The sequence below is a fragment of the Coptis chinensis genome, chromosome 8 (assembly GCF_015680905.1).
Source record: "Coptis chinensis isolate HL-2020 chromosome 8, ASM1568090v1, whole genome shotgun sequence".
Classification (NCBI taxonomy): domain Eukaryota; kingdom Viridiplantae; phylum Streptophyta; class Magnoliopsida; order Ranunculales; family Ranunculaceae; genus Coptis; species Coptis chinensis.
This window is the reverse complement of record NC_141463.1, coordinates 18,679,508-18,823,686: the sequence shown is the minus strand read 5'-3', so window position 1 is coordinate 18,823,686 and position 144,179 is coordinate 18,679,508. Positions and strand designations below refer to the sequence as shown.

The window sequence follows — 144,179 nt, the reverse complement described above, 5'->3', positions numbered from 1 at the left end:
ATGGGGGCTGGTCGCTCAAGGTTCCAGTTATAGGCAGTGCGCTCCTTATAGGCGCGATCGCGCTCAGTGTAATTTTGTCGCAGAATTTTTCAACGCTGAAACGGATAACCACAGTATGAATCAAACAAGGGTGGGTGGGTTTAATGGGACTTAAAAATGGCTAATTATACTATGAAAATAATGCTAAAGTGAAACTAAGGTGGCAGCGGCGCCATTTGATAAAACATAAAATTGAATAGTTTACCTACGAAATGAATGATGAACTCAAAACGTAAGTAAACTAAAACTTTCTTGTGAGCTTATATTTATCAAAGTTTCTACTCTCAATTCTATCGAAATAGAGTGGAGTAACAAATTCGTTCCACTCCTAGTTCTCTAGCATGGAATGTTCTCTAGTCTAATTAGTCGGTCTTAAGTCTAATAAGAGTTTTACGAGGGGGAATTATACTACGATGCAACTACCCACAAGATACAAACTATAATTGATTCAACGATGGAAATACTACGTTGATTCTATAATAAGGAATTAGGGGGGGGATTGATTCCACCTTAACTCAACTTAACTCACTAACGAATTTAATCGTCAGAATCCGAATTGAATCGCCACGCGAACAATTGGTTCTTCCTAATCCCTAATTACACATGACATTTCTACCAATTCACAACTAGCATTTGAATGATTAAACCCATTCTCATGACGAATTAATCGTTTCTAGAGTGGAATAGAAATTACGACGACTCTACGATAATCGGAATCAAGCTTTCATCAAGGCTTCTCAACCCCCCTCTAATGGAGGTTTAGCCGAGAATCATTCCGCAATCATTTCCATATGAATCTAAACTAAACATAATATCAAGATTCGAAATTTACTAATCTAAATTAAACAATAATTAAAATCTAATTAATTAACTAAGAATGAAATAAGAACAAGAATTTAAACTAGATCTATAATTGCAAATGACAAAAATCGAAATTGAATAATAATAACTATTTTATTTATCTAATTAAATGACGAACAATCATTCAAGGAATTAAATAAAAACAAGATATGAAACTAATTAAATTAAACTAATTAAATCTAAGGAAAACTAGACCTAGAATTAATTAATGGAGGCTCCTAATCTAATCTTTAATCTAGGTCTAACTATCTACCATTAACAAAGAGTCAAGCTTTTGTTTTTATACTTTCAGATCCAAAAATCGTGCATGGACTTGGAGCCATATTTTGGGCCAGAGAATCGGGCCCAAAACCCAATTCTTTCAGTCCAAAAAGGCCTCTTCAGCTGCAGTTGGCTTCAACAGACTTTTCGTCCACTTCTGCTCCTCTGATTGGATCAAGGCTTAGACCATTGGAAAGCTCTTTTCGAGCCGGTCGTTTTGACATAAGGTAGGCCCCATTCCGAGGTCTGAGTCCAAAGATACGGTCTTCGGAAGTTCTCACGACTTTGTATCTTTTTTCGCCCGCGTTGACTTTGACTTTTCAAATTTTGACCCGGGCTTTAGAAAGGCTTTGTCTTCTTGAATCTTGGCCTTTAATCACTGAACTCCTTAAGAACCGACCTTTGCTCCTTTATCTCGCTAAAGTGGCACATTTCTGCACATAATGGACTTTGAAGCCCTCGAAATGTATAAAACACGTAATCAGTGTTAACTTTTAATTATTACTCACATAATTGGTCTAAAAGTATGACTGTTACAGGGTTAAAACTACAGTTTTGGGCTCTTATCAGCTGGCATCTGAACTGATTAATGAGCCTAAAGTTAAGAGGCATGGGGGCAATATTGCACTCAAACTAGACATTTCTCAGGCTTTCGATACTCTTGATTGGAATTTCTTATGGGCTGTTCTTGAAAGATTTGGTTTCTCACACACTTGGATCTCATGGATTCAAGGAGCCATCACCAGCAATAATATTTCTATAATGATCAATGGAGGGCCCAAAGGATTCTTCATAGCGAGCAGGGGTCTCAGGCAAGGAGACCCTTATCACCTCTGTTATTTGTCTTTGCTGAGGATTGTCTTAGCAGAAAACTAGAGTGACTGGTCATACAAAATAAAGTAAAAAAGATGGTAACTCATGCAAAGTACTTTAGTCCTTCACATCTAATGTTTGCAGATAACATTTTCTTATTTGTTAATGCTAACAAGAGATGTCTTAAGAATCTGCTAGAGCTTCTAGACAGGTATCAGAATTCTGTAGGCCAATATATAAATAGAGACAAATGTAAGATTTTTCTTAGTCCCATTAACAATAGAAGAAGAGAAGATATAGTTGATCTCCTTGGAATTCAAGAAGGCCGGCTCTCCCTGAGAAGTACCTTGGTGTTCCAATTCTTAGAGGCAGAGTTAATAAAGTTGCTCCTTGCTCCACTGGTGGATAAGATTAGATTGAAGGCATCAAGTTGGGCCAGCAAAATGCTCTCTTTCCAGAGTCTGGTGGTTCTCACAAGGCATGTTCTCAATAGTTTGCCAGTACACAATATGGTAGTCTACAAATGGCCTGCATCAACACTCAAAGAATCTGAAAGAATTATCATAAATTTCATCTGGTCAGGCAATCCCTCGGAGAAAAAGTTCATGACCCTTAGTTGGGAAAAATCTTGCAAACCCAAGGAGGAAGGTGGACTTGGTCTACGAAAGCTCAAAGACATCAACCCTTCAATGCTACTTAAGATGGTGTGGAGTCTTCTAAATGACAATAATGATTGGGCAAATTACATGAGAGGAAAATATGCATGCAAGAATGATGAGTGGATAAGACATAAACACTCTTCTATCTGGTCAGCAGGCATGAGATGGGCACTAAAGGAAGCTAAACAACATACAAGCTGGATCATTGGCTCAGGCTCAGTGATAAACTTTTGGAAGGAAAATTGGACCGGTAAAAACTCTTTGAATTGTGACATGATTCCTATGAATCCAAGCTTTTGGCTTCAGTGCAAGACCAAGCTTAGTGAATGCATCAGAAACAATCAATGGCAATTCACTGCAGATGTCAGAGAAATTCTTGCTACATATGAAGTGAACCTAAACATAATTCCGCAACCTAACTCCAATCTCTCGGATGCTAGGATTTGGAGGCCGTCGAAAGATGGAAAATTCACTGTGGCATCAGCACATGAAGTAGTCAGGAAAAGGAAGCAATAGTGAGATGGTGGCCTTTCTTATGGAAAGCTAAGTTGCACCCTAGTGTCTTGGGCATTGGATGGAAGATTCTTCATGGCATAATGCATACTGATGATAAATTGAGGAAAAAAGGCTTCAGACTGGCATCAAGATGTTGTTTGTGTCTTGAACATGAAGAAACACACATCTTTTATTCGGTTGCAGGTTTGCGCAAAAACAATGGCAACATCTTCAAAACTGGTTTCAGCTGCAAAGAACTATTACATGTAAGCTAGACATGCTTAAGGCTTGCACTGCCTGGAGCTCTCTCACAAAAGATCTCTAGTCTCCTACAGCAATTACATGCTCAGTCGCCATCTAGAAATCTAGAAATAAGCTTATGTATGATGGGATGCAGGCGAAGGAAGGCTTTGTGAGGCTACAGACTAGAACGGCTATATTGGAAGCGTACCACAAGTCAAGTGGTACAATGCACAACACCAGACAAAAGTTAGCAACCTTGCAGGCTCTTTGTCTTGAAAACAAGATGATCGAGGAGGAGGGCATCTAGAAGCCTACTATAGGTTCCTTAATTAAGTTGGAGAGACCTACACAAGGCTCTCACTGAATGTACATGTAATTTTTTTCATTTTTGCTTAATACAATTACCCGTTAGCAAAAAAAAAAAAAAAGGAAAAAAAAAAAAAAGCAAGGCTATAACTGTAGAACATCTATAAGAATATAAGATGACAAGATAGAAATTATTTCATATCATTACCACCAATGTGCTAAGCAGCCCCATAGTCATTCCCCGTTACAGCTCTCCATACTATTCCTCTAAATTTCGGCAGATATCACAATATATTTCAAATATTATTTTATATATATATAGTTTGGACTTTGGAGAAAGTTTCAAAAGTTCAACTAGCTGTAAGCTGTGGAGCACTCTCAGGCCCTTCAGAGTACACCATGCTTAGTATTATGATGAAGATTGAAGACCATGAAAATATTGATATCAGGGTCTGTAACTAGATTAAAGGGAAGCATACGAAAACATGCTACCAGAGAATGTGCTCATTGTGGTCACTGTCTTTTAAGTTTTGTCCCACTGGGTTTCTTTTTCCTACAGGAAGGGAAATAGTATGCGCGTTCAAGATCAATCCAATGAACAGTATATTTTCTTATAGGACTTATGGTATGAGTATATAGTGCGTACAGTGTACATTTATATTGAGCGCTTCTAAACCTTCCACGCTGTAAACGGTATACACTATTTGGTTGGACTCTCTCTCGGTTTGTAGCAAATGGCAAGTGGTCTGAGAGATGGCAATCTAAATTGTATTAAGTCTGTACTGATGCTTGCTGGTCCGAATTCTTCTTGTACTGGTCTTTTTTGAGTAACGAATGAAGCTTTTCTAACAAAAAGATATTGAACAAGAAGAGAAAAAAAAAATGCTCCCTCCAACTAAGAAAAATGTGGGGGAGCTAGAGAAAAAGAAGAAAACCTAGATTTATTTGAAATGTTTGAAGCTGTAGACCCTTCCCTAACTGTTTATTGATTTCTTCAAATGCATAATTAATGTATGGCCGAGAAAAATCTTTATACATAACTTATATAAAAATAATTAAAATAATTAAAAAATAATTAATTAATTAATTAAAAAAAATAAAAAAGTTTGTTGAGTTTACTAGTATTGTTTTATTCCAGTTACACTTTCATTTTCTTTTATTCCATTCAGTTTCGACACTTTCATTTTCTATTGAGCTCCTCAAGAGATTGCATAAAGTTTGGACAGTAACGTAATTATCTATAACACTCATTATAGGGTGTTATAACACTCTATAATAGGGTGTTAATTATCTATAACACTCATTATCAATAAAATTTCCCGTTGAAAAAAAAAAGTTAGCAGCCAATTACAATAGGGTGTGAACAACAATTACGTGAAAAAAAAAAAAGTGCTAACAAGGAAAAATGTATCGTCTACAAATGTTCTACAATTTGCTCAACAGAGGCATATGTTCCAAAAATTACAATGGCTATACCCATTAGTATAATCCCTATAATAGCCACTAGCTCATAACTCCATCTCTTGTAAGTTCCAGATATCTTTAGGTAGCATATACAAGGAAGTATAATAGAGCATGTGTTACTTAGAAGTGCTCCAACAAGAGACATTAAATCCCCGAAAAATGGAACAACTAAAGCCACAGTTGCTGTGCTGATTAATACCATAGTCCTAATTAGAAAACTCACAGGCTTCTTGTTGCAGGTTAAACGATTTTCGATAGCTGAAACAATAGGTGTTACCATCAGCGCATATTTTGTAACAGGATTCACCAGAGTAGTGTATATTGCTATCTTGGAGCCAATCTCTTCAATGGGCAAATTTAGTGTCACTTGAGACATCACATGTTCACCATACATTAGATATCCCAAAATTGCCATCAATGTGTAACCAGTAGTACAGAGGACAAAACAGAACAACAAGATCTGCAAGGGGAAAAAAAACAAAAACAAAAATGAGTGCACACAAACTCATAAGTAGCTAGGTAACATATTGAGCAACAGCACTTGTTGCTAGGCATGCTAAATTCACTATTGAACTGGCCACATACTAACATAATAAAGAGGACATTGAGATTTGAGATGATGTTTACCTTATTGAATTGTCTTTTGTCTTTCATAGAAGTATAAAGTGTTGGGAAAACTGGATGAGCACAGTAGCAGAAGGTATACAAGCTAAAAGCAGTAGGAATCCCATTTAAATTCAAAGCCCTCCCCTTCTCGTTAAATCCAACTCCATCAGCGGCACCAGTCCACAGAACAGATCCAATAATGACAAGGGACGCTAAGACCCCGGTAGCAGATACATAAGAAAGCATGCTCAAATCTTTTAACCATACTGTTGGCAAAATTATAAGAGACACAATTACGACAAAGCCTTCTCTTCCACTTATGTTAATCCATGAATATTCAAACCCCATGTTGGGAAATAAATTATATAAGTTATCTCCTTCCAAAATTAAAAACCCGGTAGCAACGAAATAGAGTTCTAAGTACATGAAAATTGATACTATAGCCCTCCCAACGGGACCATAAGCACGCTCTCCGATGTCAGGATAAGACGTAATTTCTGAATCTATGTCCATGCACCACTTTATTAGCAATCCAGTGAAGAATGTTGCTGCAGCTATAGTCAAGAGAAGTATCAAGCTTAGCCACCCTCCTGATGATAATGCATATGGAACTGAGAGCAATCCAACTCCTGATAGAGAACACCACATTACGTACAATTAGGAAGGCACTAAAAGATCTCATGGTAACACAGGGATTTTTGCTGAGTGACGGCAATAATGGGATGTTAAACACAATTTCTTTTTTTTTTTGCTTGAAAAACAAAATTTCAGATACACATGTTGATTGATAAACAAGACTTAAGCCTTCAAGCAATTCAAGTCAAGTCTGCATATATTTGTAGCATTCTTGGTAACATACTAAGAGGCATTGTGGCCTACTAACACAGAGATTAAAAAAGACACTCCTATCCTTTGATCAAATTCATAAAGAGTAACTCTTCAGAGAGAGTGTTGCACCCTCACAAAAATTCATGTGAGGATGCATCGAATCATAAAACTTTTAAAAGTTTACGCGAGGGCACCCTCTATGAAGAATTTCTCATTCATAAATGCTATCTGTATTAGCACTGTAATATATAGCTTAATCAATAAAAACTTTAAAAAGTAAGAATTTATTCAAGTCCTATTGTAACTTGTTCCATATGTGATTAACAATTCCTGTGGATGAAGAAAAAGACTTCACCGTGAAATTAATATGCAAATACAGACTAGATTTCGCTAGATTGTGGTAAGGGAGGACAATTTCGAATTGTCTTTTTCTTTCGTGTATTCTATTCTCATTTGTCTGTTTTTATATAAAGCAGGACAATTCTAAATTCTCATCCCTGACATATTTGTCGACACACTTATCGAAAAAGTCCGCTGTCTTCCACAAATACAGTTGACGTATTCAATCTAGTTAGTTCAGCTCCTTGAGCTCCCCCTTAGGCTTGAATTATTTTTTCCATGCTCATGCTCGGCTTGTGTTACAACACATGCGAGCCTCAAAGTATATTGAAGTTGGGCTAGGCTTAAACTAACCAAGCAACATGACAATTGGATCGCTCGCTTGCTCGAGTGATGAGTCAAGCTTAAACATAATTAAGGCTCGCTTAAAAATGAACCAAGCTTTAGCATACTGAAGCTCGACTAGCTCGACTTGAATTCCAACCTTAGCAGTTAGCTGTTAGCATACTCAATTATCGATCTGTATCAAAATTCTATTCAAACACAAGATGTGTGTGTAGTGGGGGTAGGTAAATCATACGTAACACGGATTCTTTTTTTTTTTCTTTAACACGGATTCTAACATGGATAATTGGATGTACGTACGTGTATTAGATGTGAATAATTTGGTAGCATGATAAAGTTGCATTCTTTGTCGTATATCTCTTAATTTCTTCTGGATAGTACCAAGTGGGAATCCACCAACCCAGAAAGCTGCAAGGCACAATTGGAAGAAGGTGTTTTTTAGAAAGCGACTCAAAGGCAGCTGTCCAATCTTTTGGGTAGAACCAAGTGCTTTGGATGCTGAAAGTGTCTGAGAGAGCCAGTAAACAAGTTTGATTTTTGGTGTATTACACACATTTTAAGGGAGGCAAATTTTGGAGCAGATTCAGCTGCAAAGAAGGGCATTTCACTAATCAGTGGAGTTTCTTTATGGAGCTCTACTAGACCAAGTTTTATCACCTCTCTAGAGAGTCCTTTGAGAACCTACCACCGATTTGATTAGTCTGGTTTGTAACTCCTAGTTTTAATGGCATGTAACAAACTCACCTCTATGTAACTCTTTTTAGGTTCTAATAAAATCTCTACTTGTGTGCAAAAAAAAAGAAGGAATCCACCTACCCGGCCTCATGGAAACACCTATCTCTTCTGACTTTCTGAGTGATCTCAACATTACTACATTTGGAAATGACCCATTAAACAACTAAGTGTACGAAAAATAGTGTTAAATCTTAAATCTATTGCTATTTAGTGTACTAAACTTATTGCTCAACCTGAAGCGTAGGCACCTATGGACGACCAGAAAAATCCAACATGAAATCTCCACAAGATGCAAGACTCGAGCCCAAGACCTTTTGGCAGGTAAGGCCGTAAGGGTACACAACACGTGTCAGAACACTGTTTTGTGTGCACAAGAATTTATATCACAAGAAATTGATTCAAGTTGCAAAATTAAGTAACCATTATCTCCATTTTCGGAATATCATCTTGCCTAATAATCCGACCAACGCAAAATTTCATCAAACATATGCCACCACTTTTACTTATTAATTATAGTTTTTGGCTAATTGCCAATGTTACATTCTCACACATGATCTCATTATGATAAAAAAAAAAAAAAACCTCACAATGAGGTAGAACTAATACTATAAGACATAGCTAGTGTCGCGTACAACTGTACAAGATTATGATTTGACACAGTTGTGTTCAACCTAGTTGTACACTATTGTGAGTATGGTTTTTCTCGAGTACTTGAACAAAACGATACAAAAAGAAAAAGAAGATTGAATGAGAAGAAAGAAGTGAACCTGATAAGGCATTAAGACCATTGAAACAAGTTTTAAAGAAAGTAGTGCCTTCCTTCTGGTGCTGGTTATATTCATCTTTCTTGTTATAGATCACACCACCCTCTAACCCATCATGCTGTGCTAAAGGAGTTATAAGAGAAAATTTGTCATCATCGTGATGAGGTAAGGCAGCCATTGATATGATAATGATGCTGTTGTTGGAAACAGAAGATGGTTGTTGCTTTGCTATTTTGTTTCGCTTGCATGGTTTCAGGCTCTCAGCTGGAGTCTTGCTTCCTTTTAAAGGCGGCTATCTGTTATGCACTTGGCAGGTTAATGATGTCATTTCGTAAGCTTGTAAACTGTTTGCATTGATAGGGTATTGAATGTTTGACTCGATATACTATAACATCAATGGGCTCAGACTCTTAAGGGAAATTAATGGGCTCATTAAGAACAAAATACAAACTATCTATATATATCTTAATATTAAAGCTTTTACAAGGGTATTTTTCGAGCTCTATTAAAATTCCACGTCATCTCCTATTAAAACAAATTCTATCATTTATAATTAAAACAGGAATCATTCTCCTATTAAAATAGGAATTCTTCTCCTATTGAAAAGGGAAAATCTAACATATCTAATTAAAATGGGAATTATTCTCCTATTAAAACATGATATCTCTCCCAATTGAAAAAACAGGTTTTTAAAACTTAATTAAAAATTTATTTAAAACAATTTGTTAAAAAATTAAAACGGGTTAGCGACTAAAACGATAGTCCCAATTTTCTAAAAAAAATCTAAATGTTTTCAAAAGTGCTGGTGCGTATGCACAGGCCTACAAGCTAGTCTTAATATTAAAACTCCCACAAGGAGTATTTTTCGAGCTCTATTAAAATTCCACATCATCTCCTATTAAAACGGGGATTTCTCTCCTATTTGAAAAACGGTAATTCTTTTTTACAACGGAAATTTATCTCCTATTATAACGGGAATTTTTTCCTATTAAAACAAATTTTAGCACTTCTAATTAAAACCGAATCATTCTCCTATTAAAATGAGAATTTCTCCACTATTGAAAAGAGAAAATCTAGCATATCTAATTAAAATGGGAATTATTCTCCTATTAAAACATGATCTCTCTCCCAATTGAAAAAAAACGGGTTTTTAAAACTTAATTAAAACAATTTGTTACAAAATTAAAATGGGTTAGCGACTAAAACGATAGTCCCAATTTTCTAAAAAAAATTAAATATTTTCAAAAAAGCCGGTGCGTATGCACGGGCCTACAAGCTAGTCTTAATATTAAAGCTCCCACAACGGGTATTTTTCGAGCTCTATTAAAATTCTACATCATCTCCTATTAAAATGGGAATTTCTCTCCTATTTGAAAAATGAGAATTCATCTTCTACTATAACGAGAATTCTTATCATATTAAAACAAATTATAACACTTCTAATTAAAGCGGGAATCCTTCTCCTATTAAAACAAAATCCCTTTTCCAATTGAAAAAACGGGTTTTTAAAACTTAATTAAAACTTTATTTAAAACAATTTGTTAAGAAATTAAAACGGGTTAGCAACTAAAACAGTAGTCAACGGGTTAGAAAAAAAATCTAAATGTTTTCAAAAGAGCCGGTGCGTATGCACGAGCCTACAAGCTAGTATTAATATTAAAGCTCCCACAAGGGGTATTTTTCGAGCTCTATTAAAATTCCACGTCATCTCCTATTAAAATGGGAATTTTTCTCCTATTTGAAAAATGGGAATCCTTTTTTACAACGGGAATTTCTCTCCTATTATAACGGGAATTCCTCTCCTATTAAAAAAAATTCTAGCACTTCTAATTAAAGTGAGAATCATTCTCCTATTAAAATGGGAATTCCTCTCCTATTGAAAAGGGAAAATCTAGCTTATCTAATTAAACGGAAATTATTCTCATATTAAAACATTATCTCTCTCCCAATTGAAAAAACGGGTTTTTAAAAACTTAATTAAAACAATTTGTTAGAAAATTAAAATGGGTTAGGGACTAAAATGGTAGTCCCAATTTTCTAAAAAAAATATAAATATTTTCAAAAGAGCCGGTGCGTATGCGCGGGCCTACAAGCTAGTATATATAAAAGCTCGCGCACATTCTCTCTCCTCACCATATTGCTCAATTTTGCACCTCGAGAAATATAATTGGCTCCTAAAAAATCGGATGGAATAATAATTAGTAATACCTCTCTAGATTTGTTTAAATCTCCCTAATCTATTTTTAATTTTCTATGGACTCCTCAAAATAAAAAGAAATATATTCCACGAAAACCTATTAACTTATACACTCCTATCCAAGATTTTTTCATACCAAGCGAGAGTGCTACAAATAAGGGCAAGTCTATTCAAAGCACAAGTGAACAGAAACGACGCAATCAAACAATTATCGTCTTCAAGAACCTCGGAAGAGAAATTATCTGAATGTTCTCCAATCATGGATTGATAAATTATGCTGATCCACTGAGTAAGGTTATTGAAATGATTTTGATTATTGAGGGGTCATGGATTTAATAAACCGTTGCCGCTTCGAACTTGTAGATTCCTGTCGAGTTGAAGCCAATACTCCGGTTTCAACTTGGGGGGCGCACTTTTGTGGATATCCAAACCTATTTGCTCATGTTCTTCCTTACTTATGGATGGACCTGTGAGGCGTAGTTTCTTCTTCTCCCTCCTCAATATGGTGTATTGACCTAGCTTCCCGCCGTGAAGAGACGAAGAGTTGTTGGAGGAACAACTCCACCAAAATTTGACATTGTGAAAGCACTAAAAATTGACTTGGCAATGTTATGAAACATGGTGGAATCAATGAAAAAAGCTTTGCAACTAAAAACTAAGAGATGATTAAGGGAGATGAGTAAATATAAGCAGCTTCGTTTCTTACTTTTATAGAAACAAAATAGAAGACTAATACGGAAGTTAATTACTAAAACCATCCCCAAGCTGAAGCGGTTGAGTTATTATTTGTACATGGTATTACCATTGTTGTAGCGTGTTTTAATAGAAGCTCGCACACATTCTCTCTCCTCACCATATCGCTCCATTTTGCACCTCGAGAAGTATGATTGGCTCCTAAAAAATTGAATGGAATAATAATTAGTGATACCTCCCTAGATTTGTTTAAATCTCCCTAATCTATTCTTAACTTTCTCTGGCCTCCTCAAAATAAAAAGAAATATATTCCACGAAAACCTATTAACTTGTACACTCCTATCCAAGATTTTTTCATATCGAGCGAGAGTGCTACAAATAAGTGCAAGTCTATTCAAAGCACAAGTGAACAGAAACGACGCAATCAAACAATTATCGTCTTCAAGAACCTCGGAAGAGAAATCATTTGAATGTTCTCCAATCAGGGACTGATAAATTCTGATGATCCACTGAGTAAGGTCATTGAAACGATTTTGATTATTGAGGGGTCGTGGATTTAATAAACCGCTGCCGCTTCGGACTTGTAGATTCCTGTCGAGTTTAAGCCAATACTCCGGTTTCAACTTCGGGGGCGCACTTTTGTGGATATCCAAACCCATCTGCTCATGTTCTTCCTTACTTATGGATGGACCTGTGAGGCGTAGTCTCTTCTTCTCCCTCCTCAATATGGTGTACTAACCTAGCTTCCCGCCGTGAAGAGACGAAGAGTTGTTGGAGGAACAACTCCACCAGAATTTGACATTCTGAAAGCATTAAAAATTGACTTGGCATTGTTATGAAACATGGTGGAATCAATGAAAAAAGCTTTGCAACTAAAAACTAAGAGATGATTAAGGGAGATGAGTAAATATAAGCAGCTTCGTTTCTTACTTTTATAAAAACAGAATAGAAGACTAATACGGAAGTTACTAAAACCATCCCCAAGCTGAAGCGGTTGAGTTATTATTTGTACATGGTACTACTATGACTTATTATTTGTACATGGTATTACCATTGTTGTAGCACGTTTTAATGAGGTCGTCACCAAGCTGCTACTTGAGGGTGTTGTCGATACTTTTAAGAGATATTCAGTTACAGAAGGAGATATCGATGTTGTATGGGTTCCTGGTAGTTTTGAGATTCCTGTTGTTGCACAAAGGCTTGGGAAGTTGGGAACATATCAAGCTATTTTGTGTATAGGAGCATTGGTTAGAGGTGACACCTCCCATTATGACGCAGTTGCTAACTCTACTGCATCTGGAGTAATTTCAGCAGGTCTTAGTTCAGGAGTCCCATGCATATTTGGCATTCTCACATGTGAGGACATGGATTAGGCATTAAACAGAGCAGGGGGTAAAGCTGGAAACAAAGGTTCTGAGGCGGCTCTGACAGCTATCGAGATGGCATCATTGTTTGAACACCATTTGAAGGAGTGACCTCAGGATTATAGTAGTATGCATAGAGTTCAGCTGCTGCGAATAGGATCATTGTTTCAGATATACTTGCGAACTGGATGCTCTTAGAGTTGTTATTTTAGCCTTGAAACTAAGATTATGGAACTCCCTTGCATCTTTAAGTATCTACTATTGATCTTCACAGAGTAATCTTTGTTTACTAGAACTGTTTTGATGATTACAAATTGTTTTTTGCCCTTCGGTTGTGAAAGGCAATTAAAATGCTAGATATAACTATGGGTTCCCTCAACATTCTTCTTCGAGAATGATATTCTAACTATGAGCTATTATTATATTGCTCAAGGATCGTAAAGTTTTCTACTCTAGCCTATACAGGTGAAGAAAAGTTAAGTAGACAACTAATTAGATATTGTTATTACTTAAGCACCTTTTGTTTTCTAATACATATACTCATCTTCATAATATGATTCTATTCTCTTATGTTATTTCGTTCATGCTTAAGATTTATGTCTATTGGCCCCTTTATAATTGAATGTCAGGTTCCAGGTTTTGTGTTACATTGTTCCTTTCTTTTTCCAAAGATATGACTTTTAGTTGAAATTAAACGAAACCTCTCTAGTTAGCATGGTACACTTTGTTAAATATATTTTTTTTGGATACTTTACTGAATAAATAGTATTTGCATTTCCTTACTACTCTATGACAGCTCAATATCCTACTTTGTCATCCCAACATCGTTTTCAGCTTCTACAATCTCATGTCCTTCACCAATGACAGTATTAGAATGGATACTTGGTCTTCAGGTTTTTTCCTTCATAAAAGGTAGAGATGCAACAACCATGTATGCATTCAGGTCCATCTTCTTTTAATTGTTTATATATATATATTCTCTGTTTATGAATGTATTTTTCTGATATAAAATCATTAGTATGAATTCTTTTGGGATGAGAGATATCGGTTGGTATGGCGATTTTAAACCATGGTATAGATAAGTCCACACACATACTCACAACTTATTGAGCCAGAATGAATCTTTTGTAGCATATGTGATTGTGTGGTTTATACTATTTCTTACGAAGTAGCAGTAGTTTGATATAATTACCGGGATTGAAAACCTATTTTTAAAGATCTTTTTGTGTGTGATTTTGTTGTGGGGTTTCCACATTGTTAAACAGGGTGTTAGAGTGGTTCAAGATAGAAAGACTCTTCTCTACTGTTAACTAGACCACTACGCCTCTCTCAAAGCTCATAGCACTGATATATATGTAAATTACACTATCTTTCTCTCTTCCCTATATCTATTCTTTGTATGAGGAAATTTGATTTATATATAACTAGGATGTTTTCGATACATTCCAGGGTTCTTGGTCACAAAATAACCTACACAAAAGATCAAAATATATAATACAAATCTATGTTGATATATGTACTTTAATTTGTTCTCAACTTCCACTTCCTTTCACTTCTATGGTAATTATATAAAAATATATATCAGCCATATATGCATGCCTTTCAAATGTCTCTCTGTTGGGATGACTAGACGAGTCAAACTCATTATGTCATGTACTATTGTTCTTCTAACTCATTATGTCAAGCTTCTGATAGATTTTCTTTTTTCCATCTTATGAGAATTCATTACAGGCTTAATAAGTAAATTTTTTAATCCCTTTTGTGTATATGTGCAAATGAATTTTTAAGCAGATTCTATAAACCTCCAAAATTGGTTTTGGTCTCCAAATAATATTATATTATTATGTAACAAATTGGTTTTTTTGCGTATAGAATTCTGGGATGGTGGTTTTCTGACTTTAATTTTTCTTTGTCCAAATTATATATATTCCTTGCGTTGTCTTCTTAATTAGCCTATTCAGTTGGACTTTCTTATTATTATTATTATTATTTTTTACTAAGTGAGATTCACACCTAATCTTTAGCCAATATCATTTATCAGGAATTGAGACGCTTGCTCAACGGACTAAACTCTAGAAAACAACTTGAATCAGTTTGTCTTTATGATTCTGCAATCGATCTATTTTCAAATTATGACTCTGACATGCAGGTAAACTGTGACTCTAAAATACTTCCATTTGTAGCTTTTGTGCCGCATATGATAAAGTAAATGGTAAAACACATGGTCTAGTTATAGCTTAACCACATTAACGGTATAAGACAGTATCATGTTAGGTCTCAGATCTTTATGAAACTCGGGTAAAAAGAGGTGTCTCATGGGTAAGAAAGTTGTAATTTTTCTGTCTAGCTACTCCAGTTGGTATTTTTTCTAGAATCATCAGAGAAATGATAAAAGAGGCTAATATTGGGTTCATACTACAGTATAAGAAAGTATCCTATTAGAAGCGCAAATCAAGCGTTTAATCAACCTCCATTAGGTATAATTCAACGACTTTTTTATATCACCTTAGTAAAAAGTAAGGAATAACATGCCCGAAAGAAGTGCATAAAGTTGTAAGATGTGGGGTCTATCAATGGGCACTTCATGTGGTTTGTAGCTATTCCGTTGTTGTTAAAGTCCTCTACCATATTTTTAAGGGTATAATAACTGTTAGGTAAGGTTCCTTCTATTTTCCTCCACTTCTCAAAGAACTTTGTACATTGCCACTTTTAAGTAGGCACATATAACTTTTGTAGTGGGTGGATAGTGGGCATGGATTAACTCTAAAGCCATCGGTGCTACGTGTTTAAACACGGGGATCTACAGCAGGTAAAGCTTGCTGCATTTTGAGTTGAGCTTAACTTTAAATTGGAATTGGATGGGAATTAAAATATGAATTGAAATGGATCACATTCAGATAGGTATACATAACTCCATATCTTCTCCCAAATGTCTTTGGCCAAATATCAAGTGTGCCCATGACAAACTATTACTCATAAAATCAGGTACCACTCTATTAGCCTACCAAGATGCAAGTTGAATCTCCTTTGAATGGTACGTGTACCATGCTAGGAAGGATTTTCTTCACCATCTACTAATAAAAGAACTTGACCATATCAGAACTTTTGATTTCAAATAATAAAGAGGGCCATTAAATCCTACTACTACTCATTTTAGATTTAAATATTCTTGTAGTTGTTCTTTTGTATTCATGAAAGTAGTATGTTGACTCACAGTCTATAATACAAAATCCTTAAAGAAAAAACTACATACATGACGAGAACTCTTAAATGTAATTTGAGCATTGATAGCGATCTGTCTTGATTGTATATTGTTATGTTTTATTATGAAGGGTAATGAAAGAAAGAATGGGTCTTACTATTCCTACATGTTCCGCTAAACTCTATAATTAGACCTGAATGGAAATGGAAAAATTGAGGGTCTCAAGACACCAAGAATCAGAGTTAGCTAGAATCAGGTCAGAAGAACAACTATTATAGAATTGAGCAGAATTCACTAGCTAAAATTGTTCTATTCTATTAATGTTGGATATGCCCATGTTCTGTGGATGTATCTTGCTTTTCTTGTTACCGTTAATTAGTAATAGGAAACTTGACATTTAACAAATATGGATTATTTTGCTCAGTATCGTTTTCTTTTGGGATATAGTTGTATGTGGTAGAGACGACAGTATATCATGGATTAAAAAGTCATTATTTGATGCTTTCATTTGCAATATGTTGTTGCTATGGTTCTTAGTTTATTCTATGTGACTACCCAAAATGTTTTTTGTGGAGTCCTTGGTTTAGTGAGTTTTCTCCTTATTGGACAACCTTTCTTCGGGATTGGTATAACATTTGTCTTTGTTGTGCCCCATATCAATGCTCACATTGTCAACCTAAGAATTATGTTTTGTTCCTCATCGTGGATGACAAATGGATTGACCTCTTGGAAACATGGACCAGCTCATTGCTCACTTGCTTGCCTGCAACCCATGTCCATATCATCTACATCAAACCCACTAGGCATGACCATCTACCCCACCATAGTACCAATAGTCAGTTCATTACTAAGATCCATTGATTAAAGTAGGATCTCCATTGGGGCGCATGTCCGAACATGGGTTTATGTTCTTCACTACAAGTACATGCAAGTGATTTTTTTTTAGGAATTTATGTTCTTCACAAGAAGTGATTTGAATATTCATGTGCTTTGTTAAAACCTTAAATTTGTGCTTGTTATGCCTTTAGTTTTCTCTGTTACTTCATTTTTCTTTAATTATTTCATAGCATATGGTCAAATTTGCATATTTTTTGCTCATACTTATGGTTAGTGATATAAACTGAACAAATTAGTCCCGTAGAAATGAAGTATACACTATGGTTTCTGGATGATGATCTACGTGATTTTTCCTAAATGATTTATGAATGAAAATTCAAAAAGGTATTAGCATGATGGCTTTCATACAATGTTTTAGACGGATAACCATGAATGTCATCCAACATTGGCATGCTGAAGGATGGAATTTTTTGAAAAATATCCATGAGAAGTGCAATGGAAATCACGTAGATCATCATCCAAACAAGTAAGTAAATAGTTGCGCTACTCGAACAGGTTTGTAGTTCCATGTAACATGCATATTCTTTTAGAAATTTCATATATTTTCTACAAAGTTTATAGTTTCAGTGCACTGTGTCTATATTGTTATGGAGTTTGAGGCATAATATCTATAGATATCAATATTCTATTGAGTACATCTTTGGATGCAGTGCCCAAGCATTGTGTGTAGTGATTTGTTAATGGTAATCTGTGTTTTTGCAAAGTTTTCATAGCTCTCAAGGGGTGCCATGAAGATGGACTTGGCCGAACCCAAAAATAAATGAATGTGATTAGATATGAGCAATGGAGCAGTTTGTTTGCTGGAATTACCATTTTTTAATACATGGTACAAAGAAATTAAAGGGCATATTTCTTCTAAATTATTGGATTTTAAATTGGTGAATGAAGAATTGAAGATCTTAGGAACCTTGGAGTTTCGTACAATATTAATGGTGTTAAGCACTTAACAATAGCAGTGAGGATGTTCAGTCCCGATACTTTTGTGTACTTAATATTTAGCTTTATATGATGGAGGCTTGGAACTATGGTTCTGAAGAGAAAGGGTTTGTTTTATCTGATGAAATGGTTTCAAACAGTGATATTGTTGCAAGAAGTAAAACTGTAGTAATGGGTTGGGACCTGATGAGAAGTCCATTTAACTATGAGAACACTAAGCTAAATTATGGTGGAGATGTTGAAGTGAACCAAGGATTTATGGATCTGGGGTTTTCTGATATGACTAGAAAACAACTCCTAGCTAGCAATTATTTTGGGGAGTATTTGGATAGTAAGATGAGTAGTGGAGTAGTGTCGTCGCCTAGTTGTATGAGTAATTTGAAAGAATTCTCTTAGGAAGATTCAAGTTCAAGGTTTTCAAGCTCTGTTGCAGACTTGAATAGTAGAGATTCTTCACTCTTTGATTTGAAGTTGGGGAGGTTGGGTGATAATCAGGACACACAAGTTGGTAATTCCTCTAAAGAGATGTCGAGTCTAACATCAGTATCTTTGTCTATGCTAGAAAAGAGAGCTCGCATGACGAGTTTGACCTTTCAAAGAGCCATTTCTCAAGTTCATGGTTGTAGCAAGGACCTCAGCAGCTCAAAGGATTACCACAAAAGACATAAAGTTTGTGAGGTTCACTCGAAAACTGCCAAAGTAATCGTTAATGGCATCGAGCAAAGGTTCTGTCAACAGTGTAGCAGGTTCTTTTTTAGTTTGTAATCTTCGTTCTTGAGCGTGCAACTGACCTCTTAACAAATCCTCAACATAGTATAAGAATTCATTTTTAATATAGAGTGATGCAATGATTCAGGTGTTAATTTTGCTCTTTTTTATGCTTTACTTAACTTTAATTTTGTGATGGGTTTCTAACCGATAGATTTCATAGATTTCTTTCTTGGAACAAAATTGAAATTTTGACCATATATAGTGTTTGCTCTGAAATTTTCAATTTTTTTAGGAGTGAAAACAAAGATGAAATCGCACAATTAGTAAAATAAGTATTTATTTAACTTCTTTCACGGACCACATTCTACATTTGTCTTTGATGGTCTTCAAATATTAAACCATGAAGAGGAGTTCCTTAGTTCTTTGGCAAATGGGCCATTGGAATAATCTTGATGGATTAAGGTACTACACAGTACATTTATCAGTGCTCATGTTCTTTATATGTTTAAGATGAATTCACTATCGTTCTTGAATATACCTGCATCATCGTAGTTAAAGTCACTACTGTCTACCCTCTTCCAGATGTTCCTCCAATTGCCCATGTCTTTTTTGAGACACAATTATTGAACTAACCCACAAAATAACTAACAGGAAATCGGAAACTGGATGCAAAGGCATTGAAATAACCTCAAAGATAAATTAAAGGGGAAATAGGAAATTGGATGCAAATGCATTGAACTAACCTCAAAGAATAATTAACGAAAAATCAACAACTGGATGCAAAAACATTAAAATAACCTCAAAGAATAATTAACGGGAAATCGGAAACTGGATGCAAGTGCATTGAACTAACCTAAAAAAAATTAAACGTGAAATAGGAAATTAAATGCAAATACATTAAACTAACATCAAAGAATAATTAATGGGAAATCGAAAACTCGATGCAAATACATTGAACTAACCTCAAAAAATAATTAATAGGAAATCGAAAACTCAATTAAAATGCATCGAACTAACCTCAAACCAAATATGCTATTATCGGAAATTGGATGTAACTACATTGAACTAATTTCAAATAATAATTAACGGAAAATTGGAAACTTGATGCAAATGCATTGAACTAACCTCAAATAATAATTAATGGGAAATTATGGATGCAAATGCTTCGAACTAACGTCAAAGAATAATTAATAAGAAATCAAAACTGGATGCAAATGCATCGAACTAACGTCAAATAATAACTAACAAGAGAATCGGAAATGAGATCCAAATGCATCAAACTAACCTCAAATAATAATTAATGGAAAATCGGAAACTGAATGCAATTGCATAGAACTAACCTCAAACAATAATTAACGCGAAATCGAGAACTGGATGCAATTGCATTAAACTAACCTCAGAGAATAATTAACGAGAAATCAGAGAACTATTCTCAAAGGATAATTAACGGGAAATCAGAAATTGGATGCAATTGCATTAAACTAATATCAAATAATAATTCATAGTAAATCAGAAATTGGATGCCAATGAACTAACCACAACAAATAAGTAACGGGAAATCAGAAACAAATTAACGAAAAATCGAAAACTGGATGCAATTGCATGGAACTAACCTCAACGAATAATTAATAGGAAATTGGAAACTGAATGCAAATGCCTTGATGAACTAACCTCAAAGATTAATTTACAGGAAATCGAAAACTGTATGCAACTGTTTTGAACTTACCTCAAAACATAGTTATATTATATGTAGTGGGAATGTCTCGACAAGTATATTTTTGCATTTAAAATGGTGTTTATCTCATCCCTTTTTGTATCATTGGAAATGCTTTGCTATTGACTTTGCAAGAAATTTGGATAAGTAATCAATATAATATTTATATTTTATAGCTCTGCATTGCATAATTGAAAATATTTTTTAGAATAATTAAATATAATACCACAATATTTCAAAAAAAAATCATTTTGATCAAAACTTGAATCATTAAAATATTTTGGAGTTAAAAATTTTGATATATAATAATTCAAAAAAATAAAATAAAAAATAGAAAAAATAATAATAATATGAAAACGGTCCTCGTTAATATTGGACACACTGAATATTTATATAAATTTGTGTTTTCATCAAAAAAATTTTTTGAATCATTACAATATTCTATAATTAAAACTTTTTGGTAAAAAAATAATTCAAAAATTAAATTTAAAAAATATTTAAAAAATCAAATCAATTATATGAAAATAGTCCCCGTTCGTTGAACGGGTATGAAAACTAGTCAAATTCCAATGAGAAAGAGTAGATAGCAAACCAATCCCATGCACTCTAGATTTTGGATTATATTATATATATATATATATATATATATATATATATATATATATATATATATATATATATATATAATATTTTCTCTAAAAAGTAGCTACTTAAGTTAACGTAAAATAAGTATGTACATAAAACTTTACCTACAAAATAAATTCAAACCTAATTTTTTGTGATTATGAAGCACTCACTATAATGATTATCTTCCCAAAATTTCAGTTCATTTGGAAACCTTTAACATAGATAAAAATTGTTGTCATTTTTAAAAAGAAATCTAACGGTCCAGAAATATTGAATTTTTGTAATTGTTTTTTGCCAATGTTAGAGGTTCCAAATCAGCTGAAATTTTGTAGAGATGATCTTAATATTGAGTATATCATATCTACAAAAAAAAAAATAGGTTTAAATTCATTTTGTAGATGAAATTTTACTTATGTACTTATTTTAAAATTAACTTAAGTAGCTACTTTTAAGAAAAAGATTATATATATATATATAATAAAATTTAATTCACTTTTATTCACATATCTTTCCTTTTGATATAGTACTTAATTGTATAGTTTTGAGGCCTATATAGGTTTATAGAATTCATGCTCACATTAGTGGCCTGAAAAACCACAAAAGGATAAAGGAGATGTGCCACAGTGCCAGGAAATATATGGTGCTTGCTTTTGGGCTTCCAAAAATCCAAGCCACGAATTTAGTGTTTTTGACCTAGTATTCTGCACGTGATATTCAATTTAAGATGTCCATATGGTCATTGGTCAATTCTGCACGTGATATTCAATTTAAGTAATTAGGGCGTTGTAGTGTTTATACTATCACACATGATCATTGCCCAGGATAAGCTGAATTGGCAGTGCTACATTGTATATGGTCCATATCTGAATTCATCATCATAAATATTATGGGAATCAATATCCGATCCGATCCGATCCGATTTTGAGTTGTAAAACATCTTATGTGAATCAAAATCCGATCCATTTTATATGATTTCATGTACCACCTTTGTTAGAGTTATTGTAAGCCGTGACCAGATTAAGATTTATATATTGTAAACAGACTATTTTTTTTATATAAGAAAAAATGTGCGGAAACTGAAACCTAACAAAGCTGTTATTTTTTCTCTCTCAATTTTCTTCTTGATTAGTTATAATAAAATTTTATTACTTTATTATTAGTCAACATCCAATAACGATTCCCAGCAGCTTATAAAGAAAAGTATCAAATGAGCTTGATAGCGAATATCAGCAATCCAACTAAGGTTATAGTGTAATTGCTTTGAACTAGCTCTTAGCAGTTAGGCAGTCTCCAAAAAATTATAAATCCAACAATGGGAAGGTTACTGTGAACATATATGTAAAGGTTAGTTTTGTGTTTAACTTGATCAGCCTGTGGGAAGAGGGGATAAGTGAGATTGGTGATGTTATGACTGAGCTCGAATGATCGAACTGCCCATATATCAAGTTTTCTGGCCAACTTGAATCAAGTTAGATGTAGTTTCTCTTCTCTTTTAATAGGAGATTCCCCGATCCTTCCGCGTCAGGTCAACTCTTTCTCTTGTGAGATTTAAATGAGCTTTAATGGAGAGTAATGTGGACTTATTGATGAGCGTTGTTGAAGCTACGACATTGGTGGATGCAGTTGTATTCGAACGCTACCAGCTGTTACGGGAGTGTACCGAGTTGTCAGTTCGAGAGTAAGTACTCGATAGAACTGATAGATGAGGAACCAACTTTAAGTGTGGCAATCTGATATGAGCTCGTTTGACTCGTGCGGGACACGTGTATAATATGTGTAAGTATATTAGTCCCTCACAATGTACAAATTTGACGCATAAACAAAGTTATTGCAGTAATGAGCTTTGAAATTTCAAACTAGCTTGCAAGTCCTCAATTCATCTTGTAAGCAAGGATAATTTCTAGCCCTCAATTCATCTTGTAAGTCTACTATTAGGAGTGAGGTAACTTTGGAGTCACTATAAGGTTGTATTCATATAACGAAAATCAATTTAACATAATAGGACACTGTTATGAGTGGTGGCCAAGATTTGATCTTGGGAAAGCTAAGCGGTGGTTCAGATCCAATCTCTCGATATTCGTTTACAAAAGCATTACTATTCCTCACAAAAGCATTAACAAATATGACATATCCCTAATTTGTTTTTCGTAGATATCAAATTAGAAATATAAGAGCTCAAATTGAACAAGCAATGACAGACGAACCTACTTCAATGAAGGAACTAATGAATCAAGATAGAGTCTCAATTTCGGAGCTAATTTCACTAGGAAAAGAAACACACAATCAGGTATACCAAGTAAATACCTAAATAATACCGTGCTGAAATAAATAAAAACTAAACTAATAATACAACATAATTTTGCAGGGAAAACAATTCACTTGCAGGGCAAAGTTTGTGAAGATATTTGGAAACCAATGGAGCTACAAATCATGCGAGAACTGCACTTATAAGCATGTTGACAAAGGATCGGAACCTTTTTGCACTAACTGTGAAACAACATACAAGACAGGTAAAGAACTCACTAATAAATACTCCATCTTCGATTTTATAATTCATTACTAATTCCAACTTTAAAACATAAACAGGTATCTACTTAAACTATGCATACAAGATGAGAGTGGAGAACAAACAGCTTTTGTCATCTTTGGTAAAAAAGCGCAAGTTGCGTTTCCTATCCAAAAAATAATGGAGCTGACTTCTGAGGCAAGTACATGACTTAATACGAAAAATTATTTTATAAAATGATACAAAGTTCGTAATTGAACCGTGCCTATATTTATTTTGTGAAAAAATAGGGAAAAAGTACTAAAGAAATTAAGAAAAAGCTTGAAAAGAATGCGGGGAAGGAGTATATTTTCAAAGTTAAGATAAATGAGTATAGTATTAAAAGAAAAATTCCCTTCATTCAGTGTTATGGATATATTAGAAGACGATGAAGACTCTGTTGAAGAAAATCATCCATCCAAAAAATTCCGTAAAGATTCAGAAACAGAGGTAAATGTGGACAACAAAGAGATCAAAGGATGAAAAATATCGCCTTAGGATGGAAGATTACTAGGAATTCTATTAGGATTTATTCATATTTCATGATGTTTAGGTTTTAAACTATTTAAGGTATTTAGTAGTGTCTTTGGATTAATTTACATTAATTCATTAATTCAATCTGAAATTTGTGAGTTAAATTTGAAATCTTTAGGGTTAGTTATTGTCTGATCGATAGCCCTTGAAGTTTTAAGTTTTAAACTAATTATGAGTTCCAAATTAGAATCAAGAAAATATATACAACAGCAAAATCATGCTTAAATAAAAAACAAAAATTCATGCTATTTACTTAACATTTAAATAGTAATGGAAAGAATAGTTGGTTCATGTAAAACATTTAAATGGGGTGGGGGTTATAAACAATACTCAAAACACCTATTTGCATACATGATCAATTAGAAACCAAGTACATGGACCAAAAACTATAAAAATATTTGCAATACCGAGCTTATAGAGTCTACAATGAAATCCTGTAAGGAGTCTCGAATACAAAGAGAGGATGTGAGAAGTAACATTGTGTCTTACTATATTAGTTCACTCCAAGAAAAAGTGCGGCAAACAAAAAAACCTGATTCCAAACAACATAAAACCTATAAGAGCTGGAAATTGCTTTGAACACTCTACTTACAGAAGTTCTAGATGAATCTACAAATTAATCCCTCCTGAAATACCTCTCAAGGCAATAGAATTTTTTTCAAGTTTCTTCAAATCAACTTTACAACAATTAAAACTTAACAAGCCATGGAAGTTTATGGTTCACCAAGAAGTCAAGAAAATATCTACAGCACCAAAATCATGCTCAAATAAAAAGCAAAATTTCATGTATTGATAGTGGTTATATGAAAATTTAAACTGAAATTGGTTCAAGACTACTTTTTCAGGTTTAAGTTAAACGATGTACAACCAGTAATACTAGCACCAGTAAAGGAAAATTAAAGAAAATATTTTTGTTTCGCAAAAGAACTGAATAAACAGAGCATACAATCCATAGAGCAACTAATAATCTTACCTTCAACCAAAGATGAATCCACCATGCGCACTTCCTCCAAAGTTGAAGCCAGGTTGAGCAGCTCCACCAGGAGGATCTACTGTTGCCTCCTCATCATCCTCCAACCAATAAGTCTCAAGGATCTTCACTGCTTTCTCATAAATATCAGTGTTGTCATGGCTTTGGAGGTTCTCAATCTTCTCCAAGCCCTCTGCCTCATCAATAAGTTGAGCAAAGACATTCATGCCTTCAGTGTGGCTTGCGTTCTTCTTAGCTTCTCCAACCTTCAAAATATTCTCAAGCCCTTCCAGACAAACAGTAACTATTCTTGGATCAGGGCAGACAAGTAGATCACATAATGGTCTTATAAAACCCTGCCTCACGAGGTACCTAACATCTAGGATGAAAAATAGTTAAATGCACATTCAAACTATAATAATTAAAGAGAAAAAAGAAAATGAAAAGAATCATACTTAGTTTGCTCATTATCGTCACCAGAAGTAGCATTTGAGATTGCCCAAGCAGCTTCTTTCTTGATATCAAACTCAGCAGTTTGCAGAAGATGGACAAGAGGTCTAATAATATCAACTGCAATCACAACCTGCACAAATTAGAAAGTAGAGATTAATCTCATGATCAATCCATATACTACAGTAAGCGGCACAGCCTGCAAAGATTAGTAAGTACATCAACAGTACAGTGGTAATAAAAAACACAAGTTTTCCTTAAATTTTTAACATGCTTCTATATCAAGTGAGTTAATTTCTTTTATCCATTTATACTTAATGGTTTAATAGATCTGTCACAAGGACGTGCCAATTCCTGTGTAGTGTATCAGGTCGAAAATAACTGCAAAAGCACAAATATATGTATGTATTCAACAATCATGTTAAACTTGACAAAAATCTGGAACAATAATGAACATTAGGAACTAAAGATAAAACACGAATAACTTTAATTAGTAGCACATAATTATTTGTATACATTCAAGGATTGCTAAATACTGATAGGCATTTAAGTCAAATACAGTCATACATATAAGCGCGCACGTAACTAAGATTTTAATGATTGCTACATACAGATAGGATAGTTCCATGACGAACCTTGCAGCCAAAAAGATGGTATATAATTGTTAAAATAAGAATAGTTCCATGACAACCAAAATAGGCTATGGTCGTCAAAATTAATGAGGAAATGCAGAACAGTAATTAACAGAAGAGCACAAATTCTTTATTAGAAACACATAATAGTAAAACTTTGCAGCAGCAATTTTGTGGTATGGTGAACTCAATGTGTTTAACGACCCATGGAAGTTAATGGCTTACCAAAGCTTTCTCCAAGGAAACCCCCAAGAGGTACATATTCCCATGCCTGAATATCCCTAGCTGTTGATGAGAGAAATAGCTCTAATTAATTTAGATTTTAGCATCTAAAATGACACTTCCAGAGCTCAAAATCTAGCTTCCGAGAAGGTCCAAAATATGGTGTCGAACTTCCAACTGGATGAGCTTACCCTCTGTCAAAGAGAAATAAAAGATCAGCTGAAGAATATGATACACTAACATTCATCAAATTCAAAGATAGTCATAGTCTACCAAAATAGGAGGTTACCATATAAAAATCATTAAAAGTTGGAGGATCCAATCAATATGTAAATTATCAAAATGAAAAGTGAACTTTTCAATCCCACTAGATGTTAAAGTAAGGCTTGACTAGTGATTCATGGCACACCTACTACAGACCTACTCACAAGAATTAGCACCAAGTACTTAACCAGTTAATCTCCTCATCAATTGAAGCCTTTCCAATATGGTACAATAAGTTACTAAAAAAACCAGGGAGAGCGAAGCAGAAAATGAGAACAAGAGTGAATATATATGATATGATAGTGATGATTGTTTTTAATCTTTTTCTTTATGTTTTGATATGATTTTGAAAGTGAAATCAATCAGCTTTTGCATTTCAATTTTTGCCTGTTAGATCTATCATTTATCGATTGATGGATTCTTTATCAAAAACAAATTTGATATATATATAACAATAAAAAAAAATTGCAATACAAAAAGGTTAATAACGATAAGAGAAAAAAAGTATACCTGTAACTGTTGTAATTGTTACTCAGATAACAAATTTGAAAGATAAATAGGCAACTCAGCCATAATCTCCCTAATCAACTCCATACAGCCATCAAAATCGAATCAACACTCAAAACAGAGCTTTATTGGGTACTCCAGATCAAGCTCTTCTGATGGCATTGTGATTTTCAGATGCCAACACAGCCTATGGAAGCCCTTATGATAGCATACACCGTGTAACGCATAGAACTTCCCCTGGATGTTCAGTGGCATGATATCTATCTATAGTTATAATTATATAAATCAAGCTAATTATGTTACCATTTTATGTTTCAAGTCTCTTAGGTTTGTTTCACTTGTTAAGTTGTAATGAAGTACTTTTGAGTACAAAGAATGTATTGCAACAGCATTAAGGTAATGGATACATAGATATATTGGAGTATGACTGCGTTGGTGGTATTTAAATGTTTGATTTTCTTTATTTCATAGCTAAACTAAATCAAAATAGAGTAACAGAGAAATCACATTGAAAAACATATGATTATGCATTATAAGTTCGTAACCGTTTGTACAAATACCTCAAAGAAAACCCAACAATGAAAACATCACTACCAACCCAACACTTCACTTCTACAAGCACATTGATCTTCACCTTGGGATTAAAGAAAAGAACCACAAAAGAGGCAGAACATAAACTCAGGATTAATGACACGAGCACAAGAATGGCAACGAAGAACATTAGGGAGAGTACTAGAAGAAGGCGGGGGAGGAGAAATGGATGGTGGGAAAAATAAAGAACAATTGTTACAGTGCATGAGTTGTTCTTTGCCTGGCTAATTTGGTGGGTAATAACTCGGAAGAAATGAAGTTGACTTACTTTAGTAAAAGTGTCAAAAGTAAAGACATATCAGTGTTTACTTGAAGACATGTGCAATTCATGAAACATTTGGAGAGAGAACTGGCTTCACCACAAACCGATCTGCGATTTTTTTCAGGAGGAGAGGAGAGACATCAAGAAATACCAAGGCAGACTTCACGAGTTCATCTAAGGTAATCGGTGGGTGTTTTCCAACAACTTTTCACAGGTGTTGCAATTAATTGGTATCGATCTCAACTTGCTGCAACTACCGGATTCTTCAAAAGAGGATGATCGAATTTGGTTATCAGATGGCAAAGGTAAATTTTCAGTTGCAGCAGCGCATGAGGATATCAGAAGAAAAGCGACTAAGCATAAGGGATGCCAATTCATATGGAGCTCGAAAATCTTACCCAAGACACAGGGCATAGCATGGAAACTACTTCAGGGGGATTCGAGAACAGATGATAGGCTGAAAAAAGGAAGACGTAGTTGGCCTCTCGATGTTGTGTGTGTAGGAAGGAAGAAGAGAGTCTCGATCATATCCTCTATCAATGTGATTTGGCTAAGAGAGTCTGGAACCATGCTAGACATATTTTCAGCATCCAATCAAATATAGACTCCTTCAATGATATAATGCAACAGGGGAAGCACCACAGCTCTTTGATTTTAGACATGTGGAAAGCCTGCTCAATGACAAGTCTGGTATGCTTATGGAAGAATAGGAATAAGGTTCTCTATGATCAGAAGGCATCTAGTTTCTCTAACATTTGTTTCCTGACTAGAAGAGCCATCATCAGAGCGTATCATAAATCATCAGGTTCTATGAACAATTTGATGACAGATGTGAAAACCCTTTGCATATTTAATCTCTAGCACAAACTTTGAAGTGCTCCCAAAATTTTGGAATGCTACTGGCTTCTCCCACCGCCGGGCACTATAAAAATAAATGTTGATGGAAGTTCCAAGGGAAACCCAGGCATGGCAGGTTAGGGAGTGATTCTTCGGGATCATATGGGGCATATTTTGGGTGCCACAGCAGGAGGACTTGGGATAACAACAAACTATATGGCAGAAACCTTTGCTATTATAGAAGGGATTCAGAGAGCACTAGATCGAGACTGGAGATATATATGGGTGGAATCAGATTCAACCTCAGTGGTTTAAGCATTCCAGAAGGATAAAGTGCATTGGAGAGTGAGATCAAAATGGAAGCAACAAAGAGAGAAAGCAGCATGGATCAATATATCAGCTACATGGAGAGAAACAAATTCAGGAGCGGACAGTTGTGCGAGACATGGTGTTGCTTTACAAAATGGAGAAAGTAAATGGTGGGATAATAAGCCTCCATTTGTGAGGAATTTGGAAAACCATTTCACTACTTATTTCCGATTCATAAGCTAAATTTTGGATGTAATAGGTGGGTTCACATATGATGAGACCCATACTATACAGGTCTCACACATCATATTCTTTTTTCTTGTAACCTTTTAAATTTTTTGAATCAATTACCTTTTAGCGAAAAAAAACGTGCAATTCATGAAAAATATAATGGGCTTGAAGCCCAAGTTAAAGTTAAGGACACAAAACAATATTTGGGACCTTAGCCAAATATAACAATTATAGATATACATGAAGTTAGAATAATACACAAACTAAACTTCTAATCACATATGGAAGCCTAATCAATTTACATAAATAAACCTATATATGTAGAAAAATAAAACTCATTCATATTGAATCCAGAGCATACACATAGTAAACAAATGGTTAAGGTAAACAATTCTTCTTATCTTCCTCAATATTGTGTACCTATATAACAAAGAATTCAATTTAATCCAAATATCTATACTTATGAGTTTCATATATTTAATTGTGTTTTCCTATATAAAAAAATTCTATTGCAGGGTCATGGAGTATGAAAATTACAACATACATAAAACTAAGTTGCTAAAAGAAATTCTAGAAGCAGTTCTTGATGTTCAACAAGATCCAGTGTACAACACAAAAATAGAGAACAGATGACTCATCAGCAGTGTAATACTACATGTACCAAAAAACATATTCTTTAACAATGAAGACATCATAGTTAAAGAATTCTCTAGAAGCTCTGCATATTCTTTAGAAAAGGCACAAGATTCTGCTGCTTTTAATGCAATAAAATTTATAAAAGATAAACGTGAAATAGAAATTGAAGACTTCAATTTCAAAGAGTTGTTGAAGAAAAGAGAAGAAATCAGCTTGACACTATCGAGGCAAAAACTGTAAGCCACAGATCTACCAAAACACTCTTAAGAAACTGACCTTCCGAATATCACCGCCTACAGAATTATGCACAGAATATCAAAGTAACAATGAATTGGTTTGTTTGAGATGTTTTGACTGAACCACTTTTTAGTTCGGCGGCTGCCTACATACCCCAAAGGGATTAAGTCTCTGAAAATCTATGGAGTATAGAGCTTTCAATGTAGTTCTGTTGTTGAAAAACTCTTCAATATGTAACCACCCGAAAACCTAGAGAATCTCTAAATTTGGATCCTTATCCCTAGTTTTTAGGTACATTAGATTCTGTGGGATCCGACTGGGCCTTGTTTTCAATTGATTATGGGCTTATAGTGAGGCTTGCCCCACATGCCATGCTAGGCCCTAGCTACGAACCAGGGCTAAGCCTGCAGATATGAAGGATCCAGTTTGGGTGCCATGTCCAGAGAACATGCCTAGCTGGTCCATAGAGACGTTGTGCTGCTGGGCATTCTGTGCCCTGGCTACGAACCCGCTAAGCCTGCAGATATAAAGGGTCTAGTCTGGGTGCCATGTCTAGAGAACATGCCCAGCTGGTCCATTGAGATGTTGTGCTACTGAGCATTCCATTGAGCTAGATGTCCCATTGCACACAATCGATCGAACGAGGCCACAAAATAATAGGATAAGATAATGTCATGTGAACCATTTATAAGGGTCCACACATCTCCCCACTACCAAAAGAACGACTTTACCCGACTGACTATGGCTGTCGCGAAAGGTATTACCCGACATACCAAAACTGCTGCAAGACCGTCGGAAAATGCTCGGTCGGCATAGCCTTCCGACGGTTTTTATTGGTCAAAACAGGCTGTCGGGGTTGAAGATCTTTGCCGACGGACATTCCCGCTGTTAATAACCGTCGGATATGCCGACTGTCAAAAACCGTCGGATAGTTCCTGCTGTCAAAAACCGTCGGATATTCCTGCTGCTAAAAACCGTCGGATATTCCTGGCCGTTAAAACCGTTGGATAGTTCTACTCATTATGAACCGTCGGTTAGACCAAATTTGTCATCACCGTCGGATATGCCACCGCTAGCCCGTCGGGTAGTTTGCTACTAGACAGTTTTCATCCGTCGGGTATTAGTTCTTTATTTTAAAAAAAAAATATAATAATTGTTTCAGGTATCCCAACATTACATTCTTGCAAGTTCCCACTCAAATGCTACAAACGCCAATGTATTCATAAAGAAACAATGTGTTCATAAAAAAAAACAAGAATAAGACATGTTGTTCACTAAGTATACATATTACTTCCTTTAGAAACCAAAAATCAGCACCACGTACACCATCTGTCTAACAACCAGTCCTAGTAATCTCTAGTACCATTACTTACAACAAACATACTCAAAAAACCAAAATAGATGAAGTTTGCATATCCCACACAATAGATTACTCATACTGCAACCTTGATTCAACCCTTCAACAAAATCACTAAGGTCCAAAGCGTCTCACCAAGTTGGTAATCCATTTGCCAAGATCTTGAAGTGAGTTTTGTCGAAAAAAAAAAAAAGAAGAAGATCATGAAGTACTCTCTTAGGAACTAGAAATAATTCTAGCTGTTCTATTCTAGCTATAAGTACCTAAAAATACCCAAATATCTTGCTAATCAAAACAGAATGTAAGAAACTTGCTAATCAAAACAGAATAAAAAACACGTGCTGGAAGAATGTTTGAAGTTTGTACACTAACCAAAACAGAATCAAAAGCCTTAAGTTCTATTTGTGCTCCCTCTCTCGGCCTTGAACAACCGATGCCTATCTTGGATTTTGAAGAGCCATGTGTGTTATAATAGCTTGTAGCTTTGTTCCCACTCCTAAGATTGCCTGCAAGGAGAATCATTCAACTCAATTAGCTTGTCATTACAAAAACCTTGAACTCAATTAGATAATTAGCTTCACAATTTGTTCATCTCATTCTACAGTCGAATCCTTGGGATACACCCATATGTCGTCATGACAAGTAAGTTGAGTGATTTAAACCGTGTCGAGTCACCCTAATTACAATATTCATCATCTCCGTGAGGACATTACGCCGACTTTAAAGATCTCACATACTTGAACCGATCTAACAGCCTGTTCGCAATTCGACTTTGTGTTCGGTATGCATGTCGGTTTCTTTGATTTTCACATACCGTTCAGAATATATATACTAGAGATGTATATACCAATCACAAAATATATAAATTTATATCAATCTCACAATTCAAGATTTGTATAACATATCTTACACCTCTACCTTCTAAGATACACCAAATTATTTGACAAGATAGCTATGGATATTGCCACGTAAACCATGGTTTGATCTTGTTGTATGCGATGCGCCCACTAACCAACCGTGGTGTCCGATATACCAAAAATCTAGTAGCGGACCTTTACCATGTTACAACTTACAACTACGAAGCTATAATAAGAAATCTGATCAATAGAGCTTTACCTCGTTTGTATTACCATCGGCATTAGCCCCAAAACAAGTTCTCACATTCGGTTTCGGTTTGAGGTTTAACTTTATTGATATATATGACTTGACAGACATCCCTGTCACCATAAGAAAGAGAATAAAAGTCGAGAAAAGGAATAATTGCTAAAAAGAAAGGCAACAATGCCACACATTTTTTTTCAAGAGCTTAGCAAACCTTTTTTAAGGGGAGAGCTCAGCGTCCTACGTAAGTGTTGTACAAAAAGTCCAACTAAATTCTGTCACGAATTTCTCTATCTTCTTCTACTTTGTCTCATTTATCACACAACAAAGGACTAGTATCTGCAATCCTCTATTTCATATTTTCATGAAGTCGTATAATATAACCTATATATGGGAAGAAGAAGAAAAGATAAAGAACTTGAATCATTGAATAGAGGACGGAAAACAACCGAAAAGATAGGCGCTAAACTAAACCTCGCATACCTAGGGCTGCCAATCACCGCTACCTTCGGATCGAAGCATGTTTGTACAAGAAAAGTTCCAACCGGAGGCACCGAGATTAAGCCGCAATGCAGGCGGATTATCGAATTTTACACAAACCCTCCACCACTTTCTCAATTTACTAATTTCCGGAAAAAACAAAAACCGATAACAAAATTGAAGTCCATTAAAATGCGAACTAAACCGGTTCACCTCGAGAAAAATGATTTTCTCGCCAGTATTCTATTTTCATCTTTCATCCAAATTTCAATGCACCAAGCTATGGATCTTCATTTTCAGTATGACCTTCAAAACTGTAGCAAGAACCTCACCTACCTTCCGAAGGAACACATGTCTCATCACATCTTTTCAAAATTGTAGGTCAACATGCTACAAGCTTACCCATTTACCACCGAGAGAAAAAGAATATGATACATAACTTGCAATTAATCTCTTTTTTGTACAACTAACTATACGAAAGGAACTAAGTCGATGAAACCAAATCCCTTTTCGTAAGTATCATACGTGGGAACTGATAAACCTCCACCCCTGCTCCTTCCTTCAGATCCTCCATTCCATTACCGCTTCCAAGGAAGTAAACCAGAAAAACAAAAGATATTCACAAGTGTTGACAATATCTCTGTTAACTCCGAGGTGGATCGACGCTAACTCCCAACTTTTCAAGATTCTTCATATTACATTTTAATAGAAAGAGCAAAGGTGGATTCAAACAATGGGAAGCACCAACCTTTGCATGCTTTAACAAAGTGTTCATGGGATAAGCTGGTGGAGAAATGTGGGATGTTCCATCTGCATTTTCCGATTCTCACTTGGTGGAAGTTTCACGTGTCCTCCACTTTTCCAATTGTTAGAAGCGACCATTCGGTTTGTGCTCGTGCAACTTGTCACTAGCCAAACTCGTCTTCTAAGCGCTTCGGGCATATAATCAAGAGGATTCAAAGGCATGCAAATAATATCCTACATTGGAAAAATTAATTCCCATAAATCACTCTGTTCTACCCGAAAATTATATTTGCATATTAAAGATAATTTTCTCCTCTTTTTTCTAATAGCTAAAATGGGTTCACCGATGAAAAGGTGAGTTATATCAATATCCAAAAGACAAAAGAGGGAGATCCTCCCAACCTTTTGCTTCCTTAGCAAAGCACCAAGGAAAACAAGAGAATCGGGTTAGAAATTAAGACTACAAAGCAAGGACAAGTAGAGATAGTGATGACGAATTACCGAGCCATGACTAATATCGAGGTGACATCTTGCTCAAAAGATGGTGCAAATGTAAAGAGAACAAAAACATCGCTCAAGGAGAATTTATTTGAGGAAATAGGAATACCTTATTTTTATGACCATGAATACAATCAAAAGTAGCCCGTATTTTCTGCATACTTTTCTTCCCAAAAGATTTCTTGTGAGCATATATGATCTAGAGTAAATCAAAATCAGAAGTTATAAATTATTATGAGTCCCCAAAAACTAAAAGAGGTATTTTATACTTACAATTAAAACTTACTTGTTCAAGAGAGCGAAAGCAGTGAGAGAGAAGAATGTCGTGCAAGTCTCTTCTTGAGAGAGAATAATGCCATTGGTTTCCACAAGCAACTCTAAGCTTTAAACACTGCTAATCAAATTCCTTGATAGAAAATGAACCCTGTCTGTCATTATCTATGGCCCATCTAAATCCCTACAATCATTTGACATATCCGTTAGCTTCTTCTGATACATAGTGCGATTTTTAGCAATCATTTCCTATTCACATGAGACGTCAAAACTATCACTTGTGGCACCTGAACACCAATTATTGGGACAACCACTGCATACCAAGTATCCACAAAAGCAACAAACCATGCATGCATTCTTGCGGCAAAAGAATTATCATATGACTTGGTGCAAATTACTGAAACATTGCAAGTTAAATTTCCATTAGTACAAGTCTTATTTAACTGACCTCCAAGCATGTCAAAATTTCGAAAAGAAATTCCAACAAGTAATTTCACGTTGAAAAAATGGACTTAGGGGGTGAGAATAAAACAATGTAGCATATAAGGCTTTTATATTGCAAGACCCTTCTCCGAAAGTGTCTCCCAAGGTATATACTTTGTTTTTTTCTGGAAGGCATCAAGAATCTCAATTTGTGGCTTGATACGGAGAGATTCTACTTTTCTCTTTTTTATGTTTCTAATATCATCAAAAAAAATACTCCCCAAATCCTTTTCAAACCCTTATTGACAAAATTTGGTCCTGATTTCCATTGAAAATTACAACAGCAAGACGATAAGACAGTAGGAACAATAATGGAATGAGGAAATCCCTGTCAGAGTAATACAAAGGCGATAACAAGGTACCTGCGCTGGGGTGTCAAGAAGTGGTCGCATGGTCGTTGAACCACCGATCTGTTCAGGAACAAGATTTCGCAGATTGACATACCTAATAAATAACGAAATTTTGGAACTTATTCTTGTGACAAAAGGAGAACAGATCAGAATTTTAAGAGGGTGGAGGGGTATTCTCGATTGCATAATGAGTTTTAAAAGGGACGATCATTAGATAGTAGAGTCACCGTCAATTTTAACAAGTCTCCCTCGAGGAGACGAGCATCGGCTGGTACTATGTCTCCAAGTTTTATAATCGATGACATCTCCGGAACAAGAACTGCCGCATCTTCTTCGTTCCACTTTCCATCTCAATTGAAGGAGGCGGTGGAAGGAGGGAAAGATTTAGGAATCACATCCATGGACTGAGGACTAGAAACTTTCACAAATTGAGGTTGGAAGCTACAAGAGCTCGATGTATGTAGTTCATAGCGGGAACCGAGAACCGGAGCTGCATTTGGAATTGTAGTCAATACTTCACCGCCAACAAAGAATGGCGCTTATATTGGTCTCGAGGAACATAAGCGGCAACATTTTTTTGTGACCCATGCTTGTTTTTTGACGGATTGTCCAATCTCTAACACTTATTCATTAGTGACACCCACCATAACCTCAATACTAGTGTTCGCAAGAGCATTAAGCATACCACGATCTGCATCAAAGAGCCGACATGACGATCGATTAGCTTTCGGATCTGCTACAACCTCCATGGGTGATGGTAAGTTGGTGACGCCGGTGCCAATATTTACTCCCACAAATGCACCCATTAAAACCATGTTTGATTAAAAGTGATGAGAATAATGGGAACAAAAGCAAAAATATAACAAGAAAAGTTAAAGAATAAATGAGGGACATGGTTACATCAGCGGTAAACCGATTTTCAACCAAAAGCTATACCAAGCGCATATTCTTGCAATTAAATGAATTTTCATCTGTATATGAAAAGTGTGTTGCACCACAAGTCCACAAGTCTGGATATTTTAAATTGACTTGCTTCCACACTGCCGAGTCAACAGGATGCCTCATCGTGCCAGGCTTTGATTCTCCAGTAGAATGCCACCGCATCTCCTTTGCCACCCAAGGCACACTATACAATCGCTTCAACCTTTCCGTAAGTGGAAAGTATCGCAAGACCTTAGCAGGCACCCTGGTTCACTTCCTCAAATCCTCAATGGTTGGAGTTTTGTATCTAGAAACTCCACAAGTAAGACAGGTAATCTTAAATTCATTCTTTTCCCAATACAAGATGCAGTCATTTCTACATGCATCGATCTTCTTGCATTTCAGTTTCAAGTCTTTAATCATCTTATCTGCCCTGTAGTTATTCTCTGGTATCTTGTTACCAGCAGGCAACACCATGCGGAGTAGTTGAAGCAATACGGTAAAACTCTTATCACTCCACCCATTTGTGTACTTCCGGGTTAAGGAGTTTCAATGACAAATCTAAGAACACCGAAGTCACATCCGTGATATAATGCGCAGTTGCTTCACGCAAGTTAGCGTTAAAAGCAACACCGTCTACGACTTCTCTCCCCTCTGTACAACCTCCTGGATCATCTCCAAGAAAAGTGTCCAAGTTGTCAAGACTAAACTCTTGAGCAATGGTGTGGAAAGCAGCATTCATGTCAACCACATGCACGCGTCTCTTGAAATCCGGCCCTTTTTTATTGTGTTGTTCTTCCACTTCTTTCTCACCATGCAAGAACCACATTTTATATGTCTTGTCAAACCCATAGCTAAAACAGTGTAGGGCAACATTATCGTGACTCATTGCTGCGCCTTGGTTTCGACACTTTCGACAAGAACATGGTATGACATTCTTGTTAACGTGGTGTTCCGAGGCAAAGGTTACAAACTCTGTAACACCTCTTATAAAACGGAGATGCCGAAAATCGTCTAGATCAATCCAACTCTTATCTATCAAGCACATTGACTCCATGATGTACTTCTAAGAGATAAGAAAGAATAAATGAAACTCAGAACTAGAAAAATAGCTAAATAGTTATGTAGAGGCATACACTAACTAGGCCAAGGAGTTACAATGCTAACTCTAAGCATACACCGACTTCAAGCTAACTCTACGATACACTAACCTACTATTCATTACCAAAGTTAGATGAAACTAGAGTCGAACACATATATTCATGCATCTTATATAATCAGCAATACATACACAAACATATTGGTGTTGTAATAAGAAAGACATCAATCTTATAATGCTAGCAAGACATTTCTATTTGAAAAATCAGTTAAGTTTTTCAAAGAGTAAAAAGGTAGAATAGTTGAACTTAGTTAATTAGATTGCTCTCAAACTACCTTAGAATTTTTTTTTTACGAACCAAACACAATGTGGCAATTTTATTTTGATACATCATCCTCATTTGACTAACACATTTGATTAAAGCATTACTCAAATAATAATAAAATGAGTTGCTTTAAACCAAATCAAAGTCAAGAGCCTTTGATTTGAAGGTATGATACTAGATGCTACATATGATACTAGTCTCCATACACCTCTTACGTTCAATATTTTTTTAGGCATTGAAGGTATATAATACTAGTCTACTACAATTACTTTTACAATTGTAAAGCTATATAAACACGACATTTCTAATTCCACAAAATGCATTACCACTAGTATAAAGCCCGGCTTAACTATCGTGGTTTCATCAAACAATGTTGAAAAAGAAAAACACTTTACTCACATAGGAACTGAAAAATAGAATATGGGGAAAAATAAAAATGCATTCTTACAGTTGGTTATATATCAAATGGAGTTTTCATAATTCGTATAAGAGACAAAAAAAAAAAGATAGCCAGTGCACATATATAGAATACTAAATTTTCACCGACACTAAAATATAGAATACACACTTACAGAAAACAAAGAAAAAAACCAAGGAACCCGCGCTTGTCATCCAAAGCAATTTAAACAAGAAGATCGGACATTATGTAAGAAGCCCTTTGTCGAACCACACAAAATCAAATTGGACAAACTTACCAGAAATTATGGCGACGTAATATGGTCTTTAGATCGAATATTCTCGAGCTGAAATTAATCAAACACAAGTTTTAATAAAACAGCTAGAAAAGAAATCATGTTACACTTATCGAACACGAAGTTTTAAATAAATAACTTAAGTTTCCATCTTTTCAAAGCCGGTGTTCAAACGAGTGGTAGTGGAAGTGGAGGAGATGTGTGGTGGCAGAGATGAGGTGGCGGCTTTGTAGTGAAGGAAAGTGAAGATTTTTAAGGATTAAACATGCAAAAAACTACCTCCACCTTCTCTCCAATGGGGGCAGGTGCACGATGACAACATCACCACCACCAAAACAAGATGATGACGTGGTGGAGAAGAAGGTAGAAGATCTTTTGAAGCTATTTTACTGTAGTCGTTTATTTGATGTGAAAAAACAAAGTGATTTTACTTCTTTTTGCTGTAGTCGTTATTTATGTTGACTAGAACTCATGAATGTGGTTGTTGTTTAACTTAAAACAAACAAACAAAAAAACGAAGTGATAATGGGGGGAGATTCAAACCAATCAACTAAATATTCAAGCGGAAATTACCTGTTCAGTTGAGAAGGGCGGTGTCCGTAGTGGTGTAATGCAGTAGTGCCAATGAAATTCAAGAGAGGTAATGGTGTAATCAGCAGGCTATTGCAGCAGCTGAATAGTAGAAGAAGGAGAAGCTTTGAAAACTTCGGAAGTGAAATTTTAATTATTTTAGAGTCGGCTTAATTATTTTAATTTGAGGGTTGTTTAATTTTTCATGAAATTTTAGAGTGGGAAGTGAAATCTTTGCCGCCTGATAATTGAATAGATATGCCGACGGTTAAATAGTACTGCCATGTTTAGGTGTCCGTTGGAAACAAACAATGGTTAAAGCCCGTCAAACTAGCCGATAGCTAAAAACTCTCGTGCAACCGTCGGACAGAATGAATACCCCCGAGAAAATATTGGACGGATGTCCAACTAATACCCGACGGATAACAGGCGTTGGTAACTTCCTATGGTTATAAACTGTCGGGTAATCTTTCTGGAGTCTGTCGGGTAAAGTCGTTTTTTTGGTAGTGCCCCCTCTCTGTCATGCGGAGCAGCCACGTGGTAGAGAAGAGAAAAATAATCTGAAAATGTTGCTTTTGAACAAGCATGTCAACACTGATATACCTGAGAGTGTTGTTATACATAAGTATGATGACTTGGCAATTCCGGTGTATGGAAATGAAATAGTTGTTTCCTATGCTCAGCTACAGTACGGTTTGAGACTTCCCTTGGAGAAGGTGACATCTAGATTGCTGAATTGATGGGGACTTGCACCTGGGCAGATGATGATGATCCTGTTCTATTTGGTAATGAGTCGAGTTCACTACATCTGTCAATCTTATGGCATCAGACTTGGAACAACACAGATGTATCTTACGCTCAAGCCTAAGAAAAGGATTCTGTAGGACATTCCTTTCTTCACAGTTGAGTTTGTCTCTTCGGATAGGAAGTTCATACACCCCCTACTCATTACTTAACATGCATACACCAGCCTACAGAGTTTGAGGCTGGGCAGGCCGCAGAATGGATGTTCCAAATAATTTCTCAGGTGACCTCCTTAAGAAATTATTTTCTTCTTCCACAGTTTTCTGTAATCTGCAGCTCAATTTAGCTCTTTCATTAACAGATACCTGGATTTCTGATGCTGTGGTGAGTGAAGTTGATGAGAATGCGGTTCAGCATAACCTTCAAACCTTGTTTGGTCTCCTAGAGATTATTAGGGACTTTAGCTACCCTGATACAATCGTTGCATGGGCTGCCGCATACCTTGTTCATCATCTTCAGTCTTTGATACCCGTCAATGTTGGAGCTTCATAAAAGGGAAATGAAGTATGTGTTGAACCTATGGCATCGAGGAGGCTTCCTCATATTGCTCCTTCAGATATCATCCTCCCTGGCTCATTGGGTGATGGTGCTCAGAATTCTGACATAGGTGATAGGGTAAAGAATCATGCACGGCATCGGTGTTACATATATTATTCTTCTGACGAAGACGATGCTACACCGATTACCATGAGGAATCCTGATCCTAGCTTCAGATCTTGCAGCTTGGGTTTGCATTCTCCATGAACTGCCATATCCAAGTCTATTTCTATCTTACCTTCTCCAGTTGTTATGTGAGGCTTTAGAGAACATCCACATGCTGAGGGTGTTGTTGAGGTCACCGCTTATGGTGTCGTCACTGAGCAAAACCATGTTAGTGCCGATGTGAACGGAGGGGGTACTCGTTATATTATTCCTGATGCTGTAGATGATGTACAGTCGGCTCACTCTATCCATGTCTCTAGTCACTCTGGGAACCACAGAGTGAGAGACAATTATGTAGATAATTGCTCTACTAAAAGAGTTAGAAAGGACCCTTGTTCCGGTTCGGTACCATTTTCACTATCTTTTCAGCATGTCGAGGAGGTCTTGATTAAGTCCTCCACCCTTTTTCGTGAGGCTTGTGTCGAGGCTGAGCTAGAACTTCAACATTCACGGGACCATATTACCACTTTGTTGGAGGAATGTCATCGACTTAGAGAAACACTGACTGCTCGTGATAAGATGATTGTGTCCAAAGACTTAGAATTGATTACTTTAGTTGATAAGCTCAGGGAGTCCCAGAATGTTGTACGAGCTATGGAAAGTGATTGTCGTCTAAGTGAGGAGAATACAGGTCATGTGGTGCAGGAAAACTGGCATCTGGTTGAGGAGTTGCGCCTACTCAAGAATCATGTTACAGACTAGCCAGCTTGACATCTTGCTTTTCTCATTATGTATCTTCTATTTGTAGTCCAGATATTTTGAAGGCTCCTGCACTTTAGTTATCTTGAATTACCATGATGTTACCTGTAAAGTGAAGCCATGGACTTAATAGCGGCTTGGCAATAAAATAGAACTTGAAAAGTATTGGCCTGAATATTAGCGAAGCTACATACTACCGCCCTCCAACACTACATGTGGATACGAATCACATGTAGTGTTGAATAAGAAAGTTTAATTTTGGTATACTGGTAAACTTGGGTATTTTCACCAGCATAATGTAAAAAGCAATAGAATTGATAAGGAATTGACGTTTGGCGATTCACCAATATTCCGTTGTAGAATAACTCGATTGAATAGATACAACCGGGCTGAGCATGTTGCCATACTCAGAATATATATCGAATGACAGTGAGCTGCATCTATAGAATAACCCGATTGAAGCGTAATCGGACTGAGCAATTTCGTAGTAATGCTCATATATAAATAAGTCCATATAGTTGAACCTTTGAAGGTGTTATCATGGACAGTTTCAGAAAATATTATCCCAGTTAGCCTGAAGCGTAGCTAGGCTGAGCTTTTTTGCTATGAAGCTTAAAGATGACGTTAATGCATAGAGTCTGATTCTTTTCATATTGTCTTCGGTTTAGAGGATCAATGTCATTCAACCGTACCAAGCAATGTTCTCTATCCAAACTTGGCAGCGCCTCCAAGGGATAGATTGCATCCAACACTTGGGTTTTTAAAGTCCTAAAAGTTCGGAGTTACCCAGTTCACAAATAGGACCGAGCCAGAGGGTCGACGCCATTTACTTGGACCAACGTACAATGCGCTTATATATCTTGGCTTTTTGAACTTCGGGGATTTGTGTTTCACGCCGAAGCCAAACAAGAGGGTGAAAGCCATACACCTGGACTCGATACTTTAGTCGTACGGGACATTCTTCAAGCTTGACGCACTCGCAGCACTTGCATTATCAACAGCCTCAGTCAATTATGAGGATTTGAACAAGCAAGAAGGACGCTCTGGTTTGTACCAAGCTAGACAATTGATGCCATTCAGCTGGGCTTCAAAGTGTGCATGAAGTATTCCATGCACTTCCAAGTGCAAAAATGTTGGAGCTTGGAATTTTTGTAAGTAAAAATGAGGCTTTTTCACTTGACCGGGCTTGCTAAGCATTAGGACCTAGTTTTGTAAAGCTGATAGAGATTTGATCACAAAGTCCTCTGTACCAGCTAGGTTCTCTTAGGTTTGAACCTGCATAGTGTCTAGTTGGAGGGGTTAACCACCAGTCCGAACTTGATCAGGCGTTGTGCGCTTGAACCTGGATTTTTGTAGTATAGCTATGCTCAAAATCCATAGCAATGTTAATAAGAGTATTACATTAACTTTTAATGAGGCAAATAATGAATGACAACAAATGATCATTGGACTCAGTGGTTATTCAATGACTCAATACATGATATAAAGAAAAACTTGCTAAGATGAAAAGCCATGCTTTACTCGTGACATCGCCAGCTAAAGATTTAACGGCATTATTAAATGATTTCAGTGCATCATTTATTTAACAAACTTCCGAAGATGAGAAGCATTCCATGCTTTACTCATGACATCGCCGGCTAAAGATTTTAAGTAATAAGAACCTTTAAATGCCAACCTATCCACAATGAATGGCCCCTCCCAATTTTTAGAAAACTTACCCGCGCTCGGGTTATCAAAATTCTTAGCTTTTCTGAGGACCCAGTCATCAGGTTTGAAGACACGTTCTCTGAGTTTTCTATCATAACTTCGCTTCATGTTTTCTTGATATTTGACTAATTGCTGAAGAGCTGTATCCCAGCGTTCATCAATAAGAGCTTTGTCGTAATCTAAGACTTCATTTTCAACTCCGAATTTTACTACTTCCGTTCTGGCTGTTGGAGCCATGATTTCTGTTGGGAGTACTGCTTCTGCACCATATGCTAAAGAGTATGGTGAAAAACCTGTGGATCTTCTAGGAGTAGTCTTATATGCCCATAGGACAGCAAACAACTAACAAACCCAGTTGCCTTTAGCTTTAGTAAGCCTTTTCTTAAGGGTATCTAAGATTACCCTATTAGTGGCCTCTGCTTGGCCATTTGCTTCAGGATGGTAAGGAGCATAAAAGTTGTGCTTTATGCTCATAGACCCGCAGAATTTTTGCATCTCTGTGGAGCCAAACTGGGAACCATTATCTGATACTAATTCTGAAGGTACTCTGAACCTGCAGATAATATCACGCCACATAAATTGCTTTACATCTGCAGTAGTTATTGAAGCCAAAGCTGTGGCTTTGACCCACTTTGTAAAGTAGTCGGTAGCCACCAACAAAAAACAAACTTTTCTAGGTGCCATAGGCAAAGGTCCCAAAATGTCGAGCCCCCATTTTGAGAAAGGCCTGAGAATTGGGTGCAATTCTGTGGCTGGCAGTTTTCTAACTTTAGCATGTTTCTGGCATGGCATACAAATCTGAGTGATTCGTTTTACTTCTCTTTGCATGTATGGCCACCAATAACCCTGCGTTAAAGCCTTGTGGGCAAGACTGCGACCTCCCGAGTGATTCCTACAAACATCTGCATGAATTTCTTTAAGTATCATTTCGCCTTGTTTTGGGGTAAGACATCTTAACTGTGGGCCGAACCGCATTGGCCTTTTGTAAAGTTGAGCGACTCTTTCTTTACTGAACAATACTGCGAATTTCCATGCCTCTCGCTTAACCTTTTGAGATAAAGCTTTCTCTGTGGGGAGATTCCCTGAGTTCAAATACTCGATGAAGGCAGCCTTTAGTCAAATTTTTCTAGTGCCAAGATTTCTGAGTCCATCATCTCTAAGGGGTCGTTTGTTTTTCTGAGCCTCTGAATGCTGAATGCTGGATGATTTAGCCCATCCTCTGAATGCCAAATGCTGATTGCTGAATTCTAGAAAGCATATTTGTTTTCTGTTGCAATAACCTAGCTCTGAATGTTGAATATAAATCATTCGAACAATTTTACTCATGCTATCTATTTTGAACACTAACTTGATTTTTTGTAAAACAAAATATATATTAGATTCGAGGCAGGGAGATGGATTATCGAAGAAAAGAAATGATAAATAAACTTATTTTAAAATATGTTTTCACAAATATATTTTAACGGTTTATTTTCATATTTTGTTTATTTTCAAAAAATATATATGTAATTCTATTTTTAACAAAGTGGATATCATTCACCCTAAAAAATGAAAAACCCGTGACGCCAGCATCAAATTTTGAAGAACCTATTTTGAAGCCATAAATATCAAGGTAAGAAAGTAGATGGGTTCTTGAGATTGGATTCTTAAGAAAGGGTAAGAAGGTACTTCCTTGTTTAAAGTATTATAATTCAGCATTCAGGAGAAACTTTGGTGCGGAATGCTAAATGCTGAAACTACAATTGAATGCTGCAACTACTTAAAAACAAACAAGTTTTGAGTCTCTGAATGCTTAAAACTTAAGTTTAAGAGGCTCTGAATGCTGAATTAAAAAAAAACAAACAACCCCTAAATCATCAAGTGTTTCCTCTTCAAATTCTGCTTCAGATTCAGACTTATCATTTTCAGTGGGGATGATGTCGCCCCCAATATCTTCATGGTCACCCCTAGTATCTTCATTGTCGCCCCCAATACTGCCAAGGTTACTAGGGTCCATTCCTTGATCTGAATCATTGACTGTGGGAGGCTTTCTTTTGAGTTGTTTACGTAAGGATGCCAAAGTTTGGCGATCCTCAGCATCAATTAGATATTTAGATTCTGAAGATTCCATCTGTTCTCTTTTTCTTCATCGAGTGTTAACAACACAGACTTGTAATGTGTTACACTCTATAACATATGCCTCATGAAGTCTCATTGGTTGTAGATTGATGCTCGGATCCTGTTGGAAATCAATTTGGATTTCTCTTGGCTCATCTAGCTAGACAGCTGCAGAGAGGTAAGCTAGTGCATCAGTGTGCCTGATTTCATTCCTTGGCCTTTGACTGATAGAGATTTTGTCAAATTGCACTACCAATTTGTGTATGATTGTCAAATATGCTGCCATCCTTTCATCTTTTACTTGAAAAGTATCACCAAATTGATTAGCCACCAAGAGAGAATATGTTAGCATTTGAATGTTCTTTGCTCCCAGTTTAAGTGCGGCGTTCATACCATAGATAACAGCCTCATATTCGGCTTCATTATTAGAGGTAGAGAAGCCTAGTCTGACTGATCTTTCAATTTTTTGTCCCTCAGGGCTGATAAGTGCACAACCTAAACCAGATCTAGATGCATTTTTTGAACCATCAGTGAATACGATCCAGAGAGTTTGATTGTTGTCAAATAAGCGCTCACCCCCAAAATCGGATGTACTGGGTGAGAATTCCTCAGTTTGTGCAGGGAACTGAACAAAATGATCAAGAAGTTCTTCTGCTAATTCTGGACTGAGTTGGATGTCATCCACAAGAAAATCTGCCATAAGATAGGCTAGAGCATTCCCCTTTTCTGCAGTCCTTGGCTCATAAACAATATCATATGCGCTAAGGTAACTTGACCATTTAATCAACCTATTTGATTCCTCCTATTTGTCGAGGGTCTTTCGTAGAGGATACTCCATATAGACCTTCACCGTTCTCCCCTAAAAATACGGCTTCAATAGCCGAGCTGCATGTACTAAGGCCAACGCGACTTTCTCAATTTTATAGAGTAACGACTTTCTGCTGCAGTTAGTGTCTTGCTAACAAAATGAACTGGCCTTTCTTCATAATCATCAACAAAAATGACCACACTGGCTGCAGAGTCAGTTGCAGCAAGATAGATTCCTACAGGCTCTCCAGCCTTTGGGCTAACCAAAATTGGGGGAAAAGTAAGGTAGGCTTTGACTTCAGCGAAAGTCTTTTCACAATCTTCATTCCAGGTTGATGCACCTTTCAGAATCTGAAAGAACGTCTTACATTTGTCAGAGATATGAAACGACCGAGAGCCGCAAGACGACCTAAGAGCCTCTGTACTTCCTTTATGCAGGTAGGGGGTGGCATGTTGAGAATAGCTCAAATTTGCTCAGGGTTAGCTTCAATTCCCCTGTGGGTCATCATGAACCCTAAGAATTTGCCTGAAGATAGGCCAAATGAACATTTGGAAAGGTTAAGCCTCATTTTGTATTTCTTTAGTCGATCAAATACTTTCTGTAGTTCAGCAAGATGATCGCTTTCTTCCTTTGACTTCACAACGATGTCATCAATATAAACCTCCATAATAACCCCAATAAGATCATCAAAGATAGTATTTACAAGCTTTTGGTATGTGGCTCCAACATTCTTTAGGCCAAACGGCATAACAACATAGCAATATAGGCCTCTGTCTGTGATGAATGTGGTATACTCCTGGTCATCATAGTGTAGTACAATCCGATAATATCCTGAGCTTGCATCCATAAAAGATAGTTTCTTGAAACTATATGTCGCATCCACCATATCTGAAATTCTAGGTATAGGATAAGGATGCAGTGGGCAATCTTCATTCATGTCTGTGAAATCGACACAAATTCTGAGCTTCCCATTCTTTTTTGGTACTGCTACAATGTTGGAAACCCAAGTTGGGTATTCAACTGGTCGAATAAATCCAGCCTCCAATAACTTGTCAACCTCCTTGTTCACTAAGAGTTTCCTGTCCAGAGCCATTCTCCATGGTTTCTGCCTTACCGGTTTAACTTTCGAGTCGATGCCTAATCTGTGACAAGCGACGCTAGGTTCAATTCCGGGCATATCTGTTGGATTCCAAGCAAAGATAATTCTGTTGCTTTTCAATAAGGCCACCAAAGCGTCTTTCTCTATTTCAGAAAGTTCTTCATAGATGAAGGTGGTCTGACTTTCTTCTTCTCCTATCTGCACTTCTTTCAGCTTGTCGACTATTGGAGGTCCCTTGGTTGGTGCCTCCCAAGGTGCTTGGGCTGCCCTCGGTGGTGCTCTGGTCCAGCCTTGCTATAATTGCTATTTCTGCTCAGTGTTAAGAATGGTGTGCCCTCTGACTTCAAACTTTTTATAATCATCCATCGCATGCTCATGGCATTTCAGAGATGTAATCTGGTCACTTCGGATCTTACAAGTTCCCTTTGTTGTTGGAAACTTAATAGCTTGATGATAAGTGGACACCACTGCATGCATTGCATGAAGCCAATCTCTGCCTAAAATGACATTATATGTGGAAGGGCAGTCTACCAGAACAAAGTCAACTCCTACAACCTTAGGACCTACTGTGACTGGCAAATTAATTTTACCAACCTTTTTAGTTGGAGCACCATTAAAGCCAATAATTGTAGTATCATCTTCCTGAATAAGATCATCGTCGAGATTCATGACAGAATAGCATCCAGAGAATAGGATACATGCGAGGCTGCCGTGTCAATCAAAATTCTTTGGACTCTGCGGATGCCAACCCATGCTTTAATCACCACAGCATCATTGTGAGGATAGTATACTCCTCGCTTATCTTCTTCAGTAAAAGTTAGGCCTCCTTCAACAATAGTCTTAGCATAGAACCCAGATTAAAGTTGATATTGCTTACGTGATTCCAACTACCAATTTTTTTAATATTGCGCTTCATGCTCCATTTTCTTTCACGGTTTGATGAGGAAGCAGCCGCCTGAGCATGACATACAGCTATCACATCATGCTCGACTAGATTTACATGAGCCAGCTTTTGACTACCCTTTAGATACTCCTTCAGCTGTCCCACATCTGCCATTCTGGAGATCTCCTTCTTGAATGCATAACAGTCATTCAAAGTATAGCCGAAATCATTATGATACTTGCATTTCTTTGACTTATCTAGCCTTCCCTCAGTATCAAGTTTCATAGGGAACGACTTGGAGGGTTTTCCTTTGAGCTTGTCATACAATTCTAAGAGACTAACGCTAAACTCCAGAAGAGTAAGATCTTTGCTCGAGCGGCCATCTTGTTTCTGACTCTGTGTGATGCCAGTTTTGGCATCTTTGTTATGATTATTTCTGTCTTTGTCACGCTGTGGCTGTTCTCGCTTTTCTCTATCATTTGAAAAATCTTTTTGCTGCTTGTATTGAATCTTCCTGAACAGTAGCATACCTTTCTGCTCGCACCAACAAATCCTGAACCGTTTCTGGAGGCTTCAGAGTTAATGAGTTATACAGACCATACTTATCAAAAGGAAGAACATTTTTGAAAGCTTGCGCAACAATGTCATCTGGGACATTGTTGACCTCCTTGAGCAGCACCCTGAGTTTTCTGACAAGGTCTCGAATGCTTTCTCCTTTCTCCATGTGGAGGTTGAAAAGAGTTCCAGAACCTTTTATGGTCTTCCTGTTGTAGCGATAATGTTTTGAAAATTTATTAGCGAGTTACGGAAATGTATGGATTGAACGAGGACGAAGCTTGTTAAACCATGTCAAAGCTTCTCCGCTAAGGGTAGCTTGGAACACTATGCACATCAACACATCATTGTTGTTAAAAAGAGCCATAGACGATATGTACTTCATCAAGTGCTCATCTGGACAACCATCTACATCATCGTAGGTTGGAACTGAAGGTTGTTTGAAAGAACCAGGGGAAATTTAATCTCTGATTTCATCTATAAAAGGAGATTCTTCAGGTCATTTGATTGCCAGTTTATGTCACTTATCTTCCCGAGTAGCATTGGAATCCATGGCATTTCTAATGAGTTCTTGGACTCGCTGCTCATTCAAGTTGTCACTATTTTCCTACAGAGCGATATTGTTCATGCCGACTCTGTGGGTACGGTTTCTCCTTTCATGGCTCCAGCCTGGCTCAATAGAGTTGTGCCTATATCACTTGAAATTTGCTTCAGCCCTGCGTGGGTTTAGCTATTTGGTTCGAGCGTAACCACCCACAGAATTATGGAAGGCTCCGATTTTGTGGCTTCTGGCCCACTATTGTCTACCTCTTCTATCTCCAGCTCTCTAATAACCTACATTTGTCCTCTAGTGAGTGTTCCTCGAACCATTGTATCCGGATTCTGAGGAATCTGAACCTCCAGGACTACGATCAAATCTTCTGTTACCTCGAGCTGGTTTGTATTGTCCTCTCTGTGGTACCGGACTGCGAGAGCGTTGCATGTCACACTCTAGATTGATTTGATCCGAAGAGGAATATTCGGAAACTGGCACTGATCATTCCTTGGAGTACTGGGAACATCTTGATACTAATCTGCTTCGGTGACGTTGTGGGCTACAAACCCATCCTAGTATTGTGTCAGCACCACCTAAACGTTCCACAATTGGAGTTCTGTGGTTTTGGGTGCGGCTAGAAGCATGGCTCCTTAGATGATGCCTTTTCTTTTGAAACCTGCTCTCCCTTGGTACGGAAAATTCCTGCTGAGAGTTTTCTTCCCTAGGCCTTTTGTCGTCATTCCTCCTAAGTTGATCGTTTTCTCTAGTCAACCTGAGCAACATAAACATTAGAGTTTCTTCATCATATGGGTGAGCATTGTGGCTCAAATCTTGAGGGCTCGATCTAGGCCCAAGGCGGCCTTGCAAATGCCAAAGCAGTATGGATGGTCCAGATTGGGTGGAAATATCACCCGACCTAGGCCCAAGGCGTTCCTGCAGTCACTGAGGCAGCATCAAAGGTCTTGCCCCATCAGATGCAAATCCGTCTCTGTGTGTGACGACTCGAGTATCCCTAGTTGCATCTTGTTCCCCTACTGGAATAGTAATTCAGCAGGTTCTCCACCAAATCTTCTTCTTCATGCTGGGTGTCCAGATTCTGTAGGGGAATCTAACGCGTATCCTGATGCTGAGCATGAACCTCTTCAGCAACTGTGTGTTGTGCTTTGTCTTAGCATTAGGAGGAAGGTTTTGTGCAATTTCTGGAGCCTGACTGGCATCAGCTACCTTTTGATTTTTTTGGTACTACCAGCAGCCATTGATCGTGATATTCAATAAAAGTGAAGAACGTGGTTGTGGGTACTGTCCCCACAAACGGCGCCAAAAGATGTCGGGGCAAAAACTATAAGCCACAGATCTACCAAAACACTCTTAAGAAACTGACCTTCCGAATATCACCACCTACATAATTATGCACAAAATATTAAAGTAACGATGAATTGCTTTGTTTGAGATGTTGAGACTGAACCACTTTTTAGTTCAGTGGCTACCTACATACCCCAGAGGGATCAAGTCTCTGAAAGTCTACGGAGTATAGAGCTTTCAATGTAGTTCTATTGCTGAAAAACTCTTCAATATGTAATTGATAGGGTTATATACTAAAAGCATTACTTTTGTATTAACTATAATTCTTTATATTTTGAATGAGAATCATATGGGCAAATGTTATGCATATTATATATGTTATTAGTTATATGCATGTGTATAATACTTTATGTTGTAGATGATATGGTGTGGACACCGCGAGGTAAGATCATATCATCGATTACCTTATAAAGTATAAGTAATCGTTCACAACCTAGATGGATTTGGACAAACCATTGGTACGGTTGTAGTATAATCTGGTATTAGTCTATCTTGACTATAGGATTACACTAGTACACTTTGTAAATTGAACAGGACCAAGTGAGGTTATTTCATTTTATACTGACTATATAAGAGAACAAACGCCTCTGTTATTATGGATGCTTGTCCTCCTAATATGGATATAATAATGGGCATTTACGTGCATTATACATTGCTTTAAATCATCAATGAGTGAGATTCATTTGTGAATCAACAAACTCGATGGATTGGGTAATGACATTGTATGTAAGGTGTGCTGTTGATTATAGAAAGAATTCGTGTCCCGCAAGAAGTCGGGTTGATGATGCCCCCTTGAGGAGCTCATAAGGATTGTCATGTAAACCCCAGGGTGGATTTGATCCGACATGACAATGAGGTTGAGTGGTACTACTCAAGGACATAAGAAGTTGATTAATGTAGTTGTCAGTAACTTGACTTAATCAACGGACATTCGATATCTTAAACACGGGGAGATCAACGAGCATATAATATGGAGCCCATAAACGCTGACACGTAATTTGGGATTAGGGCGGTAGTGCAACAATGGCCTTTAGTGGAATAAGCCATTTGTTGACGGACTTGGGCCGTGTGTTCTAGGCGAACATGGGAAGCCCAAGCCCGTCAGGAGGCCCAACCCTAATTTCTCCTCATGGTCCCTGTTGTAGCCTATAAATAGAATCTTTTTTCTCTTGGCCGAAATTCACTATTCACTGGATTGAAAAGAGAGGCAAGGAAAGATAGATCCAAAATTGGATCTAGCTTTGTGAGAAAGAAAGGGGTTGGTAGATCGTTGCCCACACAACGTCCAATCAATTCTAAAGAAATACAACAGAAGATCAAGGGGTTTTGATTGTTGATTCGGATTCATAGCTATTGGATTCTCAGAGTTATCACAGCCGATTCAAATGTATGTTTTCTATCCAAAATCGTGAGAACCCATTAATTCCGCTGCACATGGTTTTCGCGGTTTGTAGAGATTTGCATTCTGAAATAACAATTCCTACAGTAACCACCCGAAAACCTAGAGAATCTCTGAATCTAGATCCTTATCCCTAGTTTTTAGGTACATTGAATAAAGTTAAAGCCTTCGGATTCTCGTGGGATCCGGGCCGGACCTTTGTTTTTAGTGATTCACGAGCTTACTGGTGAGGGCTTGGCCCACATGCCATGTTGTGCCCTCGCTACTGAACTAGGGCTAAGCCTGCATATATAAAGGATCCAAATTAGGTGCCATGTCTAGAGAACATGCCTAGCTAGTCCATAGAGACGCGTTATCTTCTTGGGCATTCTCGCGGCCTTGGCTGCGAACCCGAAGTTAAGCATGCATATATAAAGGGGTCTAGTCTGGGTGCCATGTCCAAAGAACATGCCCAGCTGGTCCATTGAGATGATGTGCTGCTGAGCATTCCATCGAGCTGGATGTCCCATTGCACACAATCGATCCAAAAAGGCCACAGAATAAGAGGATCAGATAATGTCATGTGGACCATTTATGAGGGTCCACACAGACACCATCAAAAACTTTATGCTAGATTGTATGATTCAAGACAATGAAAACAGAGACAAGATCTTTGAGCTCAAGGAAATAATTAAAGAGATGAAGGAAAAGGAGAAAAACACTTGGAAAGATATTAGAAACAAAGACGAGAATAAAAATTTGAGAATAAAGAAAAGGAAAACACAATTAATGCCGAGGTTTAACGCTTCTTATTTATGAAAGTTTGTCACTATTGAGTCCTTTAATTTTTAGTTTAAATTTATAATATTAGCTTAAATTTCATATATGATTTACAACTATGTTCAGTGATAATCCCGCTTAGCTTAAATTTATAAATATTAGGTTATTTATATGATTTATAATATTGGCATTTAGAATGCACAAGGATGTAACACTTGCCTAGAATGCATCAGATTATTCCCATTCTTCCTTTTAAATTCACCGTTCCAAGAAATAACATTCTTCACATATTTGCTCTATCTCCAACTCATCTTTCAAAATATTTGCTTTTCTATTAGCAATTTCATACATCATGGGAGCTATTATTAACGTCAACCATCAAGGCTCTATTTAGGCTAGGGCACAACCTTAAGGCTAGGCTATACTGGCTGGGGGAAGGAGATTGTTGGAAAGCCTTATTACAACCTGAAGTCTTGCACCAAATGAGACAATCCATCTTGTTTTGAAATTAGCACAAGCCACATTACCTAGGAAACGATTACATCAACTAAGGTATATCGGACCACCAAAAGTCAGGTGGCATCTATCGCTACAATTAGTTCTTACCATATTATCGAGCAAATCAGAAATGAGACAAGTGGAGTAATGTTTAGCAAGTTTAGCAAAGGGTCCATGACTGCATCAAATGAACCAAGTAGAAGAATGTAAAAGCTCAACCCAAGTTCATCAACACACAATTGAAGCTTTGACTCAAGCCGTATGGTTAATTCAGAGAAAAAATAAATAAAAAATAACTCTATCTAATGGGCTTTACTTGGGCTTTTTAAAAAAATAAACAATGAGGCCTAAACAATTTTAAAAGTTCAACAAATTAATGGACTATGGGCCAAAGTTTGGGTTTTTGTAAAATACATACATAATTAGAAGACTTTGGGCTTTTCACATTGTTCATATATTTTTTTTGCTAGATACGCTGTACATTTTCACCAAACGTTGAGAAATATTAGCAGATAAATAATAGTTCAGTTAATATGAATTTTATCGTTCCAATTCGTTGATTCTTCTTCCATCATATCTTAATGATTCAATATGTAAGTGCAAGTTTATACATGAACAAAAAGTTCTTAATAAATAATACTCTGACCAAGGGCACGACTATGGGCCACAGTTTGGGCTTTTGTAAAATACATACTGATAAGAGCCCAAAACTGTAGTTTTAACCCCTTAATAATATTACATTTAGACCAATTTTGTGTATAATAAATAAGAGTTACTACGGTTTACGTGTTTTTGTGTATTTCAGGTCTTGGAGTCAAATATGTGAAAAAACATGTCACTTTTGCAATGAAAGGAGCAAAGGTTTGTTGCTAAGAAGTTCTATGACTAAAGGCCAAGATTCAAGGAGAAAAAATATTTTTAAAGCCCGACCAAAGCTGAAAAGTCAAAGTCAACGCGGGCAGAAATAGAGCATAAAAGTCAACAGAACTTCCGCAGGCCATATCTTTGGACTCATACCTCGGAATTGGGCCTATTATATGTCAAAACGACCGGCTCGGAAAGAGCTTTCTAATGGTCCATGACTTTACCCAATCAGAGGAGCAAAAGTAGACAAAAAGGCTATTGTAGTAATTTTCAATAGAGAATCTCTTTTTATACATATGTAATTAGGTTTTGGGCTTGATTTCATGGCCTAAAACATGGCTCCAAAGCCCATGCAAAATTGTAGACCTAGCCCTCTCCTATATAAAGAGGACTAAGGCCAAACTCTTAGAACCACCTAGGAACTTAGTTATTAATTCATAGACTTAGTTAATTATTCAAGTACTTAGTTTTTAATATAGTTTTCAATTCTTAGACTCTCTTCCATTAGATTAATAAAGCCAAGTTATTGTTCTTCATTATGTCTTCTTCTTATTTCTCTATTAATGATAGTCTGATGAATCTGAGCTAAACCTCTATTAGAGGGATTTGATGAAGCTTTGATGAAGACTTTATGTGTTAGTTAGAATTATTGCTTAATTAAGAGTTTCACTCTAGTAAGTTAGTTTATTCACCATGAGAATGGGTTAAACTTCCTCACATGCTAATTATTAGTTGGTAGAGATTGCCATGAATAATTAGGGATCAAATACTTAATCTTTATTGGTTAGGATTGCAATAATCTACACTAGCATATTAGGAATCGATCAAAGTGGAATCAAATCCCCCTAATTCTTTCTCCATATTCACACCTTAGTATTTAATTGTCATAGTATAAGTTAAAATATCTTAATTAGCTCAATCACCATATTAGTATAATTACAATCCATTACTCTCATTAGTTTTGTTAGAATCTATTAAACTAGTGAAACTTACGTCTAAGAAACTAAGAGTAGAACGAATTCTCTACTCCACATATTGCATGATAAACGAGAGTAGAACTTTGATCATCTAGTGCTAAATCCTTTTGGTTTTACTTATTCCTAGCATAATTAGTTAAGAGTAGGTAAAACTATTGTTTTTAAGTTTATCACATACATAATTAGAAGACTTTGGGCGCAAGTTTATACATGAACAAAAAGTTCTTAACAAATAATACTCTGACCAAGGACACGACTATGGGCCAAAGTTTCGCCTTTCGTAAATTACATACATAATTATAAGACTTTAAGCTTTTGTGAATGAAGTCGACGTCATCAATTACACGGTGGCTCGGGGAAGCAAAACTAGGAAATGACCACGAGAATTCAAAAGAAGTACTCAGTCATTGTTCTTAAATCAGATCATGCGAAGAAGGTTATAAAGCTGAGAACTTAATTTGCAGAAGTTTACAAGCCGATCAAGTTCATTATTCAAAAAAGAACTTATTCAGTGGCTATGTCAGATATCCAATTGCCTTATTTTTTGTCTGTAAATTTTTTTTTTGTTTTACTGCATAATTACTTGAACCAAAAAACTAATGCAATATTTTTCCTCAGAATTCTTGGAGTATCTAACTTCATAATACAAATTATAATAAGTGAGATATATTTGAAATGCCGAATTATAAATGATGATTTTCACATAACCGGACTTACTAAGAAGAAACAAAGCATCTAAAAAAAATTCATATATGGAGTTCACAATTGGAATTCATGTGATATCCCATTACAGTGTGAATGTCACTATATTATTTCCAAAGTGCAACAATGCTCCCAAATTGCAGCATGCTATCATATTATCAATTTTCAAATGCTTAAAATGATTGCTTATTATTCACCACATATTTTTGAGTCATTAAGAACAATCTATTGCAACAAATGGCCCACATCAATTACCAGGTTGCATCTTATTTGTTTAATTTGATGTTATATGCCCATTGCCAAATTTTAGATCAACCTATTTGTCGCTCTTTTATTAATAATTAAGTAAATGCTATGGATATTTCTCTACTCATAGATAACTCCACATTAATACGCATAAAATATTTTTCAAAATATTTAAAAAAATATCATAACGGCACCCGCTTTGTAGGATGGATTCAAAACTAGTAAAATTCTTAATGCCTACAAAACCAAATACCAATGGCAGCAAGGTCTTGCATGTTTTTATGTCTAAAGAACACAAGTTTGGGAGCTGTGCCAGGCCGGCCCTCCCATTTTGAGGAGAGGGTAAAGGCCTAGATATGAAAGCATGAGGGCGGCCCTCAACCAACCCTCAAAGGCCCACATTAAGGCCCTCACAATTTCTCAATGTAATTTTATTTATATTTTATTAAAAAGTAATTGTATAAATAGAAAAATAAAAAATATGTTTTTACGTAAGTTAGTGCCTTATGTAGGCTCCTCCAACGTTACATGAAAAATCTAGTTCAAAGTAATAAATTGTTCCATTGTCGGGATATAAACCCGAGTTACTTCTCTATGTATAAGCAAAAATAAAATATAAATCAAAGTGATGTGATATGATATTTGGTATATGGTAATGAAGCTAGTTTTTAATCAACTTCAACTAATCAAACACAAATTATTCTATAACCTACAACACCACGTCATATTTTTGGTCTCATATACATTTCTTATTGATTCATGGAATACATCAGCACATAGAACCTAAGAACAAAACTTTTGAATTTTATTATCTTACATATTTTAGCCAAATTATTAATTAAGTACATTAACCAAAGTCGAGATTGAGAAAACCTATTATTTAAACGTGATAATTAATTTGTCGCGTATCAATTTAAACAAGATTATCTTGTAAATAAAGAGTTTAATAGAGTAATCAAACCCAACCCTCTAGCCTAGCCCTCTTTCCCAAACCCGCCCTCAATTATCTAAATAGAAGGCCGAGGTGAGGGTTAAGGCTTCACAATTTTAGTATTGGTCCTCATAGGCCTGCCTCTCACTACATAAGAAGGCCAAGCCCGACCCAGCCCGTTTAACACTCGGGCCTATTTGCAATTTGATTGAACAATAAGTACAATTTTTAAACATGAGCGATTGCACCATATATGAAGTTTTGGAATATAATCACCATATATAATCACCATATATTTTTTAAAGAAAATATTAAAATAACCAAAGCAAGTAGATGTGATCGTGGGGCAATTTCTAGTATAAAATATATAAAGTAATATAAATAACATAAACATTGAGAGCACGCATGCAATCACAATTTAACTTGACTATGCTATGATTAGGAGGTAACCATTTGCATTGAATAATTGGCTTTCTCTTATACTTGAAGGAAATGCCTAACCTGTGTGCAAGAACTCTCAATGAAATAGAATCAGCAATATCATTAACATTGACCTCCAAGTAATGACATATTTCAGCTATCAAAAGTTTACTAAGATCAGAGGCTGTCATAGACACATCATTAAACCGTCTACTGTTCCTTTCCCTCCATATATAACCAACCAATTACTGCACAAATGAAAGCCTTATAAACTTCAACAGGAGGAGATTTCCTTTTACATAAGTTTAAGATGTTACACCATTCTCAAATGGAGTGGTGAACCGTGGCAGTGAGACCTAGTGCCTTCTTAACCTGAAACCAGACAATCTTGGAGTAGTTTCAGTCAAAATAAAGATGTTTAGAGTTCTCAGAGCTATTGTTACATATGTAACAAGGCCTTCGGAGTAGTTTCAGTCAAAATAAAGATGTTTAGAGTTCTCAAAGCTATTGTTACATATCGAAGAGTTGAAGACTTTCTTATATACCAATCAATTTTGGGTGGGCATGCTTCCTGAGAATAACCGCTAAGCATTAAAAAGAATACTTCGGCATCACTAATCTTCCCCAAACTAGTCCATACCCGTTATTAACTGGACTTCTAGTTCTTTTAAGACTATCATATGCTGACTTAGTAGAAAATTCCCTTAAAGCAGTCTGAGTCCAAATAATCTTGTCCTCATGTAGAAGATTAAAGATATCAATGCTTAGAATGCTATTCTTGAGAACTCCTGCAGGTAAAGGGCGTACAACATAGTTCCACCTTCCATTATATCAATAAGCTCACTAACTCTGGCATTCTCACGGAAAGAGAATAGAGTACTTGCTTCACTGTTTTTAAACAATGGTGCATTCATATACCATATATCATGCATAGATAAATTTGATTCCCACACGCATGCTACGATCACCTTATGCAGATATTATAAAAACAGATATTCTTGATAATCTACTCAGGGCAGTCAATGACTTTGAGCAACATGACTTCCAATATTTCATAATAGTCAACACTTTATGTACACACATCAGAGATGCAGAAAAATGTGCAACAGCCTGCTTAAAGGCGCCAAGCCTTTAACAATGTTGTAAATACAACGACAATTTATGGAAAACAAATTTTCCATTTATGATACATGACCAGTTGCAAATAACAGAAACACTCTCATTACCGAATTCTTTTTAGATCTCTCTTCTAATATGGCAACTGGTAAAGAGTCTAAGTAAGTCAATTAGACAGACTCCTGACGAGGAGTTGACGAGATGCAGGTGCAGGTGCAGGCGCCCGGTGCTACTGTAAATTGAAGACCTCCTCTTTGCCCCGGTCGAAGTCCAGACTGAATCAGGAATGCAACTTCTGTAGCTGCCAATCTTGCTGCTTCCTGGTTTTATGAAAATAGCACTCATAAGCAAAATACTATAAAAGGAATCCCTACACTCATTTACCATTCATATGTGACGTCTCACTAACTATATTCCACTTCAGCAGAATATGACAATCAAGAGTAAGTTGCACGAATAAATTGTACTGTGAAAACTAAAGAGGAACACACTTGAAAAGGCTCAACACCTTAACAGGATACATATCATCTTTTTCAAATAATAATTTTATAAATTGGTACCAAGTTAATGTTCCATGTTTACAGCGCGAATATCATTTATTACTCAGAAACTTAAAAAGTTTATAGTAACAGAGGGACTCTATATATATATAACATACAGTCCTTCTCTTAAAAGTAGCTACTTAAAAGTAACTACTTAAGTTAACTTTAAAATAAGTACGTAAATAAAACTTTACCTACAAAATGAATTTAAACCTATTTTTTTGTGGATATGATATACTCAATATTAAAATCATCTCTACAAAATTTCAGCTCATTTGGAAACCTCTAACATTGGGAAAATACAATTACAAAAATTCAACATTTCTAGACCGTTAGATTTCTTTTTAAAGATAACAACAATTTTTATCTATGTTAAAGATTTCCGAATAAGTTGAAATTTAGTGGAGATACAAAAAAATTAGGGTTGAATTCATTTTCTAGGTGAAGTTTTACTTACGTACTTATTTTAAGTTAACCTAAGTAGCTACTTTTTAAAGAATTACTATATATATAGAGAAAGAGAGAGCTGATCTTAGAAGTACATACTTATTTTAACTTAAAATAAGTAATCAAATAAAACTTCACTTAGAAAATGAATTCAACCCTAAATTTTTATGGGTATGACCTACTCACAATAAAGATCATCTCCACAAAATTTCATATTATTTGGAAACCTCTAACCTAAGCAAAAGATGATTGCAAAAACTCGACATTTCTGGACCGTTGGATTTCTTTTTAAAGATGACAGCAATTATTAGCTAGGTTAGAGGTTTCCAAATAAGCTCAAATTTTGTAGAGATGATCTTTATAGTGTAGGTAATACCCACAAAAAATTAGAGTTGAATTCATTTTTAGGTGATGTTTTTTTTTACGATACTTATTTTAATTTAAAATAAGTATGTACTTCTAAGATCGGATTGTATATATATATATGATCCTTCTCTTAAAGTAGCTATTTAAGTTAACTTTAAAAATAAGTACGTGAAGTAAAAACTTCACCTACAAAATGAATTTAAATCTATTTTTTGTGGATATAATATATTCAATATTAAGATTATCTCTACAAAATTTCAATTCATTTGAAAACCTCTAACATTGGCAAAAACAATTACAAAAATTCAACATTTCCGACCGTTAAATTTCTTTTTAAAGATGACAACAATTTTTATCTATATTAGAGGTTTCCAAATGAACCCAAATTTTGGGAAGATAATCATTATGGTGAGTGCTTCATAACCACAAAAATTAGGTTTGAATTCATTTTGTAGGTGAAGTTTTACATAATGCATTTATTTTAAGTTAACTTAAGTAGCTACTTTTAGAGAATTATCAGATATATATATATATATATATATATATATATATATATATCACATGAAATTAAGATCATTTTACCAACTAAGTACAATGTTTAAACCGAATCCACTTTATACTTTCGATCATTAGGCATAGTGCAACAACAAGACACAGCTGTTATCATTTAAACATCCAAAAAAGAGAGATTTATATACATAATAGTGATAATACTAACAGGTATTATTGATGGAAGGACATGAAGATAAAAGTAAAGAGAGTATGGAAAACAAGAATACAAAAGCTAGTTCTAAGGAACATAGCATACTCACTCTCATGCAACTTCTGGACCAACTAAACAACTAGTATCATGACCAGGTGAGTACCTAAAGAGTAGACCCTTAGGAGCACACTGGATCTAATTTTCAAAGACATACACGTCTACACTACTCTGACGCAATAAGAGATTTACTAACCTGTCTCTGCCTTCGTCTTTGTAAGATACTAATTGCCCAGGCCATAATGTAGCATGGCAAAAGAAACCCAGCAGCCCGTAACAGAAACAGCTGTTCAGCATCAAGGAGTCACATATTACAATCATAAAATGTAATTTAAACAAAGAATAGAATGGTAAAGATGTTTTCCATCAACTCACAAAAGAAAAATGTTGATCGTGCGCCCTCCTCCCCATCACCATCAGCATTAGTGATATTCAATGCATGCCTTAACAGCAGAAGTGCCATTAACTGCAGAACAAGTAAGATGAACCCCAACTAATTTCAAAGACCAGACCACAAGACAAGAATAATAAACACAAGCGAAATAGCATTATTTTGAACTCATATAATTCCTAAATTATTATGTAAAACAAAATTATAAACTTTCCTTAGGCATCAATGAACTAGTTCTGCTGCCAAACAATTAGTTCTCGGGGCATTTTATAAACCGATAAACTGATGATGTCTAAATTCTTTACATAATTTACTATGAGTATAACTGTCACTTTATCAGCACGCTTTTCCATCACAATATTTTTAATATTCTATATTCCTTCTAATTAAAATACCTAACAAAGTCGAGATTCAGCCCGTAAAACCTTTTTATTCTTTTTTTTAGTGTCTGAAATATTATAACATAGCAATACTTTACAATTAGGGCAGGCGGAGCGACAAAAGCAGCTCCACTGGCATTATTTAGCTTCATACTCATCATAGTCGGGCCTCCATAAAAATGGCTCCGCTGCTGCCATTGCCAAGAGTCGAGGATCATGCAAATCAGGGGAGTGCCAGAGATTGTCCAACCCTCACTGCAAAATGTGAATATAATAATAATACAATTGAACATCGATTACTAAATTTCCATCGCGGATGCCTTACAGCCTAAAAAGAGATAGTACTGAACCCACCCCCCCTCAAAGAAAGTACTGGTCGGCACAAAAAAAACAACTGACTAAATTGTTTAAGCTGGTCTAGCACAGCAATCCTTAATGTTGAACACCCATTACTACACCACAATAGTCTCCCACTTGCATGGAAAACACTTTCCTTGCTGAGGTTATATACCCCCCACCCCCTCCCCGTGCCCAAAAAAACAGATAGGTAGAGATAGATATCACAGTATGGAGAGGAAACAGAAAGAGAAAGATAAGGAGGGGTGAAAGAAATAACTAGTCGTAAATTATAAGACACCCACATCCAACACTAACGATTGAATGAATTTCATATAAAAAGAAAATCCCTGGTCAATATAGGAGCCAAAGTGCACTTCTCTCAATTCTTATTGGTAAGAAAATAAAATTGAATAATGAAAGCATGCTAAAAGTTAAAAACCTACCTGATATCAATGGCGGTGGCATCCTGAGATGAAGGGGTGGAGCAGTGTAACCAGGCTGAATAATGCGGCTGTTTGACACAGCAAAAATTAAAATGGAAATCAGATCAGATGAAAGTACAATGCAATCATTATACAACCATGAGTACAGGAGGGCCATATGTACTCATGTCCTACAATATTATACTTACGACTCAAAAGGGGTAACATGTGAAGAAATCACTGCCTGACTTCTTTTTATAAAAGCTCAACTATTGCATAAAAACGTCAATTGAAAACAAAACAATCTGGCAAACCCATTTATCCTGAAAGTTCAAAATGAGACTAAAAGCTTTGGAGTGATATCTATTTGTCAATATGGTATTAATCATCAAATGATGGACCATCCCCACCAAATCCTTGTTCAATTAATCAATAAAATGGCACTTACAGAAACCATGTCAAGAAATTAAATAAAAACAAACACACAACTCTCCTCTAATTTAATAATATTATAGTACTACAATAGGATGTGCAGTGTAAAATGGACAAAGTAGCACGAGATATACTCTCTAAAAGTGGGTCCTACATATATTATGTCAAAAGTCGCGGAACAAACATACAACTCCTATCATACAAATATTACAATAAGAGATACAGTAAGATGTGCAATATGAAGGATATAAAAAGAAGCTCAGAATAAGTTCCACTTCCTTTTGTTGTCTCTTCTTTGTATTTTCGTTTTAAATTCCTTACGATTGGTTGGAGTGGAGACAAACTTAGAAAGTCTCTTGCCATAAAGTAGCTCAGAATGCTGCAGGATTCCAATGTATTGTGTCCAAGATCAGAGCGAGCGTGCCAGAGGATGATGTTTAACATGAGTCCCAAAACAAAACTAATGCTTCGAATCAGCTTTCTAGCATTATTTCTTGAGATACTAGTAAGATAGGTATGGTTTGCAATAAACGGTTTTCTTAAAAATTAAGTTACTTATCCAAAGCAACCAGAAACCTCATTAAAACAAGAGCAAAGGATAGACAATTTACCACCAGCAACTCTCTTCCTCATTTTAAAAATCTTATGAACTCCTTTTTAATTAACAACCAAAACAGGCTCATGTACATTCTCTGGACAATAAACCCATATACAAGAACAGTAACTCAAACTAGCCAAAAATAAAGTTGATTTCAGACATGCCGAGAGATGCATGTACCTCATGGCAGATTTCACAAGTTGTATCACCTTTCTCATTGCACCAGCTGAACACACTTTCTGTGAGCAAACTGTATAACTCAAAATACACACATATTAGCATATATACATATTAATACAAGAAAGGAGAAGGATTGTTAAAGGAGGTAAAAAAAAAAAAACTCCATACTTCCAAAGATAGTGTAAACTATTTCGAAGTTACCACATATATATACTAAAAGTGAGCATCGATTTGCATAGATACATGTGCAGCACATGAACAGGAACATGCATAGACAATTCACAATGTAGTCAAAATAAAAAGAAGAGATTTAAACAAAGGTGGTACACTGACTTCTTGAGCCATACAATTCAAACTCTTGAAAAAAGTTGGAAGAAAGCGGTAAGAATCTTCAGTAAATACATAACATACAAATCAAATCATTTGAAAAAAGCAACTAAACAACTTCAATCCATAGCATATAATCTGATGGAATCCATAACATTATATACCGATGCCTCAACAAAGAATTGCTATTGAAGGATTATTTGATGATTCTATCACAAAAGCGGTATCCCTCCTTCCCATAATGATAAATATTTCTTACTTTGCTAGAATTCCATACTTTTACCTCATCACGATGATGACAAATTTTCTCTTATAACTCCTTTAGCACAGCATGATGGGTTAGGAGGGGTGGTGTGATCTATAACAAGAAAGATGAATATAACCAGCACCAGAAGGAAGGCACTACTTTCTTTTAAACTTGTTTCAATGGTCTTAATGCCTTTATCAGGTTCACTTCTTCTTCTCATTCAATCTTCTTTTCTTTTTGTATCGTTTTGTTCAAAATTACTCGAGAAAAACCATACTCACAATAGTGTACAACTAGGCTGTTCACAACTGTGTCAAATCATAATCTTGTACAGTTGTACGCGACACCAGCTATGTCTTATAGTATTAGTTCTACCTCATTGTGAGGTTTTTTTTTTTATCATAATGAGATCATGTGTGAGAATGTAACATTGGCAATTAGCCAAAACTATAATTAATAAGTAAAAGTGGGTATATGTTTGATGAAATTTTGCGTTGGTCGGATTATTAGGCAAGATGATATTCCGAAAAATGGAGATAATGGTTACTTAATTTTGCAACTTGAATCAATTTCTTGTGATATAAATTCTTGTGCACACAAAACAGTGTTCTGACACGTGTTGTGTACCCTTACGGCCTTACCTGCCAAAAGGTCTTGGGCTCGAGTCTTGCATCTTGTGGAGATTTCATGTTGGATTTTTCTGGTCGTCCATAGGTGCCTACTCTTCAGGTTGAGCAATAAGTTTAGTACACTAAATAGCAATAGATTTAAGATTTAACACTATTTTTCGTACACTTAGACTTAGTTGTTTAATGGGTCATTTCCAAATGTAGTAATGTTGAGATCACTCAGAAAGTCAGAAGAGATAGGTGTTTCCATGAGGCCGGGTAGGTGGATTCCTTCTTTTTTTTTGCACACAAGTAGAGATTTTATTAGAACCTAAAAAGAGTTACATAGAGGTGAGTTTGTTACATGCCATTAAAACTAGGAGTTACAAACCAGACTAATCAAATCGGTGGTAGGTTCTCAAAGGACTCTCTAGAGAGGTGATAAAACTTGGTCTAGTAGAGCTCCATAAAGAAACTCCACTGATTAGTGAAATGCCCTTCTTTGCAGCTGAATCTGCTCCAAAATTTGCCTCCCTTAAAATGTGTGTAATACACCAAAAAATCAAACTTGTTTACTGGCTCTCTCAGACACTTTCAGCATCCAAAGCACTTGGTTCTACCCAAAAAGATTGGACAGCTGCCTTTGAGTCGCTTTCTAAAAACACCTTCTTCCAATTGTGCCTTGCAGCTTTCTGGGTTGGTGGATTCCCACTTGGTACTATCCAGAAGAAATTAAGAGATATACGACAAAGAATGCAACTTTATCATGCTACCAAATTATTCACATCTAATACACGTACGTACATCCAATTATCCATGTTAGAATCCGTGTTAAAGAAAAAAAAAAGAATCCGTGTTACGTATGATTTACCTACCCCCACTACACACACATCTTGTGTTTGAATAGAATTTTGATACAGATCGATAATTGAGTATGCTAACAGCTAACTGCTAAGGTTGGAATTCAAGTCGAGCTAGTCGAGCTTCAGTATGCTAAAGCTTGGTTCATTTTTAAGCGAGCCTTAATTATGTTTAAGTTGACTCATCACTCGAGCAAGCGAGCGATCCAATTGTCATGTTGCTTGGTTAGTTTAAGCCTAGCCCAACTTCAATATACTTTGAGGCTCGCATGTGTTGTAACACAAGCCGAGCATGAGCATGGAAAAAATAATTCAAGCCTAAGGGGAGCTCAAGGAGCTGAACTAACTAGATTGAATACGTCAACTGTATTTGTGGAAGACAGCGGACTTTTCGATAAGTGTGTCGACAAATATGTCAGGGATGAGAATTTAGAATTGTCCTGCTTTTATATAAAACAGACAAATGAGAATAGAATACACGAAAGAAAAAGACAATTCGAAATTGTCCTCCCTTACCACAATCTAGCGAAATCTAGTCTGTATTTGCATATTAATTTCACGGTGAAGTCTTTTCTTCATCCACAGGAATTGTTAATCACATATGGAACAAGTTACAATAGGACTTGAATAAATTCTTACTTTTTAAAGTTTTTATTGATTAAGCTATATATTACAGTGCTAATACAGATAGCATTTATGAATGAGAAATTCTTCATAGAGGGTGACCTCGCGTAAACTTTAAAAGTTTTATGATTCGATGCATCCTCACATGAATTTTTGTGAGGGTGCAACACTCTCTCTGAAGAGTTACTCTTTATGAATTTGATCAAAGGATAGGAGTGTCTTTTTAATCTCTGTGTTAGTAGGCCACAATGCCTCTTAGTATGTTACCAAGAATGCTACAAATATATGCAGACTTGACTTGAATTGCTTGAAGGCTTAAGTCTTGTTTATCAATCAACATGTGTATCTGAAATTTTGTTTTTCAAGCAAAAAAAAAAAGAAATTGTGTTTAACATCCCATTATTGCCGTCACTCAGCAAAAAATCCCTGTGTTACCATGAGATCTTTTAGTGCCTTCCTAATTGTACGTAATGTGGTGTTCTCTATCAGGAGTTGGATTGCTCTCAGTTCCATATGCATTATCATCAGGAGGGTGGCTAAGCTTGATACTTCTCTTGACTATAGCTGCAGCAACATTCTTCACTGGATTGCTAATAAAGTGGTGCATGGACATAGATTCAGAAATTACGTCTTATCCTGACATCGGAGAGCGTGCTTATGGTCCCGTTGGGAGGGCTATAGTATCAATTTTCATGTACTTAGAACTCTATTTCGTTGCTACCGGGTTTTTAATTTTGGAAGGAGATAACTTATATAATTTATTTCCCATGGGGTTTGAATATTCATGGATTAACATAAGTGGAAGAGAAGGCTTTGTCGTAATTGTGTCTCTTATAATTTTGCCAACAGTATGGTTAAAAGATTTGAGCATGCTTTCTTATGTATCTGCTACCGGGGTCTTAGCGTCCCTTGTCATTATTGGATCTGTTCTGTGGACTGGTGCCGCTGATGGAGTTGGATTTAACGAGAAGGGGAGGGCTTTGAATTTAAATGGGATTCCTACTGCTTTTAGCTTGTATACCTTCTGCTACTGTGCTCATCCAGTTTTCCCAACACTTTATACTTCTATGAAAAGACAAAAGACAATTCAATAAGGTAAACATCATCTCAAATCTCAATGTCCTCTTTATTATGTTAGTATGTGGCCAGTTCAATAGTGAATTTAGCATGCCTAGCAACAAGTGCTGTTGCTCAATATGTTACCTAGCTACTTATGAGTTTGTGTGCACTCATTTTTGTTTTGTTTTTTTCCCCCTTGCAGATCTTGTTGTTCTGTTTTGTCCTCTGTACTACTGGTTACACATTGATGGCAATTTTGGGATATCTAATGTATGGTGAACATGTGATGTCTCAAGTGACACTAAATTTGCCCATTGAAGAGATTGGCTCCAAGATAGCAATATACACTACTCTGGTGAATCCTGTTACAAAATATGCGCTGATGGTAACACCTATTGTTTCAGCTATCGAAAATCGTTTAACCTGCAACAAGAAGCCTGTGAGTTTTCTAATTAGGACTATGGTATTAATCAGCACAGCAACTGTGGCTTTAGTTGTTCCATTTTTCGGGGATTTAATGTCTCTTGTTGGAGCACTTCTAAGTAACACATGCTCTATTATACTTCCTTGTATATGCTACCTAAAGATATCTGGAACTTACAAGAGATGGAGTTATGAGCTAGTGGCTATTATAGGGATTATACTAATGGGTATAGCCATTGTAATTTTTGGAACATATGCCTCTGTTGAGCAAATTGTAGAACATTTGTAGACGATACATTTTTCCTTGTTAGCACTTTTTTTTTTTTCACGTAATTGTTGTTCACACCCTATTGTAATTGGCTGCTAACTTTTTTTTTTTCAAGGGGAAATTTTATTGATAATGAGTGTTATAGATAATTAAAACAAGCGTGCATTACGTTACTGTCCAAACTTTATGCAATCTCTTGAGGAGCTCAATAGAAAATGAAAGTGTCGAAACTGAATGGAATAAAAGAAAATGAAAGTGTAACTGGAATAAAACAATACTAGTCAACTCAACAAACTTTTTTATTTTTTTTTTAATTATTAATTAATTATTTTTTAATTATTTTAATTATTTTTATATAAGTTATGTATAAAGATTTTTCTCGGCCATACATTAATTATGCATTTGAAGAAATCAATAAACAGTTAGGGAAGGGTCTACAGCTTCAAACATTTCAAATAAATCTAGGTTTTCTTCTTTTTCTCTAGCTCCCCCACATTTTTCTTAGTTGGAGGGAGCATTTTTTTTCTCTCTTGTTCAATATCTTTTTGTTAGAAAAGCTTCATTCGTTACTCAAAAAAGACCAGTACAAGAAGAATTCGGACCAGCAAGCATCAGTACAGACTTAATACAATTTAGATTGCCATCTCTCAGACCACTTGCCATTTGCTACAAACCGAGAGAGAGTCCAACCAAATAGTGTATACCGTTTACAGCGTGGAAGGTTTAGAAGCGCTCAATATAAATGTACACTGTACGCACTATATACTCATACCATAAGTCCTATAAGAAAATATACTGTTCATTGGATTGATCTTGAACGCGCATACTATTTCCCTTCCTGTAGGAAAAAGAAACCCAGTGGGACAAAACTTAAAAGACAGTGACCACAATGAGCACATTCTCTGGTAGCATGTTTTCGTATGCTTCCCTTTAATCTAGTTACAGACCCTGATATCAATATTTTCATGGTCTTCAATCTTCATCATAATACTAAGCATGGTGTACTCTGAAGGGCCTGAGAGTGCTCCACAGCTTACAGCTAGTTGAACTTTTGAAACTTTCTCCAAAGTCCAAACTATATATAAAATAATATTTGAAATATATTGTGATATCTGCCGAAATTTAGAGGAATAGTATGGAGAGCTGTAACGGGGAATGACTATGGGGCTGCTTAGCACATTGGTGGTAATGATATGAAATAATTTCTATCTTGTCATCTTATATTCTTATAGATGTTCTACAGTTATAGCCTTGCTTTTTTTTTCCTTGATTTTTTTTTTTGCTAACGGGTAATTGTATTAAGCAAAAATGAAAAAAATTACATGTACATTCAGTGAGAGCCTTGTGTAGGTCTCTCCAACTTAATTAAGGAACCTATAGTAGGCTTCTAGATGCCCTCCTCCTCGATCATCTTGTTTTCAAGACAGAGCCTGCAAGGTTGCTAACTTTTGTCTGGTGTTGTGCATTGTACCACTTGACTTGTGGTACGCTTCCAATATAGCCGTTCTAGTCTGTAGCCTCACAAAGCCTTCCTTCGCCTGCATCCCATCATACATAAGCTTATTTCTAGATTTCTAGATGGCAACTGAGCATGTAATTGCTGTAGGAGACTAGAGATCTTTTGTGAGAGAGCTCCAGGCAGTGCAAGCCTTAAGCATGTCTAGCTTACATGTAATAGTTCTTTGCAGCTGAAACCAGTTTTGAAGATGTTGCCATTGTTTTTTGCGCAAAACCTGCAACCTGAATAAAAGATGTGTGTTTCTTCATGTTCAAGACACAAACAACATCTTGATGCCAGTCTGAAGCCTTTTTTCCTCAATTTATCATCAGTATGCATTATGCCATGAAGAATCTTCCATCCAATGCCCAAGACACTAGGGTGCAACTTAGCTTTCCATAAGAAAGGCCACCATCTCACTATTGCTTCCTTTTCCTGACTACTTCATGTGCTGATGCCACAGTGAATTTTCCATCTTTCGATGGCCTCCAAATCCTAGCATCCGAGAGATTGGAGTTAGGTTGCGGAATTATGTTTAGGTTCACTTCATATGTAGCAAGAATTTCTCTGACATCTGCAGTGAATTGCCATTGATTGTTTCTGATGCATTCACTAAGCTTGGTCTTGCACTGAAGCCAAAAGCTTGGATTCATAGGAATCATGTCACAATTCAAAGAGTTTTTACCCCGGTCCAATTTTCCTTCCAAAAGTTTATCACTGAGCCTGAGCCAATGATCCAGCTTGTATGTTGTTTAGCTTCCTTTAGTGCCCATCTCATGCCTGCTGACCAGATAGAAGAGTGTTTATGTCTTATCCACTCATCATTCTTGCATGCATATTTTCCTCTCATGTAATTTGCCCAATCATTATTGTCATTTAGAAGACTCCACACCATCTTAAGTAGCATTGAAAGGTTGATGTCTTTGAGCTTTCGTAGACCAAGTCCACCTTCCTCCTTGGGTTTGCAAGATTTTTCCCAACTAAGGGTCATGAACTTTTTCTCCGAGGGATTGCCTGGCCAGATGAAATTTATGATAATTCTTTCAGATTCTTTGAGTGTTGATGCAGGCCATTTGTAGACTACCATATTGTGTACTGGCAAACTATTGAGAACATGCCTTGTGAGAACCACCAGACTGTGGAAAGAGAGCATTTTGCTGGCCCAACTTGATGCCTTCAATCTAATCTTATCCACCAGTGGAGCAAGGAGCAACTTTATTAACTCTGCCTCTAAGAATTGGAACACCAAGGTACTTCTCAGGGAGAGCCGGCCTTCTTGAATTCCAAGGAGATCAACTATATCTTCTCTTCTTCTATTGTTAATGGGACTAAGAAAAATCTTACATTTGTCTCTATTTATATATTGGCCTACAGAATTCTAATACCTGTCTAGAAGCTCTAGCAGATTCTTAAGACATCTCTTGTTAGCATTAACAAATAAGAAAATGTTATCTGCAAACATTAGATGTGAAGGACTAAAGTACTTTGCATGAGTTACCATCTTTTTTACTTTATTTTGTATGACCAGTCACTCTAGTTTTCTGCTAAGACAATCCTCAGCAAAGACAAATAACAGAGGTGATAGGGGTCTCCTTGCCTGAGACCCCTGCTCGCTATGAAGAATCCTTTGGGCCCTCCATTGATCATTATAGAAATATTATTGCTGGTGATGGCTCCTTGAATCCATAGATCCAAGTGTGTGAGAAACCAAATCTTTCAAGAACAGCCCATAAGAAATTCCAATCAAGAGTATCGAAAGCCTGAGAAATGTCTAGTTTGAGTGCTATATTGCCCCCATGCCTCTTAACTTTAGGCTCATTAATCGGTTCAAATGCCGGATGATAAGAGCCAAAACTGTAGTTTTAACCTTGTAATATCATACTTTTAGACCCGATTATGTGAGTAATAATTAAGAGTTAACACCGATACGTGTTTTTATACATTTCGGGCTTCAAGTCCATTATGTGCGAAATGTACCAATTTTTAGCGAGATAAAGGAGCAAAGGTCGGTTACTAAGGAGTTCAAAGTGATTAAAGGCCAAGATTCAAGAAGACAAAGCCTTTCTAAAGCCCGGTCAAAGCTGAAAAGTCAAAGTCAACGCGGGCAGAAATAGCACACAAAGTCAGCAGAACTTACGAAGACCGTATCTTTGGACTCAGACCTCGGAATGGGGCCTACCTTATGTCAAAACGACCGCTCGGAAGAGAGATTTCCAATGGTCTAAGCCTTGATCCAATCAGAGGAGCAGAAGTGGACGAAAAGTCTGTTGAAGCCAACTCTCAACCAAGAGGCCTTTTTTGGATTTGAAAGAATTGGGTTTTGGGCCCGATTCTCTGGCCCAAAACATGGCTCCAAGCCCATGCACGATTTTTGGATCTGAAAATATAAAAACAAAAGCTTGACTCTTTGTTAATGGTAGATAGTTAGATCTAGATTAAAGATTAGATTAGTAGCCTCCATTAATTAATTCTAGGTCTAGTTTTCCTTAGATTTAATTAGTTTAATTTAATTAGTTTCATATCTTGTTTTTATTTAATTCCTTGAATGATTGTTCGTCATTTAATTAGATAAATAAAATAGTTATTATTATTCAATTTCGATTTTTGTCATTTGCAATTATAGATCTAGTTTAAATTCTTGTTCTTATTTCATTCTTAGTTAATTAATTAGATTTTAATTATTGTTTAATTTAGATTAGTAAATTTCGAATCTTGATATTATGTTTAGTTTAGATTCATATGGAAATGATTGCGGAATGATTCTCGGCTAAACCTCCATTAGAGGGGTTGAGAAGCCTTGATGAAAGCTTGATTCGATTATCGTAGAGTCGTCGTAATTTCTATTCCACTCTAGAAACGATTAATTACCATGAGAATGGGTTTAATCGTTCAAATGCTAGTTATGAATTGGTAGAAATGTCATGTGTAATTAGGGATTAGGAAGAACCAATTGTTCACAGGTAGCGATTCATTCGGATTACGACGATTAAATGGTTAGTGAGTTAAGTTGAGTTAAGGTGGAATCAATCCCCCCTAATTCCTTATTATAGAATCAACGTAGTATTTCCATCGTTGAATCAATTATAGTTTGTATCTTGTGGGTAGTTGCATCGTAGTATAATTCCCCCTCGTAAAACTCTTATTAGACTTAAGACCGACTAATTAGACTAGAGAACATTCCATGCTAGAGAACTAGGAGTGGAACGAATTTGTTACTCCACTCTATTTCGATAGAATTGAGAGTAGAAACTTTGATAAATATAGGCTCACAAGAAAGTTTTAGTTTACTTACGTTTTGAGTTCATCATTCATTTCGTAGGTAAACTATTCCATTTTATGTTTTATCAAATGGCGCCGCTGCCATCTTAGTTTCATTTTAGCATTATTTTCATAGTATAATTAGTCATTTTTAAGTCCCATTAAACCCACCCACCCTTGTTTGATTCATCTACCGGTTTATCCGTTTTTCCGTTGAAAAATTCCGCGACAAAATTACACCGGAAGCGATCGACAAGGCTAAGAGCGCCATTACCTCTATAGCCTGGAACCTTGAGCGACCAGCCCCCATACCGAAAGCACCCAGCTAAGTTCTTTGGAACACGCGAGCGACCCGGCTTCAAAAGCTTAGCGCACCCTAAGCTTAAATTTGCCGGATTTCCATAGGTTTGTTTCGAATTTCAATTTTTCAAGTTTTTTAGTGTTTTAACTTGTTATATACACCGAACACGCTGTAAACAAGATGCTATTCATAAAGCGAAAGCAAGAACGCCTTGTCGGTATTCCTTTCTTCCACACCTCGCATCTCCAGTTAGAGGTTTCTACTAGTATATCAGAATTGTTTGGAGTGTTGCATGTTTAGTTAAGTTCGACTTAGTCTTGCATGAGATTAAGGTTTGGTCGAAGAAAAACAACTAACGTAATTACACGGCAACGTCAACAAACAAGTCTATCTAGTTTCCCACCCACTACACCTCTAGCTACTATTTCACACACACCACCTGATATTATGGCTGAAGAAAGAGAGACTCCTCTCTCGACTTTTATAAAGCCTTGGCGATAGCCCTAAATCTTGCATCGTTCTAGCGGACCGATGGGGATTTCGCATCCCCCCAAATATATTTAATTTGTTACCCGTTTTTCATGGTTTAGACCATGAAAAGCCTTATCGGCTACGCGTAGGATTGAACAAGTCCTTAAACATTCCACCATCCTACAAATGGTGCGGAACAAATTAAATTGAGGGTATTCCCTTTCACCTTAGCTGATAAAGCGGCGTCTTGGTTAACTGCCTGGCCTAATTCTCGCGGACTTGTGGGCCAAACTTGTTCATTTGTTTATGGAACATTTTTACCCACCCCTAAAGGCGGATGAAATGCTTTGCAAGATTCACTTCTTCGGCCAGAATCCTCATGAATCATTTTCAGAGGCTTGGAATCGTTTCACCGATCTTCTTATAGAGTGTCCACACCATCACCTAGCAAAAGACACGTTAGTTCGTGCCTTTTTCAAAAGACTTTTACACCACCATAAAGAAGTCCTAGACATAATGAATGGGGGTAGTTTCCTAAGTAAAGGAGCCTCAGAGGCATATAAATTTTTGGAAGATCAGACTAAGCGTAATAATAATTGGGGGTAGTGACGATTACTCCCGCTCCCGCTAGTTCTTCTTCAGATTAAAGCTACCAAGTATGTTTGAGGTTAAATCAGATCCCGAGCTTAAAACTCTAATTGAATCCCTCACAAAAAAGGTAGAGGCCATTTACGTAACAAAAGCCTATCCCGTCATGAATGTAAATTCAAATCCATGTAGTTTCATTGGAGTCCCGAGCATCCCGACTCCCGTCCCTATAGCCTATGAACATTCTTGTTCCATTAATAGTGAACCTAACGCCCTTGGAGACAAAATCCCAACTTCGGTTGGAGAAATAACCAACAAGTCACACCTACATGGTACAATAATCAATATGTTAGGCCAACGACGCTTATAACCAAGCTCCACCACAACAAGGACAGGATCAGGGTAATTATAATAATTATAATAACCAAGCGCAACCTCGACAAGGTCAAGCACAAGGTCAATGTAGTTATAATAATTATAATGCTAATAGAGGTATCGTTAGGTAAATAATAACTATCACAATAAGCCCATAAATAATCAACGCGAGATAGTTCCAGTCACACCACCCGTGACTACTACACCCACACAACCGGATCGTCTTGACACCTTCATACAAGTAAGCCAACAACTTTTCCAAACCATGGCTCAATCTAACCAATACATTATACAATCTGTTAATAATTTAAACCAACGGTTAGCCCAAGAGAAAGCCCAACCAAAAGCGTGTTTCGGGCCAAGTGATACCCAACCCTAGAACAACAAACACGACCTTTGAGGTAAAGCGGTAATACTAGTATGCGGAAACTACATCCGTAGGTCGGCTAAATGCCATCACCACTCTCGGATTACGGAAGAGTGGTTGATAACAAAGTAACTATGCCTATAGTTACCCCATCGATACTCCACTACCGGATGTCGAACTAGATAATGCGAAATAGAAACTGAAGAACCTACCACCGTAGAGGTACCGGTTAAACCACAACCTAAAAACGAAAAGCCAAGGTTACACATCAAGTCGAGCCATACGCTAAATATAGAAGCGAAACCACCGTTCCCTCGAAAATTAGCCATGCTAACCAGGGGATACTAACTTTGAGGAGATTAGGAACGTTTTCAAAAATCTAACGATAAGCCTTCCTTTTCTCGAAGCTATAAAAAGCTACCTAACCACGCTAAGTTTCTTAAGGAGTTGTGCACTACTAGGCGTAAGACCAACATACCTAAAGACGCTTTCTAACTGAGCGGTTCCCAACTTTATCCGAAAATAATGGAATTGTTAAGTACAAGGACCTTGGTTAGATCTCTTGTCTGATGCACCTTAGGAGATTCTCACCGCGACGACCATCTACTAGACACGGGGGCTAGTGTTAACTTACTCCCATTTTATTTGTATAAACAAATAGGTCTAGAGGAGATGCAACCTACTAAAATGACATTGCAATTAGTCGATCGGTAATTAAGTATCCTAAGGGTGTGGTTGAAAACGTCTTTGGTTAAAGTCCAAAATTTTTACTACCCAAACCGACTTCATTATCCTCGACCACGAAGTCACTAACGACTCTGTACCTATCATTTTAGGCGTCCCTTCTTGGCTACATCGCCAACGGCGGCTCATAAATTGCCAGCGATGGTTCGATGTCCTTGTCCTTTGGCCATCTTTCTATTGAGGTAAATGTTTTCAAAGCGAGGACACAATATCGATTCATCTACAAATGGAGAGGTTAGCATGATCGAGCTTAGCTCAAGATTACTTCAAAACATGTTTCCGGAGAAACAGATTAACAAATTCCTTTCCTTCGAAATTCCGACTTTAACAATGACTCCTGGTAGTAGGCGAAAACGAAGAAGAATTCACCTCAACTCTTTTTGCACCGCTTTTTACCACTTCAGCGAGTCCCCTTGCCAACAACCATTCATCCCTTGATGCTATGGAAGGAAGATGAATTTTTAAATCTATCCCAAAGTGATCCTTTTGACCCACCTATTGAGGAATGTCTTGCATATATCAAGATTTCGATGATATGGACTTGAGAGCTCTCTAGCCGAGAATCATTCACCTTCCATCACCAATATTCCCCACCCTCCACATTTTCAAAGGAATCTCGAGTTTGCACTAGATCCTTTAGTTTCTCCTGTGCTTCATGATTTTTTAAATTTACCTAGTAAACAAATACTTCCCAAGGATAAACCACTTGACACCTTCATTTTCAGACTTGAGACAGTCCCTAACTACACCATGAATGAGTTTTGTGCTAAACCCACATCCTCATTTTTTCCATGCTTTCCCTCTAAAACTTATCCCAATCCACCATATTTTCCACAACCATTCACTTTTCCATTAGGACACCCTCTCGTTTAAAGATGAAACATAAAGTGCATGCTCGGTTATGTTATAGGTCTATCCGACTTTGCTTTCATTCCACTAGGATGCGTCGTAGGAAATCTTGGTGCTTGATTGTGTTTGGATATGTTTTCTATGATATTTATTTATGGAACGATCCATAACTATTTCGGTTGTTGATATATGATAAACTGCATATTCATACATATGTTTAGATAAGTCTAGGGAATCTGACTTTAAAAGACCAAGTTTTTAAATACAATACCAACTTTACGGGTATAGGCCAAACAAAATTTTCAAACTTAAAAAGAGTTTTCCAATTTTGTTTGGGGGTGTATGATTTTGGTATTCATTTCAAATCATGTTGCCACCCTAAGCCTGTCATGTTTACTCGAAGAGAGTTTGTGTTAGTTAGCACGCTGCGGTTTAATTGTGCTTCATATTATCATATCATCTTTACAATATTTCTGTTACGAATCGCCAATTTTGCCACGCTTCTATGGTAAATTCTTTCCTTATCTCTTTACACTTTGAGGACAAAGCGTTCGATTGTTTGGGGGTGGGATAGAAACATTTGCAAAAATTAGACACTTTTAGGATGTAAATTACGCACTTTTATTTATAAAATGTTAAAAATTATAAAAATTAGTTAGTTACATAATTTAATTGTGCTATTGAATTGTTTCATGAACCCCCTTCTCCCAAATTGTTTGGGGGTGGTATAGAAACATGATGTAAATGTTAAGCACATATTAGGTTGTATATTACGTATTATTTGTCTTAAAAATAATAAAAATAAAAATAAAAATAAAAATAAAAATAAAAAGTTTATGCTATACACTTAGGAATATTGGTATTGTTTCTTTCTCTATGCTCTTAATAATCTAGAAGTCTCACGTAGCTTTTGCATTAGAATAGTTTTTAGAAACTTAGGTTAATATGTAGGTAATAATCTTTGCATCTATCTATAAATATATTACATGAGTATCTATGATTGTTTGGCAGTAAGTTTCTGAAATCTAGGCTAGAGTACTTATTCTACAAATCCTGTGAGAATATAGCCTAAATCCTTATATGAGTGAAACATTTGAGAAATGACACAAGGGAGAAGTATATTCCGAATAGAGAAATCACACGTCCACTTGCTTGACCACTATACCATGTCCTAAGAGAGAATTTAGGCCCTTTTTGGATCGATATAGCTAGAAATTCCGACCTAAGTATATTTTCCGCTAGTAATTAATTGAGCCTTTTTATTAGCCCTTTCATAAACCACAAATCCTTTACCCTGTTATAAAACAAAACAAAATAAAATAAAAAAATTCAACCTACCCAATTTAGATAAGTCTGAGAATAGAATAAGGAAGAAAGAAGAAGAGAAAAACCTGTGTAAACAAAAGTTAGTTAATTGCTTCAGAAAATAAAGAAAAGAAGTTTCCATCCAAAGAAAAGAAAAATAAAAATAGAAATAAAATAAAAACTACAAAAAAATAGAATAAAAGGAGTCAAAAGCCAAAGAAAAAGAAAAAAAAAATATGGCTAAGGATGGAAACAAAGTGTAGAAGCAAAAGTAAATAACAAGGTTTTCTCTAGTTACATAATATGAAGACTCTATTATCTCAGACTTGTCTTTTTGAATATCCGTTTCCTTCATTCTTAAACCATCTCCTAATCCCCGCAACACCTAATAAAGACCTTTAGCTCAATTAGGAATAGGTTAGTGGGATAGTAAGTGGCAGATGTGTTTGATCAACTTTGGCTTCCTTGTGTGTCATTGAGATTGTAAGGTAAAGTATGCCCACTTACTTACTTGGAGTAGCAAAACTTGAGTGGAAAAATCGAGTGATTTTTGTCTTGACTTTTATGTGAGAACCTACTTAAGGACGCTTTATTCCGAAGTTTGAAACTTAACCACGCTAGACATTTCATAGTATTACTCATTGTATATATGTTTATTATAGATGATTGATTATTATGCATATATTAGCTTAGGTTTTCACTTGATTACTCTATATGCATTGCTAGTGAGAGGTATAGTTAATTTAGAGCATGAATAAAGGAAACAATAGTTTTATTTCTTAGTCGTTGTAGTATAGATGAAGTTTGTGAGTACCTTCACTGGAAAACTCTTACGAGGCTATAACTTCGTCACTAGGGAATTCCTAGTGGTTTAAGGCCTTGTGGATATGGTCAATGCAATCACACTCAAAAAACGAGTAGATAGAACTCCATTTTTTGGTCACTTATTCTAATTTCTCATCTTTGTTTGAGGACAAGCAAAATGCTGTTTGGGGGTGGCTTGATAAGAGCCCAAAACTGTAGTTTTAACCTCAGAATAGCCATACTTTTAGACCAATTATGTGAGTAATAATTAAGAGTTAACACTGATTACGTGTTTTTATACATTTCAGGCTTCAAAGTCCATTATGTGCAGAAATGTGCCACTTTAGCGAGATAAAGGAGCAAAGGTCGGTTACTAAGGAGTTCCGTGATTAAAGGCCAAGATTTAAGAAGACAAAGCCTTTCTAAAGCCCGGTCAAAGCTGAAAAGTCAAAGTCAACGCGGGCAGAAACATCACACAAAATCAGCAGAACTTCCGAAGACCGTATCTTTAGACTCAGACCTTGGAATGGGGCCTACCTTATGTCAAAACGACCGACTCGGAAAGAGATTTCCAATGGTTTAAGCCTTGATCCAATCAGAGGAGCAGAAGTGGACGAAAAGTCAGTTGAAGCCAACTACAGCTGAAGAGGCCTTTTTGGACTGAAAGAATTGGGTTTTGGGCCCGATTCTCTGGCCCAAAACATGGCTCCAAGCCCATGCACGATTTTTGGATCTGAAAGTATAAAAACAAAAGCTTGACTCTTTGTTAATGGTAGATAGTTAGACCTAGATTAAAGATTAGATTAGTAGTCTCCATTAATTAATTATATGTCTAGTTTTCCTTAGATTTAATTAGTTTCATATCTTGTTTTTATTTAATTCCTTGAATGATTGTTCGTCATTTAATTAGATAAATAAAATAGTTATTATTATTCAATTTCGATTTTTGTCATTTGCAATTATAGATCTAGTTTAAATTCTTGTTCTTATTTCATTCTTAGTTAATTAATTAGATTTTAATTATTGTTTAATTTAGATTAGTAAATTTCCAATCTTGATATTATGTTTAGTTTAGATTCATATGGAAATGATTGCGGAATGATTCTCGGCTAAACCTCCATTAGAGGGGGTTGAGAAGCCTTGATGAAAGCTTGATTCCGATTATCGTAGAGTCGTCGTAATTTCTATTCCACTCTAGAAACAATTAATTCGCCATGAGAATGGGTTTAATTGTTCACATGCTAGTTATGAATTGGTAGAAATGTCATGTGTAATTAGGGATTAGGAAGAACCAATTGTTCTGCGTGGCGATTCAATTCGGATTCTGACGATTAAATCGTTAGTGAGTTAAGTTGAGTTAAGGTGGAATCAATCCCTCCCTAATTCCTTATTATAGAATCAACGTAGTATTTCCATCGTTGAATCAATTATAGTTTGTATCTTGTGGGTAGTTGCATCGTAGTATAATTCCCCCTCGTAAAACTCTCATTAGACTTAAGACCGACTAATTAGACTAGAGAACATTCCATGCTAGAGAACTAGGAGTGGAACGAATTTGTTACTCCACTCTATTTCGATAGAATTGAGAGTAGAAACTTTGATAAACATAGACACATAATTTAGTTTTAGTTTACTTACGTTTTGAGTTCATCGTTCATTTCGTAGGAAAACTAATCATTTTTTTGTTTATCACCAGCCCTATAGCTTGATGAGCATTCCTGTTTGAAATGAAGCCATATTGTTCTTTTGAGATGATTCTCTCGGCCACTGGTGCTAATCTTGAAGCCAATATCTTAGTTATCACTTTGTAGGTTAATTAGAAAGACAAATATGCCTGAATTTTGAAACTTGATTTGTATTTCTCAAAGTTAGAAAGTCAAATAGGCCTGAATTTTGAAACCTGATTTGCATTTCTTTCTTTAGGGATTAGAACTATAAAATTAGAATTATAGCTTGGAGGTACCCTACTCTTTAAGAAGAAGTACTTGACTGCTTTGATGACATCCCCTCTCACTACGCTCCAACAAGACTGGTAAAAGTGTCCGTTGAAACCATTTGGACTGGGAGCATTGTTAGGACATAAAGCAAAAACTGCTATTTTGATTTCTTCTTGAGATGGCATTGATGACATGTGATCATTTTCTTCTGGTGTGACTAGATTGGGTACTAGCAGCAATAATTCATTGTCTTGCACAAGAGATTTAGCCTTGAACTTCTCGGTGTAGTGAGAGACTAGAAATTCTTGATAACATCTTGAGTGCGTGAGAGAATTTCCATTGTTGTCTTGTATCTCCTTTATAAATGCGACTTTTGCTTTCCTTATGTTGACCAAATTGTGAAAATATTTTATGCTTCAATGGAGCCTCGGTCCCGTTTGGACCTTGCTTTTTGATTCCAGAACATGCCTTCTTGATTAAGTAGGTTATTAACCATGATCTCCTATTTTGCAACTAACTTCTAAAGCCAGCATTTCGTTGTCATTTGACTCAAATGTTTGCTGCAGGGCTTCTAGAGTAGCAGTCTCTTTTGCTATCTTTGTGCTGAGGTGTCCAAAAACGTGTTTGTTCCAATACTTGAGTTTCTTCTTCAGTCTTTTAAGTTTCTCTGCCAAGATGCATGAAAAGGGAATGCCCTGCAATAGGTTCTCTCCAACTCTCTTTAACCACATCCATAAAGCTTTGATGAGTTGTCCACATGTTAAAGAATCTGAAAGGGGCATTTGAAGGTTTAGGAATCAACTCTTGCCATCTAACTAGAGGTGAGTGATCGGAGCAGTTTCTACATAACACCTTGTGACTCCATCTAGCAAATGAGTTGGCAGCGCAACTATTGTTGTAAAACACTCCATCAATCTTCCCTCTAATCCTTCTTGTGCCTTTCTGCTTGTTTGTCCAGGTAAAGTGGAAACCTGTGCTAGGAGCTTCAATGAGATTATTAGTGTTAACTTAGTCCCTAAAGTCTCCCATGGCTGCCGCAGTAGGCCATAACCCACCTTTCTTTTCAAAAATGCTAAGATAAGCATTGAAATCTCCCAGAATTAACCAGGGTACATTATTGGGATTGATGTGAGAGAGGTCTTGCCAGAGAACTCTTCTATGAATATAAAAGGGGCTAGCATGTATTATGGTAATGATGCAACCATTAACTTTTATCGACAATTGTTGGCTTGAAGAAGATAGGTAAGTTGGACAAGGGAGTGATTCTTTCCACAACAACCAAATATTTGGAATTCTCTGAGTGTTCTGATTAGTGATGATGACGCTATTCAGTCCCCATGATTGTATAAATGAAGAAGGAATGGAGTTGGAATGGATTTTGGGTTCAACAATCCCAAGAATGTTTGGATCCCACTCTTTAAAAAGCTTCAGAAGCCTATTATGAGTTTTGGCATTGGCAATGCCTCTTAAATTCCAAAAGATGCACTTCATTTAAAAGAAAATAAAGAGTTTATTTGATGAAAAGGTGAGAGATCACCTTATGCTCTTCTTCCTCCCAGACTTCTGGTTCTTAGGAAGAGTGACATTCTCCTTAGCATACACCTTACACAAAGATGCATATTTGCTTGCCTTTGAAGTTCCAGTGACATCATTCACTCTGTCTGGAGGTCTAGGTGGAGTATGGTCATTTTGTAAGTCCTGCATAGACTGCAGAACTACTGCTGCTTAGTGATTGAGTGTATATGTTTCTCTTAGAGTCTCTCTAACCAAAGAAGTAGAGCTACCACAAGAAAAGAGTGAGGTCTCACTTCTAACTTGCACTGACAAATCTTATTAAGTAGTAACTAGATTTTCAGCCAAGTTAGCGGTTGCCTCGTTGCTGCATTCACTGGTAGGGACTAGAGTTTCAACTGGAGCATTGAGGGCATCCGTGTATTCTAGTTCAGAGCCACTACTGACTTCATCCTCAGATCCACTACCCACCTCGTCATCAGTCTCGCTGCCATCCTCATTATCAATTCCATATTCTACATCTTCCAAAGGCACCTTCAAACAAAGTTTTTAGGTTCGATCTTGACCGCGAGATTTTTACTGGTGAAGCTTGAACAAATTGCTCATTAACTACAACCAGGTTGTCTGCAACATTAATCACTTCAACCACCTCAACTTCGGTGCTTTTTGCAGCCTTCTCAACCATCGGTGAGGGTGTTTTAGTTGCTGAAATGTTAGACTCATCTGCATAAACATTAGCGAGGTCTGCAAGTACGCTAAATTTGTTTGAGACATCTTTAACTCGAGGTGCTTTAGGGACCAATGTTTCCTTCCCCTTCTCATTCTCATTAACATTTTTCTTCCGACGTCTTTTCTTACCCATAATACCGACATCTACTTGATGAGATATGGGTGCATTATCCTCAGCCACAACCTTCATTTTGTCTTGCTGTTTCATGACTCCTTTCAACTTTTTGCAATCAGTGACTAGGTGCCCAATACACTTACAATGATTGCACATTTTAGGTAGTTGACCAACTTCTATAGTTTTCCAGAATTATGTACTTTTAGTATTCACATAGATTTGATCAAGAATATTACAAGATAGATCCACATCTACCAGTACTTTTGCGAAGTAGCCGAAGTCTCTATTAAGTGTCTTTTGGTCGATTTGCAAGCCCCACATCTCAAGAAATTGACATGAGGGCTTGGGGTCCCAATATTCTTGACTCGGACACACGGGAATCTAACCCAAATGAGGGCATGAGATTGACGTTGTACATCTGGGTTGAAGTCAGGGTTCCAAACGCTAAGTCTCAATGGTGAATCCCCAAAGATCCAGGAGCCCTTAGCCCATATTCTATTCAAATCATCTAGGAGCCCTTCTATAATCTCTATTACCTCATCTGTATTTTGCGCTTTCCTAGGAGGTGGTTTTGTAGACGAAGAAGATGGTCTCTTTTTAGTACTTTTGGATGACATGCTATCTTCCACATCATTATTCTCACAAGTTGCTTGCTGATCGTGTGAATCTTCAATGGTGTTGTTATTGATATCATCCATACCATTAAGTGCAAATGAACCTGGAAACAATCAAATTATAATGGGATATGTAACAGAGTAAATTGGTATTTAAAATGTGAAAAATCAGTCAAGACACCTAAGTAAACTGATGTATGTATGCAATTTAAGGAGACTATCACCTGTTGAATGAGACTGGCCCATGACAATTGTAAGTTTCTCAAAGTCCCACTTGATCCCTCTATCTCTAAATGCCTTGAATTTTTTCGACTCTTTCTGCATTTCAAAAATTAAAGTAATGATTTAAAATGAAATGAAATAAAAGACCATACCATATCATGAGAAAATGCATTCATTGAATGTTTTCAGTTACATCCAACAATCAGTTACATAATTAAACAAGGAATGACACACACATAGAGCTATGCTCAAACAAGTTATCATAGATTAGTGAATGACACACAAAGAGCTACAAGTCTAAGATATATTCATGTTGCAAGTTTTAAATCAACATATCTAACACTTATAAAATAAATCACTTACCCCATTTTTCATAATCTCTCTCCAATAATCATTTGAAGCCTCGAACTCTTGCTTGGATGGTATATAAGTGACCCCGTTCCTTCCTTTGAGCTCAAGAAAATTTCTATATTCAAGCCTCATCTGTCGTAGTCTATTATCTATGTGACTTTGTTGCACTTCTTCCTCAGCTATCTCCAAAAAATCAGGTCTCATAGATTTCCACACAGAATCTTGTCATTTGTTCATACCACACTTTTTGCCATCATATCCCTCGTTGCTTCCACTAACATACCAAGAAGCACATTGTCCATTGCAATGGTCCCCCTTCTTATCTTCGGTTTTCACACTAGATTCACAAGCATTTGCCATTCCTGAACCAAACTAAATTAAATTTACATAGAAAAAACAATACAAGACCAAAATAGAACATGACAAACGTCTTGGTTATCAGCACAACTAGAGTTACTATGAATACACAATATTCGAGCAATACACATATTAATCAAAACATATTTGAGTAAAACTACATACCTAAGCTATTCCTCAAAATATATAAAGATAAAGCAGAATATAGATTCACTTATGCTTGGTTTCTTCTATAATTATTGTAGTCTTGAAACATCTTTTGCGCCATGTCAAGCCTAAATTGTACCCATCTATTTATGGCGTTGCGGTTTGACTACCACATACTATTTGTATTTGGTACTTGATCTACAGCTACAATTGTAGTTGCAACAAGTTCTCGATCAACTTCTTCCAAAATTTCATCATTCGGATCTACCCCCATGATGTGATTATGAAGCACAAAACACGCTAATGTCATCTTAACTTGCGTCTTATATGAGTAAAATAAAGAATTCATAGACAATACAGCCCAACGCTTCTTTAATACACCAAATGCTCTTTCAATTGCGTTTCTATGATGTGAATGTCGCTTGTTAAATAGTTCTTGCTCAGTCTCTAGAGTACGACCTACTTGCTCAGAGAGATGGTAGCGGGTACTACGATAAGGTGCAAGAAAACCAACGTCATTTGCGTAACCTGCATCTACAAGATAATACCTCCCTACAAGTAAAAAAGTATAATTAAGACACTTTAATAAACCTATCCAAGTAAAGGTAACTAGATAATCATAAAACCTAGACAAATGGTGTTACCTGGAGGAACAACGAATGGGTTAGGTCGCACAAGAGCATTATCCAAGACTCTTTGATCATGTGCGTTCTTTCCCAACCAGCAAGTACATACATGAATTTTAAATCAAAGGAACATGCTGCCAAAACATTTTGTGTGGTTTTTAGTTTCCTCCCTCGAAACTTATCTTGTAATTCAATAGGTACAGTGTTGTTACGTGTGCTCCATCCAACGCTCCAAGAATTTATTTTTCGAATATTATGTTAGATGGAACTCAATAATTTTTGTACTTACCTTGAAATAGTTTGAGAAATGCGGATCATTGGTGATTTGTGGGGGTGTTCCTCTCCCATGTACGACTTGTAAATGATCAACCACGCACTAAGAGATTATACAAGCGAACCACACAATGTAAAATTTCATTAAATTGATGACTAACTGTTTCCCGAGATCGAAAAAATCTCCATGCCATCACCCTATATATGCTTTACATTGTGACCAAGTATGAGAAGAAACTGCATCACCATCTCCTCCAAATTACAGTTATGGTTCTCCCTTCCTTGTTCTTTAATTAATGTACATAACCGCCTAAAAGTATCCAGTCCCATTCGTAAATTATCACAACAAGTATCATTGTCATTTAGGACCCAATCCATATACCTTTGTCTATCATCATCTCTATTAACATGTGGCTCTCGAGGTATAGTTAACAAAAAATGAGTTGAGCTTATAGCATTTGCTACTGCTGCATGAGCTGCAACAACTATAACAACATTCCTTATTTGTGCATTCTCGTTGTCCGCCATCTAAGATTCAACAACCAAAATGCTAAAAAATTTAAAGCTGACCGAATAAACATCTATAATCCATCAAACTACACGATAATATACACTAGTCAAAGCCAAAAACCACCAAATAAAGCATGATTTTCATACTATTGGGTGTCCTCTAATGCGCCTAAAAATAATTTAAAAATCAAATCTTATAGCTATGCAACACGACACTCGAAACCACTAGTACTATGAACTGTGTCCACAAATTCAAAACCCCCACATACAAATTTAGTCAAATCAACTAACAATTAATAAATACAACATACAAACCATACCCTAGAGAAAAATGAGAGAGTTTTACCTGGAAAAAAAAAAAAGCTTTCAATCGTAGAGTTAATGGCCGAAAGAGAGAAGCTTCGAACTGCCTCAATGGAGTTTTAGTGGGCGTCGAATTTTAGATTGTGAGAAGTTAGAAAATTGTTGGGAGAGAGAAGTTAAAAAATAGAAAGTTTTGCTCTCATTTTTTGAGATGCAAATTTTTCTCTCGTTTTTAAGTTTTTTAGAAATATTTACAGTGGTCTGATCCCCACATTAGTTTTTGCAACCAAGCACAAGTAAATTTAGAAATAGTGGTAAAGTTTTAGGGTTAATTCATTTTTGGCCCCACTTTTAATAGGGATTCAGCGTTTGGCTCCTCGTAAAGTTAAGGTAATTAGTTTTTGGCCCCATTTCTGTTAGTTGACTTGGTCAGCTTTAACTGCTCCGTAGGTTTTGCTCCTCATAATTTCAAAATGGCCTAAATACCCCTCACGCATGCCACACGTGTTTTTTTTTTAACAAAAACTAATGACATGTGTCCAAATCCAACGGTTGGGATCCAAGGGTTATTAGTGACTAGCCGTTGGAGCTTTGAATGTTGCTCCCAACGGATATACTGGTCATCTATAAGTACTGGACCAATTGCTTATTGGTTTTTGCTCATGTCTGACTCCAAATCAAAGAATACAATGGGGGGTAGTGAAGTTGTCATCATTGGTGCACCAAAGGTTTGTATTTTGTTTGAAGGATATCCCACAGTCCATTAATGGAGGAAGGGCTAAAAGCTTAAAAGTTATTTTGAAACAGGGGCCAAAAACAAAAATATATGTAAATGGAATGACTAAATTTCAATTTATGTTTGTTTTGCAGGTTTGTCAATTGTGTTTTGAAGTTAGGCATTATGCTCCTACATGTAAGTACTTTGGGATGCATTGCCCTCGTGCTTGTTGCTGTGGCTTTATGAAAGTGGTTTTTGGTCGTGTTAACTGCGGAGAACAAGGAATTCTAGAATTCAAGAAGTTGAAGTGCTCGTTTGAGCAATGTAGTGTTGTGGAGTGGATCTACTTTGACAAAAGAGTTGAGAATGAAGCTTGCAACCTGTGCAAAGAAGAATTTGAGCTGTGTGAAGTGTGTAGCCTATGCAATGGGTGTCATCTACCTAATGTTTGTGCCAATAGTACGTGTTAGTGTGTGAGGGATTGTGTACTGTTAACTGTATTGCTATGTATTACTATGTAATGAAGTCTATTATCTAAGAAGAAATTGAAGTTGCACCCCTATATATATTACAAAAAGGGCCTTACAAAAATGCATCAAGTACAAAACAAACTTCATCCATTACATAAACACTGTAAGTACAGAACTCCTACTTCATATTGCATTCCAAGTTTCTACATTCATTACAACACCACACCAAAAGACAAGACATAACCAACCTAACCAAAAGCATTCATTAACTAAACCAAACCTAACTAAAAGTCATAGTTCGAAATGACAGGACAAAACAAAAGGAGCATATTAATCTGTCTTTACAACCCCCACAAAAGACCAGCAACATGTATTTCCAACCAACCACCAGCATCAACATTTACTTGCTGCAGAAACACTCAATCCCTGCAAAAACACTCATTCATTCAGTCACAGTAAATACAAACAAAATCTACAGAGCTTGAGGTGAATAAAAACAGTAATAAATAAACAGAATCAAAGAATCATGTACTGGTCACTTCTTCCTCTTTTGCTTGAGGTGAATCTGCAGAGCTTCAAACTTTTGTGCACACATTAAAGCTTGCACAACCATCATTGGTTGTGTTTGTGTTTGTGTTTGTACTTGTGCTTGACTTCCCCCAGCAGCTTGTGTCTGTCTTGAACTTCCTTCTCCCTTAGCACCCTTATCCTTTATAGATTTTGTTTTAGGGATGATAATATACTCATCCACATACTCCTTACAATACTCTTCCCAAGCTTCCTTCTCCCAATCACATAGATCTTCACTTGGTAGTCCTACAGCCACCCTTTGTTCCTCTTTCTTGTCCCTATACTTATGGATATAAGCATGAACTTCTTCAACAGAAACATCATGACCATGCTCATCCACATAAGCTCTGGCAGCCAAAACCTCATCATCATAGTAGTTATTATAACCAAATCTAACAGCACTCATGAGATGAGGTGGATATTCATAACCCTTATCCTTATTCTTCCCCTTCCCCATTTGATATGAGATATGTGAGAGAGATATATTCAAAGTGAAATGTGTGTGAGTGAGATGTGAGAACTAAAGAATGGTGTGAGAGATATCCTTATAACAAATAGATGTGGGAACATTTAAGACATTTAATATTGGGTCAAAAGTAACAGTTACCAAGTCAAAATTTTGAAAACCAAAACTGAAGAAGTCCATGCTTACATTAAAAGGTAAGGGTACAACACTACATAAAACACATGCGTGGGTATACATTAAAAGCTTCAATGTTAAGTATAATACCTACTAAGTATAATCAAACAATAAAAATAATAAAAATACAAATAACGCTACTAAGTATAATACCTTTAATGTTAAGCACTATTGAGTAGAACTTGCTGGAGGGGGTGGTGTTGCTTGGCTTGACCTTGGTGGTGTGTCTTCACTAAACCAATAAGCCATTCCCCTACCACCTCTGCCTCTGCTCCCTTTACCACCCCTCCTCCCTCTACCTCCTCTTCTAGCCCTTGGAATATGGTCCACATTTGGCTGAGATTGCACATTGACCTCATCTGGCTGTGTCTGGTTCATTTGTGTTTGCTGCTGCACATTGACCTCATCTGGCTGTGTCTGGTTCATTTGTGTTTGCTGCTGCACATTCATCTCATCTAGTTGTGTCTAGTTCATTTGTGTTTGCTGCTGCACATTCACCTCATTTTGTTCTTGACCTTCTCCTCTCTTTTGTCTCTTTTGTGCTTTAGATAAACTCTTAGTTCCACCTTGTTGTCTTCTTTCACATGTCCTCTTGTTATGGCCTGGTACATTGCATATCTTACAACATCTATTGTTTGAGGGTTTATCCTCGTTTGCATCCCTAATTCTTAGTTTTCTAGGTCTTCCAGATTTTCTCTCAAAGGGTGGAGGTAGTACTTCATTACCAACTTTGACCTAGCAATTGACAGACATTCATAACTAAACATTAGAGGTATGAAAGCATTAACATGTAAAGTAGGGTTCAAATATTTATTTACCTTATCCCACTCTTCTTCATTATCAAAAGGATATATATAGCCAACATAAGTAGCTTTAAAGGATTGGACATTGTAGAATGAACTGCAATACCTAAATGCAAACAAGAAATGTAATGAACAAGTCAATTTGTTACTCATTGATTGAAAACAAAAGTAGTAAAAGTACATGTACTATTTTCTAATAACTAACACACTTACTGTGCCCAGCTAGATCCTTGTGTTCTCCTTTTTCTAATAACACAAACTGCATGAATACATGGTATTCCTGTCATCTGCCATACAACACATGTACAACTCAAACTAGTCATATTTACCACAAACTTCTTCTCAGTCTTGATATTAATGACACAAAATGAGTTATGTTCAACTCCTTCAACAAATCCTTGAACTTTGTATTTGTTGTACTTTTTCTCTATCTTATTTATGACTCCTTGAGCAGCTGACACTAAATCATCATGAACAAGTTCTTGTGAAATAATCCTCCTTTCATGGATCAACTTCATCATAGCAAGAATGTATTGATCAATAAATTGCACTAGTGGTTTATCTCTAATCTTCAATATCCAAGAATTAAAGGATTCACTGAAGTTATTGGTAATAGAATCACATTTTGTTGTGATATCAAAATGTGACCTAGCCCAAGTGGATTTTGCTTCCCTCTCTAACCACTCCTTAGCTTTTTCATCCACAGCCTCTATCTTCTCCATATAAATATCATGATGACATTCTTTAAATGCTTCTAGCTGCCCTCCAGCTCAAATCTCTTAACAACTCACCCTTAAAATTCACCTTAAAGTTTTTGTACATGTGTCTAAAGCAATACCTAAAGAATAATGACAGAATACATGCAAATAAGTATAATGTAAACCCTAAACAAATTTAAAGAATAATGGCAGAATACATGTAAATAAGTATAATGTAATTTATTACCTGTGCTTAGATTCTGGAAACACTTCATTCACAGCTTTAATGAGACCCTTTTGTCTATCAGAGATAAATGTCAATGGATCCTTGTGTTTGATCAGATGAGGCCTAAGCTTGCTCCAAAGCTTCTTCCATGTATCCCCATTCTCACCCCTACAAACATATATAGCAATTGGGAATAGCCCATTCTGTGCATCTAAGGCCATGACACTTAGACAACATCCACCATATTTCCCTTTCAAAAATGACCCATCTAATCCAATCACAGGTCTACAGCCATTGACAAACCCATCCAATGATGCTTTGTAAGCAAGCAAGAATCCAACAAACTCATCTGTTTCAGCATGTTTGTACCAATTCACTACACTTCCCTGATTCCTTTTCAATATCTGGTTTTTCAATTCAGATACTACTGCATAACTAGACTCATAATTCCCATTTATTTTCTCAAACATCATGACTTTAGATTTCCAAGAAGTGTAATAAGATAACTCAACTCCATATCTTCTGAAAACTTCCTTGTGAACATCTACATGCTTCATATTTGGGTGATCTCTAAGGAAATCCTCAAGAACTGTTGCAACCCATGGAGCTTTGGCTTGTACAACATGATTCTTTCCATCAGCCTCACAAGTATGAGTCCCCACATATTTCCTTAACTTCACAGTATGGTTGTCTATTGTGAGACTACATGCTACCTTCCAAGTGCATCCTTTAACCATTTCTTGATCTGAATGGTCTTCACCAATACAATAAATTCTGTACCTCTTCTTGTCATTTTGCTTTTGCCTGAAACTGAATAAGTTTTGTATTGCCAAAGTCTTAAGAAATTTCCTACATTCTTCCATTGACTTCCATTGCATGCCAGGTTCTAGCTTCAAAACAAGTTCTTGTTTTACATCTTCATCCTCAACACTGTGGTATTGTTCCTGGTACAAGTTGTTTGTGCAGTTCCCAAGACTATTAATCATATCATCAGCTTCTTCTTCAAGATCTATTGCTTCATTAACCAAGTCATCAGCATGTTCATCATCTTCTTTAGGTGTGTAATCTTCATCTTCATTATCAGATAAGTGGGTACTTTCATACCTAGCTCTCATGTCCACACATGGACCACCAGCCTCAAACTTCTGAAAGTACCTTCCAGGTGCACCTTCATCTTCACTCTCATCATTCTGTACAACATCTTCACTCACATCACTTTGTATTGCATCAACAAATGCTTCTCCAGTTTCAAATAACTTCAAAACTCATTCACAACATCATCTTACGTAGTTTTTTATCTCTTCATATCCATCTTCACCTTGATTAGTGTTATCAGTTGTGGGACTAATGGGAATTGGTTCATTTGGAGAAGCTTGGTTTATTGGAGAAGTTTGGTTTATTGGAGAGGAAAATCTAGGTGATCTTCTTACCTCAAAGTTAAGAATAGAGTGTTTGGTAGGTGTGCTTGGGCTTTGGGTTGAAACCAACTTGGACTTAGATTCTGTTGGAGGAGGAGAAGCTTGGTTTATTGGAGAGGAAAATCTAGGTGATCTTCTTACCTCAAAGTTAAGAATAGAGTGTTTGGTAGGTGTGCTTGGGCTTTGGGTTGAAACCAACTTGGACTTAGATTCTGTTGGAGGAAGAGAAGCTTGGTTTATTGGAGAAGGTTGTATAACTGATGGAGAGGAAAATCGAGGTGACCTTCTTATATCAAAGTTAAGAATAGGGTGTTTAGTAGGTGTCCTTGGGCTTTTAGACTTAGAAACACAAACAATACTGGGCTTCTTATATTGTTTGGCATTGGGCTTACTATGGAGCTTAGGTTTAGGGACTTCAGTAGGTTGCATCATATCTGGAGTGACCATGGTGACAAACAAATGAAACTTTTGATCCCTTTCTGCCTTAATAGTATCCGACATTTTCATAACTCCAACATTATTGTAAATGGTAGTCAAAAACCCTCTACAAATGCAATTAACACCATTAATAGGAACATCATCCCCCACAGATTTGTGAATATCTTCAATGAGCCCCATATAACTCAATTCATCCCCATCCAACATAAGATGAAACTGATAACCGCCATGATAATCTAGATATCTCATTCTACCAGGCACTATTTGAATCCAGAAACCATCATAGTCTATTACAAACTCTCTCTGAACTCTTAAAGGTGAAGCCATAACTCTGGAAATGAATATTTATACAGAATCAATTGCATACATACACTAAGCATACACAACATACATATAAACACATAGAACATGCATACAAACACAGACATCATGATTAAATAAGCTTTAACAATAGCAACATGCTAAATTTGTAAAATAAAAATATAATTAGACAAAACCCCCCCATTTTTAATGTTCAATATGCACAATAAACCCCTAATTTGATGAAAGTCACAATTTTTTACAAGAAATTGGGGCCAATTTCTTGTCCAAAGTAAAAATAGAACCTTAATTTGACGAAAGCCCCATTTTATGTGGTATAATTTGGGCTAATTTATGTTCAATTTAAAAAACCCCCAAATTTCGAAAGTAACTGTAGTTACAAAACTACCACTCAGTAATTTCTAGGGTTTGGTCCCCACATTCCTTATTATATTCATCATTTTTCATGCATCACAACAACACAACAAAATTCCCACAAAATTACATGCAACACTAATATAAAGGTCGTACCTTTCCACACAATTGATACAACTCACACCTGTTCCAACGAAATGAAAAGCTTCCTTCCTACTCAGACTTAATCGAACACACTATTTTAAAGGGTACTGATGTTTTAAACTTGCTTCACTTATACAAATGAGTTGAAGAGGAGATGACTTGAAGAGGAGTATGGTTTTGGAGTGGGTTGGAGTGAGAGAGACTGAGAGACAACAACTTAGTAAATGAGAGAGACGAGGGACAATAACTTGTTTTCACCCTTGTTTTCCCGCGTTCTCCACCACATTCTCGTGATATGTAAAATCTCGTGATATGTAACATTTTAATCCAAGCCGTCAATGTTTGTAACATAGATACGTGCCACGTGGACTTTTAAATCCATATTATCGAAATGAAATTTGTATTGGATTTCAAAATCGAAATTTTACGAAACCAGTATTTCCGAGATTCACGTGCAAGTCACGTGAAGGGTAAAGTTGCCATTTTGAAAATATGTTACGGAGCAGTTAAAGCTGACCAAGTCAACTAACAGAACTGGGGCCAAAAACGAATTATGTAACTTACAGGAGCCAAACGCTGAATACCCTATTAAAAGTGGGGCCAAAATCGAATAACCCCAAAGTTTTATAAAATAAATATTTGTCACGTTTTATAGGTGAAACAAGCGAACCCGTAGTTTCTTGATTGCGTGCTCTCACTATCTTCTCAACAGCAGGTGGGAGCTCAAACTCTGATAGATCCATAGTTCAAGATGAAAATTCAGTAACTCTATAAGAATCCGATCAAAACCCCACAAGGGGAAGGTTTTTGCTGTTCTTCCCTCCAAAATGTTTTTGAAGGGATAAGATTTTACTACTTCACGTAAAATTTTGTGCTAGTTTACTCTTCTTCCCTTGCTAGAAAAGTACTCTCACAATTGCTATGACCACACAACTAACTCATATTTACAATTTTACTATAGCCTTGATTTCCTCTCTTATATTTAATTTTTGTAACGGTAGGCATTGTCACCAAGTACGGTACGAGTTTAAAACAGTGTACTTGAAAAATACTTAATTCATGTTTTAAATGGAACATCTTGGCAAAAAAATGGAAAAAAAAAAAAAAAAGACCGTGGCATAAAAGACGGGTTTAAAACGTATAATACGTAAAAAAAAAAACGGTAAGAAATGATAAAAAAAAAACACTATAGATAAGGAGATTGATTTTATATAGGAGTGGAAAAAAGAATGAGCAAAAATAATAATAAGGAGTTGATCATTTTTGTAAACTTTTTCTTTTAGCCCTTTTCTACCATTTGATTTTGACTTTTCCCCTACATATATTTTTTGAAATCCTTGTAAATCCTGTATCGACTTTTTCTTGGTTTATTTGAAAAATTTGTTGTAGAGAATGCAGTTTGGTTTTTCGCATATTGTAATCAACCTTGGTTTTGCTTGATGTATTATTTTCTTGCATGTGTTATCAGGATTTAGGGACCTTCCTGTACTTACTGCCATTGTGGTAGATGTTAAAGATTGGAGTATAATCATGAACTGAGAAGTGAAAATCTGACGCTAATTTATATCAAGCAAGGATCTGTCCAACAAGTTGCAAGCTCTATATACTCATTTTTACTTGATTTGTAGTAGCATCAGTTTTGACAAGAAACTTGGGAGATATTAACTGCACGATGATGCAAGGCCATTCTATTACTACTTTAACAAAACACTTCCGATATATCTTAGTATTCCCCAAGAATCCAGGATCATATTATGGGGTAAATGTTCAAGTCCTCCAAATCAACAGGGGTACTAGCTAGCTCAATCTATTCAGCCATTGTCGGAACTCAAAGGTTGCAAAATGTGGTGACATTACCCTACTAGTTCGACAAACAAAATGATGATTGACATTATCATGGCGAATCAGGAATTTACTCATCTATGAAACAGGGGTACTAAAGATTTTGCTCTGAAATGACAATAATAATGCTAATGCAAATGAAAGAAAAATACAGTTAATTAGTAAAGCCAACTATAATATCCTATCAAGTAGTAGGTACCATAGCTGCTAACTCCAAGCTATCATAGGATACGAGTGACGGATTGTGGGGTTTCTTAAAGAAACTCATCCAAATACTATAAGTTCTTAGATTCAGTACCAAAATAGAAAGTAAACAAGGTACATTCATTAAACGATCAATAGTCCAAAAGGAAAAAAGATAGCTAAATAAAGTAGTCTCATTCAAATACCATTCATTAAATGATGAAATTCTTCATCATCCGCATTTCCATTATTTGCTTCTGCTTCAACATGAGCCTCATTACCACCATCCTCGACATCTACATCTTCCTCCTCATCAGATATATCACCACCATCAACAATATTCTCCACATAATTTCCAACTATAGGAGTCGGGTCATCTGGAAAAGCTATAACCTCATATAGTTAATTAGTTTTAGATGATCTTCCGTCTTTTTCGCACTAGTCTTCTGCATATGGAGATTCATCCTAACATAAACCAAGTCATGCAATCTTTTTGGCTCCAATTTAATTCTCTTTTTGGTTTGTGTGACATTAAAGGCACTCCAATTCCTCTCGTAGTTTCCATGCACCTTTGCATGTTTGACTAAGAAGCCTCATAGTAATCATATGCGTGACCGGAAGATCACCACCATAAACCTAGAAAGCATGTACAAATATTAATGTAACAATCAAATAGATAAATGCAATCAACATCTAATAGTTATTAAGAAAAAACAAATTGATAATGAAATAATTTTACATACGAGGATGAGTGTTTGATAGAGCATCAACTGCCATTGGGTTGAAAATCTTTGAATGTCTTGCATGATAAAAACTTATATCTTCAGTGAGGGTTTTCCTCTCTTCACTTGTAAGTAATTTTTGTCTCACCTTACTCATACCATCTCTAATTTCATTATCCATCTTAACAACCTTTTCATAGTAAAACTTGGGATTGAGATACGCAGGCACTGCATGAACGGGGCTATGAGGGCGTTGAATTTGTTTCCTTTCAATGATTGTCAAATAAAGGTCATATTTATCTTTATCATTATTGAGAATCATCTTTATCGACTCCTTGACTCTAATAACGCCCTCATATATGTATCCTAATGTACACTCATCTCCATCAACTATCCTAAGTAGTTTCACAATAGGCTCAACAATTGCAACCATTTCGTTGCCTTTAATCCAAAAGGCATTAGATTGTATTACCTCAACAAGTGCTTTAGCATCATCCTATTTTGTCCTCTTATGAGCTTGCCAATCATTTAAACTTACTAAGAATATCAAAGGTTTTTTTTTTCTTTCAATACAGATTGTAAGCAAAGAAATTGGCTAGCAAATTTAGTTGCTCCCGGCTTCTTCAAATCCGCGATTGTCTATAAACTTTATCATTGTTTCCAAAATTGTAAGTGACTTGTATAAGAAAGGAACAAGTTCTCTTGCACTTTTCATGATTGGCATTACAGAAGGAAGCTTGTCAATATCCTCTAAAATCAAGTCTATGCAGTGTCTTTGCACATGAAGTCTTGAAAACATGCGTAACGAGAGATTGAATAATTGCCCCAGCTGAACCATAATTGCTTGCGTTATCTGTAACAACTTGAACCACATTATGTGGACCAATTTCTTCCATGGTGCTCATTATGAAGTTAGTGAGATCTTCTCTAGTCTGTTTTTCTTTGACAACCTCGGACTTCAAGAACACGATTCCGTTTGGGATACTAGCTAACAAGTTAACATGGTGCCTTATTCTAGCATCTATCCAACCATCTGACATCAATGTGCAACCCGTATCTTCCCATGACTCTTGGACACTTTTCACATACATTGTTGCTTCATCTTTCAATGAACCTAGAATCTTGGTACACGTAGTTTCAGTGCCAGGAGGCACATACCCCTCACCAAACTTCCTAATAGCTTGGCACCACTCTTTTAATTCGTTTGATCTTAAAATATTAAATGCAAGGTTGTTTGCAACAATAAATTTTACTCCTATAGTATCAGTAACCTCCTTTTCCTTCTTTTTCAGTAGTTCCAAAACCTTCAGTTGGTGGCAAATGGTGTTTGACTATCCTGATGCCCTATAAACCGATTGTTGAGACCCAAAATTGAAGCTTGAGAATGCGTTTCCTTCTTTGGAGTTACTCCCTCTAGCTTTCTTATTAACACGAGGCCTATCCTCTATTTCGGATACGACATTGAGTGCCAGCTCCATTACTTCGTCAGTCACAGTAGTGCAAGGACTAACATCATGCCCAATAATTTTTGCCCAGTGATACTTTAGCCTACTTATTCCCTGTCGGGGCAAAAACTGAAGCAAAACAGATCTACCCAAACACTCTTAAAAATCTACCTTCTGAATATCACAACCCACAGAATGACACACACAATTGAATGATAATGACAGTAATGGGATGGTTTGTTTGGATGTTTGAGACTGAACCACTTTTTAGTTCGGTGGCTGCCTACATACCCCAAAGGGATCAAGTCTCTGAAAGTCTACGGAGTATAGAGCTTTCAATGTAGTTCTATTACTACAAAACTCTTCAATATGTAACCACCCAAAAACCTAGAGAATCTCTGAATCTAGATCCTTTTCCCTAGTTTTTAGGTACATTGAATAGAGTAAAAGCCTCCGGATTCTGTGGGATCTGGCTGGGCCTTGTTTTCAGCTAATTACGAGCTTATAGTGAGGCTTGACCCACATGCTATGCTGTGCCCTGGCTATGAACCAGGGCGAACCCTGCAGATATGAAGGATCCAGTTTGGGTGCCAAGTCCAGATAACATGCCTAGCTGGTCTATAGAGACGCGTTGTCTTTGTTGGGCATTAAATGCTAAGCTTAGTTATGAACCCGGGCTAAGCCTGTAGATATAAAGGATCCAGTCTGGGTGCCATGTCCAGAGAACATACCCAGGTGGTCCATTGAGACACTGTGTTGCTGAGCATTCCATCGAGCTGGATGTCCCATTGCACACAATCGATCCAACGAGGCCATAGAATAGGAGGATCAGATAATGTCATGTGGACCATTTATAAGGGTCCACACATCGCCCCCTCTTTGTCACGCGGAGCAGCCACGTGGCAGAGAAGAGAAAAATAATATGAAAACTTTGCTTTCGAACAAGCATGTCAGCACTGATATACCTGAGAGTGTTGTTATACATAAGCATGATGACTTGGCAATTTCGGTGGTTGGAAATGAAATAGTTGTTTCTTATGCTCAGCTACAGTACGGTTTGAGACTTCCCTTGGGGAAGGTGATGTCCAGATTGCTGAATTGGTAATGGCTTGCCCTTGGGCAGATGATGATCTTATTCAATTTAGTAACAAGCCCAGTTCGCTATATCTGCCAGTCTTATGACATCAAACTTGGAATAACGGAGATGCATCTTTTGCTCAGGCCTAAGAAAAGGATTTTGAAGGACATTCCTTTCTTTACAGTTGACTTTGTCTCTTCAGATAGGAAGTTTATACACCCCTACTCATTACTTAACATGGCATACACTAGTCTACAGAGTTCGAGGCTGGGCAGGTCGCGGAACAGATGTTCCAAATAATTTCTCAAGTGTGCTCCTTAAGAAATTATTTTCTTCTTCCACAGTTTTCTTTGTTCTACAGCTCAATTTAGTTATTTCTTTAACATATACTTGGATTTTTGATGCTGTGGATGATGTATAGTCGGCTCACTCTGTCTATGTCTCTGGTCACTCAGGTAACCACAGAGTGAGAGACAATTCTGTAGATAATTGCTCTGCTAAAAGAGTTAGAAAGGACCCTTGTTCCGGTTCAGTACCATTTTCACTATCTTTTCAGCATGCTGAGGAGGTCTTGATTAAGTCCTCCACCCTTTTTCGTAAGGTTTCTGCTGAGGCTGAGCTAGAACTTCAACGTTCGTGGGACCATGTTACTACTTTGTTAGAGGAATGTCATCGACTTAGAGAAACACCGACTGCTAGTGATGAGATGATTGCGTCTAAAGACTTTGAGATGATTACTTTGGTTGATAAGCTCAGGGAGTCCCAAAATGTTGTACAAGCTATGGAGAGTGACCGTTGTCTAAGTGAGGAGAATACAGGTCGTGTGGTGCAGGAAAACTGACATCTAGTTAAGGAGTTGCGCCTGCTCAAGAATCGTGTTACAGACTAGCCAACTTGACATCTTGCTTTTCTTAGTATGTATCTTCCGTTTATAGTCCGGATATCTTGAAGGTTCTTGCAATTTAGTTATCTTGAATTACCATGATGTTGCATGTAAGGTGAAGACATGGACTTTTATGAAATGAAAAATCTTCAACAGCGGCTTGGCAATAAAATAGAACTTGAAAAGTATTGGCATGAATATTAGCGAAGCTATATACTACCGCCCCCCAACACTACATGTGGATATGATTCACATGTAGTGTTGAATAAGAAAGTTTAATTTGGGTATATTGGTAAAATTGAGTGTTTTCACCAGCATAATGTAAAAAGCAATAGAATTGATAGGGAATTGACATTTGGCGATTCACCAATATTTTATTGTAGAATAACTCGGTGAAATAGATACAACCGGGCTGAGCATGTTGTTATACTCAAAATATATATCGAATGACAATGATCTGTATCTACAGAATAACCCGATTGAAGCATAATCGGACTGAGCAGTTTTGTAGTAACGCTCAGATATAAATAAGTCTATATAGTTGAACCCTTGATAGTGCTATTATAGACAGCTTCAGAAAAGATTATCCCAGTTAGCCTGAAGCTGGGCTGAACGTTTTTGCTATGAAGCTTAGAGATGATGTTAATGCACATAGTATGATTCTATGCATATTGTCTTCGGTTTAGAGGATCAATGTCATATAACCATACCAAGCGATGTTCTCTATCCAAACTTGGCAGCCCCTCCAAGGGATAGATTGCATCCAGCACTTGGGTTCTTAAAGTCCTAAAAGTTCGGAGTTACCCAATTCACAAATAGGACTGAGCCAGAGGGTCGATGACACCATTTACTCAGACCAATGCACAATACACTTCTGTATGTTGGCTTTTTAAACTTTGGGGATTTGTTTTTCATGCCGAAGCCAGGCAAGAGGGTCAAAGCCATATACTTGGACCCGATACTTTAGTTGTACAGGACATTTTTCAAGCTTGACGCTTTCGCGAAAGATTCTTCGCCCTTATCACCACCTCGATCCAATTATAAGGATTTGAACAGGCAAGAGGGACGCTCTGGTCTGTACCAAGCTAGACAATTGATGCCATTCAGCTGGGCTTCAGAGTGTGCATGAAGTATTCCATGCACTTCCAAGTGCAAAATATTGGAACTTGGAATTTTTGCAAGTAATAATGAGGCTTTTTCACTTGACTGGGCATGCTGAACATTTGAACCTGGTTTTGTAAAGCTGATAGAGATTTGATCACAAAGTCTTCTATACCATCTAGGTTCTCTTAGGTTTGAACTTGCAGAGTGTCTAGTTGGAGGGGTTAACCACCAGTCCGAACTTGACCAGGCGCTGTGCGCTTGAACCTGGATTTCTGTAGTGTAGCCGCGCTCAGGTTATCAAAATTCTTAGCTTTTCTGATGACCCAGTCACCAGGTTTGAAGACACGTTCTCTGAGTTTTCTATCATGACTATGCTTCATGTTTTCTTGATATTTGACTAATTGCTGAAGAGCTGTATCTCGGCGTTCAATAATAAGAGCTTTGTTGTAAGCTAAGACTTCATTTTCAACTTTGGATTTTACTGCTTCAGTTCTAGCTATTGGAGCCATGATTTCTATTGGGAGTACTGCTTCTGCACCATATGCTAAAGAGTATGGTGAAAAACCTGTGGACCTTCTAGGAGTAGTCCTATATGACCATAGGACAACAGGCAGCTGACAACCTAGTTACCTTTAGCTTCAGTAAGCTTTTTCTTAAGGGTATCTAAGATTACCCTATTAATAACTTTCGCTTGGCCGTTTGCTTCAGGATGGTAAAGAGCAGAAAAGTTGTGCTTTATGCTTATAGACCCACAGAATTGTTGCATCTCTATGGAGCCAAACTGGGAACCATTATCTGATACTAATTATGAAGGTACTATAAACCTGCAGATAATATCACGCCACAAAAATTGCTTTACATCTACAGTAGTTATTGAAGCCAAAGCTGTGACTTTGACCCACTTTGTAAAGTAGTCGGTAGCCACCAACAAAAAACGAACTCTTCCAGGTGCCCTAGGCAAAGGTCCCACGATGTCGAGCCCCTATTTTGAGAAAGGCCAAGGGCTGAGAATTGGGTGCAATTCTGTGGCTGGTATTTTTCCAACTTCAGCATGTTTCTGGCACGAAACACAAATTTGAGTGATTTGTTTTGCGTCTCTTTGCATGTATGGCCACTAATAACCCTGCGTTAAAGCCTTGCGGGCAAGACTGCGACCTTCTGAGTGATTCCCACAAACACCTACATGAATTTCTTTAAATATCATTTCGCCTTGCTCTGGGGTAAGACATCTTAACTGTGGGCCGAACCCCATTGGCCTTTTGTAAAGTCGAGCGACTCTTTCTTTAGTGAACAATACTGCGAATTTCCATGCCTCTTGCTTAACTTTCTGAGATAAAACTTTCTCTGTGGGGAGATTCTCTAAGTTCAGATACTCGATGAAGGGCAGCCTCTAGTCAGGTTTTTCCAGTGCCAAGATTTCTAAGTCCATTATCTCTAAATCATCAAGAGTTTCGTCTTCAGATTTTGCTTCAGATTTAGACTTTTTGTTTTCAGTAGGGATGATGTCGCCCCCAGTATCTTCATGGTCTCCCCCAATACTGCCAAGGTTACTATGGTTCATTCTTTGATCTAAATCATTGACTGTGGGGATGCTTTCTTTTGAGTTGTTTGCGTAAGGATGCCAAAGTTTGGCGATCCTCAGCATTAACTGGATCTTTAGATTCTAAAGATGCACGATCCACCTGCTCTCTTTTTCTTCATCAAGTGTTAACAACACAGACTTGTAATGTGTTACACTCTATAACATATGCCTCATGAAGTCCCATTGGTTGTAGATTGATGCTCGACTCCTGTTTGAAATCAATTTGGATTTCTCTTGGTTCATTTAGCTGGACAGCTGCAGAAAGGTAAGATAGTGCATCAGCATGCCTGATTTCATTCCTTAGTCTTTTACTGATATAGATTTTGTCAAATTGCATAGCCAATTTGTGTATAATTTCCAAATATGCTACCATCCTTTCATCTTTTGCTTGAAAATTACCACCAAATTGATTAGCCACCAAGCGAGAATCTGTTAGCATTTGAATATTCTTCACTCCCAGCTTAAGTGCGGTGTTCATGCCATAGATAACAGCCTCATATTCGGCTTCATTATTAGAGGCAGGAAAGCTTAGTCTGGCTGATCTTTCAATTTTATGTCTTTCAGGTCTAATAAGTACACAACCTAGACCAGACTCGGATGCATTTTTTGAACCATCGGTGAAGATGGTCTAGAGAGTTTGATTATTGTTAAATTTGTGCTCGCCCCCATAATCGGATGTACTAGGTGAGAACTCCTCAGTTTGTGCAGGGAACTGAATATAATGATCAAGAAGTTGTTCAACTTTTGCTAATTTTGGACTCAATTGGATGTCATCCACAGGAAAATCTACCATAAGAGAGGCTAGAGCATACCTTTTTTTTTTGTAGTCCTTGGCTCATAAACAATATCATATGCACTTAGGTAACTTGACCATTTAATCAACCTATTTGATTCCTCCTGTTTGCTGAGGGTCTTTCATAGAGGATACTCTGTATAGACCTTCACCATTCTCCCCTAAAAATATGGTTTTAATCGCTGAGCTGCATGTACTAAGGCCAATGCGACTTTCTCAATTTTGGAGTAACAATTATCTGTTGCAGTTAATGTTTTGCTAACAAAATGAACCGGCCTTTCTTTGGAATCATCAACAAAAATGATTACACTGGCTGCAAAGTCAGTTGCAGCAAGATAGATTCCTACAGGCTCTCTAGCCTTTGGGCTAACCAAAATTGGGGGAGACGTAAGGTAGGATTTGACTTCAGCGAAAGCCTTTTCACAATCTTCATTCAATGTTGATGTACCTTTCAGAATCTGAAAGAACGACTTACATTTGTCAGAGTATCGAGATATGAAATGACCGAGAGCCGCAAGATGGCCTAAGAGCCTCTGTACTTCCTTTCTATAGGTAGGGGGGGGGGGGTGGCATTTCAAGAATAGCTAGAATTTTCTCAGGGTTAGCTTCAATTCCCTTGTGGGTCATCATGAACCCTAAGAATTTGCCTGAAGATAAGCCAAATGAACACTTGGCAGGGTTAAACCTCATTTTGTATTTCTTTAGTCGATCAAATACTTTTTGCAGGTCAGCAAGATCACTTTCTTCCTTTGACTTCACAACCATGTCGTCAATATAAACTTCCATAATAACCCCAATAAGATCAACAAAGATAGTATTAACAAGTTTTTGGTATGTGGCCCCAACATTCTTTAGGCTGAACGACATAACAACATGGCAATATAGGCCTCTGTCTGTGATGAATACTGTATACTCTTGGTCATCATAGTGCAGTACAATCTGATAATATCCTGAGCTTGCATCCATAAAAGATAGATTCTTGAAACCATATGTCGCATCCACCATATCTGAAATTCTGGGCATAGGATAAGGATGCAGTGGGCAAGGTTCATTCATGTCTGTGAAGTCGGCACAAATTCTGAGCTTCCCATTTTTTTTTGGTACTGCTACAATGTTGGAAACCCAAGTTGGGTATTCAACTGGTCGAATAAATCCAGCCATCAATAACTTGTTAATCTCCTTGTTCACTAAGAGTTTCCTATATGGGGTCATTCTCCGTGGTTTCTGCCTTACCGGTTTGACTTTCTGGTTAATGCCTAATCTGTGACAAGTGACGCTGGGATTAATTCCGGGCATATCTGTTGGGTTCCAAGCAAAGATAACTATGTTATTTTCAATAAGGCTACCAAAACCTCTTTCTCAGTTTCAGAAAGTTCTTCAGAGATGAAGGTGGTCTGACTTTCTTCTTCGTTTATCTACACTTTTTTCAGCTTATTGATTGTTGGAGGTCCCTTGGCTGGTTCCTCCCGAGGTGGTCCGGCTGCCCTCGGCGGTGCTTTGGTCCAGCCCTGCTGTAATTTCTATTTTTGCTCAGCATTGAGAATGGTGTGCCCTCTGACTTCAGACTTTTTATAATCATCCATCACATGCTCATGGCATTTCAGAGATGTAATCTGGTCACTTCAGATCTTACAAGTTCCCTCTTCTAGAGCACCATTAAAGCCGATAATTGGAGTATCATCTTCCTGAATAAGATCATCGTCGAGATTCATGACATAATAGCATACAGAGAATAGGATACAGGCAGAGCTGCCGGTGTCAATCAAAATTCTTTGGACTCTGCGAATGCCAACCCATGCTATAATCACCACAGCATCATTGTGAGGATAGTATACTTCTCGCCCATCTTCTTCAGTAAAAGTTAGGCCTCCTTCAACAATAGTCTCAGCATAGAACCCAGATTTAAAGTTGATACTATTTACGTGATTCCAACTACCAATTTTTTGAATCTTGCACTTCATGCTCCATTTTCTTTCACGGTTGGATGGGCAAGCAACCACCTGAGCATGACATACAGCTATCACATCGTGCTCGTCCAGATTTACATGAGCCAGCTTTTGACTACCCTTTAGATACTCCTTTAACTTGTCATGCAATTATGAGAGACTGACGCTAAGCACTGGAAGAGTAAGATCTTTGCTCGAGCGGCCATCTTGTTTCTGACTCTGTGAGACACCAGTTTTGGCATCTTTGTTATGCTTCTTTCTATCTTTGTCACGTTGTGGCTGTTCCTGCTTTCCTCTATCATTTGCAAAATCCTTTTGCTACTTGTACTTTGAATCTTCCTAAATAATAGAATACCTAGCTCGCACCAACAAATCCTGAACCATTTCTGGAGGCTTCAGAGTTAGTGAGTTTTACAGACCAGACTTATCAAAAGGAAGAGCATTTTTGGAAGCTTATGCAACAACGTCATCTGGGACATTGTTGACCTCTTTGAGCTGCACCTTGAGTTTTCTGACAAGGTCTCGAATGCTTTCTCCTTTCTCCATGTGGAGGTTGAAAAGAGTTCCAGAACCTTTTATGGTCTTCCTGTTGTAGCGATAATGTTTTGAAAATTTATCAGCGAGCTGTAGAAATGTATGGATTGAACGAGGACGGAGCTCATTAAACCATGACAAAGCTTCTCCACTGAGGGTAACTTGGAACACTATGCACATCAATGCATCATTGTTGTTAAAAAGAGCCATAGACAATCTGTACTTCATCAAGTGCTCATCTGGACAACCATCTACATCATCGTAGGTTGGAATTGAAGGTTGTTTGAAAGAACCAGGGGAAATGCAATATCTGCTTTCATCTATAAAAGGAGATTCTTCAGGTCCTTTGATTGCCAGTTTATGTCGCTTATCTTCCCGAGTAGCTTTGGAATCCATGACATTTCTAATGAGTTCTTGGATTCACTACTCATTTAAGTTGTTACTATTTTCCTGTAGAGCGACATTGTTCGTGCCGACTCTATGAGTACGGTTTCTCCTTTTAGGGCTCTAGCCTGGCTCAACATAGTTATGCCTATATCGTTTGAAATTTGCTTCAGCCCTGCATGGGTTTAGCTATCTGGTTCGAGTGTAATCACCTACAGAATTATGGAGGGCTCTGGTTATGTGGCTTTTGGCCCACTGTTGTCTACCTGTTCTATCTCCAGCTCTTTGATAACCTCTATTATTTCTCCGGTGAGTGTTCCTCGAACCATTGTATTCGGATTCTGAACCTCCAGGACTATGATCAAATCTTATGTTACTCCGAGCTGGTTTGCATTGTCTTCTCTATGGTACCGGACTGCGAGAGCATTGCATGCCACGCTTTATATCGATTTGATACGAAGAGGAATATCCAAAAACTGACATTGATCGTTCCTTCGAGTACTAGGAACATCTTGATAATGATTTTCTTTGGTGACGCTGTGGGATACGAACCCGTCTTAGTACAGCATCAACACCACCTAAACGCTCCACAATTGGAGTTCTGTGGTTTTGGGTGCGGCTGTGGTTTTGGTACGGAAGATTCCTGTTGAGAGTTTTCTTCCCTAGGCCTTTTGTCGTCATTTCTCCTAAGTTGATCATTTTCTCTGGTCAGCCTTAGCAACATAGATGATAAGAGCCTAAAACTGTAGTTTTAACCCCTCAATAATATTACATTTAAACCAATTATGTTTATAATAAATAAAAGTTAGTACTATTTACGTACGTTTGTGTATTTCAGGTATTAGAGTTAAATATGTGAAGAAATATGTCACTTTTGCAAGAGAAAGGAACAAAGGTTGGTTGCTAAGAAGTTCTATGGTTAAAGCCCAAGTTTCAAGGAGAAAAAGTCTTTTTAAAGCCTAGTCAAAGTTAAAAAGTCAAAGTTAACACGGGCAGAAATAGAGCATAAAAGTCAACAGAACTTTCACAGGCCGTATCTTTGAACTCAGACCTCAGAATTGGGCCTACTATATGTCAAAATGACCAGATCGGAAAGAGCTTTCTAATGGTCTAGAACTTGATTCAATTAGAGGAGCAAAAGTGAACGAAAAGGCTGTTACAGTAATTTCCAACAGAGAAACCCTTTTTGGACTTATGTAATTAGATTATGGGCTTGATTTAGTGGCCCAAAATATGGCTCCAAAGCCCATGCACGAAAATTGCAAACCTAACTTCTCGTATATAAAGAGGATTAGGAGAAAACTAGGTGGACTCTCTTAGACCTTCTCCCATTAGATAATAAATTAGTTTTTTTCTCTTTAGTCTAAATCTAATTATTGTTTTCTAGCCTAGCCACCATTAATAAAAGACAAGTTATTGTTATTGTTTCTATGATGTCTTATTATTATTCTTTTAATTATGATAGTCCCATGATTCATAGCTAAACCTCCATTAGAGGGGTTTGATTGAAGCTTTGATGAAGACTTGATGTATTAGTGTAAAATAGTTGTAGTAAGATATTCCACTCTAGAGGGTAGTTAATTCACCATGAGAATGGATTTCAATTGCCTCACATGCTAATTATTAGTTGGTAGAGATGCCATGAATAATTAGGGATAAAAAAGACCTAATCTTTATGTGAAAACCTAAAGATTAGGGTTGCAACAACTCCGTATTAGCATATTAAGAATTAATCAAGGTGGAATCAAATCCCCCCAATCTCTTCTTCTCATTCAAATCTTCTCATTAAATTGCCATAGTATAATTTAGAATATCTTAATTAGTTATTTTCTCCATATTAGTATAATTAAACCATTGCTCTCATTGATATTGTAGAATTGTTTAAGTTAGTGAATCTGTTACGTTCTAAACAACTAGGAGTGGAATGAAATCTTTACTCTAAGTATTACATGATAATTGAGAGTAGAACTTTGATTAAATGTAGAACAAATAGCGTTTCTTATTCCTAGCATAAATCATTATTTATAGGATAGAAAATTTTATTTTCATAATATCAATAGACATTAGAGTTTCTTCATGAGATGGGTGAGCATCGTGGCTTAGATCCTGAGGACCCGATTTAGGCCCAAGGTGGCCTTGCAAACGCTTAAGCAATATGGATGGTCCAGATTAGGTGGAAATAGAACCCGACCTAGGTCCAAGGCGTTGTTCCAGACGCTGAGGAAGCATCGAAGGTCTCACCCTAGCAGATGCAAATCCGTCTCTTGTGTGCGATGACTCGAGTATCTCTAGTTGCATCTTGTTCCCCTGCTGGAATAGTAATTCATAGGTTCTCCACCAAATCTTTTTCTTCATGCTGGGCGTCTAGATTCTGTGGGGGAATCTGACGCACATGTTGATGTTGAGCATGAACCTCGTCAATAACTGTGTGTTGTGTTGTCTCAGCATTAGGAGGAAGGTTTTGTGCAATTTCTAGAGCCTGACTGGTGTCAGCCAACTTTTGATTTCTTTTGGGTATACCAGCAGCCATTGATCATGATACTCAATAAAAGAGAAGAACGTGGTCGTGGGTTCGATCCCCACAGACGATGCCAAAAGATGTCAGGGCAAAAACTAAAGCAAAACAGATTTACCCAGAAACTCTTAAAAATCTACCTTATGAATATCACAACCCCACAGAATGACACACACAATTTAATGGTAATGATAGTAATGGGATGGTTTGTTTGGATGTTTGAGACTGAACCACTTTTTAGTTCGGTGGCTGCTTACATACCCCAGAGGGATAAAGTCTCTAAAAGTCTATGGAGTATAGAGCTTTCAATGTAGTTCTGTTGCTGAAAAACTCTTCAATATGTAACCACCCGAAAACCTAGAGAATCTCTGAATCTAGATCCTTATCCCTAGTTTTTAGGTACATTGAATAGAGTAAAAGCCTCCGGATTCTGTGGGATCCGGTTGGTCCTTGTTTTCATCTGATTACGGGCTTACAGTGAGGCTTGGCCCACATGCCATACTATGCCCTGGCTACAAACCAGGGCTAAGCCTGTAGATATGAAGGATCTAGTCTGGGTGCCATGTCCAGAGAACATGCCTAGCTAGTCCATAGAGACGTTGTGCTGCTGGGCATTCTGTGCCCTGGTTACGAACCCGGGCTAAGCCTGCAGATATAAAGGTTCCAGTTTGGGTGCCATGTCCAGAGAACATGCCCAGTTGGTCCATTGAGACGTTGTGATGCTGAGCATTCCATCGAGCTGGATGTCCCATTGCGCACAATCGATCCAACGAGGCCACATAATAGGAGGATCAGATAATGTCATGTGGACCATTTATGAGGGTCCACACATTCCCCCAGATATCTCAAGTTGACAAAATTTGCATTTGTTCTTCTTTTGTGCTGTTGACTCGACATGCTCCCATAATGGATCTCTAACCCTTGGCATATCTAAAAATACATAGAAAAGAATCAAAAGATTACAAATTTGAAAATGTAGTTCCATAAATAACAACAACAACAATTATTGAATGAAGGACTAACATACATTTCATGTTTCAATTACTTATTGCAAGGCTATTTTGGGTTATTAATGAGGGTGCAACTGTGCAAGTTTGTTACTTCTTGTAATTCATGAGATAGATAGAGAGAAGCAGTGTCTCAGTGAGTAAGGAGTAAGAGAGAGAGAGCTAACCTTGTACTTTGGTAGTTGGCTACTTGGTGGTGAATTGGTGAAGGAGCTCTTCTCGGGTTCTTTTTTTTTGGGTAAAGTTCTCGACTTCTCGGGTTCTTTTTTTTGTTTTTTTTTCTACTGTGCCTGTGAGTAAGTGACTGAACAAAAGTACAAAACCAAAGAGAAGAAAGTTAAAAACGCGATATTTTGAAAAGCACGGGTTCTAAACATATACAAGACTCCTTGACAATTTAACGAGTTTTAAACGCATTTTATTCAAAAAAACGCCAAACTTGGTGACAATGACGATAGGAAACAACCCGTATATGGTTATAAGGGTACTGATTTCCGGCCAATCATATTCCCTGCAAAATGGGGACGTTACGTTATACACTTATAATTACTTGTCATTCTATTGACAGTGAAAGCTAACGAGTAAGCTAACTAAGTTTTAACAAAATTTACAGGTTATTATCGCAAGTAGTACAAACTTTTGAAACCTGCTTAAACCAGCAGCACGCTACATGGATTTTGAAGTATCCATACCGAAACATCATAAACTGGTTTTTGTTTCTGGTAATTGGTACAGTTCTGAACCTAAGCCTAAACCATGATTCCAATGGTTTATTTCAATCTTTTTATGCTATTATTTCAAACTTTTATTTTGTTTTTGCAAATATTTTCACCTTGTAATTATTTTTTATTATTTCGCCACCTTGTCTATATCTATATCTATCTATCTATCTATATATATATAAAAGCTCACACCTGATATCTCTCCTCATTACATGCGTTTGTTTTCTTATCTGGGCATTCTCATAGACTCCTAAAAAAATGCCCATTCTATATATTAGTTAGACCTCCCTAGATTTGTTACTTTCTCCTTCGTATATTTTGTATTTATTTGGGCCTCCTCAAATATCAAAACAAACGCACAAACAAATTTCTAAAAAAACCTTTCCTGCCTTTTAGTAAAACCTTAAAATTTCTATCTACACCGTGAATGCACGATACAACATAGTCTCCATCCCTTTTGAGCGAACCAAATATGAGAAGATAAAGTTTACGAATATGAAGACACGCAACTCTAAATGTCAGGGTTCATCTAGTCGTCTCAATGAATACATTCTTCTCTTTAAGAAACTTTTAACTTCGGTCAACATCAAAATGAAACCTTCCAGGTTCTAGTGTTAATGGAAAAAAAGGTAAGCAATCAGCCAAAGGTATTAATCAACCTCTAATTATACGATATTTACGAATTAGCATCAAAGTTTATGAAATATAATAATAACCATTCTTGAAAAATCGATATATTACGTTTTCTTTTTCTTTTTTTGTTTGCAAATTTTCTAAGGTTGGTTTTCCAGATCTTCACATAGTCCTTCCAGGTACTCTATCCTGCTTTTTTGCTCCAACTTAGCAACTAAATTTTAGTTTGTAATATCTGTTGCAATTTCATAGTCCAATTCAATAGATAAACTTCTTGCTATTGTTAAAAGAGAATGCTTACATAAACCTTTTTTTTTTTTTTTTTTTGTCAGCAAATTTTCCAAGGTTGATTTTCCAGATCTTCACATAGTCCTTCCAAGTACTCTATCTTGCTTTTTTGCTCCAACTTAGCAACTAAATTTTAGTTTGTAATATCTGTTGCAATTCCATAGTCCAATTCAATAGATAAACCCATATATCTAAAATTAAGCCGTATGTTGAAATATATTTTGATAAATTGTGATTTCTGGTACGAAATATGCACGACATTGAGAAAGTAGAAATATTGAATCTATATAATAAAATAGTAAGCGAATAACAATTTTAGAGTATGGTGTGACACTATGTTCAGTTTTCTAATATATAATTGTATTAGTATTAGCTTCACTAGTTCTTTCCCAAGAAATCATTTATTCCTTCGTCTATAACCCTCACTCTGCCATTTGTGAGCATATATTTCTATTAGTATTTTAGGAGTGAACATGCATTCTACTATCCATTCTTTTCTCACCCTGATTAGAAATTGGCTATTGGTAATTAATTTGATAATGTGGTGAGGGTTGTTATTGGAGGAAGTGGTGTCTTGCAGTGTGCTTGAGTTATTAGTGCTGAAAGAACAAGGCAAGACAAGAGAAGGAACAATAAGCTCCCATGAGTTGAGGGCTACCTCTTATTATATTGCTTTTCTGTATAGGCATCTCATATTTAAGTGATTCTTCATTTTGGTAGTTGTTATGATTGCTGGTAATTATTAGTAGGTGTACAATGTACTCTCTCAAGAGTCTCGATCCATCAGATCTGGAACTCTCACATAATATTCTGGAATATACACACACACACAATCTGTTAACACCTAGGATATTTACACCTAGAAAGATACATGTGAATCACGTAGGAAGAAATCAAAGATTCACGGCAGTAGATACCTTAAGAATTTGGTGCATTGACTGTGTACTATCACATTACTTACATTGTCATTCCCCTCAAATGCACATTTTCTCTATACAATCTGATACTACTCAGAGTAGACAACCATCAATAATTATTATTTCCTTAACTACAACCTTTTATCCCTGAGTAATCTTGCTAATCACATTTGCCTATGATAAGAAGTTATTTTTTGCTATGCACACTAAAGTATAGTACATGCGTGTAGCTTTGGTAAAAGTTCCAGTCGAACTCTTTATATTTTAATTATAGAAAAGTCGATAACTCTAATTGGAGGTACTGGTGACATGGTTGCATTTTGTACAACTCCGCAACCTCCATTAATAGTTGTTCTAGATCATAGTTATATACCGCTTTAATTTCTTTTCTGCAATTTCCTTATCAATGTTTGATTATCAGCCATGGATAAGGCACCACCTGCAAGTGCATTTGATGTTTTGTTGTCAACGAACCACCTAAATCTACCAAAGAACCTACTGCATCTGTTAAGATATTTGAAGTTCCTTTTTCATAGTTTGGTTATGTTTGATTCTTACATGATTTCAAACTTTTATATTTTGTAACAAAGAAAAACTCTTTTGTCACTTTGACAACATTCTCATTTAATTTTTATACGGCTTTTCATGTACTTGCGTCATGCAGCAAAGAGAATTGGATTATATAAATCGAGTACGTGAGCATAGACAACGGATCATTGACCATGTGCTTGCTACCCTTGCTAAGGTATGTAACATATATATGTTCATTATATGCGGTGGTTATTTACTGCCTTCTATTGGTTATGTTTTGTCAAATATAAAATGCAGGTTTTGGAAAAACAAGGAAATGAAGGCCATCAAGTCCAACCACCTCCTGTGCAAAATGAGGTTGTAGTTACTCCTCCACAATCCACTCTTAATGTTAGTCCGACCAATGCTTTTACACCCTCTCAACCTTCTCGGTGCAAGTTGGCCCAACGCAATAGAAGAGAAAGAGATCTCATAAGTGGTAGAAGCAGCAAGAGAACAAGAAGGAACTTAGAAGCATGCCTTCAAAATATACCTGTGTCCATGTCTTCCCATATGTAAGGTTTCATTTCTTTGTGTGTTTTCTATAGCATTGTTTTCAGTCAAAAATATTTCCATTCCTAGCCCGTTATGATTTTTTTTCTACATGTTAGTGACACCCAAAACGAAATGGAAGTGGATGATCTTAGTGTTAGTCCAACCAATGCTTATACACTTTCTCAGACTTCTCGATGCAAGTTGGCCCAACACAATAGAAGAGAAAAAGAGCGCATAAGTGGTAGAATGAACAAGCAAACTAGAAGAAACTTAGAAGCAGACCTTCATAATATTCCACTATCAATGTCTTCATATATGTAAGTTGAATTTCATTGTGTTTTCTATAGCATTATTTTCAATAAAAAAAATATTTCCATTCCTAACTCATTAGGATTTTTTTTCCTACATGTTAGTAACACCCAAAGAGAAATTGATGTGGATGATTATTTTCACCCACTTACAGCTGGTGTCAATATGGTAGAACCTGCTAATATGCATAACAATGTCCGCCATTATCTTGGAAAGATGGATGTGGAATGCTCCTTTTGTAAAGCTCTGCACTAGAAAGATGAAAGGCTAGCAAATACATCAGTCAAAAGACCCTTTTTCAGGATGTGTTGCAAACAAGGAAAAGTCAGTCTTCCTCTACTTAGTCCATTGCCTCCTGCGATTCAAGATCTATATGATGGTAGTGACGTCAAAGCCAGGTCATTTAGACAACATCTTCATCAGTATAACTTGGCTAATGCATTTACCAGTCTTGGTTGTCAATCGGATGACCGAATATTTAGCGGTAGCGGTTCTATTCCATTCACCATTCATGGTGAGTTACGCCATCAAATTGGATCATTACTACCAGAACCTGAGAAAGATCCAACTTATGCTCAACTCTATGTTTATGACCCAACCAGTGCCCTTGATGTGCGTCATGGCCGAAATCTAGAATTGAGACGTGATGTTTTAGATGTCATTCAGAGTACACTGTCGGATTGTAATAGATTTGCTGAAAAATTTCATCAAGCATATGATATATTGAGTGCTCGTGCAGCTGAGGAAAATGACGTGGCAACTTATCTCCATTATAATACATCTACTGACCGACAATGATACAATCTTCCTTTAGCAAATGAAATTGCAGTTGTTATACTTGGGGATGGAATTGAAATCAGAAGCACAAGAGATATCATTCTTCATTATAGATCAGGTAATGCATTGAAGTGGATTGATGAATGCAATCCCACTTATCTACCCCTGCATTATCTTTTGTTTTTCCCTCAGGGTGAGCTTGGATGGTCAACCGAAATGAAACTTTATGATGTCAATGATGACGATTCGAGGCGATTGACTCAGATGGTGTTCTATGCATATCGTTTGTTCGAACATCATACTGAATATTCAGTAATACTCTGTGGTGGAAAATTATTTTAGGAATTTCTGTGTGATGCTTGGGCATCTATTGAACAAAATCGGCTATACTATCATTATACCCACCAAAATGATCTTCGTGCTGAAGTGTACATGAGTTTGACAGATTTAGTTGAGGGTACGAATCCTGATCAGGTTAGTTAGCGGTTTATTTTGCCATCATTGTTCATTAGAAGTCCAAGGTACATGTATGAGATCTTTCGAGACTCAATGGCTATAACATGTTACAATAAGCATCCAGATATATTCCTTACAATGGTGGCTAATCCTCACTGGCTAGAAGTGTAAGAAGCCCTTTTGATGAACCAAAATGCATTTGATCCACTTGATGTTCTTGCCCGTGTTTTTGAACTGAAGAGAAAAGCTTTAATGAAATTTATCAAGAAAAAAAATATGTTTGGTTGTGAAGTAGCTCATGTGTACACCATTGAATTTCAGAAGCATGGCCTCCCACACATGCATGCACTCTTTTTCCTCAAGCATGAAGATAAAATTAAATCTGCTAACCAAATTGATCGAATTATATCTGCAAAATTTCCCGACCCAGATAAGGATCCCTTGCTCTTTGATACAATAAAGAGTTGTATGATCCATGGACCGTGTGGTGTTAAAAATATGAACTCACCGTGTAAGGAAAATGGCAAGTGCACAAAGCATTTTCCATATGAGTTTACAGATGCGACAACCATACAAAAAGACGGTTATCCACTTTTTATGCGTCGCAACATGGGACATGTCTATATGGTGAAACACAAATAGGTTGACAATAGGAACGTTGTCCCATATAATCCATAGTTGGTGAGGATGTTTAATTGTCACATTAATGTTGAAGTGTGTGCGGGATTGCAATGTGTTAAGTACACCCACAAGTATATCTACAAAGGAAATGATAGAACAACAATGGAGTTGGATGGTGGAAATGAGATTAAACTGTACATTGATGCCAGATATATTGAACCACCAGAAGCAGCTTGGCGGCTATTTGGGTTTTCCTTACATGAAGAGTTTCCAATTGTTGTTAGGTTATCTATTCACTTGCTAGGTATTTAACACTTGATTAAACCAATTTCATTAATATGCTATTAAGTTATACTAGAATGCCATACTGTTAAGTTATGATTTGTTGCCAGGTATGCATCATGTTGTGTTCAACCCTAAGGAAACGATGGAGAATATTCTTGAGAGGGCAAAACGACAAAAGTCGAGTCTCACTTCATTCTTCGATTGTTGTGCTACAAATCCAAATGCTCGGGCCTATACTTACCAAGAATTCCCCGAGCACTTTGTTTGGCACAAAATAGAAAATGTATGGACTAAAAGAAACAGTGGTTATGCTATTGGTAAGATGTATTTTGTGAAGCCCAACGAGGGAGAGAGGTTTTACTTGCTTCTACTATCGACCATTGTAAAGGGCCTAACATCATTTGAGGATCTACAAAAATTTGAAGGTATTCCTCATCCAACATTCAAGGCTGCGTGTGTTGCACGTAGACTTCTTGAAGATGTTGGAGAGTTGATACATTGTTTAGAGAAAGTGGTGATAATGAATACAAGATATCAGCTAAAGAGATTGTTCGGCATTATTTTGTTAGAGTGCAATCCAGTGCAACCACATCTGTTATGGGATAGATTCTCAACAAGTATATGCGACGACCTGGTGCACAAATTATGAACTATCTTCAATATTCCTAATCCATCAAAAGAGCAGGTGACAGATATTATATTAATGCCTCCTTCATGTAGGCTATATTATATTATTAATACACAATTTTCCTGCAGGTGACAGATTACGGGTTGCATCTATTGGAGCAGTTCCTCATGGAATCTAAAAACAAAACTCTAGAAGACTTTCCCCCGATGCCCTGACCACTCAAAAAATGGAACAAAGGGATTGGAAATAGACTAATTTGGGAGCAACGCCAACTCTAGTTTGATTTACAAGATGAACAAATCAACCATAACATTGATCATCTTAACAATGAGCAACGCCATGCGTTTGATACCGTGGTTGATTCAGTCATGCAAAATGCAGGGAAAATTTTCTTCTTAAATGGAGATGCAAGTATAGGAAATGAATTTGTGTATAATACGATTGCAGCTAAATGTCATAATCTAGGACATATTGTGATTGTAGCTGCCTCATTTGGTATTGTGTCACTTTTATTAGATGGTGGTAGAACAGCTCATTCAACTTTTTTTATTCCTTTTGATGTGTTGGTGAACTCTATGTGTGGCTTCAAAAAGGATTCGTTACAAGTAGGTCTGTTTAAAGAAACAAAACTGATAATTTGGGATGAAGCCTCAATGCAGCATAGGTTTTGTATTGAAGTAGTCGACTGATAAGAGCCCAAAATTGTAGTTTTAACCCTTTTACAATATTGCTATTTGACAAATTATGTGATTAATAAGTAAAAGTTAGTACTGTTATCGTGTTCTTATGTATTCCAGGCAATTGGAGTCGAATATGTGCAGAAATGCGCCCTTTTTGGTAGATAAAGGAGCAAGGGTTGGTTGCTAAGAAGTTCTATAATAAAAGGCCAAGATTCAAGAAGAAAAAACCTTTTTAAATCCTGGTCAAAGATGAAAAGTCAAAGTCAACGCAGGCAGAAACAACACACAAAAATCAGCAGAACTTCCGGAAGTAGTATTTTTGGACTCAGACCTCGGAATTGGGCCTACCTTATGTCAAAACGACTGGCTTGGAGAGAGCTTTCCAATGGTCCTAGCCTTGATCAATCAGAGGAGCATAAGTGGACGAAAAGGCTATTGAAGTCAAATCCAGCTGAAAAGCCCTTTGTGGACTGAAGTACTGAAGTTTTGGGCTCGATTTTCCGGCCCAAAACAGGCTCCTCAGCCCATGCACAATTTTGTGGATCTGGTCTCCTCCATTTAACAAACAAAGACTTAGCTCTTAAGGAACTAGACCTAGATTAAAAAAATTAGTTTTAGACTCCATTAATTAGTTTTATTACCTTGTTTTGAATTCAGTTTTGAATCAATTTATTATTATTATTCATTAGATCAATAAAGTTAGTTAGCTATTGATAATTCTAGTTTCATTTCATTAAATCATTTTAGCTTCAATTCATAGATTTAGTTAATAATCATTACTAGTTTTAATTCAATCTTGCATGATTAGACTTTCATTTTAAATCAAATATGTAAATTTATATTCTTTTATCATGTCTTGTTATTGTTTATATATAAATGATAGTTTAATGAATCAAGGTTAAAACCTCCATTAGAGGGGTTTGAAGAAGCCTTGATGAAAACTTGATTCTTGTTAGCGTAGAATAGTTCATAATATTCTATTCCATTCTAGAAAGTAATTAGTTCACTATGAGAATGGGTTTGATTACTTCACATGCTAGTTGTTAGTTGGTAGAGATTACCATGAACAATTAGGGATTAGAAACACCCAATTGTTATGCGGAAGCATTGCAATTCGGATTACGAAAATTCTTCGTTAGTAAATTTAGTCGAGTTAAGGTGGAATCAAATTCCCCTAATTCTTTATCTAGATTCGAACCTTAGTATTTTAATTGCCATCTTATTTTTTAGAACATTTCGATTACGCTATTTCCCATCGTTGTTAGCATAATTATATAATCCGTACTCTCATTGACTTTGATAGAACTGATAATCTTAGTTAACGAGAATTCTAAAAAACTAGGAGTGGAACGAACTTTATATTCCAACTATATTGCAATATTATCGAGAGTAGAAAACTTTGATAATATTAAGTGTAAATCAATTTTAGTTTTACTTACCTTGTCGTAATTGTATTCGTAGGTAAGACTATCGTTTTACATTATATCAAATGGCGTCGCTGCCGTCTTAGTTCTGTTTAGAATTATTTTCATTAGTTTTGTTAGTCTTCCCAAAGTCTCAATAAACCCACCCACCCTTGTTTGGTTCTAACAATGATTGTCTGGTTCAGAAACTAAAAAATTTCGGGGAAAAAGCCCGGAGCCTCGCCCCATCTAAGGCAAATTTCGAAATTTCCTAGCGTTGAGCGCGCTGGAACTTCGAGTTGGACCTGAGCGCGACCCTCACCTTATCAAGGCAAATTTCGAGCGCCCCCTACGCTGAAGCGCCTGGAACTCGAGTTAGACTTGAGCGTGACCTGCGCCCTACCTAGGGTATTTCTGAGCGCGACCCGTGCCCTCTTCTAAACCGCCCAATTTTTAGCGGTTAGTACAAACTTCCATTACTTCAAGTTATTCAGTGTTTCTAACTTGTTACACACACTGAGCTCGCGTATACAAGACGCTATTCATAAGCAAAGCAAGGAGGCATTTAGGTACTTCTTTCTTCCAATCATCGCATCTCCTGTTAGAGGTTTATACTAGCATACCAGGATTGTTTTGACGTTTGTCGTGTTTAGTTAAGATTGGTCTTAGCCTTGCATGAGATTAAGGCCAGGTAGAAGAAAAATGCCTAACGTAATCAAACGTCAACGTCAACAAACACACCTATCTAGTATACCACTCACTACACCTCTAGCTAGTATACCACACACTACACCTGATATAATGGCTGAAGAAAGAGAGTCTCCTCTCTCTGACTCTTACAAAGCCTTGAACGATAGCCCAAAGTCTTGCATCATTCTTGCAGACCAAGTGGGGGATTTCCGAATCCCCCCAAATATATTTAATTTGTTACCCCTTTTTCATGGGTTAGATCATGAAAAACCTTATCGGCACATTCGTAGGATTGAACAAGTCTTTACCACATTCCATCATCCTACGGTTGGTGCTGAACAAATTAAACTGACGGTGTTTCCTTTCACCCTAGCCGACAAGTCGGCATCTTGGTTAACTGCCCAATCGCCTAATTCTGTGGACTTATGGGCCAAACTTGTTCAACTATTTATGGAACATTTTTACCTACCACTGAAGACAGATAAAATGCTTTCCAAGATCATTTTTTTCAATAGAATCCTCATGAATCATTTTCAGAGGCTTGGAATCGTTTCACTGACCTTCTTATAGAGTGTCCACATCATAACCTTGCGAAAGACACGTTAGTTTGTGCCTTTTTCAAGGGACTATTACACCACCATAAAGAGGTCCTCGACATAATGAATGGGGGTAGTTTCCTTAGTAAAGGAGCCTCAGAGGCTTATAAATTTCTAGAAGATCAAACAAAGCCTAAAAATAATTGGGGGGGGGGGGGGTAGTGACGATATCTCCCGCTCTGCTAGTTCATCTTCAACAGTTAAGGCCACCGATATGTTTGAGATTAAACCCGATCCTGAGCTTAAAACTTTAATCGAATCTCTAACTAAAAAGGTAGAAGCTATTTCTGTTCAACAAAAGCCTATCTCCGTCATGAATGTCAACTCTAATCCATGTAATTTCTGTTTGAGTCTTGAGCATCCCGACTCCTATTGTCCTCTCGCTTATGAACAATAAACAACACAACAAGATAATGGTTGCTTAATTAATAGCTATCCTATTCCTAATGCCCCTTGGAGACAACATCCCAACTTCAGTTGGAGAAATAATCAACAAGTTACACCTCCAGGGTATAATAATCAAAATGTTAGGCCAGTAAACAATTACAACCAAGCTCTACCACGACAAGAACAAGGACAAGGTCAGGGTAATTATAATAATTATAACAATAATAATTATAATGCTAATAGAGGTATCGTTCTAGTTAATCATAACTATCACAACCCACCTGTTAATAATCAACGTGACATAGTTCCTATCACACAACCTGTAACAAACACTCCTCCACAACCGGATCATTTTGACACCTTTATGCAATCTCAACAACAGATTTTACAAGCCATCTAACTTTCCTTACAGTAGTTAGCCCAAGAGAAAGTACAACCCAAAGGTGTATTTCCAGGTCAAGCGATACCTAATCCTAAAACAACAAACACAGCCTTTGAGGTAAATGGTAATACTGGTAAGGACAATGCAAATGTAGGTGAGCTAAATGCCATCACCACTCTCCGTTCTGGCAGAGTGGTTGATAATGCCATAACTATGCCTATAGTTACCCCACCAGTAGTCCCTACACTAGATATTAAACTAGATACCGAAATAGAAACTGAAGTACCTACACCTGTAGAGGTGCCAGTTAAACCACAACCTTAGAAATAGAAATCCAAGGTTAGACATCCTGTTGATCCATACGCTAAATATAGAGAGAAACCACCTTTTCCCTAGAGATTAACAATGTTAAAGAAGGATAATAATTTCGATGAGATTAGGGAAGTTTTCAAAAATCTAACATAAACCTACCTTTTCTTGAAGCAATTAAAAAGTTATCTCACCATGCTAAGTTTCTTAAAGAGTTGTGCACTACTAGGCGTAAGACAAATATTCCTAAAGACGCCTTTTTAAGTGAACAGTTTCCAACTTTATCAGAACATAATGGAATCATTAAGTTCAAGGACCCTAGTCGTCCTACTGTAAAATGCACCTTAAGAGATTCCCACACGACGACCGCTTTATTAGACCTGGGGGTGAGTGTTAACTTACTCCCATATTTCTATACAAACAAATTGGTCTACAAGAGATGCAACCTACTAAAATGACATTGCAATTAGTGGATCGGTCTATTAAGTATCCTAAGGGGGGTTGAAAACGTGCTTGTTAAGGTTCATGATTTCTACTATCCTGCTAATTTTGTTATCGTCGATACAGAAGTCGCTAACGACTCTGTTCCGACCATCTTAGGACGTCCCTTCTTGGCGAATGCCAATGCGCTTATAAATTGCCGCGATGGTTCAATGTGCTTGTCTTTTGGCTATCTTTCTGTTGAGGTAAATATTTTTAAAATGATGAAACAGTTACCAGATTCGTCTGTAGATGAGGAGGTTATCATGATCGAGAGCTTAGCTCAAGACTATTTTAATAACATGTTTCCAGAAAACCAGATGCATAAATTCCTTTCTTTTGGAAGTTCAGATTTCATCGATGACTCCTACTTAGAGGAAGTCAACACCATGTTCGAGTCTACACCTACCTTAGACCCTTTTGTTGCTCCATCTACTGAGTTTGAAGACCTGCTACCTAAACAAGTCTTCACTACTCACGATAAGGAACCACCAGAAGCCTTTATTGACATTCCCACCACACCGGTGCTTAAACCTCTTTCTTTTGAGTTGAAGTATATTCAACTTGATCTAGATGGTAGTCATCCGGTAATTATATCTTCTCTATTATCTGAAGAGGAAGAGGCACGTTTGATTAGGGTGATTAGGGAACATCGTTCTGCAATTGGTTGGTCCCTAGACGACATTAAGGGAATTGACCCTAATGATTGCACTCATCGTATACATTTGGAGGATAACGCAAAGACTTCTCGCGAACCTCAGCGTCACTTGAACCCTGCCATGAAAGAGGCGGTCAGGGAAGAAGTTTTATAGTTACTCGATGCGGGTATCATATACCCAATCTCCAATAGCGAATGGGTAAGTCCCATTCATGTAGTTCCTAAGAAATCAGGGATTACCATGATACATAATGCTAAGGGTGAATATGTTTACACGCATAGTCCTATGAAATGGAGGATCTGTATCGATTACAGACGTTTAAACGCCATGACACGAAAAGATCATTTTCCTTTACCATTTATAGATCAGATGCTTGAACGTCTAGCTGGTCATGCTTTTTATTATTTTTTAGATGGCTAGTCTGGCTATTTTCAAATTATTATTGATATTGATGACCAAGAAAAGACTACCTTCACATGTCCTTTTGGAACGTATGCTTATAAACGAATGCCTTTTGGCCTTTGTAATGCTCTTAATACCTTCCAGCGGTGTATGCTTCATATATTTAGTGACATGATAGAGCACTTCATGGAAGTTTTCATGGATGATTTTTCTATCTATGGAGATTCTTTCACTAACTGCCTGTCTAAGGTTTTGACACGATATGAAGAGAAGAGTCTAGTTTTAAATTGGGAAAAATGTCATTTCATGGTGAGAAAGGTAAATGTCCTAGGTCACATTGTATGTAGTGATGGCATCAAAGTAGATAAGGCCAAACTAGATAAGATAGCATCTATACCCATACCATGGATTGTCCATGATATTAGAGTTTTTCTAGGCCATGCAGGTTTTTATAGGTGTTTTATCAAAGATTTTTCAAAAATAGCTAGGCCTTTGACTAATTTGCTTTTAAAGGATGTCATCTTTGATTTTAATTTTAACTGTAAATAGGCTTTTGAAACCTTAAAAGCCACCTTAACCTTTGCACCCATTATACAACCTCTCGATTAGTCTAAACCTTTCGAACTCATATGTGATGCTAGTGATTATGCTGTTAGTGCTATCTTGGGACAGAAACTAGATAATAAGTCCACTATCATTTTTTATGCTAGTAAAACTTTAAATGATGCTCAAAGGAATTATACAACTAGTGAAAAAGAATTCTTAGCTGTTGTTTATGCTTTAGATAAGTTTCCTCCTTATTTGGTTGGTTCTAAGATGTTAGTTTACACGGACCATGCAGCCCTTAGGTACCTTCTCGCAAAGAAGGATGCTGAGCAGAGATTAATCCGATGGATTCTTTTCTTACAAGAGTTCACATTAGAAATAAAGGACAAAAGAGGGGTCAAAAATGTAGTTTCCAACCACTTATCTAGACTAACAAATGACGATGATAGTGATTATGAGTCCATACCTGACTCCTTTCTTGATGAGCATATGTATGCTATTTTTTATACACCATGGTATGCAGATATTGTGAATTATTTAGCGTATGATATTCTTCTTTATGATTGGTCAAGAAATGAACGAAAGAAGTTCTTGGCCAGAGTTAAGCTACACTACTGGGATGAGCCCTACCTTTTTAAGTATTGTTCGGATCAGATTATTCGTGGTTGTATTCCCTAGTGGGAATATAATGAGTATCTATCGTTCTGCCATGACAAAGGGAGTGGTGGCCATTTTAGTGGTATGAAAACAGCTGCTAAAATTTTTCAATGTGGGTTTTATTGGCCTACCCTTTTAAAGATGCCCAAGTGCATTGCAAGACGTGTGTTCATTGCCAATAACTTGGAAGAATCACGAAGCGTAATATGATGCCATTAAATCCAATCATGGTGGTAGAAATTTTTGACATATGGGGCATTTATTTCATGGGTCCTTTTCCTGATTCCCACTGTTTTATATATATTCTAGTTGTCGTGGACTACGTGTCTAAATGGATAGAGGCCATGGCTTGTCGTAGCAATGACCATAAGACAGTTGTGTTTTTTGTTAAGGAATACATTTTTTGTCAGTTTGGCATTCCTAAAGCCATCATTAGTGATGGTGGAACACATTTTTGCAACAGAGTTGTTGCGTCTCTAGTACAAAAGTATGGAGTTACACATAAGGTAGCAACTCCTTATCATCCACAAACTAGCGGACAAGTAGAAGTTTCTAATAGGGAAATCAAAAAAATTAACAACTGTAAATCCAGATAGGAAAGATTGGTCTAAGTGTCTAATTGATGCCTTATGGGCGTATATGACTACTTTCAAAACTCCTATAGGCATGTCTCCCTTTAGACTTGTATTTGGGAAACCTTGTCATTTACCCGTTGAATTGGAATACTGTGCTATGTAGGCTATAAAAAGCCTTAACTTCAATTTTGATGAGACGGGTGTCAAGTGCAAGTTGCAATTGAATGAACTTGAAGAAATCCGTAACAATTCTTATGATCTCGCGAAGGATTATAAAGCTAACATGAAACATGTTCATGATAAGAAAATCTTGCGCAAAGAGTTTATGGTAGGTCAAAAGGTCTTGCTTTACAACTCCCGTCTACATATTTTTCCAGGGAAATTAAAAACCCGTTGGTCCGGTCCTTTTCTGGTTACTAAAGTCACCCCTTATGGGGCAATCACCTTGGTAATCCCAAGCACAACAATACCTTTCAAGTCAATGGCCAACGGTTAAAACATTTTCACGAGTTAATGTCCCCTGTTGTGGAAGAAGTCCTTTTACATGACCCTGTCTATGAGGACTGACTTTTGTTGTTGGTGTACTTCCTTTCACTTCCATATATTGGTTAGTACACCATTCAGGTAACCGGGCCCTCCCAATGGAGTGTGTGGCTGTAAGTACCGGATCCTAAGTCCACATTTAACATAATTCACGTTTTCCACTATTGCATGTTTTCTCGGTTTTTTGAGTCATGTTCCTCTATGGTGTGAATTATGTCTTTATTGCTTATTGTCTTTCCTTATCTTAATCCGTATTCATAAAAAGTAAAAAAATATCAAAACCATATAAATAGTAATCTAGGAAGTCTCGGGAATCTGACTTTAAAAGACGCACGTTTAAAACAAATTTTCTAAACTCAGTTATATCAAATTTGTTTGGGGGTGGGGTGTTGGTCTTTGCCTCCTTGATTGTTCAACTTTCCATTTTTTTGTTGCATATGCTGTTTAATCGTATTTTGATTCGGGTTAACATTATCTATAAATTTAGATTTCATTTGTTCGCATAACTTACGTCATTCATGCACTTCGAGGCATTTTCCATCATTTTATATGTCACCCCCTATTAGAATAAAATATTTTATAGATCATTGGATTGGAAATTCTCTCATGATTGTTTCCATATCTCATTTGCAAAAATCAGACAGGTAGCGAATCGGCAATTTTAGTTGAAGTTTGCGCGCATAAAATCGGAAATGTCAAAAATCGAATTGGGCTTGGGCACAAATACCGCACGCACGTGCGTCTCCTCCCTGAAACCAAAAACAGATCACGAGTTCATCTTCTCAATTCTGCCATTAGCACCCACAAAACCCTAACCAAAATAAAATTAAAAAAAAAAAAAAAAAAAAAAAAAACCACCACGCCAAAAGTTTTAACCCACTCCAAATCGCGAGTCCCACTCTACACCATTATCCAACACCAACTTACCCACCGAAAATACAAAAAGAAAAAAAATTTACCAAAATAAAAAAATTTCACAACCACCACCGCCACCACTCCAAGTTTGTGAGTGAATCCCATTCAAACTCGTTCCCTACATTGTCTTCATCCCAAATCGTTTCAAAACTTCAATGGCTCAAAGTCGAAGAATTTTGCCGGAACAAGCTTTTACTATCGACCGCTTTGAGTCGTTTTTTAGTGACGAGATGATTAGGAGGGATTCGAATATGTTGTGGTATTCGACAGATGATTTCTACCACTCCGATTTAGTCGAACAATTCTATAAGAAGAGGGAGTTGGAGGGTTAGAAATTTTTTGTGAAGGTGGCTGGGACGAGGAGAGAAGTTTCTAGAGAGTTTTTGGCTGATATTTTAGGCATTAAGCCTGAACGCCATCTCGAAGTCACCTTGCAGGAATCCCAGTATGCTGGAGTTCCTGCATTAATGAAAGACACTATCATGGAGGGACAATACAATTAGAATTCTCATTGTGTTCGACTGTCATCTCTGCGAACCAACCAACTGGCTGTAGCTCAGAGGATTGGTAAGAACGTCACCGAGAAAGAAAGTCAGTGACATCGGTCTGACCTGTCTGCATGTTCTCTGGATATTGTAGGAGAAGAGGTATAAATTCTGCATCCTCGAGTTTATTTTAAATATGATTAGAGGAGTTGGAAAGAGTATTGCGCCCTTCCTGGTATTGATTACTAAGATCATGATGTCTTTTAGAGCTATTACAAAATTTGATCGTATTATGTTAAAATTGCATTCAAATGCAATTATTTATACGAAGTGTATCCAAAAGACTTGGAAGTTGCCGGAGGATAAAGTGGTTGATTTAGATGATGAGATGGATGATATGACATGTTTGGATGCTAATGCCTTGGAGAGTTGTACTTCTGATTTATAACACATGTCAGTGCTGCATAGTGGCTTGCGTTGTGTTTATAGTATTTGTGAAGATTTACGGACTAGGCAGATTATAATTTGAAATAAACAAAAGAACCTTCAGACGAATTATGAACAACTTAATGATGGTGGGAAGGATCTCCAGTATAACATGGAGACTCTCGTCCAGCGTCAGGATGCACATTGGGTAGAAATAAAGGCAGAGATGGAGGCACAGCGCTGGTTTCGAGTAGAGATTCTAGAACGCATGCCACCCATGGGGGGTTCTTCCTTAGGGGAGTCTATGAGGCACGAGCGTTAATCCCACCTTTCCTTTGAATTTCAATTTTAATTTAATTTGGTTCTTTTCAATGCATGCGATGATTTTTGCTTTAATCCCACCTTTCCGAATTGTTTGGGGGTGGTATATTTCTTTTAGCATTGTTTTTATACGATCCACCATTTTAGAAGTAATATTTCGATGATTGTTGGGAATGTTGCCGATATTGGCATGGCTAAGATCATATATTATGGTAGGATGAAATTTCAATGAGTTAGGAAGTTGCTATTCTAAATTCAATCTAAAAGATATTAGGTTTGTTTTAGAATAATGATGTTTCCATTTTAGGTTTTGGAAATATTTTGTTTCTGGCAATTGCCTTAAATTTTTTTGGCAACTTGTCGATTCGTTTTAGAAACTAAAACTCTATATATACTTTATTCATTCTACACACAAAAACCACACATCTCATTTTCATCTTTCACCTTAAACCTCCAATTTTTCCTTTTGTTTTTCACTACACCCTGTTCTTCACACACGGAGCACAACCCGCGCCCTACCAAGACCAATTTTGAAGCGCCCTGGCTGAAACACCAGAACTTCGATTTATCTCGAAAGCACGACCAGCCGACCTTCCGTAGCCACGAAAAATTCCGATTTTTTGTGGGTTGTTCCAGGGTCGTTTGCAGCTCTTCTAGAGAGTAGTTTTGTGATGACATGTCCTACAATCATACCTGAGCAGTCTTTCGAAGACTTGTTGGGAAGCGAGACCTATGGAGGTTAGTTCTGCGACAGGATCTTGCAGTTAGGATGGCGGCATCTACTGGTAAGTGACGACGACTCATATTCACTTCAACTTACTGTTTATTTCTACAATAATGTTAATTTCTATTGTAACCAAGATGGAGAACAAAAATTATCCATCGTAGTTGATGACACGCCTCTAGAATTCAGTAAGTCTTTGGTAGCGTTGGTTTCAGGATTGCCTTTGCCTGATCCTATACACACGTGGGGATATATGACCAATAATGCATACTTCTATGACTATGTGTATTTCCATGAGTATTATGGGGGAGGGGTGTTTCATGTAATGGACCAAGGGCGATATAACATAGCCCTTGGTAGCCTATCCCTGAATGTAGGCACCACCATGTTATTTATCCTGATGAATATTTTAGGGGAGTGACAGTTTACTTCTGTAAATAGTATCGCTGGTGACGTTTTCCTTGCTTTAGCTGAGGAACGTCGCCTATATGACATTCCCAGAGTTTTAGTGGCTAGTCTAAAGAGAGCCCATATCATAAGGCATAAGTATCTTCTTATGCCTCTTTTGGTTTGCCGCATCATGCGCGGTTGTTTACCTGTATTCTGCACCTAGTTCACGGATTGGGTTAGGGTTGAAACCATGAGACCCACCAATTGCATGGTTCGTTCATTTTACGTTATGACTTGGCTGGGATGGCAGGTGCAACCTCATTTGGTTGCTCCTTACACCCTATCAGACCAAGTAACACTAGATAGGTTAGCACATGTAGATGACACACAACGAGGGTTTGGTAAGTTATCATAGCGTGGCAGGACGCAAAAGAGCCTTAGTCCTATGAAGAGGAAGAGGATGACACTTAAACGATGGAGTTAAGATAAGTTTTTAGTTTCAGTTCGTGTCTGCTTATGTCCCAAGCAATTTGATTCTTGTAACCCCATAATGGGTGGAACTCATATAGAGTTGCGTCTGTTTTTATTTTCTATATTAGTATGTTTTAAACTAGTTTTGTAGATGTTCTAAAATTTCACGCGTTTCCATGATATTTTTCTACCCTTTTTATTTCAATACTTTGAGGACAAAGCATGCTTCTTGTTTGGGGGTGGCATAGAAACACGTGTAATTTAAGGCATCTGTTAGGATATAGATATGTATAATATGCACTTGTTTTCTAGAAAAAATTTCAAAAATAAAAAATAAATAAATAAAAAGTGATGCTATACACTTAGGAATATTGGTATTGTTTTCTTTCTCGATGCTCTGAATAATCTAGAAGTTTCACGTTAGCTTTTGCATTATAATAGTTTTTAGAAACTTAGGTTAATATAAAGATAATAATCTTTGCATCTTTCTATAAATATATTGTATGAGTATCTATGATTGTTGGCAGTAAGTTTTTGAAATCTAGGCTAGAGTACTTATTCTACAAATCCTGTGAGAATATAGCCTAAAGCTTTATATGAGTGAAATATTTGAGAAATGACATAAAGGAGAAGTAAATTCTGGATAGAAAAATCACACGTTCACTTGCTTGATCAATATACCATATCCTAAGCGAGAATTTAGGCCCTCTTTGGATCGATATAGCCAAAAATTCAAACCTATGAATTATTTCCCGCTAGTCGCCCCTCTGAGCCTTTCTTTAGCCTTTCATAAACCATAATTCCTTGACCCTTTTACAAAAACAAAACAAAATAAAAAATCAACCTACCCATTTTAGAACGAGTTTGAGAATAGGATGAGTGAAGAAAAGAAAAGAGAAAAACCTATGTAAACAAAAATTAGCTAGTTGCTTCCGAAAAGAAAAAGAAAAGAAGCTTTCATCCAAAGAAAAGAAAAGAAAAGAAAAATAAAAATAAAAACAAAATAAAAACTCCAAAAGTAGAACAAAAGGAGTTAAAAAGCCAAAATAAAAAGGCTAAGGATGGAAACAAAGTGTACAAGTAAAAGAACAAGGTTTTCTCTAGTTACAGAAGATGAAGATTCTATTATCTCAAACTGGTTCTTTTTGAATATCCATTTCCTTCATTCTTAAACCATCACCTAATCCCCGCAAAACCTAATAAAGACCTCTAGCTCAATTAGAAATAGGTTAGTGTGATAGTAAGTGGCAGATGTGTTTGATCGACTTCGGCTTCCTTGTGTGTCATTGAGATTGTAAGGTAAAGTGTGCCCATTGCACACTGGAGTAGAGAAACTTGAGCGGAAAAATCAGAGTGTTTTTGTCTTGACATTTATGTGAGGACTTACTTAAGAACGCTATTCCAAAGTTTCAGAAACGGATATGTTAGTGCATTTCATAGTATTACTCATTGTATATATGTTTATTCGTAGATGATTGATTATTATGCATATATTAGCTTAGGTTCGACTTGATTATTTTGTATTTGTTTCTAGTGAGATGTATAGATAATTGAGACAATAAATAAGGAAACAATAGTTTTATTTCTTAGCCGTTATAGTATAGATGAAGTTTGTGAGTACCTTCACTGGAAAACTCTCACGAGGCAATAACTTCGTCCACTAGGGAATTCCTAGTGGTTTAAAGGCCCTTGTTGCGATATGGTCAATGCTGTCCTTTTCTTGAAATGAGAGTAGTTAGAACTCCATTTTTGGTAACTTATTCTAATTTCTCATATTTGCTTGAGGACAAGCAAAATGCTGTTTGGGGGTGGTTTAATAAGAGCCCAAAACTGTAGTTTTAACCCTTTAACAATATTGCTATTTGACCAATTATGTGATTAATAAGTAAGAGTTAGTACTGTTATCGTGTTCTTATGTATTTCAGGGATTGGAGTCGAATATGTGCAGAAATGCGCCCTTTTTGGTAGATAAAGGAGCAAGGGTTGGTTGCTAAGAAGTTCTATGATAAAAAGCCAAGATTCAAGGAGAAAAAACCTTTTTAAAGCCCGGTCAAAGCTGAAATGTCAAAGTTAACGCGGGCAGAAATAGCACACAAAAGTCAGCAGAACTTTTGAAAGACGTATCTTTTGACTCAGACCTCGGAATTGGGCATATTATATGTCACAACGACCGGCTTGGAAAGAGCTTTCCAATGGTCTAAGCCTTGACCAAATTAGAGGAGCAAAAGTGGATAAAAAGACTATTGAAGACAAATCTAGCTGAAAAGCCCTTTGTGTACTAAATTACTGAGGTTTTGGGCTTGATTTTCCGGCCCAAAACAGTCTCTTCAGCCTATGCACGATTTTGTAGATCTGGTCTCCTCCATTTAACAAACAAAGACTTAGCTTTTAAGGAACTAGACCTAGATTAAAAAAATTAGTTTTAGACTCCATTAATTAGTTTTATTACCTTGTTTTGAATTCAGTTTTGAATCAGTTTATTGTTATTATTCATTAGATCAATAAAGTTAGTTAGTTATTGATAATTCTAGTTTTATTTTATTAAATCATTTTTGCTTCAATTCATAGATTTAGTTAATAATCATTACTAGTTTTAATTCAATCTTGCATGATTAGATTTTCATTTTAAATCAAATAAGTAAATTTATATTCTTTTATCATGTCTTGTTATTGTTTATATATAAATGATAGTTGAATGAATCAACGATAAAACCTCTATTAGAGGGGTTTGAAGAAGCCTTGATGAAAACTTGATTGTTGTTAGCGTAGAATAGTTCATAATATTCTATTCCATTCTAGAAAGTAATTAGTTCACCATGAAAATGGGTTTGATTGCTTCACATGCTAGTTGTTAGTTGGTAGAGATTACCATGAACAATTAGGGATTAGAAACACCCAATTGTTATGCGGAAGTATTGCAATTCGGATTACAAAATTTTTTCGTTAGTAAATTAAGTCGAGTTAAGGTGGAATCAAATTCCCCTAATTCTTTATTTAGATTCGAACCTTAGTATTTTAATTGCCATCTTATTATTTAGAACATTTCGATTACGCTATTTCCCATCGTTGTTAACATTATTATATAATCCGTACTCTCATTGACTTTGATAGAACTGATAATCTTAGTTAACGTGAGTTCTAAAGAACTAGGAGTGGAACGAACTTTCTATTCTAACTATATTGCATTAGCATCGAGAGTAGAAAACTTTGATAATATTAAACGTAAATCAGCTTTAGTTTTACTTACCTTGTCGTAATTGTATTCGTAGGTAAAACTATCGTTTTTACATTTTATCATCGATCGTTCACTCTGGGATGTTTGTAACAATGAAAGACCATTTGGTGGAATCACTGTTGTTCTAGGTGGTGACTTCGGACAAATTCTTCCAGTTGTACCACAAGGTGAACATGAGGATATTGTAGGTGCATCACTGAGAAGGTCTTTGCTCTGGAAACACGTCAATGTTTTATCTTTGGTGCAAAATATGAGATTAGACAGTGACTTGCTAGAGAATGTGTTATTCTCCAATTTCTTGATGGAGGTATTACTTAATTTCTTGAAAAAAATAATGTTTTTTGCTGACCATTTTAAATTATACACAATCACTAATCTCATATGCTCTCATTTGAAATTTTTAGGTTGGAATGAAACTAGAAGAAAGTGTTCAATTGCCACCGGAGATTCAAAATTGTAACAATCTTCATGACTTGCTAAATAATATATATACCGATCTAAGTGAGAGTATGAAGCTAACCCAAATTATTTGACCATGCGGACTATCCTTTCAGCACGCACCGATGACGTTAGCACTATAAATGCTACTACACTAGATACGTTTCCTGGGGAAGAAATTGTTTGCTTAGGTGCTGACAAGTTAGGCGCTGCCAGTGTTGTTGATAGTGGTAACACAAATAGCTATCCGACAGAGTACTTGAACTCCCTCGATCCTTCTGGGTTGCCTCCATTCAAGCTTACACTCAAGACGGGATGCCTAGTAATGTTGCTGGGAAATATAGTGCCAACAGATGGACTTTGTAACGGCACATGCCTGATGATTGTGTGCACAAAGCCACACGTGGTGCAAGTTCTAATCTTAACTGGAGAAAAAGCAAGGAATGTACGCTTTATCTCGAGAATATCATTAACGCCTTCGACCAATGAAATACCATTTCAAATGACCAGACGGCAGTTTTCGATTCGATTGTCGTTTGCAATGACGATAAAGAAATCACAGGGGCAGTCTGTTAAGTACATTGGTATTGATTTGTGAAACCCAGTGTTTAGCCATGGTCAATTATATGTGGTGTTATTGAGATGCAGTTCTTCAAAATGAATCAGTGTCATCCTCCCTCTTGATTCTTCAAACCACACAGCTAACATCGTGTATCCGGAAGTACTTCTTTAGTTTGAGAGAAAGTATATTTCGTAACTCTAGATGTTTATTTCTCAATTTCTTTTTATACAAGATTTAAAGTTTATGGAAAATTACTTCTAAACTTATTAATATTCTTCTTGCAGTGGAATTATCATATTAAGCCGTAACATTAGCAACTTTGCAGATAATTTTAGCTACTACGGTAAGCACAAGTAATTACATTTATTCTTTGATGCACATGTGTTAATAGTTCAAACTCTTTATTTCCATGAAGCCATTGTAGTTAAAGAAATTTTTGTGATGCATGTATTATGAATTTAACATAGTTAGATTTAACATTTATGCATCAATAGCATCCATAATAGCATCTGTAATACACATTTATGCGCTGGAATACGTACCATATGGTTAACTATGTTGGAGAATAGAAGTTTAATAGGAGTTTGGTTGCATAGGAGTTTGAAGAACAAGCAATATGTTTATGTATTAAACATTGAATAGGACTGTGGGGTAGTAGGATTGTTTGGAAGAGTTTTACTTTCTGTTATATGTTTTGGTTATGAGTATCACCTTGCTTCAGCAATAGGTTTGGTTTTGGTTATCGTGTATATGCAATTGTAATAATTTGCACAAAACCTATACTGTCAAGGCTATGCATAGACACACTTGGGCATCTACTAGGCGCTATTTTTTTAGCAAATTGCCTCTCCTTTTCAAGTGACATCTTCGTATACTATGCCTCATGTCATATTATTTTTTAATAGACCACTTAAAATATTATAAAAAAAAAACACGTTCTAACTACACTCATGGATTACAAGATCATGATTAGATCCACAATAGCCATGTAAGGTAATTTTTTCTCCATTCCCATACTAACATGCATGTGACCAACCAACAATCAGAGTTTTTTTGGTTAATCAATTGGAATGGGTAGTCAATCAGTCCTGTCATACTAAGAGTTGTTAATTAATATGAGTGAATTCACTTGCACTTCAAGATTAGCTTGCATTTATCTATTTTTTACGAGTGGATTAGTTTGCATTTCAACATTCTTTTACATGGATTCATATACCAGTAGGGTACTTACTTGAACATAGGCTACTATACCTTTTCAGTTTAGGATCCAAAGTTTTTTGTAGCATATATACTTGATAATCCTTTTTTTTTGTGTGTGTTCCAGGGTCTTTGATTGCGAATCGTTGAAGGGGAAAAAGGGTTGGGCAGAAAAAAAAATGCCGCTGTATGTTGATATTGAAGCCCCATATGTTTCAACTACTTATTGAGTGTAAAAATGTCTAATGATACCGCAAAGATAGAGTCCACTTCAAACCCAACATCCATGATTAATAAAGAAGAGGATCATGCTTTACTGTTATTACAGCAACAACATATAAACCACAAGAAAGCTAGAGCAAGGGAGCGGTGAATTAGAAGGAAGGAAAACAAGAAGAAGAATTCCATTACGAACATTACCCCCGAACCTGTCTCAACAACTAAAGCTGAAGATGATAAGGACTCCTAGTGCCCAAAAGTACTTTTCTTACTTTTTTCTGTTTAATCCACGTTTTGTGGTTGTTGGATTTTTTAGTTTTTATTTCAGTTTATAATAATTTGAGTATCAGTTAAAACGAAGCATTTCCTTGAAATTATGTTTTCAGGGTACTGAGAAGACGTGTGAGTGAACTTTAAATGGGGATTCCGATGGAAATTGTGTTGTGATCATAATGGGGGTGATGAGGGGATTGAGAGTCAATAGTTGTCGGGTTCATTAACTCCTCAGGTAACCCTTCAATATGTATGTTCGTTGAAACAGTGTTTTTGTTATGTATGCTCTCTTCGTACATTAAATTAGGTGTTATCCTTGGCCTAGTGCTCTAACATAGTAACATTGTAATCCGTGTGATTCTTAGCCTCTTAGGTATTTTACGCACCATCTTTTCTAGGTGTCTCTTTATGATTGGTTGCCATATCTTATATGTACACTACTGTAATGAGCACTTACCCCGGTGTATGGTATGGTATATAATCTGGAAACAATGTCACAATTTAATTGGAACCACCCATTCAAAATGACTAATGAATATGCTTGAGTATCTCTTGGTCTTGCTTTCGTTTAGGTGTAGGCTCAATAACAAAATGAGCATAAAGTTTGCGTTCATTCAACTGTTTCCCTTTCCTTTCTAGGTTTTTGAAACCAAGTTGCAATACCATTCAATGCGGCAGTTGAGAATAAGGATCAGGGACAAACTACTTTCCAGCAAATGGTGAGTCGACTTTTTCCTTTCCATAGTAATTAAGTTTTTTCTTCTAGTTAATTTTTTGGAAAAAAATAATTTTAGAGAGATGGATATAGGATATGTCTAAGGGATTAAATGAAAAAACATAACATAGATGATTGCTAATTTAGTTGATTAGTACTTACTCAACCACTAATTAATACATCTGATATAGCCGTCTTCAGTGACAAGAAATACAAGTTACTATAACCTTAGAAAAGTGTAAGCAGCTGCAAGATAATGAGGTGACTCCACTTAACATACCAATGTTTTCTACTTTTGAGCTTGAGCCAATGACTTGAGTCATAGGGTTAAAGAAGTATGCTTATTAGACATAGACACTTGCGCCTTTGCTTTTCAGGTGTTACAAACGAATGTCTACTCATTTTCTTCAGGTGAGCCTTTTTTTCTTTACTTTTTTTCTATGTTTATTCCGAAGGATGGATGATTAATATATTGATATGTGGTATAAATACATGCTTGATATTTAATGTTTGATTTTGAACTGATGGTTTTATTGGGTTCATGGATAGATTGATCAGTTTATGAGTATTGTATTTTTACTCTCATAGAACTATTGTAATAATTATCTTTGGACTTGAATGATTGTATGGGGTATGTACTATTAAGTCCAATTTTTTTGGGGTTTGTACTATTAAGTCGATTTAGTATACGTGAATGATTGTGTGGCTCAAGAGGTAACATGATTGACTGGAAGCAGTAGTGATTGCTTTGTTTGATTATTAAGGAAAGTAACATGTGTCAGGTATCCCATGATGGTTGAAGACTTGAAGCTCTGATAACCTACTTGTACTAATATAATAATGGGTTTTTTAGACTTTGGTCCTACGCATAGTTGGTTTATTAGACTTTGGTCCAAAAAAGCTTGAATATTAGACTTTAGTCCTAGTTCGGTTTGTTCACCGTTAGTCAACTCAGTTGATTAACAGTCAACGTGGTCAATCTGCCATCAGCTGAGTTGACTAACGGTGAACAAACATAACTAGGACTAAAGTCTAATATTCAAGCTTTTTTGGACCAAAGTCTAATAAACCAACTATGCGTAGGACCAAAGTATAAAAAACCCTATAATTAATAGCTATAGGAAGAACTTATTCCAATCACTATGAATTTTTTTGAAGTTTTTGCACTCTTGGAAGCCATAGTGTCTTCCAAGAATAATGATTATACAATTATAGGTACCAACAAGAATTTTTTCGGTTTGTCGAAATAGTTATCAAGGTAATTGACTAGCATGCCGGTTATATAAAGAGTAGATTGGACAACACTCTATGTGTAGGTTTCTAGGGATTAATTCAACTTTAAATTTTGGGTTATTGGAATGACCTATCTTGAGACTTTGTATGATCTGGGTGGTCATGTTGAAATAGACTTCCATGATGCATTGTAGTAGTTGATGTGTAGCTTGAAGCTAACTATATTATTATTAATTACTTGATGCAGGAGCAAAGGAACTGCTGTTGCAGATACGATTGGCAACTAGCTGATTTTATGCACATGGAGATGCAAAGTTAGTGAAAGTTGTGGTGTTCTCAACCCACGCATGTGAGAGGATACTATAAATTGCTTATAAATGCGACCAATAGCAAGACTTTTGATTGCAGTTGGAGTTATGAATCTATTCTTAATAGTATTGCGATACACTTCAATTTGCTTAGTGTTGGTAATAGTGGGCTGGTACTTATACTGTATTGTAAATTATCAACAAGGCTTCTATCGTATTAGAGACCTCTCCAGTCATAACTATATGGATCTTATTTTTGTGAATTCTATACATACTTGCTAATGGTATCTTGACAGATCTTAGTGCGTCTTCCAGATGCAGAGTGCACTATTTTTTTCCTGATAATCATGGAATGCTCTAAATGCTACATGTATATATATGATCTCTAAAAAAAAATTGGAATTGTCTACATGGCGTGCAATTATTGATATGTTTGTGTCGAAGGCGTGAAGAAGTCACAGGCAAATTCTGATGCATTTTAAGGGAAAGAAGAATAGGAAGGAAATGGCTACACAAAACATAGCAGTTTTACGAATTTTTGCACCATTAGGAAAATTAAGAATATGTATAGAATTTGGAAATCAAAAGAAAGCATGAGAAGAAGAGAAGAGTATAAACAATTGAAGTGAACTTAGCGACAATAATCATTAAAAAGGGTAGTAACAAAACTTGAGATGAAAGGACATTCAAATTACATAATGAGCACAAGAGAAACTTCTGGACATATGTGACATTGATGGGCAACAATATAAAGGTAATGAATTAGATATCAAATTCTCTAGAGATAAAGGCTTTTGTTAATGTGAAAGCGTTTGTTATTATTTGTTTTAAGCTAAGACAACATTTATATCGTAAGCAATAAGTGAGAATGCACCTAAAACAATTGAGTAAATGTCTAATCGGCCTCTAGAAGTTCAAATTACAAGGCCACCAGTATAAGGCACACCAGTCTGAGGTAACCATGCGTCCCCAACTATAAGTTCTGAGACAGTGAACTTGACTGCATCAATGGCATCTATGACATGGTAACCAAGCCATGTAACTCTATTTGAAGTATTTGATCCTGGGCCAGAATTGTTGTATTCAGCGTAATATAAAGTAGCCAGAGCAAAATCACCATACCATATATATTTTACCGAAAACCTATTACCTTATACATATTCAACCGAAAACCTATTACCATACTCAACCAAAACATCTACTTACCGTCTATTTTCTTTCTTATTTTCCTTGTTGTTTTTTTTCCTTTACTTCACCTCCTTACCGTCTCTATTTATTTTTCCTTGACTTCACGTTGCAAAAACCTGTACGTTGTTCACCAAATCAGGTACTCTTCTTACTGGTTTCCTTTAGTTTGTTTTCTCTTTATGTTATGTCTGATAAGTTGAATTGTTAGGGAAATAAGATAGGTTGAAAAAAATAAGCAAAGACTCACTTTTGACTAGACCAAAGGAACAAGGCCTTTCAACCTTAAACAAATACTCTAAGCTGAAACAGAGTTCACAGTTCACATATACCCAAATTAAAATCATATACATAAGCAAATATACAACCTACGCAGAGACAAGTGTTTACAATGCCTCTTACTTTGCTTTTATTGATAACAATTACATTTGTTTTAGTCAATTTTAGTAGTTCTTATAATAATTTTATGTCTTATGGAACGTACAGTTCTAATATGGTTGCAAGAGGGACAACAAAGCGTACTACAAATAGTGGCAGAGCAGCACATAGTACAACCAGACAACACATGTCAAGAAATTGAGTGAATGACTCAATCTATAAAATAGGTGTGTTGTGTGATCCATATTAACGGGGAATGTATCAAAAAGGGAGTTGGAAACCACCGTGTCAGTCGTGTACTAGAACCACAGTAAGAGATGCTCAGCAGATGGTTAGTTGAATTGGACATTGCTGATACTCAAGTGACATAAGGTAAGATTTGCTCCAACTATTCCAATTTATTTATGTTTGGGAAACCTTGAGATGCTTTTTTTCAAACTTCATTTTATGACGTTGCGTCTCAAATATTAGACTCTCCAATTGTTCATCTGTGAAGAAATCTTAAATAGTTATTTATACAAATATGACTCTGAAGGCAACCAGGTTTTGCATATATGTACCACATTCACATCCACTATTCTCTGAATTGCCAATAGGAACCATACATTGAAAGAATAGAACCAGTACACCATAATACAATGTCGCCTCAAACCCAAAAGATGAGAGACTTACTTACCTAGACTTCTTTAAGTAGAATTCACTATTTTGCTTCTTACCTATGCGCTATGACACTTAATTATTGTGTTGTCTGAATAATGTATCGCTCTAAGAGAATAACATACATACAATTTTTTATATGACTACACATTTGGACAAGATAAATGGTATTAGAGCATGGCGAGCGGTACTTTAATTTATAGTTGATTAGCTTGCATGATGACTTTATTCATATACATTCCATGCAAATAATATAATGCGTGTCTTGGAAATTTTAGTATGCAAACTTGATTCTGGACTATATTCTTCAATTGTGTGTGTGCAAAATTGGGAAAGCGTTCAATTGGAAGTTGACGTCTTGGTATGCAAATATTGTTGCCTTTCTTTTGCAGGCGTAGAAAATTATTATTGAGTAGTATAGTAACATTGTGAAAATATAAAGTGAAATAATTTGGCCTGAGAATTAGATGCATCATCCATGTGCGGAAGCTTTTCTTAATATTTCCCACCATTTCTTAGGCACACCATGTTGTACTTTCCGATCACCTCACCTCAAATTTTATACAATCCAGTATAGTGGGAAGAAGCAAACAAGTAGTTCTAAACTTCTTGGAATCGCAGTTTCTTTTTTCAGGTCCCCGCCTCAAATGTTGAAGCCCAGGATAGAGTGCTTGAGCTGGATGGAGATAGGTCTTACGTAGTTGATCGTGCCCAAGTCATGGAAAACAGGAAGGAGGACTTTGAAGTTTGATCAATCTTATTTTTTTACAGGTTTGATAGCTCTCAATTGTGTCCATAAGTTTGTCTTATAGTTTATTTAGTTACAGCAGTATTAGTTTTGATACTGAACCTTAACATAAGTATGGAGTTGCCTCACCATATTGGAATTCAAGAAGTTACTCATATGAATGAAACTCTTTTGATTTCCTCTCAAATCCTTACTAGCAAACTACTTTAAGAACACTTTTGAAATTTGTAAACATTATTTGACTTCATTTAATGACCCTTTGGGAAGATGATCTCCAAAGTGTTGTTCAAATAGGTTTCTTTCTCTTTTTTTAATAGAAATTTAGTGGTAGCAAACAGTAATCGAGGCAGGTTTTATAATGAAGTTGCTTGCCTACCAAATCATTGTCAAAACTACAGTGATTTAATTTGTAAGCAATGCTTCACCTTTACCACATCGATAATTTGTAATTCTTAGCATTAACTAATATCAATTACTTTACTGCATACCAAGTCAAACTTTAATACCTAATCTTGATAATTGAGCGATAGAGGGCATTTAGGTCTTTAAGTCCAAAACATCCATTTTTGGTTTGAAATATCCCTCTTGGAGGGAATTACCTCTTCCAGACATATTTGACCGGGCCCCTCCAGTGGGTTTATGCCATTGACTCCCACGGTACTACATTATGGAGGGTGGTGAGCATACGGATCCACCGGACATTCAAGGAATTCATTTGGGGATGATGGATCTAGCGACTTCTACTTCTGCAAACCCTTCCAATAGTTCGATCTGCAAGTATCGCTTCTGCTGGTGGAGGAAGAGCATGGTCTTCACTCTTCAACTTGAGTAAGAACTCGAAACTCCAACCTAATCTTGACAAGGTATATCATATATTTAGTAATTGTGTTGCTGTTGTTCCACTTGAAATTGTGGAACAAGGGGTTTCTCTTTGGAAGGAGTATGTTGTTGGGTTCTTTGTGGAGAAAAGGCTTCCTTACCCTCTTGTTAAAGATATACTTACCAAACAATGGAAAATAAAAGGAAGTTTCGACATGGTTGCAGACAAAAACTTAGTCTATTTTAAGTTCTTCAATGAAGAAGACTGACAAGATGTGCTTGAACTGGGGCCTCTTTTCATAACTAGTAGAGTCTTCATTGTTAGACCATGGTCTGAATCTTTAGAACAACATAAAAGCAAAATTAGAGCTTTACCAGTGTGGGTGAAAATGGATATACCTAAGCAACTATGGACTAAGAGTGGGATTGAATTTGCTCAGTTAGTTCTAGGAAAGGGGAGTGAGAAAGATGCGATGAGATTGGTGTGGAATGGTTTCATCTATTGGGTCTGGAAAACTAGAAATGACCATATTTTTGAAAATATACATAAATATGCGACTGAAGTTGCTCAGTCAGTTCTAGGAGATGTACGAATTAAGTTGGTGGCAATGGATATTACAATGGAACCGGGACAAAAAACAGAACATTTCATGGATATGTGGAATTTACAGGTCAAAGTTCGGCAAAAGCAAAGGAAGGTATGCATATGGGAGAGGGCAGAGGAAGGAATACTGAATCTTAATACTGATATATGGTACTTTACAAGGCATTAATGGGGGATGGGCAGCAATGATCAGGAATGAATTCGGTGAAGTGGTTGCGGCAAGTCGAGGCAAATCCAACAAACACAACATATAGCTTATTGAGCTGCAAGCTGTTGAGAATGGAATGAGTATGGCTCTTAGACATGGAATTAAGAGGATTAGAGCGCAAACAGATTTGAAGAATGTAATTTCATTCCTAACAAGGAAAACACAGCAACCATGGCAAGTAGAGAAGATGATACGAAGCATTGCAAGGATGAAGACAGAGTTTAAATATTTTAGTATCACCCATGTATTTCGGGAAGCTAACAAACTAGCTGATGCATTAGCTAGTGATATACCTACTATCAGCTACATAGAGTTAGTCCCTAGTTCATTTTTAGAAGATGTTAAGAAAATTATATATGAGGATGTAAGTGGAAAACAATATGTGAGAGAATGTAACAAACTATGATTTTTCAATTTAGTCAATGAAAAGGGGTAGGGGACCTCTATAAAAACCTTGCTTTTCGACCAAAAACAAAAACAAAAAAAATAAAAAAATAAAAAGTGGGATTGAATTTGTGACCAGCATACTTGGAGACCCAATATGCATGGACGATGCTACATCCAAGAGGGAGAGGTTGAGCTACGCAAGAGCATGTATTGTTGTGAACATTGATTTATCCTTTCCAAGTTCAACAACTGTGGAGTTAGGCAAGGGTGTTAATGTTGATATAGCATTAGAGTACAACTGGATACCAGCACAATGCAAAAAATGCAATATTTTTGGCCATGATGATGCTAAATGCCCCTTGCAGCAAGGAGTCTCAACTGAAGGAGAGAAGGGAAAAGTGCAACACAATTCACAACACAGAAAGAAGCAACCTTTAAAGCAAAGATGGACACCAAAGAAAAGTACCAATGCACAAGGTATTACCACTATAGATTTGGATCCATCCTCTTCTTTCCCGGTTACAGATGGACAAAAACATGTGAGTGAGGAAACCCACGCCATGACAGTGCCGAGAGGTAGTACTAAGGTCCAAGAGAATGTAATCCAGCCATAAGAAAATGCAGAACACGAGGAAGGTGAGATTGCTGACACTCAACTACTCTCCCGAAAACAGAACTCCAATTTGTACTCGGGAAATTAATTGTGGAGATGGGGATTGTGAGGTGACTCCAATTGTGGTAGAAGATAGCCAACAACATGTTGAGGTACAAGTTGAGCAGCATGAGGATGAGCCACCTCATCAAGATGTTGCTCTTGTACACATGAATTCTGAAATTTATAGTGTAGACTTAGATGTTGTGGTTCAAGTGGATATTGCTACAGTACGGGTGGATGCTGCTGTAGGTACAAATGATTCTCAAAACCTCTTGATTAGTGATAAGAGCCCAAAACTGTAGTTTTAACCCTTTAACAGTCATACTTTTAGACCAATTATGTGAGTAATAATTAAGAGTTAACACTGATTACGTGTTTTTATGCATTTCAAGCTTCAAAATCCATTATGTGCAGAAATGTGCCACTTTAGCGAGATAAAGAAGCAAATGTCGGTTACTAAGGAGTTCCGTGATTAAAGGCCAAGTTTCGAGAAGACAAAGCCTTTCTAAAAAGCCCTACTCAAAAGCTGAAAAGTCGACGCGGGCGAAACAAAGACACAAAGTCGTGAGAACTTCCGGCACATATCTTTGGACACAGACCTCGGAATGGGGCCTACCTTATGTCAAAACGACCGGCTCGGAAAGAGCTTTCCAATGGTCTAAGCCTTGACCCAATCAGAGGAGCAAAAGTGGACGAAAAGTCTGTGGAAGCCAACTGCAGCTGAAGAGGCCTTTTGGATTTGAAAGAATTGGGTTTTGGGCCTGATTCTCTGGCCCAAAACATGGCTCCAAGCCCATGCACGATTTTTGGATCTGAATGTATAAAAACAAAAGCTTAGCTCTTTTTTAGTGGTAGATAGTTAATGGTAGATAGTTAGACCTAAAAATAGATTAGATTAGTAGCCTCCATTAATGAATTCTAGATCTAGTTTTTCATGTAGATTAATTAAGTTTAGTTCCATTTCAATAATTGTATTAGATTAAACCTTTGAATCTTGTTCTTCATTTTGATTAGATCAATAAAGTAGTATTTTTATCAATTTCGATTTTTGTCATTTCCATTTCTAGATCTAAATTCAATTCCTGTCCTTATTTCATTTTAGTCATTAAATTAGATTTCATTATTGTTTAATTAAGTAAATTTCAATTCTTTATATCATGTTTAGTTTAAATGTAATCGAAATGATTGCGTAATGATTCTCGCTAAACCTCCATTAGAGGGGGTGAGGAGCCTTGATGAAAGCTTGATTCAATATCGTAGAATCGCCGTGTAATTTCCTTTCCACTCTAGAAACGATTAGTTCACCATGAGAATGGGTTTAATCGCTCACATGCTAGTTATGAATTGGTAGGAATGCCATGTGTAATTAGGGATTAGGAAGAACCAAATTGTTTCCATGGGATAGCTTCAATTCGGATTACTTAATGCGATTCGTTTTAATAGGATTAAGTCGAAGTTAAGGTGGAATCAATCCCCTCTAACTCCTTATCATCGAATCAACGTAGCATTCCCTTAGTTATTCCCATCGGCCGACTAGTTGCATTTTGTGGGTAGTTGCATCGTAGTCTAGTTGCCTTTTTCGTAAATCTCTCATTATACTTTAAGTTTAGAGTACTTACACTTGAGAACATAGCATGCGGAAGGACTAAGAGTGGAACGAATTACTCTACTCCACTATATCTCATAGACTTGAGAGTAGAATCTTTGATAAATATAGGCACTTAAGATAGTTTTAGTTTATTTACGTTTTGAGTTCATCGTTCATTTCGTAGGTAAACTATTTAATTCACTATTATCAAATGGCGCCGCTGCCATCTTAGTTTCACTTTCGTATTGTTTTCGTAGTGTTAGTACTGTTCTTAAAGTCCCATTACACCCACCCACCCTTGTTTGATTCATACGGTGGTTGTCCATTTAAGAGTGAAAAATTCCGGGTAAAATTACAATCGGCCATGCCTTCCTTCCTTAAGCCGACCAGCTCTATACTGAGCAAGAGCGACGCCCCCATGTGGAGCGCTGAACCACCCTAAAACACCGTAATTTGAAAATTACCCGAGAGCTGATCAAGCCAACTCGAGCACCCTTAATTTAGCAAATTTTGTCGGATTTCGGCCGCTTTGATTCGAACTTTGATCTTTCATATTTTTCGTTGTTCTATCCTCGCTATATACACCGAACAAGCGTAAACAAGACGCTATTCATAAGCGAAGCAAGGACACAATCAGGTATTCCTTTCTTCCACACCTCGCATCTCCTGTTATAGGTTTATACTAGTATATCAGAATTGTTTGGAGTGTTGACGTGTTTAGCTAAGTTGGTCTTAGCCTTGTATGAGGTTAAGGTCTGGCCGAACAAAAACACCGAACGTAATTACACAACAACATCAACAAACAAGTCTATTTAGTATACCACCCACTACACCTCTAGCTACTATTTCACACACATCACCTGACACAATGCCCGACGAAGAAGAGATGCCTCTCTCTGATTTCTACAAAGCCTTGAGCGATAGCCCCAAATCTTGCATCGTTCTAGCAGACCCAGCGGGGGATTTTCGAATCCTCCCAAATATTTTTAATTTGTTACCCGTTTTTCATGGATTAGACCATGAAAACCTTATCGCTTTATCGTAGGATTGAACAAGTCCTAACAACATTCCACCATCATATCCTACGGTTGGTAATGAACAAATTAAATTAAGGGTATTCCCTTTCACCTTAGCCGATAAGGCGCGCCTTTGGTTAACTGCCCAAAACGCCTAATTCTCAGGGACTCGTGGGCTAAACTTGTTCACCGTTTATGGAACATTTTATCCACCCCTAAAGACGGATGAGATGCTTTCCAAGATTCATTTCTTTCGACAAAATCCTCATGAAACATTTTCGTG

General features: G+C 36.7%; 6 protein-coding genes and 3 pseudogenes across 7 annotated transcripts; 4 read left to right on the top strand and 5 right to left on the bottom strand.

The window, feature by feature from the left end:
* Positions 1–4,980: 4,980 nt before the first annotated feature.
* On the bottom strand, positions 4,981–9,095 carry LOC147480354 (amino acid transporter AVT1I-like). Its single transcript, XM_086577475.1, has 3 exons — positions 8,762–9,095; positions 5,769–6,376; positions 4,981–5,601 (listed from the first exon to the last, which is right to left on the bottom strand). The coding sequence occupies exons 1-3, from the start codon at positions 8,934–8,936 to the stop codon at positions 5,092–5,094; spliced, it is 1,293 nt and encodes a 430-aa protein (XP_086433601.1). The 5' UTR covers positions 8,937–9,095; the 3' UTR covers positions 4,981–5,091.
* A 9,024-nt stretch (positions 9,096–18,119) lies between these two features.
* LOC147480353 (squamosa promoter-binding-like protein 6) lies at positions 18,120–18,812 on the top strand (annotated as a pseudogene).
* Positions 18,813–58,246: 39,434 nt separating this feature from the next.
* Positions 58,247–64,033, bottom strand: LOC147480352 (uncharacterized; annotated as a pseudogene).
* A 1,126-nt stretch (positions 64,034–65,159) lies between these two features.
* LOC147480351 (amino acid transporter AVT1I-like) lies at positions 65,160–67,738 on the top strand (annotated as a pseudogene). The gene is made up of 3 exons (XR_015206381.1): positions 65,160–65,217; positions 66,395–67,000; positions 67,167–67,738. The product of XR_015206381.1 is annotated as an amino acid transporter AVT1I-like (transcript).
* Positions 67,739–88,774: 21,036 nt separating this feature from the next.
* LOC147480350 (uncharacterized) lies at positions 88,775–89,834 on the bottom strand. Its single transcript, XM_086578624.1, has 4 exons — positions 89,442–89,834; positions 89,326–89,399; positions 89,128–89,218; positions 88,775–89,044 (listed from the first exon to the last, which is right to left on the bottom strand). The coding sequence occupies exons 1-4, from the start codon at positions 89,832–89,834 to the stop codon at positions 88,775–88,777; spliced, it is 828 nt and encodes a 275-aa protein (XP_086434750.1).
* Positions 89,835–96,198: 6,364 nt separating this feature from the next.
* Positions 96,199–97,754, bottom strand: LOC147480349 (uncharacterized). The gene is made up of 3 exons (XM_086578622.1): positions 97,635–97,754; positions 96,811–97,017; positions 96,199–96,762 (listed from the first exon to the last, which is right to left on the bottom strand). The coding sequence occupies exons 1-3, from the start codon at positions 97,752–97,754 to the stop codon at positions 96,199–96,201; spliced, it is 891 nt and encodes a 296-aa protein (XP_086434748.1).
* A 2,435-nt stretch (positions 97,755–100,189) lies between these two features.
* LOC147480348 (uncharacterized) lies at positions 100,190–100,734 on the bottom strand. The gene is made up of 2 exons (XM_086578621.1): positions 100,599–100,734; positions 100,190–100,512 (listed from the first exon to the last, which is right to left on the bottom strand). The coding sequence occupies exons 1-2, from the start codon at positions 100,732–100,734 to the stop codon at positions 100,190–100,192; spliced, it is 459 nt and encodes a 152-aa protein (XP_086434747.1).
* Positions 100,735–113,480: 12,746 nt separating this feature from the next.
* Positions 113,481–114,538, top strand: LOC147480347 (uncharacterized). Its single transcript, XM_086578620.1, has 3 exons — positions 113,481–113,558; positions 113,783–113,914; positions 114,137–114,538. Exons 1-3 carry the CDS (start codon positions 113,481–113,483, stop codon positions 114,536–114,538), a joined length of 612 nt encoding a protein of 203 aa, XP_086434746.1.
* Positions 114,539–115,798: 1,260 nt separating this feature from the next.
* On the top strand, positions 115,799–116,119 carry LOC147480346 (uncharacterized). Its single transcript, XM_086578619.1, has one exon. The coding sequence runs from the start codon at positions 115,799–115,801 to the stop codon at positions 116,117–116,119; it is 321 nt and encodes a 106-aa protein (XP_086434745.1).
* Positions 116,120–144,179: the final 28,060 nt, after the last annotated feature.

Excerpts from the sequence above, each read along its gene's own strand:
- LOC147480354 (XM_086577475.1), bottom strand. The coding sequence starts at position 8,936 with ATGGCTGCCTTACCTCATCACGATGATGACAAATTTTCTCTTATAACT. Across the intron at positions 6,377-8,761 it reads TGGTCTTAATGCCTTATCAG|GAGTTGGATTGCTCTCAGTT; the intron begins GTTCACTTCTTT and ends GTTCTCTATCAG. Across the intron at positions 5,602-5,768 it reads ACAAAAGACAATTCAATAAG|ATCTTGTTGTTCTGTTTTGT; the intron begins GTAAACATCATC and ends TTCCCCTTGCAG.
- LOC147480350 (XM_086578624.1), bottom strand. The coding sequence starts at position 89,834 with ATGGAGAAGATAGAGGCTGTGGATGAAAAAGCTAAGGAGTGGTTAGAG. Across the intron at positions 89,400-89,441 it reads AGACTGAGAAGAAGTTTGTG|ATGACAGGAATACCATGTAT; the intron begins GTAAATATGACT and ends GTTGTATGGCAG. Across the intron at positions 89,045-89,127 it reads ATGAAGAAGAGTGGGATAAG|GTCAAAGTTGGTAATGAAGT; the intron begins GTAAATAAATAT and ends GTCAATTGCTAG.
- LOC147480349 (XM_086578622.1), bottom strand. The coding sequence starts at position 97,754 with ATGGTCCACATGACATTATCTGATCCTCCTATTCTATGGCCTCGTTGG. Across the intron at positions 97,018-97,634 it reads TGTCTCAATGGACCACCTGG|GGAATAAGTAGGCTAAAGTA; the intron begins GTATGTTCTCTG and ends TTGCCCCGACAG. Across the intron at positions 96,763-96,810 it reads ATTTTGGGTCTCAACAATCG|GTTTTGGAACTACTGAAAAA; the intron begins GTTTATAGGGCA and ends CACCAACTGAAG.
- LOC147480348 (XM_086578621.1), bottom strand. The coding sequence starts at position 100,734 with ATGCAACAATTCTGTGGGTCTATAAGCATAAAGCACAACTTTTCTGCT. Across the intron at positions 100,513-100,598 it reads AAAGCTTACTGAAGCTAAAG|CATATGGTGCAGAAGCAGTA; the intron begins GTAACTAGGTTG and ends CATACTCTTTAG.
- LOC147480347 (XM_086578620.1), top strand. The coding sequence starts at position 113,481 with ATGAAATTGCAGTTGTTATACTTGGGGATGGAATTGAAATCAGAAGCA. Across the intron at positions 113,559-113,782 it reads CATTCTTCATTATAGATCAG|GAATTTCTGTGTGATGCTTG; the intron begins GTAATGCATTGA and ends AAATTATTTTAG. Across the intron at positions 113,915-114,136 it reads AGGGTACGAATCCTGATCAG|AGAAAAGCTTTAATGAAATT; the intron begins GTTAGTTAGCGG and ends TTTGAACTGAAG.
- LOC147480346 (XM_086578619.1), top strand. The coding sequence starts at position 115,799 with ATGCAAAATGCAGGGAAAATTTTCTTCTTAAATGGAGATGCAAGTATA.